A 144,179-nucleotide genomic window follows, 5' to 3' on the forward strand; every position below is an offset into this window, starting at 1 on the left:
GATGGAATGCACTTTCATTTATAACACAAACATGTCTATCTTCTTTTTTATTATAGAATTTATAAAAACAATCAAAATGTTCCCCACATACTTTGACTTTTCAGCATGCAACTGTTGTTGGAAGAAGTTTGGCCACTCTTGAGTTCCATACATCCATCCATTTTCTACAGCTTGTCCCTTACGGGGTCGCGGGGGGTGCTGGAGCTTATCTCAGTTGCATTCGGGCAGAAGGCGGCATACACCCTGGACAAGTCACCACCTAATCGCAGGGTCCACACAGCTAGACAGACAACATTCACATTGACACACTTGGGTCACTTTAGTGTTGCCAATCAACCTATCCCCAGGAAAATTGTATGATAATTAAAAATGTTTGGATTATATATTAATAATACAGGGGTGTCCAAACGTTTTCCAACAAGAGCCTCATACTAAAAAGTCAAAGTATACGTGTGGGCTATTTTTGTAATTTTTTTTCTCGCGTAAGAAATATGCTAAAAACAGACATTGCATATATTTAAAGACAAAACTTAGTGACAGCTTTGTGTTATAGCTGACCAAGTGTACTACTATCAATTATTACACAGGTGAAAGAAAACAAACTTTTTTTTTAAAGTCTATAAAAAGACATAATTTAATGAGAAAAAGCTGACATGTTGATAATAATAACTACAAATAATGCACTTTCATCTTTAACACAAAAATTCACCTAGGTTTTGTCTTTAAATACTGTGTATAGTAAGTGTATATAATGAGTGTGTATTGTTTATTGTGAGTGAACTGCGGTGCTGAATCTCTCCCAGGGATCAATAAAGTATTTTTTATTTTATTCTATTGTATATATAATGTCTATCTTCTTTTTTTTAAATGGAAAAAAAAAAAACATCAAAATGCTCCCCACATACTTTGACTTTTCAGCATGCAACCCTTGTTGGAAGAAGTTTGGCCACTTCTAAGTTATTGGCATTAAATTTTTAGCTTTTTTTGCTTGACATCAGAAAAGTTTGCCTTTTTTTTTTTTTTTTTTTTTACATTTTTACTGTTATTTTTTTCAACCAACTTTCTACAAACATAACTGGCGCTGCGGGCTGCACTTTGGACAGTCCTGTTTTCCTTCATTTAAAACACTTCCTTGTGGTCTACAGTGGTTGTTTTTGCATGGCCAGATAGATTTTCAGTTTAAAAGACATGCAATTGTATGCAGCACATGCAATTTTTTCATCCAAATTAAGAGAAATAATACGTTTGGTAAGAAAGATGAAGTGCTTTATTGATGCACATTATTCCCAGGCTTTCGCAGGCCGCATAAAACGATGTGGCGGGCCAGGCCTTGAGTTTCTGATTAGTGATTATGCCAAAAGGTACAGTTAACATTCTTTTAGAATCTTTTTCTATTCGCTTTGTCATTACTTTGATTTTTCATGTGAAGGCGGCTTTAGACAAAATTTTCAAAAGTTTAATTGCTGTGTAGCTGAGATAGGCGCCAGCGCCCCCCGCGACCCCGAAAGGGAATAAGCGGTAGAAAATGGATGGATGGATAATTGCTGTGCACGTTGAAGAAAGGTGCATGAAGAGCTATAACAATATTATTAAATGATTGAAAATGACACGTATTCCAATAAACAGCGTGACCCGAGTATAGACAAGCTGCACGACGACATCACAATACAATACAGTCGTACACAAACATATTCCTGCAAAGTGGGAATTGTTAATCATAAATTAAATATTTTCATTGCTGCAACGTAGAAAACCTGTTTATCTTTTAGGTATGTTTGTACACATTTAAAAGTCTTCTAGACATCAAATAACACCTTTTAGTCACCTAAACAGTCTTTTAACCCAGTATAGTAATGTTTCCTGAGGCTGAGCCAATCAGTGGCCACGTTACTGAACAGTGTGCTCTGATTGGTTTGATCTCCTAGTGGCCAATATTAGTGAAAGGTTGAATTTTTTTGTGCCAATTTCGCCCTGTTAATGCTTGAAATTGCTTAATTTAGGCCGAAAAGTTGTGGAATATGCATTAAGAAAAAAATAAAAAATGAGGCAAGTCCGCTATATTTTAAACGTGTAGCGACTAAGGACAGAGAGTTCATTTATGATACATCATAATAATACAACCTCTATAAGTTATATTGTTCTCTCTAAAGTTGCCTCAGCATCAAAATGGTGCTCACATGAAACCGACACGATTTGGACATGTTGGATATACAGACATGGCTGTTTGTTGACTGTTCATATTGACTGTACATATCAATGTTGCTACCCAAGTTGTACATTGGCTATTCTAAAGTATTCCTAGTTTTGCTTACAGAAGTATTGTCCCTATGTGCACATTATAAATGTGTCTTTGTGTTCAAGTACAGTCTGTAAATGGAAAAACAAATTTTCAACCAAAATATAAAATGAATTAAAGCAGCAGTGTTGAACCTGTTTTCATAGAGGGCCACATCGCAGTTATGGCTGCCCTTAGAGGGCCGTTTGTAACCGTGAATATATGTATGTATATATATATATATATATATATATATATATATATATATATATATATATATATATATATATACCTATTTTCTACAGCTTGTCCTTCATAAATATTAATAAATAATTGCTTCATGGTTAGGAATGGATATGATTCACATTGGAACCAGTACGGTACCAGTACTTAACGGTACCATTTTTTGATGTGTGTTCATGTATTAATAAATGTTCATGTTTATGTGAAGATTAATGTTATAAAACGGTAATACATTTCTCTTTAACACTGAGCTGACAATAACTGTGTAATGAACTGTATTAATTGTGTTAATTTCAGGAGTCAGGAAGTAGTCTTTGCTATTAAGTTGAATGTGCAAGTCTTGTCTTTGTTGAGTCCCACAAAATGTTTATACTGTAAGTCAAGGGTGTCAAACCTGTTTTCATTGAGGTCCACATCGCAGTTCTGGCTGCCCTCAGAGGGCCGTTTGTAACAGTAAATATATATATATATCCATCCTTTTTCTACAGCTTGTCCCTCATAAATATTAATATATAATCGCTTCATGATTAGGAATGGGTATGTTTCACATTGGAACCAGTACGGTACCAATTCCCAGTACCTGAAAATTCGATACCAGTACTCATCGGTACCAATTTTTGATGTGTTCATGTATTAATAAATGTTCATGTTAATGTGAAGGTTAATAATATACATTTTTAATACATTACTATTTAACAATGAGCTGACAATAGCTGTATAATGAACTGTATTAAATGTGTTAATTCCAGGAGTCAGGAAGTAGCCTTTGCTACTAAGTTTGACGTGCCAGTCTTGTGTGTGTTGAATCCCACAAAATGTGTGTACCGTAAGTCAAGGGGGTCAAACGTGTTTTCATTGAGGGCCACATCGCAGTTCTGGCTGCCTTCGAAGGGCAGCTTGTAACAGTGAATGTATTTTCATCTCATCATATTATTACACAATTGCCTATGCATTTGATTATTTGATTTTTGTAAATACATACGGAAAACATGGAAAACTTGCTTTGAAATCATAAGTTGAGGCGACAAGCAAATATTATGAAATCATTTTTGTGCAAACAAATTGTAATAAGGTGTATAATAGTTAGGGGTGCTCAAAAAAATGTGAAATCACAGCAGAATTACCATTTGTATTTTTTCTGTTTCTAAATCGATTGATAATTTTGAAAAAATTATTTAAAAAATTAATAAACTTATTTTTTTTAACAATCAATTCATAAAAATACGTTTTTAGGCGATTTGAATTTTTCCTCAATGCACGCATATGTCAGCATCCATAAGGAAGTTTTGCAACATTTAACCTGTTTTGAAAAGGTTATACACCCCCTGCGATACCCCCATCCCCCGCCCAAAAAAAAGGACAAGCAGTAGAAAATGTATGGATGGATGGATTATACCAAAAAATACATTGAAATAGTTGGTTTGAATCAAGATTTGTGTTGGCACAAGAATCGATTCCGAATCGAATCCGGAGGTGCCTCAAGATTCCCACCTCTTATATTAGTGTAATATTTGTTGCATGAACAAATAATATTACATTTTAAAACATATGCAATTTCATGTATGTTTTCTGTCAAAATAAAAACAATGAAACATTTCGTAGGAAAGGTCAAGTGCAAAGATGATTATCAGGCTTTCGCGGGTCACATTAAATGACGTGTTGGGCCAGTTTTGGCCCCCCTACCTTGAGTTTCACACTTCTGCTGTAAGTGTTAAATGTAATGTGCATCTTAGTTGTAGTTTTGATTACCACATTTGGAGGTGTTAAAAAAAACAATTAAAATTGTTAATACTAATCAGTAGCATGCATATTGCATATCCAATGTAAATTAGCATTGAGCTAGTGCATTTTGAAAAGCAGAGTCTGATATTATAAAAGCTTTCTCACAGGCAAGAAAAGTATCAAAATAAAGTACCATTTGATTTTATGTGAATTGATACCCTATACCATCCATCCATCCATTTTCTACCGCCTTTTCCCTTTCGGGTCGCGGGGGGGCGCTGGCGCCTATCTCAGCTACAATCGGGCACCCTGGACAAGTTGCCACCTCATCGCAGGGCCAACACAGATAGACAGACAACACTCACACTCACATTCACACACTAGGGCCAATTTTTTTTTAGTGTTGCCAATCAACCTATCTCCAGGTTTTAAAAGATATGCATTTGCATGTTGTACATTCATTTTTTCTATCAGAATGGAAAGAGCGTTCATCAAAAAAGTACATTACTGATGCATATTATTTCCAGGCCATATAAAATGACGTGGTGGGCCAGATCTGGCCCCCCGGCCTTGAGTTTGACACACATGGGATTTAAAATGAAATAAAATTTGAATTGACACTCAATATAGCCAAATAGTGACAGGTGGAAGAAGAAAACATTTGTTTACACACGCAATTCAGACAACTTAGCCTACATATATTTATATTATTCATATATTATATATTACATATATAATATATGGTATATTATATATATAATATATATAATATACATATTTATATCATTCATATATTATTATATATATTATATATATAATATATATATATATATTTTATAGGGCTTCACGGTGGAAAAGGGGTTAGTGCGTCTGCCTCACAATACGAAGGTCCTGCAGTCCTGGGTTCAATCCCAGGCTCGTTATCTTTCTGTGTGGAGTTTGCATGTTCTCCCCATGAATGCGTGGGTTCCCTCCGAGTACTCCGGCTTCCTCCCACTTCCAAATTGGCCTTAGTGCGTGACTGTGAGGTGAGGACTTGTCCAGGGTGTACACCGCCTTCCGCCAGATTGTAGCTGAGATAGGCACCAGCGCCCCCCGGGGCCCCAAAGGGAATAAGCTGTAGAAAATTGATGGATGGATGGATGTGTGAATGTGAGTGTGAATGTTGTCTGTCTATCTGTGTTGGCCCTGCGATGAGGTGGAGACTTGTCCAGGGTGTACACCGCCTTCCGCCCGATTGTAGCTGAGATAGGCGCCAGCGCCCCCCGTGACCCGGAAAGGAAATAAGCGGTAGAAAATTGATGGAATATATGTTATTTATTATTATTATTGTCTATTATGAGCAAACTGTGGTGCTGAATTTCCCCAGGGATCAATAAAGTATGTTCTGTTCCAGGGGTCACCAACCTTTTTGAAACCAAGAGCTACTTCTTGGGTACTGATTAATGCAAAGGGCTACCAGTTTGATACACACTTAAATAAAGTGCCAGAAATAGCCAATTTGCTCAATTTACCTTTAATAAATAAATTTACAGTATATATATATAAAAAAATGGGTATTTCTGTCATTCCGTCGTACATTTTTTTTTTCCTTTTACGGAAGGTTTTTTGTACGGAATAAATGATGAAAAAAACACTTTAAAAGAGGAGAAAACACGAAAAAAATGAAAATCTAATTTTGAAACATAGTTTATCTTCAATTTCGACTCTTTAAAATTCAAAATTCAACCGAAAAAATGAATAGAAAAACTAGCTAATTCGAATCTTTTTGAAAAAAATAAAAAAATAATTTATGGATCATCATTAGTCATTTCTCCTGATTAAGATTAATTTTAGAATTTTGAGTACATGTTTTAAATAGGTTAAAATCCAATCTGCACTTGGAATATATAACAAATTGGACCAAGCTATATGTCTAACAAAGACAAATCCTTATTTCTTCTAGATTTTCCAGAACAAAAATCTAAAAAGAAATTCAAAAGACTTTAAAATCAGATTTAAATTTGATTCTATAGATTTTCTAGATTTGCCAGAATATTTTTTTTAATTTTAATAATAATACGTTTGAAGAAATATTTCACAAATATTATTCGTCGAAAAAACAGAAGCTAAAATGCAAAATTTAATTAAAATGTATTTATTATTCTTTACAATAATAAAAAAAAAATCCCGAACATTGATTTAAATTGTCAGGAAAGAAGAGGAAGGAATTTAAAAGGTAAAAAGGTATATGTGTTTAAAAATCCTACAATCATTTTTAAGGTTGTATTTTTTCTCTAAAATTGTCTTTCTGAAAGTTAAAAGAAGCAAAGTAAAACAATAAATGAATTTATTTAAACAAGTGAAGACCAAATCTTTAAAATATTTTCTTGGATTTTCAAATTCTATTTGAGTTTTGTCTCTCTTAGAATTAAAAATGTCGAACAAATCGAGACCAGCTTGCTAGTAAATAAGTAACATTTAAAAAATAGAGGCAGCTCACTGGTAAGTGCTGCTATTTGAGCTATTTTTAGAACAGGCCTGCGGGCTACTCATCTGGTCCTTACGGGCTACCTGGTGCCCGCGGGCACTGCGTTGGTGACCCCTGTTCTATTCTATATTAAAATAATTAGTCCTCACTCTAATGTTTTATTATTCAACAGTTGGTTGATATCGCACGTTACGGTTGACTTGACAACCGCACGTCATGTGACGCATACGAGCGCACGCGCACGCGCACGTTACCTTCCAAGTGTCGTACTGTGCGCGTTTTATTCTGAAAATCTAAAATGGCAAAAAAAAAAACCGGCGTGGTTTAACGGCCGCGCGCACGCTCGTCCACGCATTGACAGGCGGCATCCCGCGTGTCACGTGACCCGGGAAGCGCCAGCGCGAGGCGTGTTGGCGGTTCACGGATGTTTCTGGTACAGAATACCGGCGCTAGCGAGCACACGCACGCCGAGCAAGCGGCCGCCTTTCTTTTCGCATTTTGCGGTGAATAACCGCCCGTGGATGTGACTTTTTTTTTCAGCGGCAGGACGAGACTGGAGGCGCCGCCGGGTGGGGGGGGCTTTCTTTATTCTCTTCTTTTTTCTTTAAACCGGCATCGCTTCATTGTTGTGGCTGCCATTGTGGTGCGGTCCGGATGATTGAACGGGAGACCGAGCAAACACGTTTTACGTCGGCTTTTTTAAACACAACTTGAGAGGACGAGGGTGGGTCCACCCAAAGCAGGATTACCTCTCTACCGCCTTTTGTGCCAACAGGCTGTTTCGGTCAAAGTTGAGACAACATCCATCTTTGTGTGCTATTGTTTCGGAGGGGTTCACGGCCCGTGGACGAGGGGGACAAACCCCTACAAGAGCACAGGTTGTCCGGTTATTCGAACACGGCGATGGCCAACGACTCAATACAAGTAAGTGCACGAATGCTGGGTTTAATTGGTCTGTTTCCTTTGCTTCAAACAATTTTTTTGGGTGATCAAACACATCTGAGTCTTAAAAAAAAACCCAATGGTACGTACCCCATGTAATATGTTATCACCCTGTATAATTTAAAGTGAAAATTATATTTATATAGCGCTTTTCTCTAGTGACTCAAAGCCTTCTAGATTGTGAAACCCAATATCTAAGTTACATTTTTAAACCAGTGTGGCTGGCACTGGGAGCAGGTGGGTTTTGATTGATTGATTGATTGATTGATACTTTTATTAGTAGATTGCACAGTTCAGTACATATTCCGTACAATTGACCACTAAATGGTAACCCCCGAATAAGTTTTTCAACTTGTTTAAGTCTGGGTCCACGGTAATCAATTCTTGGTACAAATATATATTATCAGCATAATACAGTAATCACACAGGTTAATAATCATAGTATATACAATGAATTATTTACATTATTTACAATCCGGGGGGTGGGATGAAGAGCTTTGGTTGATATCAGTACTTCAGTCATCAACAATTGCATCAGCAGAGAAATGGACATTGAAACTGTGTAGGTCTTACAGTAGGATATGTACAGCCAGCAGAGAACATAGTGAGTTCAGATGGCATAAAAGCAAGCAAATACTTTAGAAGTACATTTGATTATTTACATTAGGTTATTTATAATCCGGGGAGATGGGATGTATATGGAGGAGGGTATTTGTAAAGGGTTGAAGTTGCCTGGAGGTGTTGTTTGAGAGCGGTTTTGAAGGAATATAGAGATGCACTTACTTTTATACCTGTTGGGAGTACTTTCCACATTGATGTGGCATAGAAAGAGAATGAGTTAAGACCTTTGTTAGATCGGAATCTGGGTTTAACGGGGTTTGTGGAGCTCCCCCTGGTGTTGTGGTTATGGCGGTTTGACATGTACTTCGGTTTTAGGGAGGTGTAGCGGATTTTATATACTAGGCTCAGTGCTAGTTGTTTTACTCTGTCCTCCACCCTGAGCCAGCCCACTTTGGAGAAGTGGGTTGGAGTGAGGTGTGATCTGGGGTGGAGGTCTAAAAGTAACCGGACTATCTTATTCTGGGATGTTTGGAGTCTAGATTTGAGGGTAAAGTGTCCTGCCCAATGACTAGGATGGCAAAAGCGGGGATTGAACCTATAACCCTTAAGTTGCTGGCACGGCCACTCTACCAACCGAGCTATATCGCTATAAATGCCATAAATTGTTTGTTTTTTCAGGTAGAACTCACCGATGCACTTTAAATTGAATTGAATTGAATTGAATTATATTTATATAGCACTTTTCTCAAGTGACTCAAAGTGCTTTACATACTGACACCCAATATCTAAGTTACATTTAAACCAGTGTGGGTGGCACTGGGAGCAGGTGGGTAAAGTGTCTTGCCCAAGGACACAACGGCAGTGACTAGGATGGCACAAGCGGGAATCGAACCTGCTACCCTCAAGTTGCTGGCACGGCCACTCTACCAACCGAGCTTTGCCTACTAAAATGAGATTTTCTTATTTAAACGGGGATAGCAGGTCCATTTGATGTGTCCTACTTGATCATTTCGCGATATTGCCATATTTTTGCTGAAAGGATTTAATAGAGAACATCGACGATAAAGTTTGCAACTTTTGGTCGGTAATAAAAAGCCTTGCCTTTACCGGAAGTAGCAGACGTTGTGCGCATGACGTCACTGGTTGTAGGGCTATTCACATCCTCACATTGTTCATAATCATAGCCTCCAGCAGCAAGAGCTATTCGGACCGAGAAAGCGACGATTTCCCCATTAAATTGAGCGAGGATGAAAGATTCGAGGATGAGAAAATTTAGAGGGAAGGACAAGAGAGAGAAAAAAAGGCAATTGCAGTGGCAGCGATTCAGATGTTTTTAGACACATTTACTAGGATAATTCTGGGAAATCCATTATCTGCCTACTGTGTTGCTAGTGTTTTAGTGAGTTAAATAGTACCTGAAAGTCGGAGGGGTGCGGCCACAGGTGTGTTGACGCCAGAGTCTCTGAGGGAAGTCACGAAGTTGCAGCAGGACAGAAACTCCGCTGATCTCCGATAATAGCTAACTTAATACCACCATTTTTTTCACCGAAAACTGCCGGTTGACATGTAGTCGGGATCCATGTTCGCTTGACCGCTCTGATCCATAGTAAAGCTTCACCTCCGGGAATTTTAAACAAGGAAACACCGTGTGTTTGTGTGGCTAAAGGCTAAAAGCTTCACACCCCCATCTTTCTACTTTGACTTCTCCATTATTAATTGAATTGCAAAAGATTCAGCAACACAGATGTCCAGAATACTGTGTAATTATGCGATTAAAGCAGACTACTTATAGCTTGGATCGGGCTGGAAAATAATGTCCGCTACAACCCGAGACGTCAAACGCACGCGTCATCATACGAGTCATCATACCGCGACGTTTTCAACCTGACACTTGCGGGAAATTTAAAATTGCAATTTAGTAAACTAAAAAGGCCATATGGGCATGTGTTGCAATGTTAATATTTCATCATTGATATATAAACTATCAGATTGCGTGGTCGGTAGTAGTGGGTTTCAGTAGGCCTTTAAGTTGCTGGCACGGCCACTCTACCAGCCGAGCTATATCGCTATAAATGCCATAAATTGTTTGTTTTTTTCAGGGAAAACTGACCTATACACTTTATTATATCATCGGGGACGGCGTGGCGAAGTTGGGAGAGTGGCCATGCCAGCAATCTGAGGGTTACTGGTTCAATCCTCACCTTCTACCATCTTAGTCATGTCCGTTGTGTCCTTGAGCAAGACACTTCACCCTTGTGCCTGATAGGTCCTGGTTAGCGCAGTGCATGGCAGCTTCCGCCATCAGTGTGTGAAGGGGTGAATGTGGAAATAGTGTCAAAGCGCTTTGAGTTCCTTAAGAAGGGTAGAAAAGCGCTATACAAGTACAACCCATTTGCCATGTACCATCATCTCTGTACTGTTCAGTCACGACTGTATTTCAAAATTGGACATTTCCGGACTAGGTCTAGGAAAAGGTCAATAGAACGCCACACTGCAATCTGATGTCGTACATCAGGGGTGTCAAACTCATGTTAGATCGGGGGCCACATGGAGAAAAATCTACTCCCACTCCCAAGTGGGAGGGTAAACTCACAGCACGATAACTTAAAAATAAAGGCAACTTCAGATTGTTTTCTTTGTTTGAGAATAGAACAAGCACATTATGAAAATGTACAAATCATAATGTTGTTGTTTTTTTGTTTTTTTTACACATGTTTTTATGTTTGCGGTTGATAGTGTTCTATCTTTATTTGTGGTTATTTATATTTTCTGCATAAATTATGTGATAATGTTCATCAGTCAATTCATTGGTGTTAATTTTCTATCTATCAAGATAAAAAACATATTAAAATCAAATTACAGTATGTTAATTATGTAGCTTGATAATTTTCCTCGACTTATGTACTAAATATATTTATTTTTTACATATGTAGCATCATCTACAAAGATACAAATAATTGCTATTGCGACAGCAGTGGACACATTTAGAACCGTAGTTTCTTTCATTCAAAAAATTCTGGTTAATTTTTATACTCGGCAAACTCAAGGATAAAACCTGTTTACAGGCCTGATTTGGCCCTCAGGCCGTATGTTTGACACCACTGTCATGTAACATAAACACATTAAGGCTGTATGAACAATATTTGTCTGTGTTTACAGCTTTTTTTTGTAGATATCGACATTTACCAAATAGAATTTGGTGTCCAGGTTAGTTTTTTTTGGTCAGGATTATTTATTCGTAAAAAAAGCAAATCTTATTAAAGGGGCCCTATTACACACAATTAACTTTTTTAACCTATTGCTACCTGCTGTTGTGTATTTGGAATCTGCATAAGTCCCGAAAATGTGAAATCAAACTGTCGTGGCATTGCGGAGATATTTAGAAACAATCTTGCTTTCCTTCATACTTTCGAGAAACAAGCAGTTTGGAATTTGTAAAACCTGTGATGTTTTTTGCACCGATGACATATTGCAGAGATTGACTCAGTGCTGTGCGCGCTTCCACCATTGTAGGCCGACGATGTAGTCAAAAAGCTCCTTTTTGTCCGCTATCCTCTTGTTGTGGGGCAAACTGGCTAGTAAAGGTACATGCATCCTCTGTTGTTGCCATTTCTAATACAAAGTAGCGTATTGTTTCGACTTATATCTATCACTAGACTCCTCTCTGAGCTGCTACCTTACCGTGGTAGAGGAGTTTGCGTGTCCCAATGATCCTAGGAGCTATGTTGTCTGGGGGTTTTTCATGCCCCCTGGTAGGGTCTCCCAAGACAAACAGGTCCTAGGTGAGTGATCAGACAAAGAGCAGCTCAAAGACTTCTATGGAATTACAACGAAATGAACCCAGATTTCCCTCGCCCGGACGTGGGTCACCGGGGCCCCGCTCTGGAGCCAGGCCCGGAGTTGGGGCACGATGGCGAGCGCCTGGTGGTCGGGCCTGTTCCCATGGGGCCCGGCCGGGCACAGCCCGAAGAGGCAACGTGGGTCATCCCTCCAATGGGCTCACCACTCATAGGAGGGGCCATAGAGGTCGGGTGCATTGTGAGCTGGGCGGCAGCCGAAGGCAGGGCACTTGGCGGTCCGATCCTCGGCTACAGAAGCTAGCTCTTGGGACGTGGAACGTCACCTCACTGGGGGGGAAGGAGCCTGAGCTAGTGCGCGAGGTAGAGAAGTTCCGGCTGGATATAGTCGGACTCACCTCGACGCACAGCAAGGGCTCTGGAACCAGTTCTCTCGAGAGGGACTGGACCCTCTTCCACTCTGGCGTTGCCGGCAGTGAGAGGCGACGGGCTGGGGTGGCAATTCTGGTTGCCCCCCGGCTCAAAGCCTGTACGTTGGAGTTCAACCCAGTGGACGAGAGGGTAGCTTCCCTTCGCCTTCGGGTGGGGGGACGGGTCCTGACTGTTGTTTGTGCTTACGCACCAAACAGCAGTTCAGAGTACCCACCCTTTTTGGGTACACTCGAGGGAGTACTGGAAAGTGCTCCTCCGGGTGATTCCCTTGTCCTACTGGGAGACTTCAACGCTCATGTTGGCAACGACAGTGAAACCTGGAGAGGCGTGATTGGGAAGAATGGTCGCCCGGATCTAAACCCGAGTGGTGTTTTGTTATTGGACTTTTGTGCTCGTCACAGTTTGTCGATAACAAACACCATGTTCAAACATAAGGGTGTCCATATGTGCACTTGGCACCAGGACACCCTAAGCCGCAGTTCCATGATCGACTTTGTAGTTGTGTCATCGGATTTGCGGCCTTATGTTTTGGACACTCGGGTGAAGAGAGGGGCGGAGCTTTCTACCGATCATCACCTGGTGGTGAGTTGGCTGCGATGGTGGGGGAGGATGCCGGACAGACCTGGCAGGCCCAAGCGCATTGTGAGGGTCTGCTGGGAACGTCTGGCAGAGTCTCCTGTCAGAGAGAGTTTCAATTCACACCTCCGGGAGAACTTTGAACATGTCACGAGGGAGGTGCGGGACATTGAGTCCGAGTGGACCATGTTCCGAACCTCTATTGTCGAGGCGGCTGATTGGAGCTGTGGCCGCAAGGTTGTTGGTGCCTGTCGTGGCGGTAATCCCAGAACCCGTTGGTGGACACCAGCAGTGAGGGATGCCGTCAAGCTGAAGAAGGAGTCCTATCGGGTTCTTTTGGCTCATAGGACTCCGGAGGCAGTGGACGGGTACCGACGGGCCAAGCGGTGTGCAGCTTTAGCGGTCGCGGAGGCAAAAACTCGGACATGGGAAGAGTTCGGGGAAGCCATGGAAAACGACTTCCGGATGGCTTCGAAGCGATTCTGGACCACCATACGGCGCCTCAGGAAGGGGAAGCAGTGCACTACCAACACCGTATATGGTGCGGATGGTGTTCTGCTGACTTCGACTGCGGATGTTGTGGATCGGTGGAGGGAATACTTCGAAGACCTCCTCAATCCCACCAACACGTCTTTCTTTGAGGAAGCGGTGCCTGGGGAATCTGTAGTGGACTCTCCTATTTCTGGGGCTGAGGTCGCTGAGGTAGTTAAAAAGCTCCTCGGCGGCAAGGCCCCGGGGGTGGATGAGATCCGCCCGGAGTTCCTTAAGGCTCTGGATGCTGTGGGGCTGTCTTGGTTGACAAGGCTCTGCAGCATCGCGTGGACATCGGGGGCGGTACCTCTGGATTGGCAGACCGGGGTGGTGGTCCCTCTCTTTAAGAAGGGGGACCGGAGGGTGTGTTCCAACTATCGTGGGATCACACTCCTCAGCCTTCCCGGTAAGGTTTATTCAGGTGTACTGGAGAGGAGGCTTCGCCGGATAGTCGAACCTCGGATTCAAGAGGAACAGTGTGGTTTTCGTCCTGGTCGTGGAACTGTGGACCAGCTCTATACTCTAGGCAGGGTTCTTGAGGGTGCATGGGAGTTTGCCCAACCAGTCTACATGTGCTTTGTGGACTTGGAGAAGGCATTCGACCGTGTCCCTCGGGAAGTCCTGTGGGGAGTGCTCAGAGAGTATGGGGTATCGGAATGTCTTATTGTGGCAGTCCGCTCCCTGTATGATCAGTGTCAGAGCTTGGTCCGCATTTCTGGCAGTAAGTCGGACACGTTTCCAGTGAAGGTTGGACTCCGCCAAGGCTGTCCTTTGTCACCGATTCTGTTCATAACTTTTATGGACAGAATTTCTAGGCGCAGTCAAGGCGTTGAGGGGTTCCGGTTTGGTGGCCACGGGATTAGGTCTCTGCTTTTTGCAGATGATGTAGTCCTGATGGCTTCATCTGGCCGGGATCTTCAGCTCTCACTGGATCGGTTCGCAGCCGAGTGTGAAGCGACCGGAATGAGAATCAGCACCTCCAAGTCCGAGTCCATGGTTCTCGCCCGGAAAAGGGTGGAGTGCCATCTCCGGGTTGGGGAGGAGACCCTGCCCCAAGTGGAGGAGTTCAAGTACCTAGGAGTCTTGTTCACGAGTGGGGGAGGAGTGGATCGTGAGATCGACAGGCGGATCGGTGCGGCGTCTTCAGTAATGCGGACGTTGTATCGATCCGTTGTGGTGAAGAAGGAGCTGAGCCGGAAGGCAAAGCTCTCAATTTACCGGTCGATCTACGTTCCCATCATCACCTATGGTCATGAGCTTTGGGTCATGACCGAAAGGATAAGATCACGGGTACAAGCGGCCGAAATGAGTTTCCTCCGCCGGGTGGCGGGGCTCTCCCTTAGAGATAGGGTGAGAAGCTCTGCCATCCGGGAGGAGCTCAACGTAAAGCCGCTGCTCCTCCACATCGAGAGGAGCCAGATGAGGTGGTTCGGGCATCTGGTCAGGATGCCACCCGAACGCCTCCCTAGGGATGTGTTTAGGGCACGTCCAGCTGGTAGGAGGCCACGGGGAAGACCCAGGACACGTTGGAAAGACTATGTCTCCCGGCTGGCCTGGGAACGCCTCGGGATCCCCCGGGAAGAGCTAGACGAAGTGGCTGGAGATAGGGAAGTCTGGGCTTCCCTGCTTAGGCTGTTGCCCCCGCGACCCGACCTCGGATAAGCGGAAGATGATGGATGGATGGATGGATGGACTAGACTTGCTACGTAAACAGTAAAAAGCGGCTTAAAAACGGTCTGTAAAACTTAGGTAGTGTATGTGAAATCTTGACCAAAGAACCACCATAACATCCTTTGTAGACCACAAAGAAGTGTTTAAGTGTAATATACATATATATACATATATATATATATATATATATCACCTCTTTAAGATTGTATGTACAATATTTGTCTGTATTTATAGTTATAGATATTGTCTTTGTCTGGGTTAGATGATTTTATCAGGATTAACTATCCATAAACAAAGCAGCTGTTGTAAGCCATGTTCTTTTTGTTATGTTTGGCCAAAATGCCTAATTAAGCAGGAAGTTGGTAATTTGTCGCTTGTTAATCTATTTTATGGATTTAAAAAATTAAAATAAAGCGTAGGTTAGTTGTTGTGACAATCTAATAAACTAGTAAGATACAACGTAGCTACGTGTTTATTACGACCCTAAGTCTTGTTTTTTAAGGCTGTCAAAATTTAAAGAGTTAACTCACGTGATTAATCATAAAAAATGAATCGCCTTAATCATCTGCGCTCTTGGATTTATTATGCAATTTATTTTACCTTAACCGCTGTACGGTCAGTGATCAGATCAATACACAAGTACGCTTCAGTCACTAATCGTGTTACAGAAGAGGTCAGTTAGAATAATACATATTGTTGGATATAGAAGACATTTAAACTCTTTATTTATTGGATCAAAAATAGTGAAATTCAACGATATAGTGAATTTGCAGTTCAAATTATGCACAAAGCAAACTATAACCTGTTACCCAAGAATGTACAACAATTCTTATCAATAAAAGAGAACTCCAACCTCGGACAAAAATGTAACTTAAAACATTTGTATGCTCGTACAACACTTAAAACCTTAAGTATATCATATGTAGAATTAAATTATGTAACGTACCAATATGATCCAGTTAAAGACGCTTTTCAAGCTCAAAGTGTTTACAAAGTACAAAGAAGAAGAATCCATCCATCCATTTCTACCGCTTGTCCCTTTTTGGATGATGAATACTTTCTATTTCTTGATAATTTAACTGTATGAAATACAACTTACTTCACTATTAGTTTTTTATTTACATTTTTTTAATTTGAATATTTATGGAGTATATCGTGAACCAATTGAGAACAGGAACTAGACAAAATTGTTAGCAACTGCTGTGTAATGGAAAAGGGGTAGGATTAAATAAACTCTGCTTCTTCCTACTCATTTTACAACATGTTGAAAAGAGAAACTGGAAAATGTGATTTAAAATGTTGTAATTGTATGCGTGTATGAAATAAACTCAAACCATAAACCATACATTTTGTGTAAATAAATGACATGTATTCGTGTAAAATGTTTAAAAACGTCCTGGATGAAATTTTGACAATAAAATTAGATTTGTGTACAAATATTAGGGTCTTTTTTTAAGGTTATTTCAATTATGCAAGCGAGTAATCACCTCTGAATAATCAAGATTAATCCAAATTCCAAAATATGATTAATCCAATTTAAAAATGTGATCATTTGACAGCCTTTCTTTATGTCTATCCACACTTTCTTATCATGTTTTTTTGTAGGGACCTTTGGTGGCCCTAATACATTGACCTGTACATTTATGACCAATTAAGGATTTGTAACCAGAAGAAACCACCGGTTTATTACGGTTGTCAGCCATGTTTGCCTGGAAAGCTATGAGGCGAGAGGCTTTGTCAGCTCCATGTAGGACATTTCTGACTTTCCTGCAGTCTTAAACCTACCAATCACACTATTAGTCTATGAGGTATTAGTATTTTTAGGAGGTTTGGTGGCTCTAGTACATTGCCCAGAAGAACCACAAGGCCCCAATACAATTGTAAATTGATAGTTTGTCTCCCCTTAATAATTTAGTATAGGACACTTGTGTTTTTCATGGGTTGACAGAGACTTGGAGTACATACAGTTCAGTCACCTTTATATTAATACTGTTTTTGCTACAATGTGGCTCTCTTGGATGAGTGTTGTATTTCATTGAAAAGTTTTGTGTGGTGATGCTGGGTAGACACAGTAGCGGTGTTTGTTATTGGACTACTAAAGTTACATGACTATTCCCACTTGCCATTTAATGACTAGTCAACTATTCGGCATTTTACTTGGAATAGTACCATGCTTTGGCATAAGCGGACACGAGTAAGTCCTCTTGACATTTATATTAATCCGCCTGACAACAAGGTTCACTATGCGGAATTGTGGTAGGTCCGCATTTGGAAATTCCTTTGAGCTTTGCTCTGCGACAAAATGACATTTTAGAAACACAAGTGCCATTTAGGACGTTTCACTATGGGAGTGCAACCAGTAATTAAACAACCTTACAAGTATTGCAATGCTGACTATGCACCACCTTGCTGCTTTGTCTGTTGGTTATGCAACTTTGCGTTGTTGATGCAATACGGGGAAGTTGTATGTCATTCTACTGAGGAGATGTTGGCAGTGAAACAGAATAAACACAGGAGCGAAGACTATTCCAGTTAATGACTCAAGAATACAGTTGGTCTGTTAACCTTGAAATAAAACAGGACACATCACTACTTTGAGATTCCAAGAGGATGTGTTTTCATTGTCATTTTGTTGCAGGACAGGGTTGTACAAAATCTAAATAAGGTATCGATCTAAAAAAATTTGTCATGCATGAATCAAAAATAAATACGTGTGCCACAGGTGGATGTCAATTTAAGTGTACAATTTTAAATTGGTGTTTTTAGGTTGTTCGGCCATGATGAAGGTCGTCGTGAGACAGGTTAGTTTTACCCTACTGATGATGTGTTGTTGCAATAATAGCTCACCAAGCATTGGATTGTTCACCCACTAATCGGGAACGTGAGCCGGAATTAGACTGTCGTGAGACACATTAGTTTCACGATGTGTTATGATGATTGCGTTATGTGTTGTGGCAATAGTAATCTTCGCTAGGAATCGCTGTGAACGCTTGCCTTCTTGTTTATGACGGTTTGGGTGGAACCATGCCCTCAAGAGATTCAAAGGTTCCATGAATTGTACATTTTAATCTCCTTGTTGATCACTTGGATGCTCACATTTGTTCATTATTAGCTCCTTTTAAACTCACAAGCTATTGTTGACCATCACATTTGTCAGATTCATCTGTTCATGGTTGGCCAAGTCACGCACGACTTTACGTCAGAAAGGTTATTCTGTATGAGCTCATGAGGGCTTTATTTGTTTTTATTTGCATCAGGAATTCATGAGCTGAGCATGTGTAGTGTGTGGGTAGTAAAATGAGACAAGTCTGAGTTTAATTACCACTCTGACGTGTTTGGCTGTTATCAAACTGCTTTTAAAAGCTTTGTGTCGTACGACTTTTCAACATGAAACACTAGCTTTGACGCTGTAGAGTCTCAAGGACACAAAGATACAATTGTTCCATTACATTTGGTCCGTAGAAATCAATCAGTGTTTGAAAAGTGTGCCAAAAATATACACTTCATCTTGTTGGTTGAGGAAACTGTTTGGGACTAATGTCAGTCATGCACTGAAATAGTCTGATTTCTCAAATAGTTCGGCTCTAAAGAAGCATCCTACGACCCGTGGAAACATCTTAATCAGAACATGTTTGGCTTTTGAGAAACCGGACTAACACAACTAGATTATGTGACTTAAAACCAGATCTCTCAAGTGGGTGTGTGATGCCGAAATGGGAACCTTCATACTGCACATGCGCCAATCTCAACGCTTGGGATATAGCCCGTAAGAATATAGCTTTCAATAAAAACTTGGGCAACAATTTTAATGAAGAGGAGACTGTTTATTTTCTTAACAAATTAAAAGAACGGAACATTTTAAAGTACATGGTTTCTGCACAGCAGTTAAAGACTCGGAACAGTTAGTTTACCCAAACACATACTGTCATAGTTTTTTCACATGACTATATTTCTGCCATATTCAGTACACCAGAACTTCCAGGGGTTAGAGTTAAATAATTGAAAATCATCACCGAAATCGAATGGTTTCTTCGCCAAATAATTAAATCTTTTAAAATATTTTTTTACCAGGCTCATTCACAGACATAACCTCTAGTCTTGTGCTTGGTGGAGATATGGGAAACAGGCCAAATTCAAAACATACTTAAAAAATGTCCATTTGGATTACAGTACATAAAAACAAAATAAACATTCAGATCTAGTTGCTATTAAATAAATACAATGCAGAAACAGTGTGAGAAATCTCTTCATTAGTCAAAACACTGTTGTACGCCATGAGGTGTACGATTTATTACTTGGATTTCTAGTTGAAAACCCTCTCTAACTACAGTGTTACCATGGCATATTGTTATTTATTTGCCTCACAGGAAGGCACTATTAAACACCCTCCAGTAGAAGCTCCACTGCGTCACACTTCCTCATAAATGTTAGATAGAGACTTGAGCACTGACGAGAATGGAACCTAGTGCATTATGTTGATGGATGTTTTGTCTTTTATGTTTTTTTTTCATGATTTATGTTCACACTGATCTAGAATGCCCCAGGGAATGCACCACAGTATTCCTTACAAGGTAATGTCATGACATATGTCGACTGATATGCACACAGTTGTCTTTTTCCCTTCATCGCTCCCCTCCAGGCATGCGTGCACAGTCCAAAGCAGGGCATTCAGGCACCCTGGCTTACCTGAAGACACACCGTGAGATGATACTCTCATTCATTATCATGTCAGACAACTAGTCAAACAGGACTGTGCACTGCCTACTATGATGTCATTTCCCAAGCACGTTGTTTCCTATAGTTAGAAGCACATGAGAGCTTACTCAGATCAGCTCTTCTGGCTCACTGCATGCTTTGTTTTGCCTAACTGTCAAATTATTTGTAATGTGTGTGGGAAACAGTTAGCTACATGTAGGGCTGGGCGATATATCGATATACACGATATATCGCGGGTTTGTTTCTGTGCGATATAGAAAATGACTATATCGTGATATTTGAGTATACGTTCAAACGTAGTTGCTTTTATCAGCGGGCATTACACTACAGGTTCTCCTCGCTCTTTCCTGTCTCTCCTTCTCACAGAGACCGAAAAAAAGCGCACTTTCTTACATACGTCACATACTGTCACGTCATACGTCACATGCGTGTACGCTCTCCCAGAGCAGAGAGGTAGCAGCATGGGTAATGTTAGCTGTGATGCAAGTGGTAATACGAGAGAAAGAAGGTGTGAATGAAGGAATAATTAATTCCCAAGAAAAACAGCAGGTGGTCCGTCGTCTGGCGTTGGTTTGGCTTCAAGTGGGAATATGTTGGAGAGACAACCGTAATTTGTCAAGCATGCGGCAAAAGCGTTGCTACATAAAGTAGCATTACTGCTAATTCGTAGCATCATTTGAAAAGTCACCTGCTAGAGAATGAAAAGTGTTTGAAACTGCATGTCAACATCTCTGTTCGGTGCCACACGCCCACACCATTAAAATGCTGAAGCAAACATGTCTGGATCAACACCGTGTGGAAAAAAATAGAATTTATTAACATCCGTAGTAACCTACCACATAGCGAAGGACAAATACTATTTGATTTCCTATTATGCAGCTCATTTTTATTTGACACTTAAAGGCCTACTGAAATGAGAGTTTCTTATTTAAACAGGGGTGTAGCAGGTCCATTCTATGTGTCATACTTGATCATTTCGCGATATTGCCATATTTTTGCTGAAAGGATTTAGTAGAAAACAGCGACGATAAAGTTTGCAACTTTTGGTCGCTGATAAAAAAGCCTTGTCTTTACCGGAAGTAGCAGACGATGTGCATGTGACGTAACGGTTTGTAGGGCTCCTCACATCCTCACATTGTTTACAATCATAGCCAGCAGCAGCTAGAGCTATTCGGACCGAGAAAGCGACAATTTCCCCATTAATTTGAGCGTGGATGAAAGATTTGTGGATGTGGAAATTTTGATTGAAGGACTAGACAAAAAAAAAAGGCGATTTCAGTGGGAGCGATTCAAATGTTTTTAGACACATTTACTATGATAATTCTGGAAAACCCTTACCTGCCTATTGTGTTGCTAGTGTTTTAGTGTGTTAAATAGTACCTGAAAGTTGGAGGGGTGTGGCCACAGGTGTGTTGCCGCCAGAGTCTCTGAGGGAAGTCACGCAGCTGCAAGAGGACGCTGGCTCCGCTGATCTCCGAAAACTGACGGTTGACATGTAGTCGGGATCCATGTTTGCTTGACCGCTCTGATCCATAGTAAAGCTTCACCTCCGGGAATTTTAAACAAGGAAACACCGTGTGTTTGTGTGGCTAAAGGCTAAAAGTTTCCCACCTCCATCTTTCTAATTTGACCTCTCCATTATTAATTGAACAAATTGCAGAAGATTCAGCAACACAGATGTCCAGAATACTGTTTAATTATGCGATTAAAGCAGACTACTTATAGATTGGATCGGGCTGGAAAATAATGTCCGCTACAACCCGAGACGTCAAACGCACGCGTCATCATATGCGTCATCATACCGCGACGTTTTCAACACAACACTTCGCGGGAAATTTAAAATTGTAATTTAGTAAACTAAAAAGGCTGTATTAGCATGTGTTGCAATGTTAATATTTCATCATTGATATATAAATTATCAGACTGCGTGGTTTTCAGTGTAGTAGTGAGTTTCAGCAGGCCTTTAAAATGTCTCTGACAATCTTGCACTTTCTGTTTTGGAAATGACATGAATGTTTGTGCCACTGCTTAATAACTGTTTAATAAATACAGTTTTGGTCAATTGACTTAGTTGTGATTTCCTTCTCTGCATTAAAGTTTAAAATGAGCATATATTAATGCAGTATGAACAAGAATGTTTTAATTTAGACACATAAAATCATCACACTGGTGTGATTATATGCATCAAATGTTAATTCAAGGCCAAGGCAAAATATCGAGATATATATTGTGTATCGCGATATGGCCTAAAAATATTGAGATATTAAAAAAGGCCATATCGCCCAGCCCTAGCTACAAAAAAAACATGGCTAAAGTCTTGCAGAAGCTTTAAATTTAGTAAGAAAACATTTTTAAGATCAATTTCTTTGATTAGCATGGCGATTAAGACTCTGAATCTCAATACGTGATACATAGTTTACAATATTGATATCTCCATATGGTGATATATTGCTCTTAAAATTCTACAATACAGTGTTGTGTTTAAACGAATGAAAAAGAATACACCTTCCTTTTTCACTTTTGTCCCATCCTCACTTCAAAAGCCAAAGTGAGTCCGCCATATTAGCAGTATTGAATTTTTTCTTCTTCCGTGACTTCGTACCACTCAGATGTGAAGCGCCCCCCTGAACATGTAAAATGGAACAATGAAACATTAAATATTGTTTTAATTTGTAAAGGTTTTACAGTGTTTTTTTAATGATAATGGCAAAATGGTGGTTGCATGTCCGGTTTATGTGACAGGTTCACTTCCTGTTTTAGATATTTTGGACGCCCGTGTGTGGCTCTTCACAGTTGTCACTCTGTTTTAGGTTCAATGTGCATAATTGAATAACTTTGGTTACATTTCCACTGCACGGTAAGATGTCCAATTCTGATGTTTTTTTGTCAAATCCAATCTTTTTATTTAGTCGTTCACTTTACAAAAAAAATACCATGTCTGATGTGAACGCAAACTGACCCGCATGCAGACATGAGATCATGATGTCACACGTTCTGCAGTGTTTACGGAAGTAATCATGGCTTCAATTTTAGTAGGTCAAAGTCCTGGCGCATTTGTGGAAATTTCAGGGATTTGCAATCAAAAGTCAACATTTTCTCAACCAAATTATTGCGCGTAGAAGATTAAGAAGGAAGCGGGCAAGCATTTTGGCTCTTTGTGTTTGTGGGACATTTGTTTCGATGTCTGCTCCAAAGAACGTGTGGGCGAGCTGTCGGAGACATGAGTGGTGTAACATTGACGTGAGTTCCTGAAACATATTATTTTCCCCTGTTTTCTGCTCATTAGTCAACTATTTGTTTTACAACTGTCTATTTTAGCAAAGTAAACGCTTGTCGCTATTTGATAATGTGTTGGTCGGATGAACGCGACCGCAGCGTTCATACTGAGGTCACATCGGATACATAAAAGATTTCCATCCACATCCAAAATATGCATGGGTCGGATTAGAAAAAATCCCGAATTGCAATCCGATACAAGTCAGATATGGGATAAAAAAAATCTGAATTCACCTGCCGCGTGAACAAGGCCAAAGTTGCCCAGACAGCATTGTGTTCATACCAGTTGAGATGGATGTATAAGTTTATAAAGGGGAAAGATGTTAATGTGTATTGTATTCATAAACTGGCTGGTGATTAGTAGGGTTAGGCATCGTTTGAATTTGGACACTTCTGATTCCAGTGGTCTGTATCAATTCCGATTCTTTCAAAAGGCAGGGTTAAATATTTCCTTTTTTTTAATGGGGTTATTTTCAATTAGTATAAAAATATCAATCTTTTGAACTTGAATATAAATATTATGACTTTTCTGTCCACAAGCGTACACTTTCACAGATATGTCACTTTATTTTTGAAAACCTCATTAAAAAATTTACTTGGTTTTGTGTTTTGGAGTAGGGATGTTTCGATCTGATCCGATTTGTGAGGGAAATTGGCCGATATCGATCACATGTGTTATTAATCATAACTTTTTAAATACGTCAACATTATATTCAAACAAGCTCCTTATTTTAAAATCATCATACTGGTGTGATTATATGCATCAAGTGTTAAAGGCCTACTGAAATGTGATTTTCTTATTTAAACGGGGATAGCAGGTCCATTGTATGTGTCATACTTGATCATTTTGCGATATTGCCATATTTTTGCTGTAAGGATTTAGTAGAGAAAATCGACGATAAAGTTCGAAACTTTTGGTCGCTCTTAAAAACGCCCTGCCTTTCCCGAAAGTAGTGCGCGTGACTCCTCACATCCACCCATTGATTACAACCATGGACGCCAGCAGCGCGAGCGATTCTGACCGAGAAAGCGACAATTTCCCCATTAATTGGAGCGAGGATGAAAGATTCGTGTTTGAGGATATTGATAGCGACGGACTAGAAAAAAAAAAGAAAAAGCGACAGCTCAGGGCGACGGCAGTGTGAGCATTTCAGATGTAATTAGACACATGTACTAGGATAATTCTGGAACATCCCTTATCTGCTTATTGTTTTAATAGTGTTTTAGTGAGATTTTCAAGATTGTAAAGAAAAGATTGTAAAGACATACCTCGCGGTCGGATGGCTGCGTTGAACACACTATGTGTCTGCGAGAAGACGAGGAGCCAAGCTCACAACTGCTGCATAACGACGAATAATCCACGGATGTCTTAGGTAAGATATATATCACAATTTCCTCATCCAAAAACATGCTGGTTGACGTAGAGAAAACATATTCGCTTGACCGCTCTGCTTTCACAACAAACAAAGAAACGCCGGCTGGGTCTCGGTGCTAAAGACAGCTGGAATCCACCGCTTTCCACCAACAGCTTTGTTCTTTATAGTCTCCATTATTAAATGAACAAATTGCAAAAGATTGAGCAACACAGATGTCCAAAATACTGTATAATTATGCAGTTAAAGCAGACGACTTTTAGCTGTGTGTGTGTGTGTGTGCAGCGCTAATATTTTCTCACTGTCCGTGACGTCACGCGTATACGTCATCATTCCGCGACGTTTTCAACAAGAAACTCCCGGGAAATTTAAAATTGCAATTTAGTAAACTAAAAAGGCCGTATTGGCATGTGTTTCAATGTTAATATTTCCTCATTGATGTATAAACTATCAGACTGCGTGGGTTTTAGTAGGCCTCTAAGTGATTATATGCATCAAGTGTTAATTCAAGATGGAATAAGAAAACGTAAATGCCTAAATTACCTACATTATCAAGGAAGAAATTAGCAAGTTTGGCGTCAGATGAAAACATCTTCTCTGCCTTCAATCGTTTCCATCTTTCAAAGGCATCCTCGACACAAATCCTTGTTTTGTTTCTGGCTTTATCATGAATAAATTGAGAATCGTAACAACGCCTTTAAGATTTACTAAGCTCTGACATGTTTAGTAACTTTACCAGTGACAGTAGCTAGACAAAGAGGGCAATGCGTAACTGGCAACCTGGATGTGACGCACTCACAGACTTTTTTAATTGGTCGGGCAGTGCATCGAAATAAAACAATAACAATATTTTGGGACTGTAAATCTAATTTTGAAATGAGTATATTCTGGCTGAACTACTGTTATCAGTAATTGAGGTATTCGAAAAGAACATGATTTATTAAAATCTTTTGACAAATCAAGGCCATTTAATGACTTGACATGAAATTATTACATATGGCACCTTTAAACTCAACCACATTACTGTTACTACCAGTCTTCTGAAAATTACTTTAAAAATTAAATTATTACCCATAGGTACTCGTTACTTAACCATAAAAGTAATTTAATTACTAATGGTATTACTCTTTAATACATGTAAATATTTGCAAGAAAAGCAATAATACTGGTAGTAATACAGAAATATACCGCTTTTTTGAAACAAGGTTTAGCGCTAGTTAAAAAAAAAAAAAAAAACTTTTCTGAATGTATTTTGTACCATCTATTATACCAAAGGCATACTGACCAATTATGTCCAAATTATGTGCATATGTGGTTTCCCCTGCCACTGTCTCAAATGTAAATACTTCAGCTCTTTTATAACAGAGACATGTTGAGGTAAAACCAAGGACAATTGGAGCAATTTTACATATATTTGTAGTTTAAAAGTGCAGTTCCTTGCGAGGCTCATGGGGGCTTCGGGCCCCGAGGATGGTCCAAAGGGCATGATGCCGATGCTGACGGCGCTCTGCAGCCTCGGCAGTACAATGGCATGTATTGTCTGACAGCCGCAACCTAGATCATATTCAGTTCACTGCAAGTTCATTTCCCACATCCTAGGGTTAAGCGCTTGGCGACCACACCCTCACCAGCCAGCCAACCAAACCTGGCGCCCCAAAAGCCCCCACTTCTGTCCTGTTGTGTTCGACTGTTGATGTTTGGAAGCGTAAACATCTTCTTACTCTCGTTAACTTTTTTTATTGCATTATTGTTAGCACGAGCTTTGTGAAAAAACATCTCGTAATTCATGTGACCTCACAGAAATGTTTTCCCGCATTCCAGGCTGGAACTGACCCCCTCTTTTTCCCATTCTCTCTACTATACCTTTTGATAACATGTAGGCATAGGATGTACAGCAACAAATAAACTTATGTATTGACTCATCCTTAACACGAACAATCACTGCTATTGCTTCATGGCCCATGCCAATGAAGGTGTGTCCAAATACATTCAGTGCCGTTAAACATCATTAATTTCTCCTATTTGCCTTCTCACGAGGGGCCTGGCTGGACTTGTCAACACCAGCAGTCTTGCACCCTGACATGCCTTGACCCTTGACCTTTTCTCATTGTAGCAGTGCCCTTGGCCACATGCATCGATCCCAGCATCATTGCTGCCGTGCTATTTAAACGTTAACTTTCTCTCTGCCAGAAATCTGAATAAATGGTCAGCTTTACAGAGTTTGTGACTTGTCTTGGAGACAATGATCAGTGATTTTTTTTACTGTCTCTTTACTTGCCTTGTTTATTCTTTTGCTCACACTGTGGTTATTTTCCCCACAGCAGGGGTCTGACTGGTAAACCGCCCTTGAACATAACAATAGGCCACCTTAACAGGATTTCATAGAGCTGACTCAGCAACCTGAATACTGTGACGCTAACACAAGGGCATGATCATTATGTTGGAAAACAGCTGTGTACTGAAAGAATGCTGAGGCATTAAATCCATTTCAATAAGCCTTTTTTAGTAACAGTTGTGGATTTAAGAGACTAATGCTTGTGAAAAACAGGATTTTACAACTCTTAGCCATTACAACTAGATTTGTAATAAATGTACAGTAGATCCATATTTGTCAAAATTATTCAATCTAAGATGGTAATGCACCAAATGTTCAGCTGAAAGTCTTTTATCAGAGATAAAACACCGCCATTGTTTGGAGTGACGGCAACATGCGGTATTGACATACCTCAATCTATCCGAAAAATATCCCGGATACAGAGATCTGCACAGTGTGCGATGTGAAAATATCAAGAGGAGGATCTTTTGCGATGACATTGTCTAAATCTGGTTTAATCACCTGAAATCCAAACATCCCAATAGACATTCTGATTACGTGAACAACAGTGCACAGAAAAGGAAAGTACACCTAGAGCGCTTCATTATTTGGCCTGTATAATATTCCATCCATCCGTTTGTCCCTTTCGGGATTGCAGGGGGTTCTGGAACCAATATCAGCTGCATTCAGGTGGAAGGCATGTGCACCCTGGACAAGTCACCACCTCATCGCAGGGCCAACACAGATAGACAGACAACAGTCACACTCACATTCACACACAATAAGGCCAATTTAGTGTTGCCAATCAACCTATCCCCAGGTGCATGTCTTTGGAAGTTGGAGGGAGCCTAAGTACCCGAGAACATGCAAACTCCAGACAGAAAGACCTTGAGCCTGGGAATTCCGGGGTTGACTTTTCTGCAGCTCGCGTGGGATTGGTTCCCTCCCAAAATGAAGAATAAATATTTCCTTCTCAAAGTTTGGCATGACACATGTGAAATGAATAAGAAAAGTATCAGAATTGGTGGATTGCCTAAGCAGAGATACAGAAAGTCATTAATAACATTCATCCGCCACCTGTTTCTGTGTCTGCACTTAAATGCACCGCTGAGACGAGCAAACAACTCTCCATTCCAGCTGATGGTTGTCTTTATCTATTATATAATAAGAGAAACTGGAAAGTCAAGGCCTGTTGACATAAACAAAGTAGTGTTTGTGCTATACTGGAAAGTCTTGCTGCAAACAGATGATGCAATAATGAAATCACACATGTCTTTTAAGGAATTTACACTTGGCATTGAGCTACTTCATATGCAGTAGGCTACAACCTTTTCTGAGCTGTAGTTTACAAAGGCGTCTTTCCAATGGCTGGTCACGGGTGCTAAGTAATCCACCATGTCTCCCTAATGTTATCGTACCCACTCCCTCTTTCTCTCCCCCTCATTCTCCTGCCTTCTTTCCAAACTACAGCTGTTGCCTCCCTCTGCCCTCCACTGCCTTTCAGGCTCCCCCCTTGTTTTCCCATCTGGGTTGAACCTCAAGAGCTATCCTCTGCTGGGGAATAATTAGAAGTGAAAGACTTGTTGGCCTTACAAACAGCACTTACAGGATAAATATGGCTACCTTATTAAATAGTTTTAACACAGTAATTGAAGATAGCATTATAGGCATGTAAAACTATATTTTATCATAAAAATACTTTCTTCATGTCATGTCATCAGTTCTGCTACTTTTTAAAAGATATATGGAAAAGCTTTTACAGTACGTTGAGTGTCTTTATTTGCGGTATGCATGTTTGTGTCTGAGGGTGTGACTTCTACAATATAATTGGGCTGCAGAGGTTGAGGAAAAGTCCCCACAAACAGTCCCTCGTGTCAACATTGTGTGCAGATCAAGTTTCAGTAAGAGCAAGAAGTTTTGCCCAGAGCAAACGCAATTAATTGGGAATGACAACAAATTATGGCATTGTGGTTGATAAGGCTGGGTATCATGGTTAATTTCCCAAATTCAATTTTGAGCTTTCAAGCTTTTACTGTGAAGGCTACAAGTGTGCGCTAGGTTTTTCTGGCACGTTTGATGACAGTGCTGTGTGCAGGGAGATGAACATGGGAAAAAAAAAGATCCTCCTGAGTATGACGGCAGTGCTTTCTTCAGCGTTATTCTTATAAGGCTCAGTTAGCACTATCCGTCCATCCATTTTCTACTGCTTGTCCCTTTTGGGCTCGCGGGGGGTGCTGGAGCCTATCTCAGCTGCATTCGGGCGGAAGGCGGAGTGCACCCAATACATATAATAAAAATACTAATTTCAGCCAGACATTCTTGTTGCATGATTGCAAAGGGGTGTGGTTAATTTTGAGCACTTAAATTAGTCACTTGAAGCCGGTGATTGCGGGTGTGCTCTTTACCAACAAACTTTGCAACGGCTTCTATTGTATGTTTATAGCATGCATAGAATTGGGAAGGGATGTCCGATTATATCGGACTGCCGATATTATTGGCCGATAAATACTTTCAAATGTAATATCTGAAATCATCGGTATCGGTTTCAAAATTAGGGGTATTTGTTTCAAAAAGGAAAATTTACGACTTTTTAAAACGCCGCTGTGTACACGGACGTAGGGAGAGGTACAGAGCGCCAATAAACCTTAAAGGCACTTCCTTTCTTGCTAACCCAATCACATAATATCTATAATTTTCACTCACACAAGTGAATGCAAGCATACTTGGTCAACAGCCATACAGGTCACACTGAGGGTGGCCGTATAAACAACTGTAACACTGTTACAAATATGCGCCACACTGTGAACCCACATCAAACAAAAATGACAAACACATTTTGGGAAAACATCCGCACCGTAACACAACATAAACCCAACAGAGCAAATACCCAAAACCCCTTGCAGCACTAACTCTTCTGGGATGCTACAATAACACACACCCAACACACCTCAACCCTGCGCCCCCTCCAACCCTGCCCACCTGAACCTCCTCATGCTCTCTCAGGGATAGCATGTCCCAAATTCCAAGCTACTGTTTTGAGGCATGTTAAAAAAAAAATGCACTTTGTGACTTCAATAATAAATATGGTAGTGCCATATTGTCATTTTTTTCCATAACTTGAGTTAATTTATTTTGGAAAGCCTTGTTACATTGTTTAATGCATCTAGCGGGGCATCACAACAAAATTAGGCATACTAATGTATGAATTCTACGACTGTATATATCAGTACCGGTTAAAATCGGAATCGGTAATTAAGAGTTGGACAATATTGGAATATCGGATATCGGCAAAAAAAACATTATCGGACATCTATAGAATTTGGTGATAATGCTTGTAAGTCCCTCCACTTTATTTATTTTTTGCCCAGGACAGCTTGTTGTTGGAAGCTGTTTGGGGGGATGTGAGAGGCAAAAACGTATATCTTGACACATGCAAATACTTCAGAGGGGCGTGAACAAATCTCCTGGAAAAACGTAACTGTGAGCGAGTTCTAAACAGCTCCTTTATTGCAGCAATTCTTAAATAGCGTGGCGGGGAAAAGGACGTGAGAGGCAGTTGCATAATAGTACCTTTAGTGTTAGTAAAGAACTATTTTGACACATACAGATACAAAAGTAAACATTAACAGGGGAGAGGCATTGCAATGATAATTTAGAACCACTGGCTTAGTGTTACCCTGCTGTGTCAGCTTCCGTTTCACGCACAAGTTGACCAAGAGGCAGTGGAAGGTGGGTAATCGATAATGTGGCTTGTGAATTGATATTGCAAAATTTTTAAGATAACTAACCATTATCCACCAAATTGTTTATATGTGTGTCCTCTCCTTTGGGAGTTGTAGTACCATATCATACCATATCATTTAGGCTGTATATATTAGAGTATTTTTAATTATGAATTGATAAAAATAGGGTTGTTTTGTTTTTGGAAAACTGATAAAAATGAAAGTGGGAAATTATCAAAATTTATATTTCCTGTCATAAAACAGTAGTCGGTCGATTCTGACTGAAAATACTAATAGCACAGGGGGTTGTAGCTTTAATGTTTTTACTGTTTCTTCGGCAGGGCCAAAAGTCACACTGCCAATTACTGTCTAGGCATGCGTAATGCTGTCTTGTTTTTGCAGATATGTGTAAAACCAACCAAAACAACCTCCTCCCAAAAAAGTTTGTCAATTTTTATTTTTTTTTATTTTTATACTTTTTGATTAAATGTACTTTTAAGTTATTTTTGACAAATGAAACAAAGTTCTTCGTTAGGGTCTTCTAATGCCGTCTTTCAGTGTTAAAAAAATTAACAGCATGATGTAAGAAAAACAACACGCGTTTGAACACAATTTCTTTAGCTCTGTCATAATTGAACCTCTTCCACTCACAATGTTCACCATTCATATCGTGACGCCATGCTGCTCACGCGCCTGTTGTGACAAACATAGCCGAGGGTAAAGAGGAGTGGTGTTGTTTCCTGGTGTGATACCTGGAAGTGGCTGCGGCTGTCATGGAAACTGTTGGCAGCAGGATGAGCTTATATTTTTTCTGCCGATTTATAAAGACTTGACTACACACCACATCTGCTTATTTACGATCATTAAAGTTGTTTGCATCCTCCTCCTAATATCAATCAATCAATCAATGTTTATGTATATAGCTCTAAATCACGAGTGTCTCAAAGGGCTGCACAAACCACAACGACATCCTCAGTAGAGCCCACATAAGGGCAAGGAAAAACTCACCTCAATGGGACGTCGGTGACAGCGACAATGATGACTATGAGAAACCTTGGAGAGGACCGAAAGGGGACCGAAAGCAATGGATGTCGAGCGGGTCTAACATGATATTGTGAAAGTCCAATCCATAGTGGATCTAACATAACGGTGAAAGTCCAGTCCAAAGTGGATCCAATATAGTAGCGAGAGTCCCATCCGTAGTGGAGCCAGCAGCAAACCATCCCAAGCGGAGGCGGATCAGCAGCGCAGAGATGTCCCCAACCGATACACAGTTGAGCGTTCCATCCTGGGTCCCGACTCTGGACGAGCGGTCCATCCTGGTTCCCGACTCTGGACAGCCAGTACTTCATCCATGCCCACCTCCCCCCCAACCAAGAATGTAGCATTTTCACTAGACAATCATTGACATCATATTAGCATAACATATATATATACATTTTTTATACACCATTGTTGATTTTTAATTCCCACTATGGTGGACGGTGTGGCTTGGTTGGAAGAGTGTGCCAGCAACCTGAGGGTACCTGGTTCGATCCCCTGCTTACGCCATCTTAGTCACATCCAATGTTTTTCCTTATTTTAATATTGTTTTGCTGCAAAGATCCTCCCTCAGGGGACAATTAACTAAACATAAGCTGTCAAATTCTATTTGGCTTATAATGGGCCTAACTGCGTTTTGCCTCCCTCTTTAATTAAACTGCCACTTCCATTACACTGTCCTTACTCAGTCAGGCTCACATCGTTTCATAACACTAAATAGTTTATACAACCGGAATCATCCCATCAAATCATCAACTCTAAAACTGTAATATACGTTGATTTAGAGCCAATGTTCTTTTGCGGCAAACAGCCAGTCCTCGTTTATCTTTATCCCTTTTCGCTTTTCTCCTGGAAATTAGACCTTTCAAAATGATCATCTATTGTAGGTCAGGATGCTTTTATCAGAATTAATGTTTATGGGATTAAAGTGATATGATGTAACATGTTAATCTTTATACGAAAGCATCTGCATGTTATGTTATTGCCATTTTGGGCCTTGCAAATGCGGAAGGGGACACACCTGTTACTTGCTCAACATACACACCGTGTTAGTTGGTGAGCTGAGCATGGTCTTGTACTAACAAGTCCTGTAAAAAACACACAAACACACCTGCTGCTCTGCTGCTGACACACCCAAGACGAGCTGTCAGAGACAACACACACAATTGCTGAAAAGAAACCTTGAAGATGTTCTCGCCTAAAACAGGATTATGATAAATCCTTTACAATAGTAATAATACTCAGATTTGTCAAAACTGTCAAGAGTTGTATTTTGACACGAAAGCTTGTAACTATGCATGTGTTGGCAGTGTACTATAAATGAGAGGTAGGACGTTGTTTTAACTTAATAAAATGCATTCATGACTGGTCCTTCAAGAGGAACATGTCTCATTGAAAAAGGTTACCAGGTCATTTACGTTTAATTATTACATAACACAAGCAACACACTCTGAATGTGCTTTGCATCTACAGTGGAACCTCAATTTATTAACTTAACTGGTTTTGAAAATGGCTCGTAAACCGAAAAGTTTGTATAGTGAAGCAAATATCCCTGTAAGAAACAATGTACACATGAATAATTGGGTCTAGCCTCAACAGAGGTCCCTATTGCAGTAAAAAAAAAAAAAAGCACAATTTGAAGACACTATAATGTGTATGTAGGGGCTGGGCGATATTGCCTTTTTTTAATATCGCAATATTTTTAGGCCATATCGCGATATACAATATATATTACGATATTTTGCCTTGGCCTTGAATGAACACTTGATGCATATAATCACAGCAGTATGATGATTATATGTGTATACATTAAAACATTCTTCTTCATACTGCATTCATATATGCTACTTTTAAAAATTCATGCAGAGAGGGAAATCACAACTAAGTCAATTGACCAAAAGTGTATTTATTAAAGTTATTAAGCAATGGCACAAACATTCAAGTCATTTCTAAAACATAAAGTGCAAGATGGTCAGAGACATTTTAAGTGTCAAATAAAAATGAACTGCATAATAGGAAATCAAATAGTATTTGTCCTTCACTATGTGGTAGGTTACTGCGGTTATGAAATTCTCTTCATTCTCTAGCGAGTGACTTTTCAAATGATGCTACATATTAGCAGTAATGCTATTTTTTATAGCAACACTTTTGCCCCACACTTGACAGATTACGGTTGTCTGTTGGACATATTCCCACTTGAAGCCAAACCACCACCAGACGATGGAAACCCTGCTGTTTTTATTGGGAATAAGGTCTTCCTTCATTTGTTACCAGATCCGCACCTTCTTTCTCTCGTACGGCTACGTTAGCACCTAACGTAGTCCAGTCTTCTACCTCTCTGCTCTGCGAGGGCGTATACGTATGTGACGTATGACGTGACAGTATGTGACGTAAGTAAGAATGTGCGCCTGCTTGTCGGTGAGAAGGAAAGACAGGAAAGAGTGAGAAGAAGAGCCTGAAGTGTACGCACGCAGCTAAAACCAACTGCGTGAGAACGTATACTCGAATATTACGATATAGTCATTTTCTATATCGCACAGAGACAAACCCGCGATATATCGTATATATTGACATATCGCCCAGCCCTATGTGTATGCATATTGTACGTGTATCAAAACCAACATAACAAGGGGGTAATGGCTCAACTCATCTCTTTTTTAGCCAAACAACAACAGCAAGCTGTTAATGTGTACTCTTTGGTGCGATCCAAAACATGAACAACCATGTTGCTACAATAAAAAACACAAAAAGGGACATACATGTTACTTTATGTTGGTGAATATTTGTGGCAATTTTTTGAACACTCTGGGATTACTTTGCAGTCACCGCTTGCGTAAGCACAAACTATCGGTGTGAGGCGATCCTTCATTGGTTGTGTCCCGGTAGTGGCGTATTACCTTCTTTTTAATCGTAATATATGTCCGCTGAGGCATCTTTTTCCTAAAAAAAGTCCAGTCTAATTACAATTAAAAACCTGCTGGCTGCTGCAAAGGAAAGCCTACTTTGCTGATAAAATACTCAAAATAAAGGTGCCACAACCCGTAGGCTAACTAGCTAAAATGCTAGTTCAAAGCCGTTCCCTAGAAACTGAAGCTATACAGCGAGACTGTGGGAGTTTAGACACATTTGAAGCGTTGACACAAACACACAAAGTGATCTTCCAGACAGGCTGACACAGCTCTGACCGGCGCAAGGTACACTAACGCCAAATCAGCAATAAGGTACTCCTCGCAAATAGTCTTTTTAAGTCCACAGCGAATCCCTCCTTCTTCCCAGGCTGGTTTGTTGGCTTTTTTGAACGCATATGGAGTAAAAACATAGACAACACTTGGTAAATGGTGTGAAAAGAAACACGCTGAAGCATTTGAGAAGTGACTGTGACAACCGAGTAATTACTCTGTAAACAGGATTTGACTTAGGAGGCCCCGCCTCTTGGAAATGGCTGCGCCCATTTATACTGGATGTAAACAGAATGTGATCTAGGGGGCCCTGCCTCTTTCAAATTGGCACACCTGTGTGTAAGGGAAGTGATGTCATCAAAATGGCAGCGCCCCTTGGCTTCTTGCAGCATGCTAAATGATGAATGAATGAATGCCGAGACATGGTTTGCAGGCAGAGGCATATTTGGTAAAGGTTCCTACAGTGTCTCCTCCATACTTGGGGGTGGAGGGTTGGTGGTAGCGGGGGGTGTATATCTTAGCGTCCAGGAAGAGTTAGTGCTGCAAGGGCTTCTAGGTATTTGTTCTGTTGTGTTTATGTTATGTTACTGTGCGGATGTTCTCCTGAAATGTATTTGTCTTCTTGTTTTGTGTGGGTTCACAGTGTGGCGCATGTTTGTGACAGTGTTAAAGTTGTTTATACGGCTACCCTCAGTTTGACCTGTATGGCTGTTGATCAAGTATGCCTTGCTTAAAAAGGGGTAGAAAAGCGCAATACAAGTACAACCCATTTACCATTTGCATTCACTTATATGTGTAAAAGCCGCATATATTATGTGACTCGGCCGTAACGCTATTTGCATGGAGAAAAAGCGGACGTGATGACCGTTTGAAGACGCTAAAAGCACTGCCTTTTAGGCACTCCCCCATTATTGTTGTCCGGGTGGAAATCGGGATATATTCGGGCGAATGGTTGCCTCGGGAGATTTTCGGGAGAGGCACTGAAATTTGGGAGTCTCCCCGGGAAAATCGGGAGGGTAGGCTAGTATGGTCCCCTCTGGCTGACACTGTATTTTTAGTCCCCCGGCTGACAAGCGGCTTGCAGCTATGCGTTTCCTATACACAGTTTGGAGTCGCTCCCCTAAATGAATAATAATAATAATCACCTACATTGTGTCAAATAACTGCATTTCTTAATATCTTAAGTGTCATTATCAAGTCCCTTTATCACTGAAGGATGAAGCTAAACATGTTACACACAGAGAGCAAACCAAAAGTTGACATCCTAATAGCTAAGCTATCTTGAAATAACCCCAAGAAAAAAAGTGCTTAATAGAGCTTAGGAAGTGTAGATGGAAGCGCATTACAAAAAAAGTAAGCATCTATTATCAGGAAATTAACAAGTAGATCAGCAAGAGTGTGGAGAAAGGAAAATATAAAAACAACTGTTGGTGTGTCAGCCTTGTCACAGTCATTAAACACGTAAGGAGAGAACAAATCCATCCATAAATTGGTGGTGTTGATACCAAAGGTAGTGTCAGTATATAATTGATAATAGAGTAAAGCTTAACCTATTGTTACTATAAAAATCTACAAGGTAATATAGGTTGCTTCTCTTTCTTCCCCTCCATTTTTTTGCATTCTTTTTTTATCTTTAGTTATCATTATGTATATGAGAGAAGTTAAGTCCCTACCTTTAGTCAAAAGTGATTTATGACCCCCCATAAAACAATGATTTATGACCCTCAAGGTCAAAGGTCAATGATTTATGAGGGGTCAAGTTCAAAGGTTAATGATTTATGAGGGGGTCAAGGTTAAAGGTCAAAGTCAAAGGTCAAAGTCAAAGGTCAGGTTCAAATGTCAAGGTCAAGTGGGTGTGGCTTACCCGGAAGAGGGTGGAGTTAAGACCTGCGGTGGGAGTGGTTAAACCAGGAAGAGGGTGGAGTTTTAAACAGAAAGAGGGCAGAGTTAAGACCTGCGGTGGGAGTGGTTAAACCAGGAAGAGGGTGGAGTTAAGACCTGACAGGGAACAGAGGAGGGTTCAGTTTTTTTAAGAAAGCAATGTCATCTGAGCAGCATGTGACCATATATTTGACAGTTTAAATGTTTATGACCGTTTGAATCAACAGGACACGCACGCACACACACACACACGCACGCACACACACACACACACACACACATACACACACACACACACGCACACACACACACACACACACACACACACACACCATTACCTCTGCTTTACCATGTTATTAGACATTGGTTTAACTCCATTTAAGCATTTAAACGTTAAAAGCATTGCACTTGTACGACGTTGTAATACTTTTTTTTTTACCAGCCGATGACGACGAAGTGAAAGACGATGAACTTTGCTTAAACGGTCTTACAAAGTTGGAAGATGATTATCGAGGTGTGTTTAAACCTTCGAATTATTTAATATTGTGTGTATTCATTATTTTGTTTTATAGAGGATTTGCCGTAAGATCCTAACGCGATCGTTTTAACACAATCGCAGTCTGGTGAGTCAAATGATTCTCATTTTACAAGAAAAAAAACATGCGGTATACGATACATATATACATATATTTACTTACAGATTTTCCGTTTACATCTCTTGCTCACTGGTCTCCCTTAAAGCTGGCGGGTCCGTCAACGGCCGTTCCAGGCAGAGGAGAAGGCTTGATTGCGCCAAAGACTCCAGACATCGATTCCTTGCTCCGAGGGGAAATCATCGAAAACGACGGTGAATGTCCGACAGGCACCCGCTGTAAGTTTTTCTCGTTTTCTGTAAGCTTTTTAAGATTCTCAGGAGCTTTAAAGAGCTCCTCTCACTCTAATGTCTTTCGCTCAAATGAATTTCGCGCCTAAGGGGAATGGGCGGGGACTGATTCCGGAGGTGGGCGGTTGTTTCCGCCAAGCAACCTTCTGGTTGAAATGGAGTGTGGATCAAGATGGATCCCTACTCTATATTCTTTTATTTAACCCAATGTTTTTTAAATACGTGTATAATGCTTTATATCCTATGTGTTGTGAATTCCATCCTACAATATCTTCCAAGGAACCCAAAGAAATGTTACCACACCTCCCGCTTTATTTATTCTATAGATTACCTGAACTATTTCATAAACTAAATCTTGTCTTGTTTCTGATGCTATGTTTTTTTATGCTCATCAATGCACTGTTGGACTGCGAGCACACAACTACTTTCCTTGCTTTGTTTTCCTCTATCCAGTTAACTGCCATATAAATTGCTACCAATTCCCCCGTAAAAACAGATAGTTTATCACTGATTATTTTATTTAATACTATGTTTCCTTGTGGGATAACTGCTACAGCTCTTACCTTTATTTTTTTTATATAGTTTTTGATGCATCCGTATATATCATATCTCAATCCATTTTTCTATCCGGTAACTATTTAAATTTCTATTCTTTAGTAATTGCATGTTTTCTTTTGGGTTATCAAACATCCACGGTGGTATTGCAGGCATTGGTACTGTAGGACTAACTTTAATATTGTCAATTTTAACTTTATTACATATGTCTCCTATAATCCACCCAAAACTATTCTTTTTTTCTTTTCTCTTTTTCTTGGCAGATTGGTAGCACTGGACAAGTCGGATATCCTTGCTTGGATCCTTTTAAAGTTGCCCGATAAACTGCTGAGAGTTGATCTCTCCTCTTGTCCAAAGGTTTTTCGTTCATTTTTACTTGTAATACTGGCACTAGGGTTGATGTAGTAGCTCCACAACATAACCTTAAAGCCTGTGACTGGATCCGGTCTATTTTCCCAAGTCATGTTTTTGAAGCAGATTGGTAAATAATGCATCCGTAATCAATAACAGATGGAATTAAAGTTATAAATATATACATGTATTGTTTTCAACGTTAACCTATCAGCCCCCCAATCATTACCCCTCAAAGCCCTCATTATATTTAACACCTTTTTACTTTTTCCCCTATTTTTTTATTTTCCGGAAGGAACACTCCTGAAGGAATAAATAAAGTACTATCTAATCTAATCTAATCAAATCTATTTTGCTGATGTGGGTTGACTAGTTCATATTTTTATCAAACCATATTCCTAAATATTTAAATACTTGTACCTCTTCTATATTTTCACCTTAGAGTTTTTATTTGGAGCTTGTTTGGTACTTTTGTCTTTGTAAAATGTATGACTTTTGTCTTTCCAACAGAGAATCTTAAACCTCAAGCCGTTCCCCAGTCTTGAACATTATTTACCACTTTGTTAGTTTTTTGATTATTTCTTTTGACTCTAAATAATATACTAGTCTTTCATTAATCTTTTTTTTTTTTTCCATTACTTTTCCCCAAATTTATAATTTCCTGCCTCTTCCGGGTCTTACCCTGACTTGCATATTGGAATTGTTACCGCTAATTTTCCCCTCTGCCGGTCATTCTCCTTCTTCATATATCCTGTCATATCATTTCAAGACCACTTCTTTGACGATGCTACCTAAGTTTTTGATCATTTGATAACCCGCTAGGTCTTTCCCCGGTGACGTATTTTTAACCTTTTTCAAAATTCGAACCATTTCATTCAAAGAAAATGTCATATCCATAGTGTTGGTAAAGCTATTATCGTTGTCTTCCATCATTTCCCCAATATTTAAACTCATTGTTTTTTCTCTCTTTTGTTTTTCCACATTTCTCAAATTATCATTACTGTGCACTTTAACAAATGTTTTTGCTAAAGGTTCTGCTGTTTCTTTACCCGTGACTACATCTTCTTTAATAAATGTGGCACATCATCCTCTTTACCCTTCATTCCTATCTTTACGAATCGTTATATATCCTTTTATTATAAAGTTAAATTTTGGCTTCAGCCCTGTTTCTTGAATACAAATTATACGTGGTTTAGTTTTCATATTTTTAATATATCCCTTTAATCCATGTTCGGTTGCTATCAAACTTCTGGCATTCCACCGGACAATTAACAGGGTGTTGGAATGTGGTAACATGACTCCGTCACGTCTACTCTCCGTAGTACAGCTTGCACCCGGTACCAAGATAGTTCTTTCAACAACTTTGATGCTGCTTTGACAATTATTTTGATCTTCTCAGTCTTATTTTTACTTTCATTTTGTATCAAAGTTGAGTTGTGCTCTCTGGTTTATTTTGCAAATGAACCGACAGAACATGATCATGTACAAGACTCGCCTACCCACAATGCACTGCAACCCAACGCTCCTGGTCGGATGTTTTTTTCGGGGTTCATGGAGAGATGCGGTAAAGAGTGGTAGCCAAGACACACGGTCACACACGGTCACACACGGTCACACACGGTCACACTCGGCAATTATTTTGACCTGGGGAGCAGATACAGAGGAAAAAATGTGTCTGGGGGGCCGGGATATCTGATTTTCAGGTACAAAAAACTTCACAATGACACAAAATAAACACAACAGTTAAACCTCACACTAAAAAACAAGACATTGACTTGTACGTTCAAAAGACAGAATAGAACAAGTCAAGACATGCAATGCCATCTACAAAATGTTATGTAAATGTTAGTCATTACACACGCGGCTATGGTTTTGATGTATTTGTTACAGACATGTTTACGTCAAGTAACATCACATGGTTCCATTTGCACCTTTCAACAAATCTGAAAAGGAATATTAAGAAGTAAAACTTATATTTAATCCTACCTCTTCTCCGAGCACACGGTGACTGTACATACGGGTCGAAAAATGTTGACCTAATTCAGCATTTCTCAAAGTGTGGGGAATAGAGACATGACAGGTGGGGCGCGAGGAAAGGGAGGAAATTTTTTATTTTTGATTTTTTTTTACTATGCTTTCATTTTCTATACACACTGTAAATCACTTTGTGATTCTGTCTGTGAAATCCGCCGTATAAATAAATGTAAATTACTTATTTTTCCTGTAGGCTTTAAATTTCTCGGCAGGAGCGAAAGTTTGACAGACATAGCAACAGTAACTTTTGCAGGCAGGGCTAAGAGGAACAAACTTTCGCGCGGATGGGTAGCAGGCTAATGTTTTGGCTCTGCCCATCCCTGTGCAGTTATTGGACTGACATTTTTAATACTTTGTCTGATGTTGTAATTACCTACTAGGCCTTCTTTGCCTTTATTTGATGTTGTATCTTTATGTTAGCAATTGGGACTTTTTGAATGAAATTGTCTGTGGCTCCATGTTAACGAAGTTGCCTGTACTATTTGACTGATGCATTTTATTGATTGATTTATTAGCAGTAATTGCACAAAGGCATTCTTCTTCTTTTAGTTTTCTGACAGCACGTAGGCGTTCGCATCAACTTTCGTCTTTTTAACAAATGGGTAAAGGGGGAATGATGTATGCCGTAAAACTAGTTGGCACATTTAATATTTAATAATAATGAATATTGTAAAATTCTATAATTTTTGTTATTTAAAGGGGAAAACCCGATTCAAAAGTACATAACAGTTGTTTACTGGCTAAAAATAAAATGATCCTGAAAGTGATCACATTCATTTTAGATTTAATGATACTGTACAATATCCTTAAAACATGTCCTTGTGAAATAATTGATAATATTGTACATTGTACATTTTACTCCTCGTTTCATATTCAAAGTGAAAACATTTAAATGATCGGTTTGCCGTTTAAAGTGAGATCCGTACAATTAGGTCAGGGCTTCTCAAACTTTTTTTTTTTCTGTCATCATCACTTTAGACTCAAGGCCCACCTACCCCCATCGCCCCAACAAAACAATTTATTGGACATCATGTGTGGTCTCGAGTTGTCTCTTTACTTTGTTGGGCCTGATGCTGTCTGCTGCTAGCCGTTTTAGACAAAGAACACACAGGGGTCTCTCCTCTGCCCCCACCTCCGCTGCCGTGAATCCAAGAGCAAGATACCCTTCGCCATATTTTCTTTTAGGTTGACTTTTTGGTTGATTAGACCCGTCATATTTTTGTTTCTCCGCAGACCTTTGAGGTGCGAGTTGCAAATGTATCCATTTTGTGTAATTGTGGTCCGCACATTAGCCTGCTACCCATCCGCGCGAAAGTTTGTTCCTCTTAGCCCTGCCTGCAAAAGTTACTGTTGCTATGTCTGTCAAACTTTCGCTCCTGCCGAGAAATTTAAAGCCTACAGGAAAAATAAGTAATTTACATTTATTTATACGGCGGATTTCACAGACAGAATCACAAAGTGATTTACAGTGTGTATAGAAAATGAAAGCATAGTAAAAAAAAATCAAAAATAAAAAATTTCCTCCCTTTCCTCGCGCCCCACCTGTCATGTCTCTATTCCCCACACTTTGAGAAATGCTGAATTAGGTCAACATTTTTCGACCCGTATGTACAGTCACCGTGTGCTCGGAGAAGAGGTAGGATTAAATATAAGTTTTACTTCTTAATATTCCTTTTCAGATTTGTTGAAAGGTGCAAATGGAACCATGTGATGTTACTTGACGTAAACATGTCTGTAACAAATACATCAAAACCATAGCCGCGTGTGTAATGACTAACATTTACATAACATTTTGTAGATGGCATTGCATGTCTTGACTTGTTCTATTCTGTCTTTTGAACGTACAAGTCAATGTCTTGTTTTTTAGTGTGAGGTTTAACTGTTGTGTTTATTTTGTGTCATTGTGAAGTTTTTTGTACCTGAAAATCAGATATCCCGGCCCCCCAGACACATTTTTTCCTCTGTATCTGCTCCCCAGGTCAAAATAATTGCCGAGTGTGACCGTGTGTGACCGTGTGTGACCGTGTGTGACCGTGTGTCTTGGCTACCACTCTTTACCGCATCTCTCCATGAACCCCGAAAAAAACATCCGACCAGGAGCGTTGGGTTGCAGTGCATTGTGGGTAGGCGAGTCTTGTACATGATCATGTTCTGTCGGTTCATTTGCAAAATAAACCAGAGAGCACAACTCAACTTTGATACAAAATGAAAGTAAAAATAAGACTGAGAAGATCAAAATAATTGTCAAAGCAGCATCAAAGTTGTTGAAAGAACTATCTTGGTACCGGGTGCAAGCTGTACTACGGAGAGTAGACGTGACGGAGTCATGTTACCACATTCCAACACCCTGTTAATTGTCCGGTGGAATGCCAGAAGTTTGATAGCAACCGAACATGGATTAAAGGGATATATTAAAAATATGAAAACTAAACCACGTATAATTTGTATTCAAGAAACAGGGCTGAAGCCAAAATTTAACTTTATAATAAAAGGATATATAACGATTCGTAAAGATAGGAATGAAGGGTAAAGAGGATGATGTGCCACATTTATTAAAGAAGATGTAGTCACGGGTAAAGAAACAGCAGAACCTTTAGCAAAAACATTTGTTAAAGTGCACAGTAATGATAATTTGAGAAATGTGGAAAAACAAAAGAGAGAAAAAACAATGAGTTTAAATATTGGGGAAATGATGGAAGACAACGATAATAGCTTTACCAACACTATGGATATGACATTTTCTTTGAATGAAATGGTTCGAATTTTGAAAAAGGTTAAAAATACGTCACCGGGGAAAGACCTAGCGGGTTATCAAATGATCAAAAACTTAGGTAGCATCGTCAAAGAAGTGGTCTTGAAATGATATGACAGGATATATGAAGAAGGAGAATGACCGGCAGAGGGGAAAATTAGCGGTAACAATTCCAATATGCAAGTCAGGGTAAGACCCGGAAGAGGCAGGAAATTATAAATTTGGGGAAAAGTAATGGAAAAAAAAAAAAAGATTAATGAAAGACTAGTATATTATTTAGAGTCAAAAGAAATAATCAAAAAACTAACAAAGTGGTAAATAATGTTCAAGACTGGGGAACGGCTTGAGGTTTAAGATTCTCTGTTGGAAAGACAAAAGTCATACATTTTACAAAGACAAAAGTACCAAACAAGCTCCAAATAAAAACTCTAAGGTGAAAATATAGAAGAGGTACAAGTATTTAAATATTTAGGAATATGGTTTGATAAAAATATGAACTAGTCAACCCACATCAGCAAAATAGATTTGATTAGATTAGATTAGATAGTACTTTATTTATTCCTTCAGGAGTGTTCCTTCCGGAAAATAAAAAAATAGGGGAAAAAGTAAAAAGGTGTTAAATATAATGAGGGCTTTGAGGGGTAATGATTGGGGGGCTGATAGGTTAACGTTGAAAACAATACATGTATATATTTATAACTTTAATTCCATCTGTTATTGATTACGGATGCATTATTTACCAATCTGCTTCAAAAACATGACTTGGGAAAATAGACCGGATCCAGTCACAGGCTTTAAGGTTATGTTGTGGAGCTACTACATCAACCCTAGTGCCAGTATTACAAGTAAAAATGAACGAAAAACCTTTGGACAAGAGGAGAGATCAACTCTCAGCAGTTTATCGGGCAACTTTAAAAGGATCCAAGCAAGGATATCCGACTTGTCCAGTGCTACCAATCTGCCAAGAAAAAGAGAAAAGAAAAAAAGAATAGTTTTGGGTGGATTATAGGAGACATATGTAATAAAGTTAAAATTGACAATATTAAAGTTAGTCCTACAGTACCAATGCCTGCAATACCACCGTGGATGTTTGATAACCCAAAAGAAAACATGCAATTACTAAAGAATAGAAATTTAAATAGTTACCGGATAGAAAAATGGATTGAGATATGATATATACGGATGCATCAAAAACTATATAAAAAAAATAAAGGTAAGAGCTGTAGCAGTTATCCCACAAGGAAACATAGTATTAAATAAAATAATCAGTGATAAACTATCTGTTTTTACGGGGGAATTGGTAGCAATTTATATGGCAGTTAACTGGATAGAGGAAAACAAAGCAAGGAAAGTAGTTGTGTGCTCGCAGTCCAACAGTGCATTGATGAGCATAAAAAAACATAGCATCAGAAACAAGACAAGATTTAGTTTATGAAATAGTTCAGGTAATCTATAGAATAAATAAAGCGGGAGGTGTGGTAACATTTCTTTGGGTTCCTTGGAAGATATTGTAGGATGGAATTCACAACACATAGGATATAAAGCATTATACACGTATTTAAAAAACATTGGGTTAAATAAAAGAATATAGAGTAGGGATCCATCTTGATCCACACTCCATTTCAACCAGAAGGTTGCTTGGCGGAAACAACCGCCCACCTCCGGAATCAGTCCCCGCCCATTCCCCTTAGGCGCGAAATTCATTTGAGCGAAAGACATTAGAGTGAGAGGAGCTCTTTAAAGCTCCTGAGAATCTTAAAAAGCTTACAGAAAACGAGAAAAACTTACAGCGGGTGCCTGTCGGACATTCACCGTCGTTTTCGATGATTTCCCCTCGGAGCAAGGAATCGATGTCTGGAGTCTTTGGCGCAATCAAGCCTTCTCCTCTGCCTGGAACGGCCGTTGACGGACCCGCCAGCTTTAAGGGAGACCAGTGAGCAAGAGATGTAAACGGAAAATCTGTAAGTAAATATATGTATATATGTATCGTATACCGCATGTTTTTTTTCTTGTAAAATGAGAATCATTTGACTCACCAGACTGCGATTGTGTTAAAACGATCGCGTTAGGATCTTACGGCAAATCCTCTATAAAACAAAATAATGAATACACACAATATTAAATAATTCGAAGGTTTAAACACACCTCGATAATCATCTTCCAACTTTGTAAGACCGTTTAAGCAAAGTTCATCGTCTTTCACTTCGTCGTCATCGGCTGGTAAAAAAAAAAGTATTACAACGTCGTACAAGTGCAATGCTTTTAACGTTTAAATGCTTAAATGGAGTTAAACCAATGTCTAATAACATGGTAAAGCAGAGGTAATGGTGTGTGTGTGTGTGTGTGTGTGTGTGTGTGTGCGTGTGTGTGTGTGTGTATGTGTGTGTGTGTGTGTGTGTGTGCGTGCGTGTGTGTGTGTGTGCGTGCGTGTCCTGTTGATTCAAACGGTCATAAACATTTAAACTGTCAGATGGGAAGTCAGTAAAAACTGAACCCTCCTTTTGTCCCCCAAACTGACCTGTTGATTCAAACGACCGTAAAGACCAGTTGCTACGTGACACTGTGTTCTGCGATAGTTTTTTCCATCTGTTTAAATATGTTTTCGTGAGGTACGGAAGTTGTTTCAGTGCGTACGAGTGTGTGTGTGTGTGTGTGTGTGTGTGTGTGTGTGTGTGTGTGTGTGTGTGCGTGTGTGCGTGCGTGCGTGTGTGTGTGTGTGTGTGTGTGTGTGTGAAGTGTGTGTGTGTGTGCGTGTGTGTGTGTGTGTGTGTGTGTGTGTGTGTGTGTGTGTGTGCGTGTGTGTGCCTGCGTGTGTGTGCGTGTGTGTGTGTGTGTGTGCGTGTGTGCGTGTGTGTGTGTGTGTGTGTGCGTGTGTGTGCGTGTGTGTGCGTGTGTGTGCGTGTTCACCAAAAACTTCCCAATCCACGGTAGATAACGATGAAAATATCGAGAAAGGGCTTCCGTCTCTTCTTTCTTTTAGCTGAAATAAGCAGATATCACCCATTTCGTATCTGAATACAAATCCAAAAGATCCCTCCATCCCGTACGCATCCAAATCCCATTTCTCACGCAAAGACTCGGTCGGCGGCATCTGAATACGATTTAGAAACACTCGACTTTTTTGCGGAGCGTCAATGTAAGTTTTATTATTTTTATAAATCGAAACAGGCGTTTCACTAATCATGACCGAATCGAACAAAGTCTTTACGCTAACGTATAAAGCTCCAAATAATGACTAAGCCTTACACCGCCCTTTTGTACCCCTCCTCTACGTGTGCGTGTGTGTGTGTGTGTGTGTGTGTCCACATCTCCACACGTAACATTCCCAGCCATCAATACATCGAAATCTGGAAGTTGTTTCAAACGATCGTAAACATTTAAACTATCAAATATATGGTCACATGCTGCTCAGAGGACATTGCTTTCTTAAAAAAACTGAACCCTCCTCTGTTCCCTGTCAGGTCTTAACTCCACCCTCTTCCTGGTTTAACCACTCCCACCGCAGGTCTTAACTCTGCCCTCTTTCTGTTTAAAACTCCACCCTCTTCCTGGTTTAACCACTCCCACCGCAGGTCTTAACTCCACCCTCTTCCGGGTAAGCCACACCCACTTGACCTTGACATTTGAACCTGACCTTTGACTTTGACCTTTAACCTTGACCCCTCATAAATCATTTACCTTTGAACTTGACCCCTCATAAATCATTTACCTTTGAACTTGACCCCTCATAAATCATTGACCTTTGACCTTGAGGGTCATAAATCATTGATTTATGGGGGGTCATAAATCACTTTTGACTAAAGGTAGGGACTTAACTTCTCTTATATGTATTGCTGCATTTGAACAACTGTATTGTTGATAGTAGCGGTAAATTATTTGTATTGTTCATTATCAATAGCGCTGTTTCTATTGGTATTTGTAATGCTCCATTTGTAGTGTAATAATAATCATTGTAATTTCTGTATTATTTATTTTGCTAACTGCTTCTTTGCTATCACTTTTTCCTATCATATTTGTACATATCGTATTTGCTGATGTTGCGCTATTGTTGTTGTTGTTATTGTTGTGTTTGTTGTTTTTGTCTCTTTGTCTAATCCCCCTCTTGTCTCCACAATTTCCCCCTTTGTCTTGCTTTTTTTCTCTTTCTATCCCCTCTTGTTCCGGCCCAGCTGCACCAAATGATAATATAAATACATTTAATAAAGTCAAATACAAGTAAGGCAACAAGAAAAGTATCCCACACTTCTCTTTTGTAAAGTAAATCTGAACAGCCGATATGGACATCAACTATATGATTTGACTGAGAAGCAGGACAGGACCAAAAAAAAAAAAGATAATAGACTGATTAAATCGATTTTTTTTCCTCAAAATATTTTTTGTTTACACACTCTCAAAATATTTACCTGGACACAGGAGGACTTTGAGGGCAATAACCAAACATTTTTAAAGAGTAGTAGATAGTAACGGTAGTTTTTGCTTTTTTTTAGTCATTGTTTACTATTGGCCTTGCCCAAAAAACATGAATAAAAGAGAATAAGGAACTAGTTTAAATATTGTGTTGTTATTGTCAAAATTGTTAATAGAACTAACCATAATTAAATTGTAAAATTTACAGATAACACTTGTGATCGGTATTTGTATCGGATGATCTCACTCATCGGAATCGGCAGCATAAAACCTAATCGGAACATTTCTAATCTTGATGCATTTCTAGTATCTCCTATTATAAGAATTTTTCCTCAGTCTTTCTCCTTCCCACTCTCTGTTATCCCTAGCCGTCACGCGCTCTCCCGCGTTCCTGCACATCGAGCTTTCGTGACTTGCTCTCAGGCCGCAGCATGTCTGCAGGCAAGAGGCCACAACTGAGGTTTTTTTCAGGACAATGCTGGGATTGTGAATGAATGGCAAGATGCACTGGGATTGGAAAAAAAGCCCCATATTGTGTAACGTAAAAGCTGCAAATCTTACACAGTATAGGAAGTTGATTTCATGTGTAGCCTTGAAAGGTCTTTTTATAAGCTCTGTCTGGTCCGCCCCTCCCTCCTGATTGTCTGTATGGCCGAGCCCGCCAGCGTCCTCTCATGTGGCCTTTTATTCGTCACTGGTCTCTGGCGCTGTGGGCCTGACATTCTCCCTTCTTTCGTCTTCCCACCATGTCTCCCCTCCATTCTCTTTCTGTTTATTACTCCCTCCACCTGTCTTTTCTCCCAGGCTGGAGTGTCCACGTCCTTCACTCCCTCCCGCTCACACGGTTGCTCTTTTGTTTGTCTCATGGGGAGGGGCGGCGTCTCTCTTCTTTTCTTCTCCCCGCCTTTTCTTTGCTCAGCGTCCAGGGAAAAAGATGAGCAGGAGGTAACCCTGTTATAATAAAATACATGTTTTTATTGCATTATTAGAGGGCAATGGATATGGCTGATATTTTTTCTAAAGGGGTTTTGGTGGCAAATTATGTGTTTATTGTTGCTATGCATTACATAACTCTGAGGAAAAGCTGTTATACTAAGTCTATTAGGAATGTACCGGTAAACAGTAGTAATGATAACTGCGGTAAAACTCCCGACGGTTAGTATTACCGTTTTAAATTTAAATGATCAAAAAAGGGCATGACTCTTTTTCCTGAGGAAGCGTAAGTCCTTTAAAATGTGCAGCAAACTGTTGGACATCTTTTTTCAGTCTGTTGTGGCCAGTGCCCTGTACTTTGCAGTGGTTTGTTGGGGGCGCAGCACCAGCAAAAGGGACTTAAACCGGATTGACAAACTGATACGGAAAGCCGGCCAAACTATTGAGTTGGAGGCGTTTGTGTCAGTGAGGGACAGGAGGACACTGGACAAACTGCTCTCCATCGTGGACAATCCTGCCCACCCACTCCACCAGACAATTGAGGGACAGCGGAGCTCATACTCCAACAGGCTCCTTCAGCTTCGTTCCCACAGTGTTTGATCCAAAAACTACTTCATTCCGCACTCCGTCCAATACAAGACTCATTAACGTCTTTACCCATTAAGTAATGATATAACCCAATATAAACACATTGCTGTTAGAGTAACTAAGTTATTCAATTGTTTACATTGAAAATACGGTCTGAGTTGTCTTAGCACAGAGTGATCAACCTATACTCAAAAGAATAAACCACAGACAGAGATGTTTTTTTAACAACTTAACATCGACAGATGTGTTTACAACAGGAAGTGAACTCACTTAATGTCCATCCATCCATCCATCCATCCATCTTCTTCCGCTTATCTGAGGTCGGGTTGCGGGGGCAGCAGCCTAAGCAGGGAAGCCCAGTCTTCCCTCTCCCCAGCTACTTCGTCTAGCTCCTCCCGGGGGATCCCGAGGCATTCCCAGGCCAGCCGGGAGACATAGTCTTCCCAACGTGTCCTGGGTCTTCCCCGTGGCCTCCTACCAGTTGGACGTGCCCTAAACATCTCCCTAGGGAGGCGTTCGGGTGGCATCCTGACCAGATGCCCGAACCACCTCATCTGGCTCCTCTCGATATGGAGGAGCAGCGGCTTTACTTTGAGTTCCTCCCGGATGACAGAGCTTATCACCCTATCTCTAAGGGAGAGCCCTGCCACCCGGCGGAGGAAACTCATTTCGGCCGCTTGTATCCGTGATCTTATCCTTTCGGTCATGACCCAAAACTCATGACCACAGGTGAGGATGGGAACGTAGATCGATCGGTAAATTGAGAGCTTTGCCTTCCGGCTCAGCTCCTTCTTCACCACAACGGATCGGTACAACGTCCGTATTACTGAAGACGCCGCACCGATCCGCCTGTCGATCTCACAATCCACTCTTCCCGCACTCGTGAACAAGACTCCTAGGTACTTGAACTCCTCCACTTGGGGCAGGGTCTCCTCCCCAACCCGGAGATGGCACTCCACCCTTTTCCGCGAGAGAACCATGGACTCCGACTTGGAGGTGCTGACTCTCATTCCAGTCGCTTCCGGTCGCTTAATGTCATACGAACCATAAATGAAGCCAAGTGAATACTCAATCTTGCCTTTAGCAATAAAAAGTTATCAGTCTTGATCAATATATTTTTAACTTCTACAAATTAAAATGGAAGATAAACATATTTAAACGCCTAAATTAGAACTTTTACTCATAAAATAACTGAACAGTATTTAATGTTTCGTTTGCCAATAAAGTATCTTGTCTCAATTCATTTTATATATTTAAAAAAAAATACAACTTGTTTAAAATAATTTAGTGTGTGATACTTTTTGAGCACGTACAACAATGCCAACAGTGATGACAGTGATTATTTTGTTTATAATAACCGTGATATTACATTTTCATATTGTTACATTTTTGAAGTCAATATTGTCCCCTATTTTTATGAGTTCCTGCAGTAGTATTGGCCAACCAAGTTTGTCCATGTACACTATGTACTGTAGTGTAGCTGCATTGCTGCTCCTTAACTTACCAGGGCTCCCTCCCTCTCTTGTATGCTGCCATCTTAACTGTCGTCACTACTCAGGCGTCTCAGGAATGCTTGCAGATGTTTTCTGTCTATGACTCAGCCACACAAACACACACATTTGTTAGTTGCACTACGCATCTCATGTGTTTAGACTAAAGGCAGGAGTCTCTTTTTGACCTATAACCCCATTTCTGCTGCTTCCTTGCGTTTCATGACGAGAGCAGCACAAAGCAAAGCTGACATATCAGTGCTACACGGCTGCCGACCCGTTTCCAGTTCTTTAAGTTGATATATTATCTTAGCAGATAGCTCAGACCTGTCAGACCAATCTCCATGACACTTTGCCTTCCTTCTCACAAGACATTAAAACACGCACACTGCATATAAACTTCTTAGACCGTATCAAAAAGTTTATTCTGATTTGCAAATACATTTAAAAAAAAATGTCACCATCTGTAAACCATCCTTCATCATAAAACCTTATATTTATAAATACTATTTTGGCTTCCAGGCCTATGAGTTAGGGCTGTTAAGACTTAATAGTTTCACTTCCTGTTACAAATGTTTTTTGTACAGTGATAGACAGACGGACAGACGGACAGACGGACTGACGGACAGACGGACAGACGGACAGACGGACAGACGGACAGACGGACGGACGGACGGACGGACGGACAGACGGACAGACGGACAGACGGACAGACGGACAGACAGACAGACAGACAGACAGACAGACAGACAGACAGACAGACAGACAGACAGACAGACAGACAGACAGACAGACAGACAGACAGATGGATAGATAGATAGTAGTTTATTGATTCCTTCAGGAGAGTTCCTTCAGGAAAATTAAAATTCCAGCAGCAGTGTACAGAGTTGAGATCAATTTACATAAAAGTAAAAAGTAAATAATGGGGGTTTAAATGGAAACAAAATAGAGAAATATTACAATAGGAATAAAAAATAAAAAGCAACAATGGGAATAAAAATATAACAGTAAAATAAGAATATAACAAGACGAAGTAGGCAGTAGTGACCATGTTATGAAAACGTATCGCACTGTTATTGTTTTGCATCCCCTGTCATCCTAGTACCCCCCGCCCCCCGCCCCAGAGAGGAGTTGTACAGTCTAATGGCGTGTGGGACAAAGGAGTTTTTGAGTCTATGTGAAGTGATGTAAAAGTGTGCAAAGTAACACAGCTCATGCGACATAAATAATTTTGAAGCGTTTAAAAATAATCCACACTAGGCCAACATGTGTTTACATACCAAGTTGGACTTGGATATGCAGAATTCCTAAAATGGGGAACAGAAAATGATGTAGAACAAAAGCAGAGGTCATGGCGCAAATGTTTTCACAAGAGGGTGATTGGCAGCTGTCGTGTGACCACAGAACGAGAGTGACTTGGCAGCAATTATGCCTTTTTCCACCAACAGTTTAGGAACCTTAAGTTCCTGGAACCATAAGTTTCTATAAACATGTGTGGTTTGTGTTTCTACCGCATTTCACAGTTCAGTGTAGTTTATAGAAATCAGGCTGACGACGTATGGAGGAGTTATTCCATATTGATAATATGTAAACAAACCGACAATGATAGGTCATGTAGATTTTACTTAAGTTTGAGTAAATGAAAAACAAAGCAGTAACATACAAAATTATATGTTTTAAAAACAAACTTAACAATTTTTTAAATAAAAAGTCAGGCTTTTGTCTAGTGTCCAACAGTCAGAAAGTCGTCCTCTCAGTGAATGATAAATTTGTTAGGGTCAGGCGAGTTATTTTGATCCATTTCAGTTGGAAATGGCAATATATAAGTAATAAATGTCATTGTAGGTTTAGTGTTAACCTATTAGCATTAGGTTCACTTGGGTTGAGGCTATTAACTACACCAATGGCGTGTCGCTGACTACTTTTACAGCATGTAACAAAGTAAATAGTGAATATTTGATGTGATTTACTTTGTTCCACTTGTTTACTGCCTCCTCTATTTTACATTCATCCTCTAACAACGAAGTCTTGGGATCCAGATGAGAAGCTGCAGTCGCTTAGAAGTCTGGCGGAATACTTTATATTCCTTTTAATGAAGTCCATCGACTTCTCGTAGCCTTGCGTACCAAAATTAAGTTTGTAAAATTTCATAAATAACATTTAATTGCATGGGTTACTACAGCTGAGTAAAAACACTGCAAGATTGTTCTACTAATCAGCGTTCTTCAGCACCCAGATGCCACACACAAGTTCTTGCAAGTTGAAAGTTCCTTTTGTTTTTTTTTGTTGCAGTTGTCAAGTATGTTGTAATAGAAATACAGTACACAAGAAATAAGAAAAAAAACAAGTTGTCCTCGCATATTGTAATAGCGGATTATCTTTTGAATACAAGGCGTTCGACATCACAGCTCGCCCCTTTAAAGTTCCTGTGGTACTTTGCAAATTCCCACCTCCACCAGGAACTTAATTAGTTCCTGTGAAACTTTATTTACCCGGGTAGTTTTTGGTGGAATCGCAAGGGGGGATTTAATTATCCGGGTAAATTGGAAAGTTCCTGCCAAAGTTCCTAAAAAGGAAAAAGGCCTATTGAGCGCTTCAGATTTTTTTGCTTAAGTATCACAATGAACTTCAATCAGCCATATTGAGAGGCTTTGTTCACCAAGTCATTATTTATGATAGCGCTACATGCAATATTCCCGACCTATTCAGTGGAAAATAACATTGCACCGGTTTTGATACGATGAAGAAATACTGTGAGTCATAGGATAAGAAGTCCCTTCGTCGTCACAAAGGGAAAACAGACCTACAGATCTAAGGATCCTGAGCAGATGGACTCGTCTGAGACCAGTAGAAATCACAACATCTTCCCTGATATTTCATACAACGTGAATTATTTAATTTTTCAACCCAGCCCATTTTACACCCTGAAAGACTTTCAAAATGATAAAGGTCCGGCAACCTATGGCCTGTTTGTTTGTGGATGTGTTTGTGACGGGTGTGTTTATCTCTGGACATTGTATTGTCAAGGCTAGAGTCATGCACACGCAGAAATGATCCGACCCAAGTTTGACACCATGCATAATCACGGGTAACCAATCTAAGGTCATCTCGGCAAACTGTGACTATGAAGCAGGATTGGGAGAATGTTGTTCTTATGTCGCTTCAGTTTTGTTCCATTTGGAGGCTATTCGAATGAGAGAAGTGAGTACAGTTTCAATTTTCAATACAACGACCATCAAAGTTCTTTGACCAAGCACATCAATGTAATGCAAAGTGGGGCTGTCATTTATGTTAGATTCATCTTTACTTACAAAATGTTCTTAATTATTTGAAATGAAAAGATCCAAAAAAACACAAAGTTCACTGTACTTTTCAGCGGCTTCTCTCTGTCCAGAAAAGTGCTTAATAATTCGATAAAAGCTAGTTTTATCTCCATGACCATGATTGTGGCAGTTGACAATGAATGGCACTGTGAGTATCACTTGATGAATGATCAGCGACAATGAGCGTGTTTACAAATGAAGCCTACCAATATGGCCACCGGCAATGCATTGTGGGAAATCTGGAAAAATCCAACGCCCTGTGTACTGCCGATAGATGTCTGGTCAGCACATAAAGCGCGTCTGGAACAGATCATCAATAATACGTAGCTTGATAAGCAGTAGGACATTCTATACACAAGGCAAGGTGTTATTATGTCTGATCTAGCTGCAACCAATGCCAAAAAACTTAAATGGATATTATTGCCATAATAAAAATGCTTTCACAATTTCACTGACACAAGTCCACAAAGCAGTGACATTCCCCCCAAAAATGGATTAACTTGCTGGAATATAGAGACAACATAACATACATCCATAAACTTGGATGCATATGCAAAAGTGCAATATATTTAACTGTACGGTAATCTATTTATTTATATCTGCACCTTATTGCTCTTTTATCCTGCACTACCATGAGCTAATGCAACACAATTTTGTTCTTACCTGTACTGTAAAGTTCAAATTTGAATGACAATAAAAGGAAGTCTAAAGTCTCTAAAGTCTAATTATTATCACGCAGACTGGTTTGCTTATCTTAACACATGATGTGATAATGCAAACGATTTCTGTTGGCGTTTGGTACTGTATTGTCTTGGTCATCTGGCCACAGCATGCGATGTAAGCATAATGGCATTGATCACATGATGGTAGCTTTGCGCCTCTATTGTGTTGTCTGCAGCTCAGCACAGTATCCCACAGAAGTGAGTACAACCCTCATATTTCAGCAACCATTTTGACTGCAGTATGCAGGATTACACATAGAAATTAAATTTGAATGCACTTTGGAATATTCAGTTTACAGCTATTTTTGCTGTACAGATTTACTCTCCTCCAAATTTATATTTAATAGCAAAGCCAAAAAACAACAACAAACTGAACTGTCCTTCTTAGCCCTTTGATGCACACATTGTTTGTAATCACAAAACTACTTAACTTTAACAGCGATTCGCTACACTGATTACGAATAAAAAATTACCTTAACTTGTCGCTTGGTCTTCACGGAGACAAGGTTCGTACATCATAGCATCATTTTATTTGGTCTGTCAAAAATTGAAATTTTGTACAATGAGGGGTTCCTAAATTGAGGTTCCACTGCACTTGGCTATCCCACTTTACAACCTTTGTCTCAGAGGTCCGTTTGGTCCCCATATAATGTTGGAAAACTACGCCAGCAAGTTTTCCAAGTGAGGTGATCATGTTATGCTTATTCAATATGTCAAAGTAAAAGCGCCTGTTGGGGATCGGCAACCCCCGGCTCTTGAGCGCCGCCCTAAAAGCTCCCTGGAGCTTTTTCAAAAATTTCTGAAAATGGAAAAAGATGGGGGGAAAATATATACAGTATATATATATATATATATATATATATATATATATATATATATATATATATATATATATATATATATATATATAAAAGTATATATAAGTATGGTTTCTGTCGTAGGATAAACATGACACAAACCTTCCTAATTGTTAGAAAGCCCACTGTTTAATATATTTGTGTTTATGCTTCACTGATGAGTATTTGGTGAGCGCTGTTTTGTCGTACTAATTTTGGCGGTCCTTGAACGCACCATAGTTTTGTGGAATGTGACGTAAGTTTGTTTACATCATGGATTCCCATTAGATCGATCGTGAGCTAACGGTCGATCAGGGAGAGTGTGTCACTCGATCGCGAGGCGTTCAAAAAAAAAATACTGATCATCAATATTCCCTATAACGTCACTTTCGTCACTTGGTTCTTGTGAAATGACGCTGGCTGCTGCAAGCTTAGAATAAAGAAAAAAAACAGGAACTCGAGAAGCACTTTTTATTTCGACACTCTCTCTCCATACCGGCTGTCAAAAGTGTAAAGACCGACCGCACAATTCCTGTTTTCACTATAAAAGTGCTGCTCCATCCTGCCTGCGCCAATGAAATAAAAATCTCATAAAACTAGCGCATATAAGCCGGCGGTGTTTCTGGATGTTGTTGATAAATGGCTTTCACTTTGCTTAATAGAGCTTTAACTTGCACTTACAGATGTAACGACCAACTGTATTTAGTGACAGTGATTTTCTGAAGTGTTCCTGAGCCCATGTGGTGATATCCTTTAGAGATTGATGTTGGTTTTTGATACAGTGCCGTCTGAGGGATCGAAGTTCACTATCGTTCAATGTTGGTTTCCGGCCATGCCCCTTACCTGGAGGGATTTCTCCAGATTCTCTGAACCTTTTGATGATATTATGGACCGTTAATGTTGAAATCCATAAATTTCTTGCAATTGCACTTTGAGAAACCTTGTTCTTAAACTGTTTGACTATTTGCTCACGCAGTTGTGGACAAAAGGGTGTACCTCGCCCCATCATTTCTTGTTAAAGACTGAGCATTTTTTGGGAAGCTGTTTTTATAGCCAATCATGGCACCCAATTAGCCTGCACACCTGTGGGATGTTCCAAATAAGTGTTTGATGAGCATTCCTCAACTTTATCAGTATTTATTGCCACCTTTCCCAACTTCTTTGTCACGTGTTGCTGGCATAAAATTCTAAAGTTAATGATTATTTGAAAAAAATAATCATTAACATAAAATATGTTGTCTTTGTAGCACATTCAACTGAGTATGGGTTGAAAATGATTTGCAAATCATTGTATTCCGTTTATATTTACATCTAATACAATTTCCCAACTCATATGGAAACAGGGTTTGTATGTATGTATGTATGTATGCATGTATGTATATATGGTTGTGTATATATATGTATATATATATATAATATGTGTATATATATATATATATGTGTATATATATATATGTGTATATATATATGTGTATATATATATGTGTATATATATATATATGTGTGTGTATATATGTGTATATATATATGTATATATATATATATGTATATATGTATGTATATATATATATATGTATATATGTATATATGCATATATATATATATATATATATATATATATATATATATGGCTGGTGCAAGCAGATACCTTCAAACATGAGCAACATCAAATCCAAATACCGCACCGCCTCGCAGACAAGAGCTTGCAATGTAATGTAGCTAATATAGACACTTTAATCATGTGTTGCCTTCATTATTTTCTTATACTGGTATAAGACTTTTGATTTCTTGCGGTGCCTGACGGATACGTTTTTTGTGTTTTTCGTCAATATGCCTTTTAAAATTTTGGGTTGCCGACCCTGGCCCTAAACCATGCCACTACCCCCAAGGCCGTAACTAGGATTTGACAAATACAAAGGTCAAAAATTGGTTGTCCAAGAGGAACTTTGAAGGGCGGAAATTATGGGTATACCAGCACTATATCAATTATATTACCTTGAGCAACACAATACAATTCCAGAATAACAAAAGCTTTCATTAAGCTATAACAATCTTTTACTCATCTAACAACTTTGATCATCAGCAGGAGTTTGTAACAGTCCAGTTGTTTATGAATATCCTGAAGTATAGCATATTAAACAATTTTAACATCATTAAAATAAATGTAAAAAAACATACCAAATTTTCAATTACGACCAGGGTTCGAACTTTAGACCTTCTTGTTTGCCCGGCAAGTACTAATGACATCCGCCACGGAGCCCCCAGAAGTAATGGAGGAAATTTTGCTTTCCTATTTTAATCAGTGACAGAGCATGACGTGGCCAGGAATTCATCAATGATCGTGAAGCCTTACGCAGAGCGCGTGTTTAGGGCGCATTTAGGGCGCAGCGGCACCTGACTGACAGGACTACAGTATTATACCGACAGCGTTTCACATCAATTTCATTCAGGTGAAAGCAACATTAGTTACATCAGTATGATATTATGTTAACATTTCGAAACGGATAATGTTTAAAGTAAAAGTGGATTTCTTTGCTTTACGTTGTTTGATTTGTAGCGGGCTGTGCATTATCAAAGATTGTACATTGAAACAGCACACATGATGTTGTAAAAGTACATTTGCAGTCAGTTATATCATCTTCTTTTGCCACTTTGAAAAACATACTGAGGACATGACCTCGGTGTCCTCAATGGTAGTTACATCCATGGCTACCAGCACCATGCTTGACTTTTGCTAGCTATTTACACAATAATGGATTTACAGCATCTTGTGTTTTTTAGAGTGGATGGTTAATATAACCTGCTATACAGGCTTTGCACTGACTACTCCAAAGTTCTACTGTAAATTACATATCCTTAGTATTGAAGAAATACTGTCATAAAAATGGTTGCTGATATCTGGAAGGTGTACTTACTTTTGGGATGTCTAGGGTTTTCTTTTTAAATTCTTTAAAAAAACAGTAAAAAGTAGCATTTCATGCACTGTCTTCAATAAAGAAGCTTTATTCTGTTGACAGCAACATCAAAGTAAAACAACCGAGTTTAACTTTTTCTTTGATCCCTAGTGATGGCAGCACAGTACTTTTGCTTCTCAGATTTGTGCTCATTTTGGGTCGAATTCAATCCTCACCACAAGCCTTATAGAAGCAACACTCTGTAGAAGATTGTTGCTTCTCTAAGGCTTGTAGTGGTTCTTAACCTGGGTTCAATAGAACCCTAGGGGTTCGGTGAGTCGGCCTCAGGGGTTCGGCGGAGGTCAAGACACACCGACTCATCGTGATAATAAAAACTTCTCCCTAATGGTGTATTACGGATACGGCAACAGCAGAAGTCACACTGATTTGCAGGTGTGTAATTTGTTGGGAGTTTATGCACTGTGTTTGTTTTGTTGTTTAAACAAGGTGATGTTCATGCACGGTTCATTTTGTGCACCAGTAAAAAAACATGGGGAACATATTCACCATTAGTTAGTTGCTTATTAACAAGCAAATTAGTAACATGTTGGCTCTTAACTAGTCCTTATTAAGCACTTACTAATGCCTTATTCGGCATGGCCTTATTATAACCCTAACCCTCTAAGCCTGGCCCTAACCCTCTAACCCTAACCAAATAACTCTAAATTAAGTCTTTGTTACTAAGAATATGTTCCGCTAGTATCCAAAAAACTCTAAATTAAGTCTTTGTTACTGAGAATATGTTCCCTATATGAAAGTGTTACCAAAAACATATAACTTTGTCTTGAATTTAAAAAATAAAACATTTTATTTTTCACTAAAGAAGGGTTTGGTGAATGCCCATTTGAAACTGGTGGGGTTCGGTGCCTCCAACAAGGTTAAGAACCACTGGCTTCAGAGCAAAAAGTGTGTATGAGTTTAACGTTTGCCGGTGAATAATATCATGTAAGTACAATATTAACTGTATCTACCTAATGTCCCCAGTAGGGGGCTTGGGAACAAGACAAAAAACAACTAAAGTAATTTCACGAGAATCACCTGACTGCTGCACTTGTCTATCCTGGTCACAATGGATTGTTGTTGTGTATTTTTTTCATTTCTGAGCACCACTATCGCTTTCTTTTCTGTGCTTATTTGTCTCGTCTGTGTGCTTCAACCTCGTGACCCTCTCGGCGTGGCCTCATCCATCTCTCCTCCCTCTCTTCCTGTCCCCGCCATGCTCTCTCTTTGTTTGTCAGATGGTCCCTCACTGGTAATGTCTCTCCATGTCTGTGTACAGCTTTCCTTTTATTCAGGAGTATGCCTTTGATGACTGCTCATGGCTGCAGGTGGAGATATATTTTCAAACAGAATTCCAAATGCAGAGCAATGTCACTGGTAATGTAATACTATACTATAATAACACTGACCTAAGACATAAATGGGTGGAGTTCTTTGGCTTTTGCTCCTTGACATATTTGATTTTTGATTGTTATTAAAGGCCTACTGAAATGAGATTTTCTTATTTAAACGGGGATAGCAGGTCCATTCTATGTGTCATACTTGATCATTTACCGATATTGCCATATTTTTGCTGAAAGGATTTAGTAGAGAACATCCACAATAAAGTTTGCAACTTTTGGTGCTAACAGAAAATCCCTGCCTTTACCGGAAGTCGCAGACAATGACGTCACATGTTGATGGCTCCTCACATATTCACATTGTTTTTAATGGGAGCCTCCAACAAAAACAGCTATTCGGACCGAGAAAACGACAATTCCCCCATTAATTTGAGCGAGGATGAAAGATTCGTGTTTGAGGATATTGATAGCGACGGACTAGAAAAAAAAAAGGTTTAAAAAAAAAACGCGATTGCATTGGGACGGATTCAGATGTTTTTAGACACATTTACTAGGATAATTCTGGGAAATTCCTTATCTTTCTATTGTGTTGCTAGTGTTTTAGTGAGTTTAACAGTACCTGATAGTCAGAGGTGTGTGTCCACGTGTGTTTTGACGCCAATGTCTCAGGGAAGTCGATGGCAGCTTTATGGACGGGGCAAGCTCAGCTGATCTCCGGTAAGAAGCGACTTTTTACCACAATTTTCTCACCGAAACCTGCTGGTTGACATTCTCGGTCGGGATCCATGTTCGCATGACCGCGCTCTGATCCATAATAAAGTTTCACCTCCGGGATGGAATCATCCTGTGTTTGTGTGGCTAAAGGCTAAAGCTTCCCAACTCCTTCTTTCTACTTTGACTTCTCCAATATTAATTGAACAAATTGCAAAAGATTCAGCAAGACAGATCTCCAAAATACTGTGTAATTATGCGGTTAAAGCAGACGACATTTAGCTGTGTGTGTGCGCATCGCTCATATTGCCTAACAGCCCGTGACGTCACGCGTACACGTCGTCATTACGCAACGTTTTCAAGAAAAAACTCCTGGGAAATTTAAAATTGCAATTTAGTAAACTAAAAAGGCTGTATTGGCATGTGTTGCAATGTTAATATTTCATCATTGATATATAAACTATCAGATTGCGTGGTGGGTAGTAGTGGGTTTCAGTAGGCCTTTAAAGATCCCCAATAGCTGGTTGCCACAACAACCCACTAGTCTTACTGGGGTCCACAAACCCTATACAATTACAAGTAAAAACATATAATTATAACTACACAATACAGAAAAAAAATTAAAGCATATTCTTAGGTTCGTGTTAGGTATTCCCTTTCATTTCTTACCTTGTGCAATGTCTGTAGTGAATGGTTAACACACACAAGGAACAAAGCCAAAAAGTGACTAAAGTACCCTAATATCCACACCAATGTTACTCTACTTTTCAGATCGTATATTCACTCTAGCCCAAGGCTTCCGCTCCACTGCTCATACTGTCAAGTAGAATCACATTGCCGCTGCGTTCCAGAGTGTTTTTAGTTCTCGGGCTACGTCATTCCTGCCATGAGCTGTGACACGAGGTGAAAAAACATGAGGGTGAAGTGGTGTTCATTCTTTTATATTTCGTCTTTGTTTTTGAAAATGTAATTTTCCAACATATACATCATGTGACATAATTAATCAAGTCAGGTGGATTAATAATTTAGAACTGTGCGAAGCCTACTCCGCTTTGCAAATCTTAAATTAAAGTTAAGCTAAATTCAAGTTAAAGTACCAATGACTGTCACACACACACACTGGGTGTGGGGAAATTTGTCCTCTGCATTTGACCCGTTCCCTTGTTCACCCCCTGGTAGGTGAGAGGAGCAGTGAGCAGCAGCGGTGGCTGCGCCCGAGAATCATTTATGGTGATTTAACCCCCAATTCCAACCCCTTGATGCTGAATGCTAATCAGGGAGGAATTGGGTCCCATTTTGTAGTCTTTGGTATGACTCGGCCGGGGATTGAACTCACAACCTACTCTTCTCAGGGCGGACACTAACCACAAGGCTACTGAGCAGGTTAAAGCTTTACACAGGTATATTTTAGCTGTGCTGATCTCATATAAATGCACACAGTTATACAATTACTCCAGAGGTGTCCAAAGTGTGGCCCGGGGGCCAATTGCTACCCTCAGCGAGTTTTTTAATGGCCCGCAGCGCAGTAAAAAATTACTATTAAAAAGAAAAAGTGGAATAAAAGAGCTACCAGGTGAAATGTAACGAGAAAATGCTGCAATGTTGACTCTAATAACACAAAGCTATCATTCAAGCAATTTTTTTTTTATTAGTCCTTATTGATCAAAAAAGAATAAAACATTTGATTGGCTCCAATTACTTCACATTTGAAATTCCACTTAAACATTTTTTATATTACATATTTTGTGGCATAAAAAACGAAGTTTTCTTTGACAAAAAGGGCAGACACACATACAAAAAACAAGACAAATTAATGAAAACTTATAATCGACAGATCTGTAGTTGATCTAGAGACTTAAGTGTTAAAAGTTTAAAGAAAACATGTATGACTTATTTTTAACACTTTTATGAATGAGGGCCCTTATGGATTCAAAGTATTATTTTTTTTAAACTTTTTTGTTTTTTTAAATCAATGATGTCATGACCTACTAACATATTTAAAGCTCCAATTACTTTACATTATATTGTACACTTTGAAAAGTGTTTTGAGGGAAAATATTGCATATTTTAGGTTTTTGCCATAAAAACAGGGTTTTGACAAAAAGGGCATCAAACATACATAAATTAATACAAAATTGTATCGACAGGTAGGCCTGAAGTCACTCTAGAGACTTAAGCATTGGATGAAAAAAAATATATGACTTAATTTGAACATGTTTATGACTGAGACCCTGAAGGTTAAAAAATCTATATATTTTATTGGTTATAAAAATGAAACTTATCAAAATGGCTCCTGCATGCTTTGATTTTTCAGTGTGTGGCCCTCAGTGGAGTGGACAAAGTTTGGACACTCCTGTCTTAAACCTTCCGAGTATCCCTTTCAGTAACTGTCCTCTTTTTGTTTAGTAATTAGTTCCAAAAGGTCAGACAATGACCGAATCGTACAAAAAACAAACTTTTCCCTTAAGACTTCTTGTAAATCCAATTAACAGACACCCAAAATATGAACACATATAAAGAATAATTATAGTTTAATGTACAAAAAAGTGTTTGAAATAAATATAAATGACAAATGAAATAGATAAATGAACATCTAACATCAGTTGTATCGTTATTGAAGACTCAAGTAGGCGGAAAGAGAGGATGGGTGAGCCAATGTACTTTGTTACAAGTTTTAGCCTGAAAGCAGTAGTTTCTCACCATCTTGTCAATTTCAAGCTCTTGTAACTTTATTTGACCGAAGGGTTGGTTATTGTGGAGTCGTACTCATTAACTAAGTGCAAACACTGATTAACATATGCGCGGGTTTCTTTGTTTGGGCACTACATTCCTTGGAATGATGCACGGGCAAACAGACTATTTTGTTACGCGCAACATTTCGAGAACCCGAAAACCAAAACATTTGCAAAGTGGGTCGTACAAATACCGAGGTATTACTGTACTTCCATTTATCCATCCATACGTTTTCTATATCGCTTATCCTCTTTTGGGTGATGGGTGAGTTGGAGCCTATTCCAACTGATGTTGAGCTGGAGGCAGGGTAAACCCTGGATTGACTGACAATCTCAGGACACATAGGCCTAATTTACACTTTAGGGCTTTTCCCCAAAAACTTTTGTCAATATGAACAGTGTAATTCCGATTTTTTCACAGACCCAGGCGTCTTTCAATGTGGATATCAATCCGATATGTATGTAGGCTTGGGCCGATATTCCATGAGTCAATTAACCGACGATAAATGAAAATTAAAGTCGGCAAGTTTTCCAGCATTGATAAATCGCCATTTAAATGCATCAAGAGCATTCCCGTGTTTCGGCGCTTTTTACGACTACGAGCGTTTGTACCATAGCTGAGTGAAAAAATGGGGTGTGAATTAGCTTGTTCTCATTAAGTAATGAAAAGAGGGGGTGAATTAGCTTGTCCTCATTGAGTTACTTGACTCTTTGTGCAGTGACACGGTCACGCAGGGCTGCTGACCGGGTAGCATCACACGGTTAGCATGGAGCAGCTAACATGGACAAAATGATCACAAAACCAAAATTCCACTGCACCAATGTGGGAGTATTTCAGCTGAAACCTTTGTAAAAAGGTGAGCCTATCAAGACCGAGAAGACAGTTTGCCGAATGTGCGCGACTCCAACAATGCCCCCTTGAAATACAACCTTTGCACTCACTTCGAGTTTGGTGAGAAGCGAGGTGACACATACATCGCCAAAAACATGCTGCCATTTAATACTGTTATAAAACTATCATTTTTTAAAAAGTGTTTTCATGTTGTCATGTAATGTCGGTGTCCTCACTGCCGTGTTTTGCATATAAAGTTAAAGAGCCAATGATTGTGTCACACACACACAAGGTGCTGTGAAATTATCCTCTGCATTTGACCCATCCCCACAGGGGTGCAGTGAGCAGCAGCGGTGGCCGCGCCCGGGAATCATTTGGTGATTTAACCCCTAATTCCATCCCTTGATGCTGATTTTCAAGCAGGGAGGTAATGGGTCCCATTTTTATAGTCTTTGATATGACTCGGCCGGGCTTTAAACTCACGACCTGCCGATCTCAGAGCGGACACTCTAGCCACAATATGACCTGTTAATACATCTGTTTAAACTGTTGTTTTGCTACTTTGAAATGTTTAAAATTGTTCGAACTTGATTGTCAGTTAAGAAATGTACACCTCTACCTCTGCCTACATGTTCAATATTGAAGTGCAACTTTGTTTGTCAATACTTTTTTTAGCTATTTTATTTATTGTTATGATTGTGTATATTTATTTAATTTGAGAAGGACTGAGTTAACCTAACATGCAGAGTACTTGGAGAAAACCTACACATGCTGTTTGGAAAATGACTTTAAGATTTAGGATGGACACGGATACACATTTGTATTGAATGTTTGGGGTTAAAAACATTCTAAAAAATATTATTATCAAATAATGTGTTTTGTGATATATTATAGGTTAAGTCTACAAAAAGGTGATCATCTTACTTAGGCAAAAATATTTATATCCACACAGTGTGTAGTACAGCAGTATCTAGCAACTATGTTGCCTGACACCCCAAGTCCTCAAAATAATGATATATTATTTTATATTCAGGTGAACCAATGATCAACATTCTTAGGGCTTGTATGTGTGGAAGTCACTTGCCTATTGATCATTATTACAAAAATATTCAGTACAAATTCTGAAGACGGTCTTGTGGAAAGCCTTGACCCAGACCGGGACCTGACCTTTTCCAAAGCAAAAAAACTGAGAACATCAAACACTGTTTGCTTTTAGACAGAAGGCCAAAACACATAAAAATATCTGTGTGGTTAGAGATATAGGCCTGTTCATGTATGATATTATATTTTCTATATGCGTCTCAAAGAAGTGAAAGAGGCTTTGAAAAACACTTGGAAAACACATCCTTCCTTGGGTCCACCCTCAAGATGTTATCAAAAATAGGTCTGGAATAGACATGAAGCCAGGACTGATCCCAAGCTCAGATCTCCAAAATGATTGACAAAACCTTTGACAGGCAGGAAATGCTCCTGATATATGAAGTGTCTACAGCTCTCTTCTCTATGCTGCTGTTCTCCGCTGACCGCCGTAGAATAGTTTGCGCAGAGGAAACAGGAAAGGCCTGAGCAGCTTGGTGTTGGGACGGATATCCTCTCCAGGAGGCGTGACCCCACTCCTCTCACTTTACTCTCCCTCTCTTTATCTCTTTTTATCGGGTTTTCCCCCAACGACAATCAACATTTTGTCCTCATTCAAGCTCGGGAGGCTCACCGAAGAAGAAAGTAGTGTTTGTTGGGGATTTTGGGATTTCTTGATTGTCAATTCTAAGTGAACTATGTGTTGGCATGGCGACGAGGAGGATGATGACAGCTCAGAGGTGACGTTTTGTTAGATTGATTTGTTTGCTTTGTTTGTTCTTGTACACTATTAGCAAGTCAGCGTTAGGACTCTTCGTGATTAACGCTCTATGTGTTCCTGGTAAAGTGTCTGGCTCACATATTCTTTTTCGGGGCAAGTTGTAATACTTTACAAAGATATGATAGCGTTGTCGAAGGAAGAAGTGATTGATTGATTGATTGATTGATTGATTGATTGATTGATAAAGTGATTGAAGCTCTAACCGGAGGAAGAGGCATTTTTTTCCATTAAGTTATGTTTACATATCGTATGGAAATTGAGTATTCAAGCGATATTTCGAAAGTTTTGCTTGAAATTCAAAATTATATTGATGCTGCACTAGGCTAATATGAATAACCTTTCATTTCATTATTGTGTCAACTACAGATCACCTTTTTTAGATATGTATACTTGGCGGAGCAGTTTTGACAGATGATTGAAATAGGATTTTTTTTGCATGTTTTGACAGATGATTGAAATAGGATTTTTTTTCTAGTGAACTTTTGATGTCTTTTTAGTAACTCACTGTCATGCTGCACTGTCATCACACAATTTACAGAGCTTGTGCAGCTCTTGGTGTCCGAAACCAATTATGGTGTCGCATACCATACTGTACTTCTTGGCAAAAACATTCGTTGGTTAAGGTTTCAGCATTTTCAAATGGTGGTACTGACTTGTGTTTATTTTTCTCCAGAAGGAAAATAAATGCCAGGAAACAAAAATGATGTCTATTTTGAATTGTTTTAAATATGTTCTAATTAAGACCGCTGTCATTCTATTTTACTAACTACATTCCTTTTAGTTTTGTTTTGTCACTATGACTCTTTCCTCACAAATCCCCTATCATTATCTATCCCTCTCTCTCTTTCCTCCCATTACTGCCTTTTCCTGACCCGCTATCTTTTCCTCTTCTGACTGACTCACCATCAACACCTCCCATTTATAAAAGTGGGGGGGACTGCTATTGTTGTGTCTGCTTTTTGCAAATCAACGGTAAAAGACATTTTATATTGGCACGCTTATTACATCTCCACTTTTCCTCCCTCTAGAGTGACCCGGGCGAGTTGTCTGTGCTGGAGCACCTCGGTCTGGATCAGAACTCAGACTTCTCCGACTCTAGTGTGCAGCAGCTTCTGGATGAGCAGCGTGAACGAATTCGCCGAGAGATCCGGAAAGAGTTGAAGATTAAGGAGGGAGCGGAGAACCTACGCAGGGCGACCACAGACAAGAGGAACGCTCAGCAGGTTAGCTTGTTTGTCAGTCACCTACACAAATATTATTATATTTTTGTGGAACAGTAAGACAGTTAAGGTTTGTTGTCGAAGATCAAAAAATGTTGACAGGGAATTTTCCATTAAGATAACTGCAAAATGGTGTATTTATATAATGAAGAGCGAGACCTCGGTTGTCTTAAAAATATCTAATTTGTAGAACCATGCTAAAAATCCTTAAGGATTGCTAAGGAAACCAGTCATTACCTCCTGGGATATTTCTGGTGAATCAGACAGATAATTACCATTACTGGAATGATAAGTTATCCCTTTTGGTCCAGATAAAGAGGGGACGATTCCCGACCTGTGAGCTTAGTCATTTCCTATGACACATTTGTTTCCTAGTGTTGTGCAGCAACAACTAATGGCCACCATAACAGGCATTAAAACGTAGTATGTGGCCTAAAGTATTGGGTGTATGTCTTATTTATGCAACTAATGTATAACCATTAAAATATTTTGGTTATTTGCTATTACAGGTAATATGAATGGGTATTAGAAATGGCTTCACAAAATGATACGATATGATATTATTCTTTATATATTAAATATCTTTAGATGTTATTCAAAACGACTGTTCTAAAAATGTGCCAGTGCTCATAGGGTTGAATTTGAAATGGTCACGACATGTAAATATTGGAAATTGTTATTGATGAGAACTTGTCCTTTAAATCACACATCTTTCTGTGTGGAGTTCGCATGTTCTCCCCGTGACTGCGTGGGTTCCCTCCGGGTGCTCCGACTTCCTCCCACGGCCAAAAAAATGCACCCAGGGATAGGTTGATTGGCAACACTAAATGGTCCCTAGTGTGTGAATTTGAGTGTGAATGTTGTTTGTCTATCTGTGTTGGCCCTGTGATGAGGTGGCGACTTGTCCAGGGTATACGCCGCCTTCCGCCCGAATGCAGCTGAGATAGGCTCCAGCACCCGCCGCAACCCCAAAAGGGACAAGCGGTAGGAAATGGTTGGATGGATGGATAAAAAAACGTGTGACTAAACTTAAAATTAAATGGTTTTTTTTCTTTAAAAACAAGTTTTGTTTTTCCTTACAAGTTATGAAATGCTTGATCTTGACCACTTCCATACCTTTGCTGGATTATGGAGACTTGCATTTTCATGAATGCACCTATACACTTTTCAGAAAAAGATTGATACTGTATATCACTGTGCCTTACGTTTTATTACTGGTTCTGGCAATCTTGTACACCACTGTGCTTTGTATGCAATGGAAAACTGTTCATCCTTGTCAGTTCAAATTTTTTTTTGATGGATGTATTTTTTTGTAAACAAATCGCTTCTTTGTCTGGTTCCCACCTACTTATGTTCTTATATGTGTAAAGATTCCAGTCGCTACAGTTTAAAGGGGAACTGCGCTTTTAAAAAAAATGTTTGCCTATCGTTCACAATCATTGAGTTATGACAACAGATATTTTTTTTGCATTCTAAATATTGAATAAATGCGATCAAAATTTAGCTTACAATGGAGCCTATCGGAGCTGTGCACTTCCGCCTATAAAGCCTTTAAAACATACAAACACCTCCATTGAGATTATATATATACAGCACATGATGTAAATAACCTGGTAACAGGCACATATATAATAACATTTATTATTTACGTATTTTGACCATTTTAAGCATACGCGGCGTATTAATTTCGGAATGCATCACAACGTTTGCTTTTTTTCTTCTTTATCACTGATTATTAATCCCTGCAGACTTAGTAATAAAACATCACATATTGTGCAATGTCTGCTGTCATTAGGATGCCATTTGCTGGGATGTTCACATTGTCCCATTTAGGTGAAGAATGTCTCATAATCCTCACGAACAAATGGGGAGGAGATGGGGGGGGGCAGACAAACAAGTGTCCTTTCGTGTTGTCTTCGCACAGTTTCGGGTTCTAAATAACTGTCAAAATGTACCATCTTGTCGGAATACCTACTACGACATCTCATGTCCAGGTGAGATGCATGATTTATGATCTGCCGTAAAATACAGGGAGCAAGGAAGTGAGAAAACAGCAGATCACTTGATGATGTAAACATAGGCACACATGGAAGTGATCATGGCACCGTAGTTCGTCTGCATTAGCACTTATGATAACAATATCACTAATACTTGGTTAACATTCATATCACCAAATGTAAATTGAGTATTGTTGGCAGTTTTTGAATGGTTACTCATTAGATTTTATGGGCGAAAAAGAGGAGCTCCTATTGGCTCCGCTGTAAGTGGACTTTTATTTACTTGTATGTACAAGTTAAAATGCATTAAAAAAGTAAATCTGTCGTCATGTCTTTCAAAATGATTGGGAATGATAGGCAAGATGAAATTTAAAAAAAAGTGCTGTCCCCCTTAAGGTCAAAGGACATCCTTGGTGGGCTTCACGGTGGCAGAGGGGTTAGTGCGTCTGCCTCACAATACGAAGTTCCTGCAGTCCTGGGTTCAAATCCAGGCACGGGATCTTTCTGTGTGGAGTTTACATGTTCTCCCCGTGAATGCGTGGGTTCCCTCCGGGTACTCCGGCTTCCTCCCACTTCCAAAGACATGCACCTGGGGATAGGTTAATTGGCAACACTAAATTGGCCCTAGTGTGTGAATGTGAGTGTGAATGTTGTCTGTCTATCTGTGTTGGCCCTGCGATGAGGTGGCGATTTGTCCAGGGTGTACCCTGCCTTCCGCCCGATTGTAGCTGAGATAGGCGCCAGCGCCCCCCGCGACCCCGAAAGGGAATAAGCGGTAGAAAATGGATGGATGGATGGATGGACATCCTTGGTGTGTTGACTCCTAGAGCCAACACAAACCACGGGCCGCGGGACAAATTATCAAGCGTTGACCGGTCCGCGGATACAAAAAGGTTGGGGACCACTGGTCTACATAACATGTAATGGTGGTTCTTTGTTCAAAATGTTGTATAGGTTTGGTTTTACAGACAGTTTTTAAATTCCAAACAGCTTGTTTGGAGAAAGTATAATAGAAGGCAAGATTGTTTTATGAATATATCCGCCATACTTTGATTTGATTTCAAATGTTCAAGACTTGTGCAGATCTCAAATAAATAAAACATGGCACCACGTAGGTAAGAGGGTGGTTTTGCACAATAGGTCCCCTTCAAAACAACTTGTATACAGGTATGTACACTAGATGACAGTAACCATTAATTGGACTTATCCAAAAACAATTTAACTTAAATATCAATTTAAATATATTGCAATTGTACAGGGAGTGGATCAATTTTCTTGGCACTTGCATACGTCGTCCTTATATTTCAATAGGCCAATAACAATACTTTTAATTCATTATTTCTACATTATTTAATTAATATTATATCAGTAGAATATTGCTATCGCAAAATATTGTTACAGTATATCAGTATTTTATTCTCACCCTTACTTGCAGCAGTGCACAAAGCAAGGTTAATATTAATGATGGATAAGTTAAAGGGGTGATATTATATTTTTTTTAACATTTAAGAACAGTTTCTTGTGGTGTACATAACATGTAATGTTGGTTCTTTTGTCAAAACTGTGCATTATTTTAGTTTTACAAACCATCTTCAAGCCACTTTCTGGCTTTTCTAGTGACGGATATAATAAACTCCTTTTTTAATTTATTTTATTAATTAATTAATTGATTAATTTTTGCATGCATGTGCTTGCACGAAACAGTTTGCCCACAACAAGAGGATAGAGATAAAGAAGAAACATATTGTCTACAACTGAGTAAAAATGGTGGAGTCGCGCAAAGCTCTTCGGGAAAACAACCATCCATCCATCCATTTTCTACCGCTGGTCCCTTTCGTGGTCGCGGGGGCTCGCTGGAGCCTATCTCAGCTGCATTCAGGCGGTAGGCGAGTTACACCCTGTACCAGTCGCCATCTCATCCCAGGGCCAACACAGATAGACAGACAAAATGATGGACATATACGCTGACGTACTAATGTCTTAAATTCCCAACTGCTCATTTGGAGCAAATTTGGCGGAAGGCAAGAATGTTTTTTAAATACCTCCGCTCAGCCTTCTTGGTTTGATTTAAATTTTTCGGGACTTACGGGAAACCCAAAAGCGCAAAAACAGTTACCAAAAGGTAAGAAATGTTGGTTTTGCATTATTGGACATCTTTAGAAGAGCTTGACACAGAGCCGTTACCTCAACCACATCAAACACCTTTAGGTTGATAGAACACACACTGACAGCCAAGAGTGATCCCACAAAACCCCACCGAAAAACTCTTGTAAAGACTCTAACCTCATTGCCCATTGCAGATACTCTGTGTTTACATTCTCTCACACATGAGTTGTAGAATAGTTTCTCTTTCTTGAGAACACAAATAAATCCCCACTCTTTTGGTTGCATTCCACAGGTGGACAGCCAGTTACGGTGCTCCAATCGCAAGCTGGATAACCTTCATGCTCAGCTGCAGGAACTGGACGCTCACATTGTGGTGAAGGGAGGAGATGATAATAAAGGTAGGTAACATGTGTTTCTGCACTGATGCTGCGATTTTCTGGTATTCTTAAGGTCCGTCCACACATTGCCAGTTTAGATGGCTATTTGAGAGATGCCATTAAACTGTGTACAATAGGTGGTGGAAGACCTTTCTCAACATGTTTTCAACACGGCGCCAACGCAGATTGCCGTGGTAAAACCACAGATCCCCCCGAAAGGTGTTGGAGTCTTCCACCCTCTACTGCACATCAACCTGAGGGCCTCCGTGTTGCTCCTTATTGAGCCCCCAATGCGTCCGTTTTTAACACTTCCACCTACGGTTCGTGATAGTTTCACGTTTTGAAGGTCTGAACCGAAGATGTGACTAGCAGATTATGACGTTGTTAACACGGTATTATCACGGATCTTGCGATGTAAATACAGAAATTGCTGTTCTTCACTCAATGAAAGGCATTTTTATTACTTTCCATTTCAAACCGACAAGACCGCCACTTAAAATTAAACAAGTTACATTTTTTAGTTGGGTCTTTGCTGTTCTCATGGTTTAACAACGGGTTAGTGACGGATTACCAGGTTTTTTGTTGGTTATTAACACAGTCTTTGTCAAAGCACACATGAACGCCCCTTTAAAGGCCTCCTGAAACCCACTACTACCGACCACGCAGTCTGATACTTTATATATCAATGATGAAATCTTAACATTGCAACACATGCCAATACGGGTTAGTTTACTAAATTGCAATTTTAAATTTCGCGCCGAAATATCCTGCTGAAAACGTCTCGGTATGATGACGCGTGACGTTACGGATTGTAAAGGACATTTTGTTCCAGCATTGTGGCGAGCTATTAATCGTCTGTTTTCATCGCAAAATTCCACAGTATTCTGGACTTCTGTGTGGGTAATCTTTTGTTATGTTATCTTATGTTCAATGAACAATGGAGACATCAAAGAAGAAAGCTGTAGGTGTTGTTTTTTCCTAGTCCTTCACTCTCACTTTCCTCATCCACGAATCTTTCATCCTCGCTCAAAATAATGGGTAAATCGTTGCTTTCTCGGTCCGAATCGCTCTCGCTGCTGGTGGCCATGATTGTAAACAATGTTCAGATGTATGGAGCTCCACAACACGTGAAGTCACGCGCATATCGTCTGCTACTTCCAGTACAGGCAAGGCTTTTTTATTAGCGACCAAAAGTTGCAAACCTTATCATCGATGTTCTCTACTAAATCCTTTCAGCAAAAATATGGCAATATCGCGAAATGATCAAGTATGACACATAGAATGGACCTGCTATCCCCGTTTGAATAAGAAAATTACATTTCAATAGGCCTTTAACATGTTATTTTTGTAAAGGTGTTGTTTTTACGAGCCACAGTTGTTAAAATGTCTTATTGTACAGCTACAATAACGTCGGCGGTGTGGCGCAGTTAGGAGAGTGGCTGTACCAGCAACCTGAGGGTTCGTGGTTCAAGCCCCACCTTCTCCCAACCTCGTCAAATCCATTGTGTCCTTGAGACACAACGAAGACACTTCACTATTGCTTCTGATGGTCCCTGGTTAGCGTCTTGCATGGCACCTCCTGCCATCAGTGTGTGAATGTGTGTGTGAATGGGTAAATGTGGAAATAGTGTCAAAGCGCTTTGAGTTCCTTAAAAAGGTAAAAATGCGCTATTCAAGTATAACCCATTTACTATTACAGCTATAATAGAGTAGAGCTTAAATTGATAGAGACCATTTGGCTCATAGTATTTCACAAATGAGCAGTGATAAGTATACTCGCATAAAAACTGAATTCAGCTGACTTCTGTGGTGTACATTCCTTTTTTCTTCTGGTATTATTGTCCATTTGTTGTCACCTAAACCTAATCTCTTCTTACAGATGAATGTCCTCAGTCTCCCGGGGCGGAGAGTCGAACGTCTGCACACAAGGAGCGCATCGCTGCCCTGGAGAGGCAGCTCAACATCGAGGTCAAAGTCAAACAAGGAGTTGAGAACATGATCCCCATCTATGCCAATGGTTCCACCAAGGTATCACTCTGCAATGAATTCAGACCAAAATCCCATGCGAATGGCGAAAAATTAACCCCAATGAAAGTCCAAAAAATGCAATTACACACATACAGTAGGGCCTGATTTACTAAAGGTTTGTATGTACTAAAACACGTGCAAACTTGATAGCACACGCAAAAAATCTACTAAACGTGTGCAAAGTGAATTGCGTCCGTTAAGTGAGAAGAATAAGGCGTGCAATCCATTTTGCATTGTTGTCTACATTAATATGCAAAATATATGCGAGTCATCAAAACGCCCACAATACCGGGAGGAGAAAATGCAAATATAATTATTTAGCACGCGCAATGTGATTTCTTTTGCTGCATTGTTTAGCGTTTTATTTAGCATGTGTCAGGAGGACGTGCTAACTGACAGTTCCACATAAAGCTGCAGGACCAGTGCTTGCGCTACACTGACGTCAAATCTTAGTAAATCAGGCCCATAGTGTTGTAATTACAATTATGGATGGGCATTGTTTACATTTTGACCCTTACCTGTGCCAAATCGGTGCTGGTGCTTAAAGGGAAAAGACACACACATACCGTATTTCCTTGAATTGCCGTCGGGGCGCTAATTAATTTAAAACCTCTTCTCACTCCTGCGCTTACCAAAGGCATGCGGTAAAAGTAAGCATAGGCTAATTATTTTAAAACCTATTCTCAGTCCGGCACTTACCAAAGGCATGCAGTTAAAATTTGAGTGTGATGTAAGCTTGGACCTTAAATCCTACTGAATAGCTCTTAATCTTCTTCCCTTTATGTGATCGCAAATTACCGGTATTGAAATCAGCCTCCTCCATTTTGAAAATGATGACAGGGGAAGTGTCACTCGTGACGTCACGAGTTTGACCAGGCGGTAATACTAAGCATGCGCTAATTATTTTGCGAAGCGAGTTTGACCCGGCAGTAATTCAAGGCAGGCGCATACTATATGCCCTGCGGCAATTCAAGGAAATATGGTATTCTGTGATTTTAGCACAAAGTGACTAACAATGCAGGTAATGAGGATTCACCTATTCCGCCTATAAAGCCCTCTAAAAAGAGCACCCAACAACATTTTATATACATTCTAGAGGAGCAGGCACTTTATTAAACATGTCAAACTTACATTATTTTGGTCATTTTAAGCATTTTCACAACTTCTTTACTGGATGCGTTTAGTGCATAGTAACTAACGCAAGTTACGTTAGCAACAACAACATGATAGAGAGTACGTTCTGTGATTGCAACACTAGTCATGGCAGACAATGGGCCTTTTTCTTTCAAAATTTCAGGAACTTTATGTTCCTGGAACTAGAGTTTCCTGTAGAAGTGTGTGGTTTGTGTTTCCACCGCATTTCACAGTTCAAGGTAGTTTATACAAATCAGGCAGCAGGCTGATTACTTATGGAGGAGTGGTTTAGTTTATTTCTACATTGATGCCTTTAAATAAAAGTCAGACTTTTGTCTGCAATATCCAACAGTCAGAAAGTCATCTTCGGTAAATGATGAATTCATGAGGGTCAGGCGATTCCATTTCAGCCGTAAATAATAATAAAAAAAGAATAAATGTGGGTGTTCCAGAAGAACTAAATCCAAGCTTTTGGTGGAAACGCAGGGGGAACTTAATATACTCGGGCAAATGGGAAAGTTTCTATAAAAGTTATTGCTGTGTAAAAGGGCTTTCTGTGACAAAGACTACAACTTTGGAACAAATGATGATCAAAACCTGTCTTGTTGAGGATGAGCTACAACTTTAAGAAACTGGGTGCTTTGCAGGTCACGCTGTAGTGAAACATTAAGCCATTAGGTAGCAAAAGTGCTAACTGCGAAACATTTCATCAACAAAATAAAAACATAACAAAAAAATCACAACGTATGCTCTCACTGAGATGCCGACTAATAGGATGGTTGTATCTTTCAGCTAGAGACTTGCTCTCCCCATTGAGTTGTTAAATTCTTAGATCCACCAATCATCCTGTTGAGTCTTTTTAATGATGTTGTCCAGTCTAAGTTGAGCGCCAGTATCCCCGCCGCTTCAGTCAGGCCCACAGCCTTCTACTATACACGTGCGAGGCCTGATTTCTAACTAAGCATTCACTTTTTCAAATTAATGAAAACGTTTTCCAAACTTGTGGCCTGACGTGCTTTGAACAGGGTGCTGCTTCACTGTCCCAGAAAAGTAGTTCCTCTGTGTTCGCTCCTGCAGTAACAATTTGTCTACACTTTACCTTGGTTTTTATTCAGGTCTCGGCATGTAAATCGAGCGATGTGGTGCTTTTTCGATCTTTTTTTTAGTGGGCTTTATAAGCGGAACAGGTAAATCCCCATTACCTGCATTGTTGGTGGAGAACTGCCAGTCCAGGGCAGCTATCTAGAAAACATAAAAAGACATGTGCCTTCTTGTCTCGCATAAAGATTGTGAATGATTGGCAATTTAAAAAGTGCAGCTTTTCCTTTAGGACTTTTATTTGTAAGCAAAGGGGATGTAATGACAAACGGTTTTATGGTAACTGCGGTAAAACTCCCATTGGTTGGTGTTACCATTTTAAAGGCCTACTGAAATGAGATTTTCTTAATTAAACGGGGATAGCAGGTCCATTCTATGTGTCATACTTTTCGCCATATTTTTGCTGAAAGGATTTAGTAGAGAAAATCCACGATAAAGTTTGCAACTTTTGGTCGCTAATAAAAAAGCCTTGCCTGTACCGGAAGTAGCAGACGATGTGCGCGTGACGTCATGGGTTGTAGGGCTCCTCACATCCTCACATTGTTTATAATGTGAGCCACCAGCAGTAAGAGCAATTCGGACCGAGAAAGCGACGATTTCCCCATTAATTTGAGCGAGGATGAAAGATTTGTGAATGAGGAAAGTTAGAGTGAAGCACTAAAAAAAAAAAAAAGGCGACTGCTCCAGGCGGCGGCAGTGGGAGAGTTTCAGATGTAATTAGACACATTTACCAGGATAATTCTGGAAAATCCCTTATCTGCTTATTGTGTTAATAGTATTTTAGTGAGATTATAAAGTCATACCTGAAAGTCGATTGGCTGCGGTGAACGCCCGTGTCTCTGAGAAAAGCCGAGGAGCCAAGACCACAGCTGCCTTTTTGAGCTGCAGGATGAGGTCGCGTAATCCACTTAAGTCTCCGGTTAGAGCCGACTTAATATCACAATTTTCCCATCCAAAAACTTGCTAGTTGACGTAGAGAAACATGTTCGCTTGACCGCTCTGTGTTAAAGCTTCGCAACAAACACCGGCTGTGTTTCGGTGCTAAAGGCAGCTGCTTTCCACCAACAGCATTCTTATTTGACGTCTCCATTATCAATTGAACAAATTTCAAAAGATTCAGCAACACAGATGTCCAAAATACTGTGTAATAACGCGATGAAAAGAGATGACTTTTAGCCGTAAGTGGTGCTGGGCTAATATGTCCCCTCCAACCAATAACGTCACAAACACGCGTCATCATTCCACGACGTTTTCAACAGGAAACTCCGCGGGAAATTTTCAATTGTAATTCAGTAAACTAAACCGGCCGTATTGGCATGTGTTGCAATGTTAATATTTCATCATTGATATATAAACATATATAGTTGTGGGTTTCAGTCGGCCTTTGAATGAAAATGATCGAAAAACCGTGATTGATAATTGCACTTTGATATCATCATGGAGTCACTTAGCTCGCTAGCTTAAATGCTGACATGAAAACAAGAGACATGAATGTCTTTCCCCATTAAGAAGTGACATAACCCAATCTAAACTCATAAATACATTACTGAGTATCTTGAAGGTAGAAAAGCGCTATACAAGTATAACCCATTTACCATTACTCTCTGAGCAACTAAGCTATTCAATTGTGCACATTGAACCTATTAGCTGTGCTCTCTTAGAACAGCGTGATCAACCTATACTCAAAGTAATACAAGACAGAGGTGTTCCTACAGTGTATTCAAAGACCGCTGAACAAAGTAGGACGCCACAACGCCTGCTGGAAGTTAGATAGATAATATTTGTTATGCACTTTTCATTTAAATAAACCATGAAGTGCTACAGTTCAAACCAACTTTTAAAACAATTAAAGCTTAGTTTTTAAATCAGAAAAAAAACTAAGACTAAAACACCATCAGTGAAGCAAAAGAAACAACACAATAAGTGAAAAATAGGGGGTTTTCTTACAGGGTTTTTTTTTTTTTTCGTTATTTGAAAAAAATATCTTGGTCAAGAGATTTTAGTGAGTGTACTTTTTGAACTCATTAGACAATAGAGCAATAGTGATGATAACCGTGATAATTTTGGTCACGATAACTGTGAAATGAAATGTTCATATCCCAGTAGGGGATTTTGTGACAAACAAGTTTGTAACAGACTAGTAATTTAAATAGGCAAATTAAATAAATTAAATAACTAAGTAATAAATTCAACAATAAGAATTTAAATCCACAACAATTCACCTAAACCATTGTGCAAAAAAACGACTTGCTTGTGTTATAATCTTAATGTTACGATTTCCGCTGTTCGTGAATGGATCTGATATGATAAGAAAGAGTTGTATTGTTGTTGTGGTGAGCGTTGCAAAAAATGTGTGTGCTGTTTTGGAACTGGTGACTGCTGTTGGCGTGTTAAGGTTGACAATAAATGTAAAAAAAGAGCATCAGACTGATTGTACCATTGCTATTATGCGACACTTGCTGCAGGTAGATGAGTCTGCATTAAATTAGCACCAAAATGAGCACCTATGGCTAATTTTCTTTTGTTGTGGTTCCAAGTATTACTTTTTACTTTGGAACCTGTGTAATAATGGAACACAGGTTCGGTACCCATCCCTACTAATTAAAAACGTGCAAAACATCACATCTTGTCAAAGCATCTTCCTGCTGGAAAGTTGATTGATTTGTGGGGCAGCACCTTCTTCTATATTTATAGCTGCATCACTGTTCTCCTCCTCAAATGAGCAGAAGGCATGATTTATAATTTAGAAATCAATTTCACCAACTCAGAGGCTATGCAGCAGCTCACCGGTTCAATATGTCAATACAGCAGCATAAACTTGTTAGCTTTGATTGATTGATTGATACTTTTATTAGTAGATTGCACAGTTCAGTACATATTCCGTACAATTGACCACTAAATGGTAACACCCGAATAAGTTTTTCAACTTGTTTAAGTCGGGGTCCACGTTAATCAATTCATGGCTCTCTCTGATCACAGCGCTGCTAAAAAAGTTTTTGTGCGTTAGCGGTTATAATAACAATATCGCTAATACTTGGTTAATATTCAAGTCACGAGATGTAAATGGAGTATTGTTGGCGGGTTTTAGGTGTTTTAGAGAGCTTTATGGGTGAAATAGTGTACCCCCATTAGCTGCTTTGTTAGCCACCTTGTACTTGCCGTACTTTACAACTTATACTGCAGAAAAAAAGAAAGATATATGTGCTTTTTTTTACATAGGAAATGTGAATGCGAGGCATAGTTCCAAAAAGTGCAGTTCCCCTTTAGATTACCATAAAAAACACATGATATACTATTTAAAGCAGAGAAAAGAAATATTGCAAATTTGCAAGGCAGTGTATGCTCGAACCATGAATAATGTTGTTCATTTATCCATGCTGCAGGATTGCCATTGCCACTGAGATGTCTAAGAGGGACTTGTCATACACACACACACACACACACACACGCACACGCACACGCACACACACACACACACAAACACACACACACACGCACGCACACACACACACGCGCGCGCGCACACTTCTCCTAGCTGACTGATACTAGAGCTGACCTTCATGGTTCATGACAATGCAATCTGCTGACTCAAATGCTTGAATAGTAATGAGAGTGTTTAGAACCTATCCTCTCATTGCTTGATTACTCACAACCTCACCAATATTTTTTTACCCTGGATCCGTCTGTACTATGTTTCACAAGCATTTCATACTATTTGACCTTTCTGTTTATCTTTTTAATCAGGACAAAAAAATGCTGCAGACCGCCCAACAGATGCTTCAGGACAGTAAAACCAAAATAGACATCATTCGCATGCAAATCCGCAAAGCTGTACAGGCCACTGAGCACAATGATGACACACAGGGTAGGTGCAAGCTTCCTAATATTTTTTTCATAGATAGTTTGTTTCTTAATGAAAGGTTGGGGTGGGAGGCAAAAAAGATCCTCTTGTGGATTTAATGCAGAATGTGTTGCTGTGTACAAAATGTTGCCCTATCACATCTGTTGCCTGGCGTAGCAATCAATGCCATTTCAGGGTAAGTGACTGACTTTTTATCTGGCACTAAGTGCTGTGGACAATCGGACAATCACTGTCCCTGATGAGACACAATGAATCAATTAATTAGAGGGTTTAAATGTAGCAAGAGGACGGGTGTGAGCTGAGAGAATGATCATAAAAAAATCTGTGATATGGACAAAAGATCTTAAACATTCAGTCAGACAACAAAAGAGGGTCTGTACCATAACCATCCCATTTGTTGAAAGTGAAAATACTTTGCACTCTTTCTCAAGATTTCGGCACATGTCTGTAGGAATGATCAGACATGACGGATTTTGGATCTCTGGTCTAGTTCATCCAATAACTGTTGGAGATGAGGTCATGTTCTTGCAAACCCAAATAATTACAGTATGCAGTGCTTTGTGCACCGGAATAAGGATCTTTCCCAAACTGCCCAAAATAGTTTTTTGTCCACATTTTACATTGTAACTAGGACTTTTTTGCCTGCTTTGGAAAGTGTTATTCTGCTCGAAGGCTTCCTTTACAGTTGCAAAATGGTCCCCGACCTTTCTTAGCCCACAGACCAGTTTGCATTTCCACAAATCATTTTGATCGGGAGAGCCCAACTTTGACCCAATGGGACGTCAAATTAAAACAAAATGTATTTTATTTATTATTTTTCAAAACAATAATCACCCCTATTTCATTTACATAAGATATGAGATTTTAAAAAAAGTTTTTACAAAAAAACTGAGTTTCTATTTTTAATCATTTAATCTTTTTTTTTTCTTTTCTTTTTTTCTGCTTGCGCTGTGGAAGTCGGCTACATCTCTAGTCAATACTTTTTCATAACATTGTCACTACTGCCTAGTTTCTCTTGTTATATTCTTATTTTACTGTTATATTTGTATTCCCATTGTTGCTTTTTATTTTTATTCTTATTGTAATATTATTGTATTTGGTTTCCATTTACACCCCCATTATTTACTTTTTACTTTTTAATTTGATCTCAACTCTGTACACTGCTGCTGGAGTTCCTTCAGGAATCAATAAAGTACTATCTATCCATCCATCTATCTATCTATCTATCTATCTATCTATCTATCTATATCTATCTGTCTGTCTGTTTGTCTGTCTGTCTGTCTGTCTATCTATCTATCTATGTGGTGATAGGGGAACTCTACTTTACTCGCTGTCATCCTACAGATAAATACACTCTTAATCGCAACGTTAGCACTGATGCTAATGCTTATAAAATATATCTATAATATAAGTAGAACACTACAGAAGCTAATACAGTAGGTTGTGTTCAGGCACGTGACATTTGAACGAAGTGAAAATATTGGAGGGCCACCAAACCAATATGGCTACTGATAGTTCACAGAGTGCGAACTATCTTAATACGCATTGGGCCTGGATCTTACCAATAAAAGCAGATACAAGCAAAAAATCTAACTATGCAATGGAATTTGTCCCTACTATCCCTTTTTTTGATCATTTATTCTTATTATCAAAAAGAAATGTGTCGGGTGATCTCAAGGATTATCCGTCAGTCGCTTTTCCAGACATGTCAAACTATCTGGTGTTCCAGACATCATCTAAATGGCAAAACAGATGAAAACATGAAAAGGCATGGAGGTCTACAACTTCTTTGTGTGTAGCTGCGTAAAGGAAATTGGTATCAAGACTCTCCTGGATAAATAATACATTATTTTTGCTCGGGTAAGGTTGCATTTCATGATTTAACTTCGCATCTACAGCTATGTTTTTTGCCTTGGATTTAGATGTGTCGGTCCGTGTGGGGAAATTCATTTTCACTGACCGTACATTTAAACAATAAACACTAGCCATCACGGACAAAAAATAGCAAAAAGACATCATACAAGACCAATACATTTACAGACTTTTCAGACAGGTCGGCCGGGCCTGCTGTGATAAGGCTTTTCCCGACCTGATGTGTACAATCTAAATCTAATTCAAAATGTTTGTTGCCTTATTGTTGTTGCATGCACCGTTTACAAGTACATGTGTTTTTCATCTTCTTTATCAGAATATTACCATAGATCTCAACATTGTGTATGTGCTGAAAGCTTCATTTATGATTGCTGCCTATGGTAAAAGCTTAACTCTTTTAGGTTTTGCTCACATTTATACAGATCTCTGAGTTAGAGGTTTACAAATCACCCGTAGAAAACTTGTGTTTTAAGAACTCTGAAACATGATAAAATACAAATAATATCAAGATCATACTTTAATGGGAAATACTATACATTAAAAATATATCAAACAAACCTATAACTGCGAACTCATGCCTTTTTTCGACTCAATGTTCTCCCTTTTCTCGTCGTCTTTTGTAAAATCCTGACATTTCGCCCTTTTTGATTACCTGTCAAGGAACTGAAGAAACTGTTATCCTTTTCGCATTTTAAACTGTTCTAACAGCCTAAAACAATGCAAATATTGTGCATCTTTCTTTGAAAAAGGCTAAAATGCCAGAACGCTATGACAACAGATGCTCACTGGACCACCACTTCGAGTCTCACATATGAGCCGAACGTGTCGTCAGGTGAATACAGACTATTGGGTATTACCATTGCAATAATAGAGATGTTATTCTTCTTGTGCTGTAGTAAGCCAACTCTTTTACCTGCACACTGCTTTTCTGGCTTTGCATCCTAGGGTCACGCCTTCAGCAAGCATTGTATTCCAACAATGATATTAGATTTTCTCGTTTAATGGGATTTATTTTTCCACAACTATGAGCCTTGTTCAATTGACGTCAGCACTACCATTTTTCATCTGCACTTTGCTTCTTGTGCTCCCGCATAGCCAGTCTTAAGTTATTCTGGCTCATTTAAACCACACACACAGAGAAGGGGTTGTGTGTCTAATGTACACAGATGGTCTCCAGGCACCACACCCCCTGGAGGGGTCAAGCTCCAGGCAGAACACCTTATTAGGAGATAAAAGCATCCCTAAGCTACTTCTACTTCTACTCTCGTTTTCTCCTTCTATAATGCACATCTCACAAATTCAATATATATTTATTTACTCTTAGATTATTTTGCTCTTGTTTCTTTTCACCAATCGGATTTTGTCTATTGGTAATGTTTCGAGTTATGTATAACTAATTCCTCGTATATCTTATCCTCTTCATCGTACTCCTCCCCTCGTCCCTTATCTGCTCCACTGAGCGTGTGGGCCAGTTTGAGATGTCACAATTAAGTGGACCACTCAGTTGCAGTTGTTTCTTCCCACGTCCTCCTCTGAGGATGAACCCTGTGTATGTGTGATAAAGACTTTTGTACTACAGATTTATTTACATACTGTGTATGTAAACAAATGTAATGTGCACTTACAAACTGTTTTAAATACCTCTGTTTAAAGTAGGAACTCACTCATTGGTCTTTTGAATGATATTCCCCTTGTTATGTTGCTTTCTCACATGTTAACCTCTTGAGTTTTGTTTGGGGCAAACATTTAATATGGCTAGCGTTCATTTATTACCAGCTGCACTGATATCAGAGTATTTTAAAGGTTTAGACTATATGCAATCAGATATCTTAAAAAATATACCGTAGCTGAATGTCATCATCATCATCATCATCATCAATCTTTATTGCAGACCTTAAGTTAATGCGATGCACTCTCATGATGAAAAACTTTTAAAGAGGTCCAATGATGATTTTAATTGACTGTAAATTTCAAAAATGTCCTTGTGTTGTAGATGTATGTATTAGACATGCTTTTGTTTTTGTTTTTTCTAAATTTTGCTCCACAATCACTTTTACAACCTGTTTTTTTAGTTTGTCTGCAACACGTTCAATTCTGGAGAATTAAAATACACCCTCCCCTCTCCTGAAGTATCATGATTAATCTTTTGAAAAAGTACTTTGTTTCAATATGTATCTCAAAGTTGTCACCACTATTTTTTTTTTCCAGACACGTTCGAAATAAACTTCTTAAACATTATATTGATTCACCCGGTCACAACATTGGTTACACCTGCACACTCACCAATTCATTGAGCTGCAGATAAAAAGTTGCTTTTAGCAGCATTTTTGTCACTGTATGTAGCATGTTGGATTTATTATGCCCATGCCGCCATTATATGAAAATAATACTTTATCTTACCTTATTTTTGTGTTTTCTCATATTCCTGAGCAGAGAGGACGGAGCTAAAACCAATCCCCCTCTGGCTGAGAGCTTAATGTCTAAATAAGGGGAGTACAAACTTTTTCCACCAAGGGCCATATACTGAAAAGTCAAAGTATGTGGCGGCCATTTTTATAGCTTTTTTATTTTGTAAAAAAAAAAATAAAAAAAAAAAAGCTAACAAATGGACAAAACTCATTAATAGTTGGTAAAGGACACATTTTTATACTTTATATTACAATATATCTTTTTTCTATTTTTTTTAAACTTTTTTATTTTTATTTTTAAGATTTTTTTTAGCCAATAGGCTGCAGGGCAACAAATCTTGAGCTTTGGGCTGCCAATGGCCTACAGGCCACACTTTGGACCCCCATGGTCTAAGTAATTGATTCCACCTTACGGTGACGTCACGCCATAGCCAGTTGCAAAATCCCGCAACCAACCAAAACTGCGAGCAAGTTGTGTAAACCTTATGATTTGATGCTTTGACATTCTTTAACTAGAGTAGCTGGGATAGGCTCGAACACCCCCCGTGACCCTGTAAGGGACAAGCGGTAGAAAATGGATGGATGGATCCAACATTGTAACAAAATGTATAAGTTTGAAAAGACAAAATTAATCATAGGTCCATCCATCCCCTTTAAATAATTCAACATCACCCAAGTGGGCTTTTAAACCTTTGGTCCCGCACACGTCCTTCTATAGTCGAAGGAACAAAAGTATGAAGGCACATCATTTATTTACGTCCGGTTAGGTCCCAAAATTAGGCATAAATGCCATGAAATACAATGTTGGACTTATTTGTGCATATGTAAGTATGTATTTGATGGCTGCGATGGGATTTTTGTTCCACTGGAGTAGAGCGACACGTTCAGCAAAGCAGCCACTTTTTCTACGTTTTTTCCCCTTTTTGATATAGGAACTCTGTTACAACTTTTTGAAAAAATTTCCACAGGTGAGAACTATTCTTCTGTGATGTCACTGCAGGTAACCACGACCTGTGTGGGGTGGAGCTGCGCATTGAGGAGCTGAGGCACCACTACAGGGTGGAACACGCTGTCGCTGAAGGTGCCAAAAATGTGATTCGGCTTCTGGGGGCCACCAAGGTCCAGGATAAAAAAGCTCTTTCTGAGGTGAGATGGGACAGTCACTTACCGATTGGGATGGGTACCATTCACATTTGAACCGGAACCTGGAAATCGATTCCAATACTCAACGGTGCCAATTTGCGGTACTTTGGTGTGTGTCACACATATTGTTTTTGATAATAAAATATCATTTTTTATTGCAACATTTAAACATGAGCTGCTTATAACTTTTCCAGTTGTTATAAATTGTTTCATCATCACATTTGCAGGTATGACACTATGTGGCAATTGCAGTTGCAAGTCTAAGACGTTAAATGGAAGTAGTGTATACTCTATGGTTTGGTTTATGGTGTGTTGGTCATTTCAGTCTTTGCTGTCTCCTGCTGCGCCCTACAAAGTGTTAATACCGCAAGTGTTGTCCTAATTACACACCAGATGTTTGATTGTAACATGCAACTTAGTTGTAGTTTTCATGAACACATATCAAGGTGTTGAAATTAAAAAGTTAAAATCATTAATGCTAATCAGTAGCACGTCAATAGCAAAGCCAATATATATAGGCCGCAGGCTAGCGCATTTGTGGAAAAGTGGAGTCTTACTTAACTTACGTTGAGGCGTTTTTTTGAGTCAATTTCTTTATTTCCATTGAAACTTGCAACACTACCAGGTGGTAGTTTGGTTGAATCCGCTCCCTGTGCTGCTGGAGTGACTGCCAAGTGGCAAGTGAAGTCACGCCCAAACCAGGCACTGAAAAATGGCACCGTTGGATAGGACCGGCGGTATTCGGTCGGTGCCAAAAAAGTCCCGGATTTCGTACCCATCCCTACTCACAGACATTTCTGCTAGTCACTCATTGGTTGAGCAGGTATGTAAATAGATACATTGACAAAAACAGGCACATATGCTAAAATTAGCTTATATTGTTTACTGCATAAAAATAACAGTCTCCACTATACTGCTGACACCTGTTTTTTTCCCTCCTTCATTGTGGCTCAGAGTAAAGCATGGGAGATGCTCGCTCTCTATTGTTGTTACAGTGTCTCGCTCTGACTGCAATGTCACAAAAAGCTTTTAACATCAATTATAAATTTGCCTTACGTTTCTGTTTGGTGCAGGCACAGTCTCGGCTGAGTGAGGCCTCTCAGCGGTTGGACCTACTTAGGGACTCCCTGGACCAGCGCCTGGCTGAGCTGCCAGAGGACCACCCGAAGGCCAATGTCATCAAAGAGGAGATGATGCTGGCTTCTTCGCCAGCCTTCAGCTCCCGCCACGGCGCCCCCTACGTCCACAACCAGTACAGCACTCTCAACAAGCCTTCGCCTCTCACTGGTATATGTGACACTAGGCAAACATCTTGACCTTGGCATATTTACTTCAATATGTGCTTGGACTGTGTCATAAGGTACCCTACAGGTACAGATTTTGGGCTGCGTGGGGTTGTTGGAGGTGGTGCCAGGACGCAATAAAGGAAATGCTGTCCTGCTGCCCTGCTACAGCCCTGGCGACACGCGCTCGTTCATGAGGGGCAGCAAGGGTCTGTACAGCCGAAGTGGCTCAGTCAGCGGGAAGACGCCGAGCAAGACAGAGGAGCTCTCCTGTAAGTACAATGTGCATACTATAGCTGTCCATTAGCACACTGATTCATGTAATGTGCTGCAAGATAAGTAGGTGTGCTGCCTTAATTGGGCTGAAAATGATTCTATATTTTTGAATATAGAATACGTATCTGTTCATCACAATGTGCATACTATAGCTGTCCATTAGCACACTGATTCATGTAATGTGCTGCAAGATAAGTAGGTGTGCTGCCTTAATTGGGCTGAAAATGATTCTATATTTTTGAATATAGAATACGTATCTGTTCATCTATGTATGCCAGTGGTGTATAGTGACATGCAGAACATTGAAATGATTGTGCAACAGATGGCAAAAGGTTTGTAATTAATTGTGTATCCACATTTGTTGTTTGGTGATGTGCCATTAGATTTTTGGCCATATGGGTTATATGAGCGCGTTGTAGGTTGGGAAACACATTACCTAATGATTAAGCCATGCTAGCTTGTAATCTCACATTGTCAAAAGACTAGTTGTAGATTTGACTGCATACCACAGCAAGATCATTTCTGCAGGGCAATTTTCTCTTCCTGTGTATGGTTGTTAGGCAGGAAATCCTTTCTTTAGGTTGTCAGTGTTCTCATATCAGATGTTGCGCAACACTTTTTTTTTTACCCCCCCGCCGTTACTTTGTTCATTTATTGCCTGATTATTAAGTTCCAAACACCACACGCTAAACAGCCTGTGCAATCTATAAAATAGTGTGTCTTATTAGTGGCAGTGTTGCGTGGGCTCTACTAGGACTGCGTGTGCAATTGAAGAGTGGTGCGAACTGCCTTATTTAATGTAAATGAGGATGTTTCGGACTATAAGTCGCAGTTTTTTTTCATAGTTTGGCCAGGGGTGCGACTTCTACTCAGGAGCGACTTATGTGTGAAATTAATAACACATTACTGTAAAATATCAAATAATATTATTTAGCTCATTCACGTAAGAGACTAGACGTATAAGATGTAATCAGATTTAGCAAATAGGAGTGACAGATTGTTTGGTAAATGTATAGCATGTTCTATATGTTATAGTTATTTGAATGACTCTTACCATACTATGTTATGTTAACATACCAGGCACGTTCTCAGTTGGTTATTTTTGCGTCATATAACGTACACTTATTCAGCCTGTTGTTCACTATTCATTATTTACTTTAAATTGCTTTTCAAATGTCTATTCTTGGTGTTGGGTTTTGTCAAATAAATTTCCCCCAAAAATGCAACTAATACTCCAGTGCGACTTACATATGTTTTTTTTCCTTCTTTATTATGCATTTTCGGCAGGTGCGACTTATACTCCGAAAAATATGGTACTATACAGTGCACAGAGACACTTATTTACAAACATGCGAAATGTCCACCAAAATGCGGGAATTTGCGTTGTTAAACATTAATTTTCGCGTCCAAAAATCACTTCCGCATTTTTGTAATAAATAAATATTGTTGCGTATAGGACGGGAGTCGATGGAGCCAATTGTTTTAATGACATTCAGACTTTCTTATCAGCAATCGAGCAGTATTTAGACATTTGTGGCTTCTCAGCGCAACAACACACAACACTGTAAATATGCCCAGTGAAAACCAGTCAGACCGGAACTCTGTAACAATGACAAAAGTTCCATGGATGAATTCTGTAAACCAGTGGTCCCCAACCACAGGGCCGATTGGTACCGGGCCGCAGAATATTTTTTTATTCATTTTTATTTAAAAAAAATTTTTGTATTTTTAATTTTTTATTAAATCAACTTAAAAAACACAATATACACTTACAATTAGTGCACCAACCACAAAAACCTCCCTTTTTCATGACAAAAACGTCCCTTTTTCATGACAAAAAAAAAAAAAAAGGAACATTGAAATGAGAAGGTGTGTCCAAACTTTTGGCCTGTATTGTATGTGTGTGTGTGTGTGTGTTTGTGTGTGTGTGTGTGTGTGTGTGTGTGTGTGTATATTTTTTTCTATATATTATACACACAATGCATATATGCATACAGTGCAGAAGTATGTGTATTTATATATATAATTAAATAGGCATCAAAATCAATTTTTGATATTTAAATCACTACACTAAGTACAGTTATTTTTTAATATTATTTATTACAACTGTGTGCTGTCTCGCAGTGACTATTAGTCTCAATATCAATTTCATACCAAATTCAAGAAGGAAGTTTACCAAACATGTAAGAATACTGTACGACCTGCGCTAAAGCCATATTTTTTCGAGAGTAATTGCCATTACGCCGCTATAAGGATGCACCTGCACACATGCGTAGACACGCATACACAAATACACACAACGCTTTTCTTTTTCGCCGACGTAACAACAATCATTTGTACTAAACCAAATATGTAAGAATAGAACACGACCTGCGGTAAAGCCATATTTTCGAGGCTGCCATATGCGCACACGCATACACAAATACACACATTATGACACTTTTGTTTCGCCAAACGGCAGAGCATTGATTGTGATGTTACAACAATCATTTGTACCAAAACCATTCTACAGTATGCATTGATTAAAGCAAGCTATCACAGACTGAACAACAACATTCACTATTGCAATATGAAGTATTGAAGTATAAACGATAAACCGTTGAATATTAAGACTATGCGAAAGTTCCACTCCTACCTTGTTTCTTTTCCTGACGTGACCGACTTCCTCAAAGTTTTGTAATCAGTCAGAAATATCCATCAGCTAAAATGCGCCAAACATGGGGAAAATGTTTTTCATATATTACCCATCATGAACTTTAGGGCTTTTGTTTGTGTGGTATTTTAAATTACATATGTGTTTTACAATTTCCATAAAGTTCAATGAGGAGGAGGTGTGTTATTTGTGACCGTGTGTTGACTTTATTTGTTGGTTATAGTTAATTTATACCATGACAGGTAAAAATTGTTTGGATTATGTCATATACAGTATATTGATATTGTGCCATACTTGGTTACTAAGAAACTCCCGGTCTTTGATTATCGCTCTGCGCTCTTCCACATGGTGGTGACGAATCCTCTTGAAACAACCCTTAGGGTTCCATAGTAACAGTGAGTAGTCACCCTGCGGGCAAGTCCATTTGTTAAACTTATGTTTTCTTACGACCCGCTCTTGGCTGTCGGCTGTAGTTTGGACACCTCTCTTCTCAAGCATTTATTTGTAGCCAGTAAAAATGTATATTTTTGACGTGACGGATGTAAACAGAGGTGAGAACACCGGAAGTGTATTACCCAATGAGGTGTGGCTATAGATTAGAGTTTCCAAATGGGAAATGTTTTCTGAGTTCATTGCATGCATCTTATAGGATTTTACATTTCATTTTCAATGATAATAATGTTAGTAAATTATCTCCTCAAAAAAACGAAAAATTATTTGGTACATTACAAGTGACATACATGAATTTGTCAAAAAGACAGCCAAAAGAGGTTGGTGGAAGAGAATAAATTTAAAGGTGAAAAATATAATGTAGACATGCACCCAACGGCAGGAAATGTGGTCTTGATTTTCAAAATTTTCTTTGAGGCTTGCGTGGCAGCACTTCATGCTGATAGAAATGTTGGTCTTTTTTTCGTCAGTTTTCCTGTTTTTTTCCTCAAAGGGTGCTCACATGCTATGTTTTCAAAGATGCAGGAGACATCTACCACTTTTTATGGGCATTTTGGAAGCAGATATACAGTGCATCTACATAGACACCACTTGATATATTTTCTATGCAAAACAAAAACGTACGTCATTAGAAAAATACTAAATGACACCTAAATGCATCAATTGAATTTCTTATTATCAGCCCCGTTAGTCCTTCAGCAGCTATACAATTATACAATTATGTTGCTGAATAGGCGATACTATGTTTTATTTCTGTCAGTCCAAAATGTTGACACACACATAAGAAGGAAGATTCTCGAGCCATCTCGTCTGTCACATTACGTGCGATAAGTAATTATATTTGCATCTTCTCCTCCCAGTATTGTGGACGTTTTGATGATCAGCATCTATTTTGCATATTAATGAAGACAGACGGAAACGGGATTGTACGCCTTTTTCTGCACACTTAAGAGACACAATCCGGTTTACACCTATTTCGTCGATCAGCTTTGTGTGTACTATCAGTTTTGCACATGTTTTAGCACATGCAAACCTTTAGTAAATCAGGCCCTTAATATTACGGCTATAAAGGACAAATGCTGGGAATGTTGGGTATATTTTAAATTGCAAAGGAATCACTGCCTAAACCGGAAATAAAATAAGAAAATATTTGATGCATCAAATGTTTTTAATCTGTGATTTTTTTGCTAATTAAATTATTTAAATGGACAGTGACAATAGCAAATTAAGTTTAATGAATTGTTTGCCTAAATTGGGCCTTCAAAAATGTTCAAGTGTCTGAAACTAAATAGCAGAAACCTTGTGATCAAATAACCAAAGAAAATATGTCAATGTCATATGATAAGCTGGAGTAAAACACATTCCTATCATGTATTGAATTCTCTCACATCTGCATCAAAATGTGTTGCTGCCTGAGCAATGTTTTAAATCTCCCAGACATTTTTCTTTCTGAGAGTCTGCAGGCATTGTTAACATGTCACATGTGCTGACGGTCAATTTGTCTTATCACAAAAATACTCTGCCTTTTTTTGAACATACTGTATGTCCTAGTTCCCAATTATCATGAATAAAGATTGGTATTATTGATGGATATGAAGCATTTTAGATTATTTGTGTGGTGTTTAAGATCATTTTATAATGCAAATCAGCAATATATTGCCATAATAAATCCAGGGTGACAAACAGCTTGTGTCATTGTGGCCATTGCCGTCACTTTTCGTTTGCTGTCGTCTTGGACTAAAGCACCCGGGGGGCAACAGGCATATTCCGAGCAAGAAGTCAAGTGAAAGCAGAATGAAAGTGATACAAACATGCCTGTCAAAATCCTTCCAATAAGGATTTTGTTACAAGTTATGACAGAAGTTCCTATGATAGTGCATCAAAAAGGGAAACACGTTGTTGAAACATCTAAAAAACGCAGAGAAAGAAAGTTGTTCTTCTGAATCTCTTGCCCTTATCAAGTGGAGCCATTTGAATACTCAAGTGACCACTTTGTGAATGTCAATATGAACTAGAAATAAACTGTAAAACCTGTTTATTGATTTATTTATTTTTCTTATTATCCAAATACTTACATGTGAGCCGTTTTCGATATGGAATTGATTTGTTAGAAATGTTAAGCATCTGGAAAACGTCACTAAATGGTATTAATAAACACAAATTTAATATCTCTCTCTCGTCAGCTGCATAACCTATAACAAAGACATACTGTATCTTGACATCGCTAAATATGGTTTGAACCAAACATTGCCGGATTACAGGGAAGCAATTTGTAATCAAACATTAAAGCAAAACCTTAACTTCTCAGTATTATAACAATGCAGCTAGGGAACAACTGCAAAAACTAATCCTGTACAGTATCTTGTATATGTTATAAGTAAATTGCCCAACGACCATCAAATAGGTTCTTAATAGTAATGCACAATAATTTAGCGGCCGAAAGTTATTGACCAGTAATGGCTGTATAAGATCAACTAATCTAAGGGAGTCACTTTAAAATTCTCCATCGTGATTGTTTATGGAAGCAGTACAAAGCTGCCTGATGACATATGGAGGAGTGGTGTACTATATTTCTACACTGATACCATGTAAATAAACAGACAATATTGTTCACAGTTATTTTACCGAAAAGTAAGTAAATTAAAAACAAAGCTGTCATATACAAAAGAGTATGATTTATAATTTAAAGTTTACCGAATTGTTAATAAAAAGTCAGGCTTTTGGCCGCAATGTCCAACAGTCAGAAAGTCGTCCACACGGAAAAGATGAATTCCCGACGGTCAGGCGATTCTTTTTGGTCCATTTCAAGTGTGAATTATAATTTTAAGCAAAAGTGTGAACTGTTACATTAATCTATTTTCACAAAATCTGTTTGGCCCCTCAAGTTGAATCCGTAACTTAGTGCCTTTAGATCAGACCTGGGCAAATTAAGCCCCGAGGGCCACATGCGACCCGTTAAACTTTTCAATCCAGCCCGCCAGACATTTCCAAATAATTTTTTTAGATCTTTAAGATGGAAACTGTAGCTGCCATTATGATGTGCACTCATATTTTCAAATGACCATAAGTCTTGAACTATACAAAATATTTCAATGGTTGGAATCGGTGCTTTTGCATAATCTCACCAAATCACCAATCACCAAAATGATTCCCGAACGCCGCCACCGCTGCTGCTCACTACTCCCTTCACTCTCCAGGGGGTCTAAGGTAGAAGGTAATTTCACCACACCTAGTGTGTGTGTGACTATCAGTAGCACTTTAACTTTAACATAATAGTTACTATGTTAATCTAATTATTTATTATGGTATTCTAATTAGTTACTATGGTAATCTAAGTCGCAGCAGCTCAGACGAGGCACCAAGCAGTGTGGGTGGGGAGCGTTTCCACAGAGTGTTTCCAGAGCAGCCAGCCTGAAATGCGGGTGTCAGGGACAGACGCGGAAGGAGATTTGTACAACAAAGTTCTGAAGTTTAGTGATAAATTAGATTGTAGGAGGGGTTTGTTGTGTTTACCCTGCGCGTTCGTATTTCGTTGTTTGTTTGTATTTTTGTTACATTTCGCTTGATTGTAAAATATGTCAATCGAGAGGGAGTGTGATGTTCATGTGTCAATATTCGGTGTTTTATCGCAGTGGTCCCCAACCTTTTTGTAGCTGCGGACTGGTCATCGCTTGATAATTTGTCCCGCGGTCCGGCGGGGGGGGATTCTTTTTTCTCTTTTTTCTTCTTCTTTTTTTTTTTTTTTTCTTTGTCATGAAAAAGGTTTTTTTTTTTTGGGTTGATGCACTAATTGTAAGTGTATCTTGTGTTTTTTTATGTTGATTTAATTAAATAAACTTTAAATACATTTTAAATTAAAATACATTTAAAATTTATAAGAAATTCTTCTGCGGCCCGGTACCAATCGAGCCCGGTGGTTGGGGACCACTGTTTTATCGGTCATAGAGAATATTGTAAACCCCACATTCTTTATTTTCACGTACATTCTGCGTGTCTCATTCAGTAAAAAAAGTTGAAATTTCATTCCGTTTTTAAGGCGGTCTGTCATAACGTTTTTAGCATTCAATCTGACATTATTGTGAGGTTTTTGTATTAGTGTTTCTAAAAATAGATATACTTGCCCCCCAGACACATTTCTTTCTCTAAATTTGTCCCCTGGGTCAAAATAATTGCCCAGGTCTGCTTTAGATCACGTGGTTGCAACCCAGCCATTTGTTGCTGGGACATAACAAAACTGATGGAATCAGTTTACAGCAATGTAATAACCACAAGCTTTATGGATGTGATTAAACTCAAGTATTTTATTTACATCCCTGTCTGCATCGATTAAATATGCATTGTGTGCTCACACATGCAGCCGAGGTGAGCGCTGTGCTCAAGCTGGATAACACAGTGGTTGGTCAGACAGCCTGGAAGACAGTTGGAGAGCAAGCTTGGGACCAGACCTTCACTGTGGAGCTAGAAAGGGTCAGCACACACAAAGAACACATTAGCATCAAACCTCATTGACATAGTTATTAGAGTATGCCTGTATTTCCTACATCTAACAGTCAAGGGAGATGGAGATTGCCGTGTACTGGAAGGACTATCGCTCAGTGTGTGCTCTCAAGTACTTGAAGCTGGAAGAGTTCCTGGACAACCAGAAGCACAGAGTTCAGCTGGAGCTGGAACCACAGGGCCTGCTTTTAGCTGAGGTACTACAACCCTTTATATAAAAGCACAGTCTAAAACTATTGAATATGATAACTATCAAATTCAACTGGATTTTCAGGTGACCTTCTTTAACCCAGTTATCGAGAGAGTTCCTCGTCTCCAGAGGCAGAAGAAGATCTTCTCTAAGCAACAAGGTGAGAACAAGACTAGCAACAAACAATATTCAAATTAATGTTTTGTCACCTTGTTTAACTCTTAGACCTAAAATGTATCTATTACCTGACACCTTCAATGTTAGCTACTTCTCTTTGTTTTTAATGTCTATTTTCTATTTTCTGCTGGATTTTCACTCTATTTTATGCTGCAGCTGTCACATATACTGTAATATTGTACATGGTAATTGTTATATATTATATATATGATATAGACATAATATATCAGTATATATTATATACTGTACATATATTATGTAAATATTACGTGTATATGTTTTATTTTATATCGCTATATTTGGTCTATTTATACCTGCTTTGTCCTTTCCATACTTACTTTCCATCATTGTAACTGAGCTACTGTGTGCATGGAACATTTTCCCTTGCGGATCATTAAAGTTTGTCTAAGTCTTTGTCAAAGTCTAAAAACTTAGACCTAAATACAGTTTATGGATTTTAAAAATAGGCACAGTGATAATGTAATGCAGTTAATACTTCACCTATCCCCAAATACTCTGATTTTCTTAAGAATATTTTTTTCTAGTTTAACACTCACCTCTGACATTCATTAATTTTGCCTTTAAACATAACTGAATAGCTTAACATGTTTTATGATCTCAAGCTGCTGCGCCACACTTTGAAAACCCCCTTTTACAGTATTAATGATGTCAAATAACATTAATTTAGCTAACGACACCATCAAGTGTCGGGTGTCAAACGCGTTTTCATTGAGGGCCACATTGCAGCTCTGAAGGCAGTTTGTAACGGTAAATGTATATGAATGAATATTATTGCTATTATTCATGATATTATTACACTATTGCTAATGCATTTAATGTAGACTTTATGTACACATAGATGGATAACATGCTTTGAAATCATCAGTCAGACCTTTAAATATTTATTTTTATTTTAACCAAAATATATTTGGAATTTATGTTAACATAATGTTTGTAGCATGGTTTTATAAGATTAAAGTTAAAACTAGTGCAGTGAAATGATCATTTAAAAAAAAATTAGAATAATCACACTTTTGAATTTGGATTAATCACAATTAATCACCGGTTATTATTAGTCCCATGCATACTTTAAACAAACTTTTAAAACACCCCAATATTTCGTCACAAATGCGATTTTACTATCAGAATATCATATAGGAACATTGTTTAAGTGTGTTACTTGAATGCATTACAATGCTCAAAAGTTTCATCTAAAGCCCCATCTTGAAGAGAAATTTGCCGGCAAGCACACCAGTCAGTCTCCTGCCTTTTAAATAACAATCTGCAGTTAAGGAAAAGGAGCATGTACGGTCGAAATATATCGCGTGATTAATCTGCGTATACCGTATTTCCTTGAATTGCCGCAGGGCATATAGTATGCGCCTGCCTTGAATTACTGCCGGGTCAAACTCGCTTCGCAAAATAATTAGCGCATGCTTAGTATTACCGCCTGGTCAAACTCGTGACATCACGAGTGACACTTCACCTGTCATCATTTTCAAAATGGAGGAGACTGATTTCAATACCGGTAATTTGAAATCGCATAAAGGGAAGATTAAGAGCTATTCAGTAGGATTTAAGGTCCAAGCTTACATCACAGTCAAATTTTTACTGCAAACCTTTGGTAATTGCCAGAGTGAGAAGAGGTTTTAAAATAATTAGCGCATGCTTACTTTTACCGCATGCCTTTGTTGAGCGCAGGAGTGAGAAGAAGTTTTAAATTAATTAGCGCCCTGGCGGCAATTCAAGGAAATACGGTATACATGATTAATGTGATTAATCACATGAGTTAACTTGTTATTTTTGACAGCCCTAGTTAAAATACATGGAATTGCATCAGTACATTTATTTTTTTTCTGTCAAAATTTAAATAACATATACAATGAGGGAGAAAGGAGAAGTGCTTTGTTAACGCACATTATTCCAGGCTTTTGTGGGCCATGTGAAACGATGCGGCGGGACAGATCTAGCCCTCGGCTCCTTGTTCTCGAGTCAGACATGGCAGGGGCGCGCTCAACAGTTGTGATTGACAGGTGTAGCATCTGCAGTAACGCGGTCGCTGTACCCTTTCCACCGTGAAGAAGAGAGCTGAACCGTAATACAAATTTCTCAATTTATTGGTCCACCTACGTCCTACCCTCACCTACAGTATATGGTCATAAGCTTAGGCTATAGTGACTGAAAGCGCAAGACCGCGGCTACGTTTCCTTTACTTCAGAGTACAAAGTAGAGACTAGCTGACAAACATATTAGTGGATTATAAAAATCTGAATAAACCATCACTATTTTATGATGGTTTTATTATCAGTGCATCTCATGGGAGTTAAGTCTCCCCCTGTCTTTAAAAACTAGCGAAGCCTCTGTTCCTAAATTTAATCGAGGGTCTGTGAACGCACCACATTTAAGGGTGCGTTCACATAAAGTATCACATTTGAGATGCAAACGTGATACTTGCTACGACAAATAGATTTTGTTCATATTTCTATCTTTCTTCTATCACTTCATTGTTGTTCCAAAATGGTGGTGCTGTGTGTGAATGCCCAAAGGGGACCTTTGACGACATTACGACGTCCGTGTTGAGTGAAGTGTTCCAAGCTATAGGTTTTCCGCTGTCCAGGTGGAACAAACCAATTCATATGTAGTACTTTCACAGCTATATTACCTTTACATAAGTGGAAAAAAAATGATTAATCAGGATAACATGCATTGTCTGTGTGTATTTACAGGCAAGGCCTTCCTTCGAGCTCGCCAGATGAATGTTGATATCGGGACGTGGGTGAGGCTTCTTCGAAACGCCATTCCTACTGTCAATAACTCTGGAAACTACAGTCCAAACGCACACAGCCTGCCACTCAACACTGGGTGAGAAAACACTGGCACATTGCAGGCACTGCTACTCAGACACACAACCGGAATGAAAAGCCTCATATCCATATAAACCTGGCAGAACCTGTTTTTCCTTTTGTCCCGACAAAGTTAGATGCATCTAAGGATCATCTCTCCTTACCCTACCATCTAATTGCCCTCTTGTATTCTTGTATTTTCCTCTCTGTTCATTTGTGCGTCGTCTGCCACATCATGCTGCTGTGTTCGGTGTCTTGTGTGGCGGCGCTTTTTAGGGACATCTCGATGGAGAAGTTAAGTCTGGATAGCGACTCACCGGTTAAAGGCGATTACAAGAGAGACACAGAAGCACACACCCCGGTGAGAGAAACAGCACAGATGGAGTGGGAGACATTTCTTTTTGGTTGGGCTCATATAATGTAATAGCTGGGCCTCAAATAATTGCAAAAATAATATAGTTAAAAGCCAATAGTCCACAATGATCCTCATGCTTCAATTTAACAGCTCCTGATGTACTAGGAGCCAAATAACAAGTGCCAAACAACATGCACAAACTACAAAATTACGTGTTGCATGTGATCTACTAAGACTGTGTAAAATAAATGTCTGGTGCAGACCAGCCTATTAAAATGAGGTTTTTGCATGTGCTATGCAGCTTTCACCAGGAAAACACTCGTTTACTACACATTAATGGTATGCTCCTACCTGGGGCATTTTGCTATATTTTGAAACATTCAGCAGAGATGTACCACTTTTTATGGGCCTTTTAGGAAAAAAAAGTCCTGTACTGCATCTACAACGGAACCCACTTTTTGACACTGTGAGATACTGGCACTAACTGAGAACGTGCTCTGGAATGTTTCAGATGCAAGAAGATGCATATTGCAAGAAGTTTTTTTTTTATATAGATGATGCATCGAATGTCATTAAAAAAAAGCACCAAAACACATCAATTTAATTTGTTTTAATCAGCACCTAAAGTCATCCAGCAACAATCAAATTATAAAATTATATTGTTGCAACAAGACTAATATTTTATTTTTGACAGTCCATAAATGTTGACAAGCACCCATAGAAGGGAGCTGCAGAGGGATTGCCTCTTTTCTCACAGCTATTTCTGCACAACTGTCAGTTTGCACGTCGTTTTCAAACTTACTAAATAAAGAAGTAAAATAACAGTTTTAATCTTGTTAAATCACACAGTTTGCTATTTTTTTTAATATGCATCTGCCCGTATTGTGGCTGTTTTGATGATCAGTAAATATTCTTTTTGCGCCCCTTATTTTGCTCACCAAAAGGACGCAATCCTTTGCTAACAAGTTTAGTTAATCAGTTTTGTGTGTGCTATCAAGTTTGCACGTGTTTTAATACACCGAAACTTTTTGTAGTAGTGGTAGTTTCAAAAAGATAAATAAATCCAACATAGATGCTTTATTAAACAATTTTTTTCTTATTGTTGGGTAGATATTTGGTCAAACCATAAGTGAAATTTAGAAGGCAACTTCAATCCCTTTAGGTTGCAACTACGACAAGGGATGGTTTAATGATCCCTTTAACGATTAAGGAATGTTTCAAATTTGTGGAATTAATTGATCGTGATCTGAAGTACAGTAATTGAGTGCACTGCTGGGCTGCAATCAGCAAAGGCACTATTGATTTACTCAACTAGTTTTGGTTTTAAAGAAGCTACATGCAGGCAGGATTGTTCAGCTCAGTCAGTGCAACGCTGGCATGGAAAAAGGAGTTCAGAACAATCAGAGAGAGAGCCTCACATCCCATTAAAATATATATGTACAGTGTATACTATATTTATATACCAATTAGATTATTTAATACCACTTTCGAGGTACATATTCTGTGCCTGCTGATATGGATGCCCACATTATCATAACATTTATAGACTGTACATTTTTTTTAAAAAGGTGCCACAACAGTCCTTGTCTGTGCAGCCCATGTTATAACATTGTGTGTTGCCTTGTCTGTGTTTTGTCTCTGTATGTCCGCCTATGTCTTCTCCTTTGTCGCTCACTCCTGTCACATCCCCTGCCAGGACCAACTGCCAGGCATCGAGCCCTTTACCCTCTCAGACCTCACCCCAGAGTGCCCTGTCCGAACCCCGTCTGTCAGCAGGTATAGACACGTGTGCAGGAATGCAGTATGTTGTTTGACACTATGTAGAGAAACTTGAGGGTTCCGCCAAATTTGTCACTGCCTTTAGGGATGTTTATTATTATGATTCCTTTTGGATACCAGTATTCATCGGTACTCTTATCAGTCTTAATTGGTGTAAATAAAGGTGTGATTTTTTTATACAATTTTTATTAGCACAAGCAGTTGTACAGCACTAACATGATGCAACATCTCAGTAAAGTATTTTATAAACACCTGCTTTTTAAAGGAGAACTGCACTTTTTTTAATTTATTTTTTATTTTTTTCATTGAATTATATTTGAATAGCGCTTTTCTCTCGTGACTCAAAGTGCTTTTACATAGTGAAACCCAATATCTAAGTTACGTTTAAACCAATGTGCAATGGGAGCAGGTGAGTAAAGTTTCTTGCCCAAGGACACAACGGTAGGGACTAGGATGGCGGAAGCGGGAATCGGACCTGGAACCCTCAAGTTGCTGGCACGGCCACTCCACCAACCGAGCTACACACATCTTTTTTTTTTTTTTGGATTTTAAAGATGATAAAAAAACGCTTCAAGATGCGGCTAATTGGTGTCACCGTTGTAGCCTTAAAGGCCCTCTAAAACAACTTCAAAACCCTCCATCAACGTTCTGTATACACACTGCAATTATATACATAATGTAGTAACAGACGCGTTTATAATAATATGTTGTATGTACAATATTTACCGTATTTTGGTAATTTTATTCAATGGCGGGATCGATTTCTTCCATGCATTGATATCCGTTTCCACAGCAGCGCACTTTTGACTTCCGCCCTATGAATGTGTGTTTCTACTTCCGGAAACTAAAGCAAGTGTGTTTTAATCATTGCAGACTTGGTAATAGACAATTAATATTTTTTTGGGACAAATGAAGATTCACAACCTTATATTTTTTAAGCTGAATATACTGAGGATGAATTACTGCTTATGGAAGCAAGTGTGACGGAAGAGTGAGACTTACTACTTAACATAGGCTCTCTGGCTAGCAAACAAAACATGGAATACTGTAATATGATTGTTCATGTTTTTCAATCAGTACAGATCCTATCGCAGTGTTATGCATTACAAACTCAATTGCCTTTCGTGTTGTCGTAGAAGCTACCTTATCTTTTTCTGTAGTTAGCTTTATTGGTTAATCAGAATCAGAAATACTTTAATAATCCCAGAGGGGAAATTAACATTTTCTGCACAATTCCATTCAAGAGTGGACAAACATTACAGGGAGACCGAACAGGATCGCTGACGGGTCTGCCAACTACTGGCGCCCCTTACAAAAATGGTGACAAACAAGGAGGAGGGGGTGAGAAAAAAAATTCAGTCTATGCCTGGGCCCCTGGAGAGGGGGTCCAGACTGAGGCCAAGGAAGAAGAAAAAAACCTCTTAGCCATACCACACAAAAACATGTGTATAAGAGGGAAACATCAAAGGACATTAAAGACATTATAAGAGCAGAGCTGATGATGATTAATACCGAAGCATGCTGATGTGTTACCACGCTAGAAAAATAGTTCTTCAGTGTTTGCTCTTACAATAACAATGTAGCTGCAGCTTGGTTATTATACAGGTTACTGAACATAAATGATGTATTTCAAGATGAAGACGGATTTTGAATGCATTTTTAAAGTGAATTAGATGTAGAATTGATTCTATCCATTAGCTGCATTGCTAGCCACCAAGAATGAGCCAAGTTTTACATTTTAAAATGCAAAAAAAAAAAATACTTTTGTCTTCTTGTCTTTCATAATGATTGTGAACAATATTCCCCCAAAAAGTGCAATTCTCCTTTAAGTTTTAAACAAGTCAACTATGCTTGCGGTACAATGCAGTTGTTATGTCATCATAAGTCCACGGGTATTTTTTTTTATAGCTGACCTTACTTTGGCTGTCTGCTCAGCAACTTTTATTGTACATATAAATGAACAATCGATGCCGCCTGCTAGGATTCATTGTGGTCATCTACAACCATACATATAGTTCTCACTTTGTAAAGGAAGTTTTCATGTTGGCTCTCCTATGTTGGTGTACTTAAAGTTAAAGTACCAATGATTGTCACACACACACACTAGGTGTGGCAAAATTATTCTCTGCGTTTGATCCATCACCCTTGAAATGAAGAGGCTGGTGCATGTACATAGAGAATAGCATCCAAAGCATTCAATACTGTATGTTAATTCTAATAAAAAGGTTTTAAATTAAACTAAACTTGTGCCACAACCATCCGTCCATTTTTTATCTCCAGTAAGCAGAGGAAAGGCCCTTTGTCGCTCCAAGACTTCCGGCTGATTGCTGTGTTAGGCCGAGGCCATTTCGGCAAGGTACTGTTGTTTTATTACAAATGTCGAGAAACGAGAATATGTCTTTAATTGAAATATTGTGTGCTTTCTGTCTGCAGGTTTTGTTATCCGAATACAAGAAGACGGGCACCATGTTCGCCATTAAAGCTTTGAAGAAAGGAGATATTATAGCTCGCGATGAAGTCGAAAGGTATTGTTTATGCACTTATTGTTAAGAAAAACACTTTCAACATGAATGCATTTCAATGTATTGTGTAAAATAATCTGCAGCTATGCTTTGATTGGCAGTCATCACAATGCGCCTCTTAATCTTCCCCTTTAATTGTGTGTCGTTCCTTTTTTTTCCATCTAGTCTAATGTGTGAAAAACGGATCTTTGAGATCGTCAACCTGTCACACCATCCCTTCCTGGTCAACCTCTTTGCGTGCTTCCAGACGGCAGAGCATGTGTGTTTCGTCATGGAGTACACGGCAGGAGGAGACCTGATGATGCACATACACACAGATGTCTTCACTGAGCCTCGAGCTGTGTATGTGTGAAGTTTTGTGAAAGTCGCCAGAATTCTACCGCTAAAAATAATATTGGTATAGATTTTTTATTTACAGTAATTCACAGTAAAAAAAAAAACGGGCTGCTCAGACGCCAGAATTCTACAGTTAAAAAAATCAGTGGGTACGGTTTTTATCATGTCCACTATTATGAGGTGGCGACTTGTCCAGGGTGTACCCCACCTTCCGCCCGATTGTAGCTGAGATAGGCGCCAGAAAATGGTAGATAAGCGGTAGAAAACGGATGGATGGACTATTATACTGTGAAAACCACTGTCAATTTTGTGATACAATTCTCACAACTTAGCTGCCGGTTTAATAAAAATAAAATCTATGGATTCTTTTTACAGTGAATTTCCTAAGGTTAAAATCTAGGGAATGATATATATTTTTTTGTTGATGTATTTGATATATAATTAATATACTTTAAATTTTCCTGAAGGAATCAATAAAGTACTATCAATCTATCTATTGCGAATGATATTAATAGAAATTGTAAAAATATATATATAAACAATATAGAATAAAATAATTATAAGGTATATATATATATATATTTATTTACAATTAAAATAAATAAATCTAATGTATATATATATATACATTACATTTATTTATTTTAATTGTAAATAAATAAAACTAAATTTAAAGCAAAAAGTGAAACAGATGGATATAGAAAGTGTATAAAATAAAAAAAAACAAGAAATTAAATTATATTTCATTCATACTTCACACCACATTATGTATATATATATATTTTTGGGAAATGTCTTATCTTAAAGGCGCACACTGGAGACAGAAAACCACACTAATGTTGACCTTTTTTTTTTTTAAGTTTCCAACTTTTCTCGTGACCTGTTTGCATTTGTATGAAAGCTACCAGCAGATACAGTATATTTAAAACTTGAGGATTGTATTGAAGTTTAGATTATTAATGTTGTGTGTTTTTCTTGTTTAAATTCAGGTTTTATGCTGCTTGTGTAGTTCTTGGACTTCAGTTCCTCCACGATCATAAGATTGTGTACAGGTGAGTGGTTGCTGGACTGATCATGTATCAGATATCAATGGATCACGTGGCAAATGTATGTTTTGTCATGGATAAAAAGATGAATAATCAAACGCTACCAATGATAAAACAGAAGATGCATTGAATTGAGCATTGTAATCCTGTGTAGTCATCATATTTCGCGCATGCTATGTTCCAGAGATCTAAAGCTCGACAACCTTCTGCTCGACACAGATGGTTACGTGAAGATTGCTGACTTTGGATTGTGTAAAGAAGGTGAATGTTGAGCGCTAACAGATGGCGTCCATGTTGGAATTGGGTCACATGTGGTGACATTCTCTCTCTGGCATACAGGCATGGGCTTTGGGGACCGCACCAGCACCTTCTGTGGAACGCCAGAGTTTTTGGCCCCTGAGGTTCTAACGGATACATCCTACACCAGGGCAGTAGACTGGTGGGGCCTTGGCGTACTTATCTATGAGATGTTGGTGGGAGAGGTGAGAATCCTCCACAAGCACATAAGCTGCTAAACCATATGACAAGGCATTTGGCGTCAATTTATTAAACAATGCCATATCTTATGGATAACATGTTGCTCAATGCATGTGTCTGTAGTCTCCTTTCCCTGGGGATGATGAAGAGGAGGTGTTTGACAGCATTGTGAATGATGAAGTCCGCTACCCGCGATTCCTCTCAACTGAGGCCATTGGTATCATGAGACGGGTGAGAAAACACACACATATGGTTACTCACACTACCTCCCAAGCGCAAATGAAATATATATCTTCTGTGTCTTTGCGTGTAATGGTGAGCAGCTGCTGAGGAGAAACCCAGAGAGGCGATTGGGCTCTGGCGAGAAGGATGCAGAGGAGGTGAAGAAGCAGCCATTTTTCAGAGTAAGAAACTTGCTTATTTCTGTTTCTATTTTATTCAAAGAAATAACAAATGAACGGCACTAATCTTTGCATACTACATGTTTGTAGTAATAAATATGATTACGTTTGTTGGTATTCAATTACAGTAAGTGTGATTATCCTAAACATTCCTGCCACTTCATTTTACACACTACGGCATTTTTCAGTCTTTTTTTTATACTGTGGCCTTAATACTCCGATAATATCACACCTCGAGATTTTGATAATGTTACATCCCTCCTAAGAACCTACTAAGAAGAAGAACCACAATAAACATTCTGAATTTATTTCATCCATCCATTCATTTTCTAGATAATCTTACTTATCTCACCATAGGACATATAACTTAATTCACTAATTATTATTTATTTATTTATTTATATTGTTATTACTTATGGAAGATATTGTGAATAAATTGAAAACAGTAAGTCAACAAAAGTTTCAGCAACTGCTATGTAAAGGAAAAGGGGTAGGATTAAATAAGCTCTGCTTATTCCTTCTCCTTTTCGAACATGTTGAATAGACGAACTGGAAATTGTGATGTATCCTCATGTTGTATGCATGCATGTTTGAAATAAATACAAACTTAACTAATAATAATTTGATATAATTTCCGCTCAAAACAAAAAGCTGACACTACGATTTAATATATATTGTCTGCTTGTAACATTATAGTGTTTTTTTTATTTTCATAAAAGGATTTAGAATTAGTTTAAAATTTTGCATTAAATGTTATTCTTTTTTTCTCATTACATTGCATCTTTTTGCTCTCTTTTCTTACATTTTTACTGTTTTTTTTTTCCAACCAGAAGTTGTGGGTCAACAAATCCCGAGCTGCGGGCCGCACATTGGAAACCTGTGCTCTACACTTTTTCGTATTCTATTTCAATTAACTTGTTGCTGTTTTTCCAGAACGTGGACTGGGAAGCGCTGCTCCAAAGGAAGGTGCCGCCTCCCTTCGTCCCCTCCATCGGCGGAAAGGAGGACGTCAGTAACTTCGACGAGGAGTTCACCACAGAGCAGCCCGCGCTCACGCCTCCACGAGAGCCTCGCGTGCTCACACGCAAGGACCAGGACAGTTTCCTGGACTTTGACTACGTCTCTGACCTCTGCTAGTAGTGGACTTTTTCCTCTTTTTGGCTTTGCCGGGAATGTTACGTACTGAAATGCCTCACAAACGATTTTGTGTGCGCGCCACGGTTCCGTATGATTGTTTTAATACACTGTGAATGAATGTGGAAGACACTGAAGTTAGTTTTCTGTGTTTGCATGCTTTTAAAAGATGCAGTCTGAAGGATAATCTGGTAAATTATTGGAGGGACAGTTCGGTGAGAGGAGCTCGCCGTCTCTGTACTGTCGACGGTTGGAGGTCGCTCACTGCCTCTTGTATCGATGCCTTATATTTGTACTCGTATCAGACCAATGGACAAAAACAATGTTTTTATGTTGTAATTTTACATAGAGCAGACGGAAGAGTGACAAGTCAAGAGCTGCACACATACTCTCCACTGTTCTTTTTAAAGAAAGAAAAGATGACCTGTAGAGTGAATTACTCTCATGATGCTGATGTGACACAGAGATGGAGTTGACCACAGGGTAAACGACCACTGTCTTACATAACGGCAATTGCTTCTTATTTATGCTGTATGGATTTTGACAATGTGACAGTTTTACAGCAGTACTTTACAAACTAGACTTTCGACAACCCCGCACAGTTGGATACATTATGATTGCAATACATAAAGTGTGCACTGTTAGTTCATACAACACACACACACCACAAATATCAGCACAACAGCTCTGTGGTCTGTAAGTATTGTTTTTGTTTTGTCATTAAAAAAAACACTTGAGACTTGGACGAACATCATCCACATGCTGTTTGAAAGTGACGTTCTGCCAACAGTTGCACTCAGTCATTCCACTCGCATGAATTGTTTTTATTCGCAAAGTTTATAAAAAGGGAGAACTGCAGTGTGCATAAAACCAGTAAAAACTAAAACTAATGTTTAATGGAGGTTGGAACAATTTTGAGTGCATCATATGTTTTTTTAGAAAAAACACAAAAGGTAGACCAACGAAGTAGTTTGAACAATGACTTGTAACCACTGCAAAGTCTGATATCTGTCCCTGGTACGCCTAAAAGTCTGGATAACTTGAGCAAAATGATTAAACTTTAAACATTCTGATGCGTCATCTATGTTGCTGCTCCTCGATCTTAGCGCTGCTTTCGATACCGTCGATCATAATATTTTATTAGAACGTATCAAAACACGAATTGGTATGTCAGACTTAGCCCTGTCTTGGTTTAACTCTTATCTTACTGATAGGATGCAGTGTGTCTCCCATAACAATGTGACCTCGGACTACGTTAAGGTAACGTGTGGAGTTCCCCAGGGTTCGGTCCTTGGCCCTGCACTCTTCAGCATCTACATGCTGCCGCTAGGTGACATCATACGCAAATACGGTATTAGCTTTCACTGTTATGCTGATGACACCCAACTCTACATGCCCCTAAAGCTGACCAACACGCCGGATTGTAGTCAGCTGGAGGCGTGTCTTAATGAAATTAAACAATGGATGTCCGCTAATCTTTTGCAACTCAACGCCAAAAAAACGGAAATGCTGATTATCGGTCCTGCTAGACACCGAACTCTATTTAATAATACAACTCTAACATTTGACAACCAAACAATTAAACAAGGCGACACGGTAAAGAATCTGGGTGTTATCTTCGACCCAACTCTCTCCTTTGAGGCACACATTAAAAGCGTTACTAAAACGGCCTTCTTTCATCTCCGTAATATCGCTAAAATTCGCTCCATTCTGTCCACTAAAGACGCTGAGATCATTATCCATGCTTTTGTTACGTCTCGTCTCGACTACTGTAACGTATTATTTTCGGGTCTCCCCATGTCTAGCATTAAAAGATTACAGTTGGTACAAAATGCGGCTGCTAGACTTTTGACAAGAACAAGAAAGTTTGATCACATTACGCCTGTACTGGCTCACCTGCACTGGCTTCCTGTGCACTTAAGATGTGACTTTAAGGTTTTACTACTTACGTATAAAATACTACACGGTCTAGCTCCATCTTATCTTGCCGATTGTATTGTACCATATGTCCCGGCAAGAAATCTGCGTTCAAAGGACTCCGGCTTATTAGTGATTCCCAAAGCCCAAAAAAAGTCTGCGGGCTATAGAGCATTTTCCGTTCGGGCTCCAGTACTCTGGAATGCCCTCCCGGTAACAGTTCGCGATGCCACCTCAGTAGAAGCATTTAAGTCTCACCTTAAAACTCATTTGTATACTCTAGCCTTTAAATAGACTCCCTTTTTAGACCAGTTGATCTGCCGTTTCTTTTCTTTTTCTTCTATGTCCCACTCTCCCGTGTGGAGGGGGTCCGGTCCGATCCGGTGGCCATGTACTGCTCGCCTGTGTATCGGCTGGGGACATCTCTGCGCTGCTGGTCCGCCTACGCTTGGGATGGTTTCCTGCTGGCTCCGCTGTGAGTTTTCCTACCGAGGATGTCGTGGTGGTTTGTGCAGCCCTTTGAGACACTAGTGATTTAGGGCTATATAAGTAAACATTGATTGATTGATTGATAAACAAGTGACAATTGTTGATGATTATAGAATCCATTGGGTGGTCTGAGAGGCAGCAAGTGTTACAGTATTGGCGTCTTTGTTCTTGCTTGAAGCATCAACAAGCCTGCAGCAAGGTGGCAACGGTGCTTTAAAGAATCAACAGACTGACCAGGAAAGATGAGGAAGCATAAGTAGCCTTTGGGTTTACTATGAATTAGGGATGTGTAGATTGATACTGAAATATCGACACCGTTGATACCACACCATTATGCTCAAATATCGATACTTTGCTACCTTAGTTATTTGGGATAATGTATATCATTAACAGGAACACAGTATAAAGTATAAAGTAACCAAATCATTGAGATCATGTCTAAAGTTTTCAAAAATCCTTAAAAAAATTGTCGCGGAGCAGTTAAATGAACACTTAGCGTCTAACAACCTATGTGAAACCTTTCAATCCGGTTTCAGGGCAAATCACTCCACGGAGACAGCCCTCGCAAAAATGACTAATGATCTATTGCTAACGATGGATTCTGATGGGTCATCTATGTTGCTGCTCCTCGATATTAGCGCTGCTTTCGATACCGTCGATCATAATATTTTATTAGAACGTATCAAAACACGAATTGGTATGTCAGACTTAGCCCTGTCTTGGTTTAACTCTTATCTTACTGATAGGATGCAGTGTGTCTCCCATAACAATGTGACCTCGGACTACGTTAAGGTAACGTGTGGAGTTCCCCAGGGTTCGGTCCTTGGCCCTGCACTCTTCAGCATCTACATGCTGCCGCTAGGTGACATCATACGCAAATACGGTATTAGCTTTCACTGTTATGCTGATGACACCCAACTCTACATGCCCCTAAAGCTGACCAACACGCCGGATTGTAGTCAGCTGGAGGCGTGTCTTAATGAAATTAAACAATGGATGTCCGCTAACTTCTTGCAACTCAACGCCAAAAAAACGGAAATGCTGATTATCGGTCCTGCTAGACACCGAACTCTATTTAATAATACAACTCTAACATTTGACAACCAAACAATTAAACAAGGCGACACGGTAAAGAATCTGGGTATTATCTTCGACCCAACTCTCTCCTTTGAGGCACACATTAAAAGCGTTACTAAAACGGCCTTCTTTCATCTCCGTAATATCGCTAAAATTCGCTCCATTCTGTCCACTAAAGACGCTGAGATCATTATCCATGCGTTTGTTACGTCTCGCCTCGACTACTGTAACGTATTATTTTCGGGTCTCCCCATGTCTAGCATTAAAAGATTACAGTTGGTACAAAATGCGGCTGCTAGACTTTTGACAAGAACAAGAAAGTTTGATCACATTACGCCTGTACTGGCTCACCTGCACTGGCTTCCCGTGCACTTAAGATGTGACTTTAAGGTTTTACTACTTACGTATAAAATACTACACGGTCTAGCTCCATCCTATCTTGCCGATTGTATTGTACCATATGTCCCGGCAAGAAATCTGCGTTCAAAGGACTCCGGCTTGTTAGTGATTCCCAAAGCCCAAAAAAAGTCTGCGGGCTATAGAGCGTTTTCCGTTCGGGCTCCAGTACTCTGGAATGCCCTCCCGGTAACAGTTCGAGATGCCACCTCAGTAGAAGCATTTAAGTCTCACCTTAAAACTCATTTGTATACTCTAGCCTTTAAATAGACTCCCTTTTTAGACCAGTTGATCTGCCGTTTCTTTTCTTTTTCTTCTATGTCCCACTCTCCGTTGTGGAGGGGGTCCGGTCCGATCCGGTGGCCATGTACTGCTTGCCTGTGTATCGGCTGGGGACATCTCTGCGCTGCTGATCCGCCTCCGCTTGGGGTGGTTTCCTGCTGGCTCCGCTGTGAACGGGACTCTCGCTGCTGTGTTGGATCCGCTTTGGACTGGACTCTCGCGACTGTGTTGGATCCATTGTGGATTGAACTTTCACAGTATCATGTTAGACCCGCTCGACATCCATTGCTTTCCTCCTCTCTAAGGTTCTCATAGTCATCATTGTCACCGACGTCCCACTGGGTCATTATTGTCACCGATGTCCCACTGGGTGTGAGTTTTCCTTGCCCTTATGTGGGCCTACCGAGGATGTCGTGGTGGTTTGTGCAGCCCTTTGAGACACTAGTGATTTAGGGCTATATAAGTAAACATTGATTGATTGATTGATAAATAAAACTTTTTCTTACGCCTTGATAAGTACGTAATGTACAAGCACAGCGGTCAGTTATTCAGTCCTTCCTTTGTTTATATCAGAAAAGGTAATTGAAATGAGTCACTTAGTATTATAAAACAACACGGGTATGTATACTTTAATTGCAGACTATTTAGAGACACTACATACAGAGTTGAATAAAAATAAAATAACGCATTCAGTGCAGAATACCGCCGTCCTTTGTTTCACTCTGTGACACTACTTTTTAAATGTTACCAGACACATTGTGTAATGATCTATATCGCCGATATCAGCCTGAATTTTACCCGGTATTAGGTCAAAAACAGTATAGCACATCACTACCATTAATATGGTAGTTAATGACACACACAGTATACAGTACAGGCCAAAAGTTTGGACACACCTCATTTCAATGTGTTTTCTTTATTTTCATGGCTATTGTAGATTATCACTGAAGGCATCGAAACTATGAATGATCACATGTGGAGTTATGTACTTAACAAAAAAAGGTGAAATAACTGAAAACATGTTTGATATTCTAGTTTCTTCAAAATAGCCACCCTTTGCTCTGATTACTGCTTTGCACACTTTTGGCATTCTCTCGATGAGCTTCAAGAGGTAGTCACCAGAAATGGTTTTCACTTCACAGGTGTCATAGTTTTGATGCCTCCAGGGACAACCTATGATGTAAATAGTCATGAAAATAAAGAAAAAGCATTGAAATGAGACGATGTGTCCAAACTTTTGGCCTATATATATATATATATATATATATATATATATATATATATATGTGTGTACAAACCCCGTTTCCATATGAGTTGGGAAATTCTGTTAGATGTAAATATAAACGGAATACAATGATTTGCAAATCCTTTTCAACCCATAATCAATTAAATGCTGTACAAAGACAAGATATTTGATGTTCAAACTCATAAACTTTTTTTTTTTTTGCAAATAATTAACTTAGAATTTCATGGCTGCAACACGTGCCAAAGTAGTTGGGAAAGGGCATGTTCACCACTCTGTTACATCACATTTTCTTTTAACAACACTCAATAAACGTTTGGGAACTGAGGAAACTAATTGTTGAAGCTTTGAAACTGGAATTATTTCCCGTTCTTGTTTTATGTAGAGCTTCAGTTGTTCAACAGTCCGGGATCTCCGCTGTCGTAATTTACGCTTCATAATGCACCACACATTTTCGATGGGAGACATGTCTGGACTGCAGTCGGGCCAGGAAAGTAGCCGCACTCTTTTACTACGAAGCCACGCTGTTGCAACACGTGGGTTGGCATTGTTTTGCTGAAATAAGCAGGGGCGTCCATGATAACGTTGCTTGGATGACAACATATGTTGCTCCAAAACCTGTATGGGCCATTCAGCATTTATGGTGCCTTCACAGATGTGTAAGTTATCCATGCCTTGGGCACTAATAAAACCCCATACCATCACAGATGCTGGCTTTTGAACTTTGCGCCTATAAAGATCCGGATGGTTATTTTCCTCTTTGCTCCAGAGGACACCACGTCCACAGTTTCCAAATATAATTTGAAATGTGGACTCGTCACACCACAGAACACTCTTCCACTTTTCATCAGTCCATTTTAGATGAGCTCGGGCCCAGCCAAGCCGGCGGCGTTCCTGGGTGTTGTTGATAAATGGCTTTCGCTTTGCATAGTAGAGTTTTAACTTGCACTTACAGATGTAGCGACCAACTGTAGTTACTGACAGTGGTTTTATAAAGTGTTCCTGAGCCCATGTGGTGATATCCTTTATACACTGATATCGGTTTTTGATGCAGTACCACAAGAGGTATCAAAGGTCCGTAATATCATTGCTTACGTGCAGTGATTTCTCCAGATTATCTGAACCTTTTGATGATTTTACGGACCGTAGATGGTAAAATCCCTAAATTCGTTGCAATAGCTCGTTGAGAAATGTTGTTCTAAAACTGTTCGACAATTTGCTTACAAATTGGTGACCCTCGCCCCATCCTTGTTTGTGAATTACTTAGCATTTCATGGAAGCTGTTTTCATACCCAATCACGGCACCCATCTGTTCCCAATTAGCCTGCACACCCGTAGGATATTCCAAATAAGTGTTTGATAAGCATTCCTCAACTTTATCAGTATTTATTGCCACCATTCCCAACTTCTTTGTCACGTGTTGCTGGCATCAAATTCTAAAGTTGATGATTATTTGCAACCAAAAAAAAAATGTTTATCAGTTTTAACATCAAATATGTTGTCTTTGTATACTCTGTATATGAGTTGAAAATTATTTGCAAATCATTGTATTCCGTTTGTATTTACATCTAACACAATTTCCCAACTCATATGGAAACGGAGTTTGTATATATATATATATATATATGTATTATATATATGTATATACATATATATATATATATATATGTATGTAAAAAAGATTGATTTTCGAATGAATGGCAATTCTAACTATTCTTAATCGATTCAAGGAATTTTAACGTTTTTTTTATTATTATTATTACTATTTGCTGTACAGATAAGTATTGAAGCTGTTTGTTTGTTTGATGGAGGAATGTAGGTAATCATAGACCTGGCATCCAATGTTATTTTAAAAAAAATAAAAAATTCTGAATCAAGAATAAATTCTGAATCAAATCGTTACCCACTAATCGAATTGTGTGGTGCCCAAAGATTCACAGTGAGTTTATCTATCTATCTATCTATCTGTCCATTTTCTACCGCTTGTCCCTTTCGGAGTCGCTGGAGCCTATCTCAGCTGCATTCGGGCGGAAGACGGCTTACACCTTGGACAAGTTGCCATCTCATCGCAGGGCCAACAGGATTGACAGACAACATTAACACACCAGGGCCAATTTTAGTGTTGTCAATCAACCTATCTCCAGGTGCATGTCTTTGGAGGTGGGGATCTATCTATCTACTGTATCTATCTATATACACATACAAACATACATACTCATTTTATAGGTTGATTGGCAAACACTAAATTGGCCCTAGTGTGCGAATATTGTCTGTCTATCTGTGTTGGCCCTTCGAGGAGGTGGTGACTTGTCCAGCGTGTACACCGCCTTCCGCCCGAATGCAGCTGAGAAAGGCTCCAGCACCCCCTGCAACCCTGAAAGGGACAAGCGGTAGAAAAATGGATGGATGGATGGACATACTCAATTTTTAGAATAGAATAGAAAGAACTTTATTGATCCCTGCTGGAAATTCAGCACCACAGTTTGCTCACAATAGACAATAATAATAATAAATAATATACAACACATATATAATATGTAGTATATTATTATATAAATATATTCTACATATATTCTACATTTAAGTGCAGTCAAGAAGGAACATATGCGTTATACAGTCTGATGGCTGTCGGTATGAAGGACCTCCTGTGTTGTTCCGTGTTACATTTTGGGAGTCTGAGCCTTCCACAGAACGTGCTCATTCTCTCCGCAAGGTCCGAGTGTAGTGGGTGGGAGGTGTTGTCCATAGTGGCTAGGAGTTTTGCTCGACTGCTCCTCACTGACACCACCGCCAGAGATTCTAGCTCCACTCCCACCATGTTACTGGCCTTCTTTACCAGCTTGTCCAGTCTGTTTGTGTCCCTCTGCCCCAGCAGGCCACAGCGTACAAGAAGGCGCCCGCCACCACCGACTCGTAGAACATCTTCAACATCTTTATACAGACGTTGATGGATCCTAGCCACCTGAGGAAGTAGAGGCGGCTCTGTACCTTCTTGTAGAGGGCCTCAGGGTGTTTTGACCCATTTAGCTTGTTGTCGCTGCGTACTCTGAGGTATTTATAATCCTCAACCATGTCCACATCCACCCCCCTGATGAAAACAGGGGTCACTGAAGTACTCCTCCTCCTTCCCAGGTCCACAACCAGCTCCTTGGTCTTCGTCACATTGAGCTGGAGGTGGTTCTTTCCACACCATGTGAAGGTGGCAGGACTCTGATTGATAGTGGAAATCGATGGTGTAAATGGTGAAGAGGAAGGGGGAGAGGACTTTACCCTGCGGGGCCCCGGTGTTGCTGACCAGCCTGTCAGACACACAGTCCTGCAGTCGCACATACTGTGGTCTGTCAGTCAGGTAATCTACAACCCAGGACACCATGGGGGCCTTCACCTGCATCCTCTCCAACTTCACACCCAGTAGCCCAGGCCGTATGGTATCGAATGCACTGGAGAAGTCAAAAAACATGACTCTCAGACTGCTCGCAGGCTTGTCGAGGTGGGCATGGGCTTGGTTTAGCAGGTAGATGACTGCGTCCTCCACTCCAAGTTGGGCTGGTAGGCGAATTGGAGTGGGTCCAGGTGGGGCCTGACTGTAGGGCGGAGTTGTTCCAGGACCAACCTTTCCATGGTCTTCATGATGTAGTCCTTCGACGTGCTGGGTCGCGTGCACTTGGGGATTAGTACCACGCATGAGGTTTTCCGCAGTGTGGGGACTTTCTGCAGCCTAAGGCTCATGTGGAAGATGTGCTGAAGCACACCACACAGCTGTGGGGCGCAGGGTTTGAGCACCCTGGGGCTCATACCGTCAGGACCCGGGGCCTTGCTTGTGTGTAACTTATGTAGCTGTGCATTCACCTGTTCTGCAGACAGACACACTGGGGGGTGTCAGTGGTTGGGGGAGGGCGGGGTTATCCTTCTGAGGGTGAGGTGTTAAGTGGGGGGAAGTAGTCATTGGAGTTGGGGGGCTGTGTGGAGGGGAGGGGGAGGGGTGGATTGGTTCGCTGAAGTTGTCAGGGGGCCGGCTGGCATGTTTGCGGGGGGGGGACAGGAGCTTGTCGAAGCCAATGTGTCAAACCTGTTAAAGAACTGGTTTAGCTCATTGGCCCTCCCTTTGTCTCCCTCTACCCCCCTACCCCCTGACGGTTTGAGGCCGGTGATGGTCTGCATATCTCTCCAAACCGCCTTCATGTTGTTGTCCTTCAGCTTCCCTTCCAGCTTCCTCCTGTAGTTTTCCTTGGCTTCCTTTAGTTTGGTCTTCAGCAGCACCTGAATTTTTTTCACCTCCTCCCTGTTACCAGCATTGAATGCCCTCTTTTTCTCATTCAGTAAGGCTTTGATGTCTTTGGTCAACCACGGCTTGTTGTTTGGGTAGCAGGTGACCGTCTTTGATGGGACATTTGAGTCAACACAGAAGTTGATATAGTCTGTTTGTAGCTCAATTACAAAATACAAGTGTGGAAAAAATCATGTCCCCTTTTGAGGTGACCGAAAACCATTGAGAACCACTGATGAAAGAAAATGAAAGGACGCTTGGAACCACTCCTTTTTGGGTTTTTCTTTAGTGTATAAACATGTTATATAATTAATGGCAAAGCTTTGTTATTGGTTATTGGTATTCAAATGACTGCTTGTTCCTTTAACATTGTGCCTTTTTGCTATTCCCTCACGATTTTTTTTTTCGTTTAGGTATTTATTTTTTTCTTGTTTAATTTGATTCCATAAAATAATCCAAGGCTTCACGGTGGCAGAGGTGTTAGTGCGCCTGCCTCACATTACGAAGGTCCTGCAGTCCTGGGTTCAATCTCAGGCTCGGGATCTTTCTGTGTGGAGTTTGCATGTTCTCCCCGTGAATGCGTGGGTTCCCTCCGGGTACTCCGGCTTCCTCCCACCTCCAAAGACATGCACCCGGGGATAGGTTGATTGGCAACACTAAATTGGCCCTAGTGTGTGAATGTGAGTGTGAATGTTGTCTGTCTATGTGTGTTGGCCCTGTGATGAGGTGGCGACTTGTCCAGGATGTACACCGCCTTCCTCCTGATTGTAGCTGAGATAGGTGCCAGCGCCCCCCGCGACCCCGAAAGGGAATAAGCAGTAGGAAATGGATGGATGGATAAAAATAAAAAAATAAACAACCAAACGCACTTTGGTCAACGCATACACTGCTGAAAGTGCACGTCTTTGCTGCACTTCCAAAAGGCTGCCACACGGGGGTGCTAGCGAGCGCTGTTACATGGAGCTCAATTTTCCAAGATGTCGTCGCTGGAGCAGAGGCTGTCGCGAATCGAGGAGAAACTAAAGCAGGAAAACGAAGAGGCTCGGCGGAAAATCGACCTCAACATCGACATGAGTCCACGTCGATCGAACCCGAGACCAAGTGAGTGTCCACCGCGGAGGGGCCGGTGTGTCGGAAAAGAGCAGGATAACAGAAGGAGGAGGGAGAAGGGAGGGGGGGCTCCTCCTAGCCGCTACATGCTAACTAACTAGCTACATAAACAAACACTGACCTCGATATCGCGGTCTACAAATCCACGTGAACTCTCCTTTTTTTGCTTTAAGACCGACTCTTGTTGTGAGTAAAGCAGTGTTTCAAAAACACGGCTGCTGTCCTGGGAGTATTTGGCATACAGTCACCTGACGGCTTCGGTGCTGTCAAATAAGCTAGGCCCAACATAACAAACATGTAAATGTTCATTTTTGTCAACTTCCACACTTCCACCAACGCACATCAAGTCTGAATATTCACACAGGTAACAAATCGTTACAATACCCACCGCTAAAATTAGTTTTTTAGATGAAACAGTGGCGAACAGGTTTTGGCTACAATTCGACATAAGACTTACAAATTCTTACTTAAAGGCCTACTGAAATGAGATTTTCTTATTTAAACGGGGACAGCAGATCCATTCTATCTGTCATACTTGATCATTTCGCGATATTGCCATATTTTTGCTGAAAGGATTTAGTAGAGAATATCGACGATAAAGTTCGCAACTTTTGGTCGCTAATAAAAAAGCCTTGCCTGTACCGGAAGTAGCAGACGATGTGTGCATGACGTCACGGGTTGTAAGGCTCCTCACATTGTTTATAATCATAGCCACCAGCAGAAAGAACATTTAGGACCGAGAAAGTGACTATTTCCCCATTAATTTGAGCGAGGATGAAAGATACGTGGATGAGGAAAGTAAGAGTGAGACACTTAAAAAAAGGAAAAGGCGACGGCAGTGTGAGCGATTTAGATGTTATTAGACACATTTACTAGGATAATTCTGGAAAATCCCTTATCTGCTTATTGTGATAATAGTGTTTTAGTGAGATTATAAAGTCATACCTGAAAGTCGGAGGGCTGCGGTGAACGCCAGTGTCTCTGAGAGAAGCCAAGATCACAGCTGCCTTTTTGACAGCTACAGGAGGAGGTCCCATAATCCGCTGAAGTCTCCGGCAAGAGCTGACTTAATATCACAATTTTCCCATCCAAAAACTTGCTGGTTGATGTAGGGAAACATGTTCGCTTGACCGCTCTGTGTTAAATCTTCACAACAAAGAAATACCGGCTGTGTCTCGGTGCTAAAGGCAGCTGCAAGCCACCGCTTTCCACCAAAATCATTCTTATTTATAGTCTCTATTGTCAATTTAAGAAATTGCAAAAGATTCAGCACCACAGATGTCCAGAATACTGTGTAATTATGCGATGAAAAGAGACAACTTTTAGCCGTGTGTGGTGCTGGGCTAATATGTCCGCTACAACCTGAGACGTCACGCGCACCCGTCATCATACGCTTCATCATTCCACGACGTTTTCAACTAGAAACTCCGCGGGAAATTTAAAATTGTAATTTAGTAAACTAAACCGGCCGTATGGGCATGTGTTGCATTGCTAAGATTTCATCATTGATATATAAACTATCAGACTGCGTTGTCGGTAGTAGTGGGTTTCAGTAGGCCTTTAACTGTTTTGTAATTACTTTTTAAAATCATAATATTATCATTTTTATTGAATCCTTGGATTCGATTAATAATGATACGATTTTTCATCTAACATCACCTCCATACACAAGTTTCTTGTGAAGACCACTTTAAAGTTTTACTTCTCAATAAATGGTAAATGGCTTATACTTGTATAGCGCTTTTCTACCTTCAAGGTAGGGCTGGGCGATATGGCCTTTTTTGTCAGGCCATATCGCGATACACGATCTATATCTCGATATTTTGCCTTGGCCTTGAATGAACACTTGATGCATATAATAGAATAGACTAGAATAGAAAGTACTTTATTGATCCCTGGGGGAAATTCAGCACCACAGTTCGCTCACAATAGACAATAATAATATATAACATATATATATGTGTATATATATATATAAAATATATGAATAATACAAATATATTCTACATATATTCTACATTTAAGTGCAGTCAAGAAGGAACATATGCGTTATACATTCTGATGGCTGTCGGTATGAAGGACCTCCTGTGTCGTTCCGTGTTACATTTTGGGAGTCTGAGCCTTCCACTGAACGTGCTCATTCTCTCCGCAAGGTCCGAGTGTAGTGGGTGGGAGGTGTTGTCCATAGTGGCTAGGAGTTTTGCTAGACTTCTCCTCTCTGACACCACCGCCAGAGAGTGTAGCTCTACTCCCACCACGTTACTGGCCTTCTCTACCAACTTGTCCAGTCTGTATGTGTCCCTCGCTCTCAGCCCGCTGCCCCAGCAGGCCACGGCGTACAAGAAGGCGCCCGGCACCACCGACTCGTACAACATCTTTATACAGACGTTGAAGGATCTTAGCCTCCTGAGGAAGTAGAGGCGGCTCTGTCCCTTCTTGTAGAGGGCCTCAGCGTGTTTCGACCCATTCAGCTTGTTGTCGATGTGTACTCCGATGTTTTTATAATCCTCAACCATGTCCACATCCACCCTCCTGATGGAAACAGCGGTCCCCGGAGTACTCTTCCTCCTTCCCAGGTCCAAAACCAGTGCCCTGTATTCCTCATCATCACCATCCTCAATACACCCCACTATCGCAGAGTCATCAGAAAACTTCTGAAGGTGGCAGGACTCTGACTGATAGTGGAAATCGGTGGTGGAAATCACAGCAGTATGATGATTCTATGTGTAAAACAATCTTGTTCATACTGCAATAATATATTGCAGTATATATTAGTGATCCTGTTCTGTCCCCCTGTAATGTTTGTCTGATCTTGAATGGGATTGTGCTGAAAATTGTAATTTTCCTGAAGGAATAAATAAAGTACTATCTAATCTAATTTAATCTAATCTAATACCAGTATACCATACAACCCTGGGCTGTAACAATCTATATATCGATTGATATTCTATAGATTCAACTACATCAATCTGTGCTTGGCAAGTTTGCCTTCTGAAAGATGGATATTGATCCAAGACCGTTTTAAAAGGAAATCAATCGATTTTATCGATACTAAGGAAAACATCGGATTTGAGAATGGCAGTTTTAAGACTTTTTTAATGATATAGACATTAAACATTTTATAAGTCTTGTCTGTCCACAGTAGGCAAAACAAGAATGGCGGATAGCTACACTTGATGAGAAAGGTCACCACAAATGCAAACGCAACAATAGAATATAACGTTCAGCTTGATTGCAGAAGCCACTCCAAAGACAAACGCCACAACACAACTTTAAGACACAAACGACACGAACAAAGTGACAAAGTTACTGTGACGGACCAACATCCTGAACATAATATATAATGAACAGAAGTGGGTAGTAACACATTACATTTACTCCGTTGCGTTTACTAAAGTGCCTTTTTGGATGAATTGTACTTGTCAAAGTAGTTTTAACGCGACATACTTTTTACTTTTACTCGAGTATTTTTGTGATCAAGAAACGCTACTGTTATTCCGTAACATTGAGTGTCATTCCGATCGTTACATTTATTTATATCACAATTATTTATAATCAATTGATTATGACTGCCAAAGACGTATTTATTTGTCAGCAAAGCTTCTGCCTCCTGCCCCCTTAGCAGAAAAACAGCCCCACAACATGAAGTTTCCACCTCCATAGCATGAATTTTCCACACCCATGCTTCACAGTAGGTATAGTGTTCTTGGGATTCACCTCAGTATTCTTCTTCCTCAAACACAACGAGTTGAGTTTATACCAAAATGGATACATGGATGATACAGCAGAGGATTGGGAGAATGTCATGTGGTCAGATGAAATCAAAATAGAAGTTTTTGGTATAAACTCAACTTGTCATGTTTGGAGGAAGAAGAATACTGAGTTGCATCCCAAGAACACCACACCTACTGTGAAGCATGGGGGTGGAAACATCATGCTTTGGGGCTGTTTTTCTGCTAAGGGGACAGGACGATTGATCCGTGTTAAGGAAAGAATGAATGGGGCCATGTATCGTGAGATTTTGAGCCAAAATCTCCTTCCATCAATGAGAGCTTTAAATAGTTAACCAAATACTTATTTTCCACCATAATTTACAAATAAATTATTTGAAATTCCTACAATGTGAATTCCTGGATTTTTTTTCACATTCTGTATCTCACAGTTGAAGTGTACCTATGATAAAAATTACAGACCTCTGTCATCATTTTAAGTGGGAAAACTTGCACAATCGATGGCTGACTAAATACTTTTTTGCCCCACTGTGTGTGTGTGTATATATATATATATATATATATATATATATACATATATATATATATATATATATATATATATATATATATATATATATATATATATATATATTAGGGCTGGGCAACGATTAAAAATTTTAATCGAAGTTAATCGCACTATTTCTCCGATTAATCACGATTAACTGCATTGTATACGCAAAGCCCAATAATGAATTCAAAAGTAGTGTGTAATGCACCTTTATTGGGATATTCTCCCACATGAACAAAAGCGCCAAAACATTTGTTGTGCAAACACAATTTAAATCAGTCCTTGTTAAACAGTAGCAGTTAAATAGCATATTTTATGAAAATCAACTCAAAAAATGTAAATACAAACATTTAAGCTTATTGCCACTGCCAAGGTATTTAAGTTATCCTGTTTGTTTTGGAAAATAAATATAATCTACATACAAATCTCTGAGCCACAATCATAACATCTGAACAGGCAATTTCTGAGGTAACAGCAGAAACATTTTTTTTATCAGGGTCTTATGTTTAAAAAACCTATATTATAGGTAATGGGCTGTTTTAGGGAATGTTTGATCAAATTATCCGTAGTAGCAATATTAATAATGTTGTGTTTATTCTGCGTAGTGCACTTAAAATAATTATGACCATATCTAGGAATTGATATGATGGGAATTTTCCGATTGTTTGCTTGGTGCTTTGATAACCTGAACGCATATACATGGTACTATTTGTGATGTTATGAGCCAGGGAAAAAAAGAACTACTCTACCCAGCATGCAACAGGAGTGACGAGATGCGCGGTAGCCCGGTATAGGTTGTGTCGCCATGACGGCATCTTGTATGTTGTGATATGCACGCTCTGAAAGCAAACGTTAAGAACTCAGCCAACACTCCTCGTCTGCATTATTCATAAATAGACAGACAACACAAATACTCCGCTGCTTCACAAGCCGCTGGATGTAGCCGGCAAAGTATTCCCATGCTAGCTAGCCGGTCTAGCAAGCACGCGTCATTAAGTCCAAAACGGCCCGATCTATCCACATTCAGAATTGTCTGGCGGTCGTAAGTGATCCCGGAGTGACCACGCTGTAAGCCAGCCATGAAATTTGCAGAATTGTCCGGTATTTTTGCCAAATGTTCCATCTTTACCAAGAGCCCCTCGACGCCGAAGTACATCCGGGAGATGCCATCTTGTTAAGAAAAGGCGTTAACAAAATAAAAGTATGTAAACAACATACGCAAATGTGCGATAAAATAATTGTCGGCGTTAATAGATTGATAAGTTAACGCGTAATTAACGCATTAATTTGCCCACCCCTAATATATATATATATATATATATATATATATATATATATATATATATATATATATATATATATATATATATATATATATATTTTTTTTTGCCTTTTGGTTCGGGACCCTTTGGGACTGTGTGACAAGGGGTGGCACTTTCGTGACTTCTGCGGTGCTTTTTTGTGGACTTCTGGATCTGCCTTCTGGGAGCATTTTGGCCATGGAGACCAGCTGCTGGGTCTCTGCCAAACCAGAGTCCATTTGGAGAGACCGGAGGAGATGCGGATGAAAAGACAGGGCTGCGGAGCTAGCACTGAGCGCCGGGACGGACAGTGTCTTGGCTGAATGAGCAGGTATCGGACATCTCAGTCTCCTTAGACGCATCCTTGCTCATCCAAGCGGACTGGACACTGGCCGAGAGTGGAGTAGGCTCTTTTGGTTGCTTTGTTGGGTCTACTCCTGTCTCCGGCCATTCTCTCTCCACCCCAGCAGACGATGGCGTGGAACACCGCAGAGTCCACCACAGTGTATATGTTTCTTTTACTTTTTATTCATAGCTGAATGTAGAAGTGGCTGGTTGAATCAGCTCTGCTCTTTTAATGTCTTTAATGTCCTTTATGTTCTTTGATGTTTCCCTCTTATATGCATGTAAGAGGGATGTGTGCTATAGCTATGAGTTGTTTTTTCCTTTGGCCTCAGTCTGGACCCCCTCTCCATGGGCCCAGCCTTAAACCCCCCCATTGTTTAACTGTATCTCACTTTTTTTGTACGGGGCGCCGAAAGTTGGCAGACCTGTCAGTCATTCTGTTCTGTCTCCCTGTAATGTTTGATCCTGTTCTGTCTCCCTTTAATGTTTGTCTGATCTTGAATGGGATTGTGCTGAAAATTTCAATTTCCTCTCAGGGATTAAAAAGTATTTCTGATTCTGATTCAGTATCTTATTGTGAATGAAAATACATAAAAGTACAGTTTGAATTACTGTAAAGTAATGCATACTAACTAGGGTTGTATGGTATACTGGTACTAATAAAATATCGCAGTACTAATCAATTGAAATCGGTACTATACCACCTTTGAAAAGTACCGGAACTGCTCTTTCATCTGAGTGCCGCTTTGAGGCGGTGACTACAGAGCGGAAGCGCATGATGTTGATTGAGTGTGTCAAAGTGCATGCAAGTAATAACATATTGGAGAGGAAAAATTGCAAAAACTAAAATTTTACTGGTTAATAAAAAGGGTGCGTGAAGCGCAATATGGCGGTATTTGGGCTTCAAAACTAACAATAAAGGTGATTCTTTAAACAGGGAGGCACAGCGTTGCAAGTCATGGTTTACACCTTTCCTCCTTGTCGGCTCCCAGACCATGGTGGAGGAGACTAAGAGAGACCTTTCACTTCACAGTGGGTCCGTAAAACTCCGCTCTTTGGTCGGAATGATGAGGCCGTCGATTAGTTACAACTTGTTCACTTTATTTATAATTTCCACAGGGCACAATCGGACATCCACCATGCTATTGAGTATGTTCAAGTTTAATTTTTATATTAATGTTCCTTTAGAAGATGTACTGTCATGTGAGGGATGGTTCATTTTTGGGAGGTGCTGTTGGTGTGAAACTACGTTATCTTTAAAGGACCAACATTGCAGGTGTCCTGGCTGCTCCGCAAATATTAGATAGCTCTTATTTATGTGATCAGGAGTTCCCATGGAAGTGATAGTAGTTTTTCTCCTCAGTGTGTTTGATTTTTGAGTCAGTCATTTGAAGGTAAAAAATGCAAAAATTTTATGAGTTTTTATATTACAATCCAGCACAGATATGTTTCAATGTTGTCATTCTTTTATCAGGTGTTTGTTGTACGATAGTGTTTGTATGTGTGAGTGTGTGCGTGTGAAACTACTGTTCAGTGCAGTAATGTACGTGTGTGTGTTGTATTTTTTCCCTCTGTCTAGTCATCGTGATCCAGCTCAGTCCTGCTCCAGCTCCTTCCCAGCGTGCAGGTATCATTCAATCCATCGCTCTCTCTGCCACTGCTCACCCACATTTCTTTCTCTCCCACCCCCTTTGACCCTCTACCAACCCCCACACGCCATTTTCTATCTTGACCTTTTTTTTTTATTCCTATCACATATCCCCATCAACTTCTCTCCTCAGCTTGGTCCTAATGTTAAAAATCATTTCCCCGTATTTGCCCTATAACTTCCCCACTTTAAAGGCTTGACGTCTATCTGGATTATTACTGTCCCTTCACAGTGGAACCTCCAAAGTCGAACACAATCTGCATCATGGGACGCTGGCCATTCTTCAGTTGGTTCACATTTTAACAATATGTTTCCTAAACAACATAGCAGATGTAGAAATGGTCCGTTCCTAGGTCAAAGTGATGTCACCATTAAACCTCAATGAAGTGTACAATATTGCAATTTTTAAAAATTATTTTAAAATATATTTCATTTACTTAGGTCCAAATATTATATTGTTTTATGAAATGTTTATTTTGTTAATTTTCCAAATATTTTTTTTAATAATATAGGTATTCCCCCCAAATTTTTTTTTTACTTTATAAATTACGTGGCTTAGATAAGATCCAGCACCCCCCTCCATCCCGAAAGGGACAAGCGGTAGAAGATGGATGGATGTTTTCTTATTAAGCAAATACTGTAATTGATAGTTTGATTTATAAAATATTTATAAGAATTTTATTTTTTAATTTTTTAAGTAACATATAAGTAGTGGGTATTGGAAAGTACTTCATGATAATATACTATATTGAGTTAATGTGCTATCACAATATATTACGATATTCTACATAGTCCACTCCATCCATCCATTTTCTGCCGCTTATTCCCGTTCGGGGTCGCGGGTGGCGCTGGCGCCTATCTCAGCTACAATCGGGCGGAAGGCGGGGTACACCCTGGACAAGTCGCCACCTCATCGCAGGGCCAACACAGATAGACAGACAACATTCACACTCACATTCACACACTAGGGCCAATTTAGTGTTGCCAATCAACCTATCCCCAGGTGCATGTCTTTGGAGGTGGGAGGAAGCCGGAGTACCCGGAGGGAACCCACGCATTCACGGGGAGAACATGCAAACTCCACACAGAAAGATCCCGAGCCTGGATTTGAACCCAGGACTGCAGGACCTTCGTATTGTGAGGCAGACGCACTAACCCCTCTGCCACCGTGAAGCACTTACATAGTCCACTGATAAATAAAAAAATTCCGTATTTTCATCATAATCCTCACCTTCTCAAGTATAAAAAAAGTTAGAAGGAAACAAGCATCTTGTTTCTAAGTTTATTGTTAAAGTTGACCAACTTCTCTCCTTATTGTCACAACTTTCTACCTTACAAGTGAGAGGATGATTTATGATCCAGCACAAACTTTTCACTTCAGAGGCGACCAGCAGCTCACCGGCTCAGTATGTCAAGAGCTGCAGTAGCACCTTGATCGAGGTGCCATGTTAGCAAAAGTAGTTCCTCAGCATTAGCTCTTATAATATCAATGTTACTAACACTTGGGAGTATTGATGGCAGCTTTGGATGTCTTTTCAGGCAGAATATATGACTTTCATTAGCTACATTGGTAGCAAACAGGACCTATGAGTCGTTATTTAAAATTTAGAATACACAAAAAAGAGAAAAATATAATGTGTCCCTTTGTAACATAGAGATTGTGAATAATAGGCAACATTTCCAAAAATAAGTGGAGCTCCCCTTTTATATTTTGATGCATACCAAACTAAAGTTCAAATTCCACATTTTTGCACGACTTTAGTAATAATATTTTTCCCGCAAATGTTGGTCTTAACAAAACACCAATGCAGTAATAATCCTTTTGATGATTACACACGATACCTCGCGCTGTGAATATGCTGTCAGCTTGCACGGTGTTCCCCATGACAAAGGTTCAAACATTCAATACTTCCCAAAAACTGGCTTGCACAACCATGGGAAGGTGTTTAACTTTAGAGGTTCTACTGTACTTTAATTTTAGAGCTAAGTGACAGAAAAAAGGCATATGCTGTTGATTAATTATTCCAAAGTCTGCTCCTCTCTGTGGATCTCACACGCTCGTCGGACCGTTTTATAACCCACGAATCATATCCATGAAAGGATGAGGCCCCTGACCCCTCAACACCCTTCTCCCCCCAAATTGCATTCTCTGCCCATCTTTCCATCCCATCTCATCCATCTAACCTGTGCGTCAGTGGCAGGGCAGCGTTGGTGTGCGTGTGTTAAAGTGTGTGTGTTTGGATTGTGAAGTTGTGCTGGAGGCAGAGGATCACAGTGCATGCAGCTTTTCTGCACGGCGCATTGTTTTCGGGTAGTGTTTGTTTGTTTTGACACAGTCTCTAATCCAGCATCCCCACTGGTCTGTCTGCAGGATTGCTGTGAACACTTTGCCTCGTTCTCCTTTCTCCTGTATTTCTGTTTGCACCGACAACTGAAAAGACTTGTCCCTCTGACTGACACTCGACCTAACTGTGCTATGGCTGATAATCCTCCTCACCTGCAGGAGGCAGTGCAGCAGCGCCTCGTCTGTTTGTGTGTCCTCTTTTCTTCTGCTGGCTCCATGTGCCTGTTGAGCCTAATGTCCCGCCAATCTGGAGTCGGCCAATCTGGGGAGAGGCAATCTCTCTCCTAGGAAGTCTTTATTACCTTTAATCCAGACTAACCCTTACTCCCCTCACTAACAGACTTTCCCATGCAGGATGATGCGTACAAGGATATGAGAGCCGCTCCTTCAAAAAAGAAAAAAATTGTTCCGATAACTAAACTAATGTTTATGTGCATCATTCAGCGTATACAGCTGATAGGTCACCAAGCAGAGTGACATAATAATGTGGTTACTTTAATGACAATATTGTCTATACTGTGTCACTGTATACGTATGTTGGCCGTTGATGTTTTCATTTCATGAACGAGAATTGAAAAACAAAAACATTTTTTTGTAATTTTATTTCGATACACATTTTCTTTTTTCATTGCCAAACAACAATAACCACATCGACATAATTTTATATTTCATTAGGACTGCAGCTATTGATAATTTCAGTAATCGAGCAATCTATTGATTAGTTAGGTTTTTCTGCTTACCAGAACCTTCATTCTTTTTTTAAATACACATCACCAAAATTGAAATGGCCCTTTTGACAAGTGTGCATAAATTACAAATTAAACTAAAACAATGCCATTTCCCACCACATGGATTATGGCACACACGAACGCTTTAATGTATTGCAGGGGCGTTGTGGAAACTATTTGATATTTAAAGACAAGACCAATGACGAGCCCGTTAGAAAAGATAGTGTGGTGTTATATCTTGTCATAAGATCAGATGATCATGGATCAATATCACTACCTTTTATAGATATTAACACAGGATACAACAACGCACTGTTTATAAACTTTTCTTTAAAAAGCAACTTTTGGTTCCGGTGTTGTTATGAAAAAACATTTTTGGTTTGTTTGTTTTTCTTCCTGCTGACAAATGATTTTCAATTTTTGTATATGAAATATAAAATTCAAATGAAACCGTTTTCTTTTTTACATCTAGTCATTGCTCCTCGAAACTATTAAAAAAAAAAAATTCAAATTCAAATACATCAGTTTTTTTGGGGTTTTCCATTTAGATAGATAGATAGATAGTACTTTATTGATTCCTTCAGGAGAGTTCCTTAAGGAAAATAAAAATTCCAGCAGCAGTGTACAGAGTTGAGATCAATTTAAATAAAAGTAAAAAGTAAATAATGGGGGTTTAAATGGAAACAGAATAGAGAAATATTACTATAAGAATAAAAACTAAAAAGCAACAATGGGAATAAAAATATAACAGTAAAATAAGAATATAACAAGACAAAGTAGGCAGTAGTGACCATGTTATTCGCATTCATGAAAAGAAAATCATGACCAAAACATTTGCTGACCCTTTTGCTAAAGTAGTTTCTGTTGGTAACATTAGTACCAGGAAGCTCTAAACAGGATCTTAAACAACACCTGTTAATTAGGGCTCAACTGGTAAAGTTTATTTAAAATTGGGCTTTTCATTTCCAGTAGTTCTGTTGGTTCTAATAACAGTACACTTGCTACTTCCTGCCTCAGTGTCATTTGAGTATATGTCACAGTTTACATATAAAAGTTCTACCTCCCTAAATTGTACTTCCTTTAAGGATTGTATATGTCTTCATTTATGCCTTAATTAACGCCTGCCTTTACCTATGCAGACATTATTGCATCAAGGCACAGTAGCTTAAAATTGTCAAAAGGCTAAAATAAAGCAGTCGGATCCGTTTTTGGCATGCAGACCTCTGCAATGAAACACATTATTCTCCTGCCTAAAACCTGATAATTTCTCCCAGCTCTTCAGCTGCCCCTGGCCAATGATGCAGGAAGCAGGTCATCGTCTTCAGAGAGCTCGCCTCAGCACCACCCCTTTCGTCGCAGACAAATGCTCACCCTCCCCACACCACAGTACGGCCAACAGAAGAGTCTAGAGAAGTACGACTGCTCGCAAGCAAGCTCCTGGTTTTTATTATATTCATGCTGAAACATACTTCATTTTGCATTATTGCCTTCTCTAAATTGTTTCCGTTTGTGTGTGTTTGTCCCTGCAGTGCAGAGATTGATCAGAAATTGCAGGAGATCATGAAACAGACAGGTTATCTTAAAATCGACGGACAGGTCAGTCATAGCTTTTTTTTTAATGCAAAGCACCCATGTTAGTTTCAGTTTATTTCAAACATGTTTACAATACAGATATGAAGTATAGGTAATGCATCACATATTTCCAGTTATTGCATTACAGCACATCCGAAAATGTAAATTACTGTGTCGCTAAATTGGCAACACTGATCCCATCTGCTAAATCGTCTAATGCTCTGTCAGACCAGCTGCGTATGAGGTGTATTAAAAAAAGGGAAAAAAATACTTATGATAGTTGTACAAGCTACATTCACAGACAGCATTAGCAATCAATCAAACCCATTAGCAATCAATCAATACAATTAATTTGTATAGCCTTAAATCACAAGTGTCTCAAGGCGCAATGTAAGCCACATCCAGAAAAACAAAAAACCGAAATACAGAATGGACCACTCTTACAAAAATCGGCTGCAATGGATGTCAAGTGGATAAAGTTATTGAATTGTTGTATTAATAAATAATGTGGGAGTCAATGTCAGTCAAGGCGCACAGCCGTGGCAAAAGTTCTTAATTGCCCTCTTGAAAAATATAAATACCTCACAAGAAATATATCATAACTCCAGTTAGAGTTGCTGTAAAGACTGCAGAATCGTGTGTCTGTGGGCGATTTTTCTTAATGAATGTTATGTTGTTTACAGTCTCCCAAGTCCTTTTCTAGAATTGTCTTTAGTTTAATTCATGTTGTTTGGGTGTATTCTTTCTGAGCGAGTGCAACACTAATTATTGTGTTTTTATTGCAATTCAAAATGTTCAAAAAGTGGTGTGTCCTTGCTTCATGATAAGTTTTCTCTTAGATGTATTTGCCATTTTACAGTACAAGCCAATTAAACATAGAATGTGTCGTTTGACAGAGATATCCTGCAGAGGTGGCTGATCTGATCAGTGAAGGAGAGATTGGCAGCGGCACCTGTGGGCAAGTCTTCAAAGTGCGATTCAAGAAGACTGGACATGTCATCGCTGTTAAAGTAAGTTTCCCCAAAAAGAAGACCCTCTAATGGTGTTAGTACAGGAATTATTTGTTATTCTATGCTATTACCAAATTTTCTGGACTATAGAACGGTATATAAGCCCCACCCACAAAATGTTTGAAGAAAAACATGTCCCCATATATTAGCCGCACCAGACTATAGGCCGCAGATATATGTTGTGAAAATAGTTATTTAGAATTATATTACTTAGATATTTTTGTACATTTATTTAGGTTATTTGTTTCCAAATTCTGTCTAAGATGGCTGATCAGAGTTCAACATCATGGAACCACCAGTTGCAGGAGCTACCTCTTAATTATCGAAACAGACCCAATAAGTCCACGGTGACGTTTTGGTGAATTAAAGAAAACTGAAACAATACAAAAAGATTGCCATTGTAAGCTAAAGACTAACAAAGACATTCATAAACGTGTTTGCTTATTAGCCAATGCTAACGACGCTTGATTCATAACATTACAATAGAACGTACAAATATGCATGGAAAGATTCCTACAGACGTCACAAATGAGACAGTTCAGTAAGTAAGAGAAAGGGAGTAGAAACACGATGGATGACTAGAACACGAAAGGGCAATTCTACTTCTGGTTAAAAGCTCAGTCTAAACAGAAGGGCAATGCGGCACTGCAGCACTTGCCAAAAGATGGCGTCATAGTACAAACAAAAAACCCTATTCAGTGTCTTTGCTTTTTTTATTTTTAAACCATTTGCATTATGGCCGTCAGCAATTTAAAAAATCCATATATAAGACGCAGGGTTCAAAGTGTAGGAAAAAAGTAGCGGTTTGTGGTCTGGAATGTAAGGTACTTAATTCTACAACAATTGTCCTAATTGCTCAACTTTCTCAATCAGCCTGTGGTTATAATACATGTGTGCGTTTGTGTCGTTAGCAAATGCGCAGAACAGGAAACAAGGATGAAAACAAGCGGATTTTGATGGACTTGGATGTGGTGCTGAAGAGTCATGACTGTCCTTATATCATCCAGTGCTACGGTGCCATAGTTACCAATGTGGGTGTCCTTACTAGCTAACTATAGAACAATGGTCATCACATTATTAATTGCATTTTCTATGTACTGTGTATTTCTACAGACAGACGTATTTATTGCCATGGAGCTGATGGGAACGTGTGCTGAGAAGCTGAAGAAGAGAATTCAGGGCCCCATCCCAGAGCAGATTTTAGGAAAGATGACTGTTGCAGTAAGTGAACAGTACACACAAAGGAAAGATTAAAGTTGCCCAAATTGCGGCTTAATTTTTTCCTGTGTTTTTCTTCTCCCAGATAGTAAAAGCCTTGTTGTATCTTAAAGAGAAACATGGTGTCATCCATCGCGATGTGAAACCCTCCAATATTCTCCTAGACGCTAAAGGTCAGATCAAACTGTGCGACTTTGGCATTAGCGGACGCCTCGTCGACTCCAAGGCAAAAACACGCAGCGCTGGCTGTGCTGCGTATATGGCGGTGAGTCACATGAAACTCATAACCGCACACTGCATACTACAAGTGTACGAAGCATACCAACTTCCAAAAAACTGTTGTTGTTTTTTTTTGTTTTTTTTTTTAAAGAATTGACTATCAAATTGATGCTGTTTATGATTTTGTTCCTGCAGCCAGAGAGAATAGACCCTCCAGATCCCACCAAACCTGACTATGACATCCGAGCGGACGTGTGGAGCCTTGGCATCTCTCTAGTGAGTTGTTTACATCCATCCATTAATTTTGTCCTGTAATATTTACATTGCAGAATATGCAAATACTTTTAAACTCAAAACAATTTTAAAGTTTAAATAATGAAACATGAATTTGTAAGCAAATTTTGCAAAACGTTCAACTTCAGCCTTTGACTATTTACTACCAAGTTGAATGTTCAAAAAGTACTAACTATAAAAAAATCACCACTGTCTGTGGAAATATTCAAAAAACAACGAAAGACACATCTTTTCAAGAAAAACCTGTTTTGTTTTATCATATTCTTAGTGTATGTTTTATGTGTGCTTTTAATTTGCCATTGTAGCACTTTGTGATTTTTTTTAAAGTAAAGTGCATTGTAAATAAAAAGAATTACCGGTATTATTCTTACCAATCAGCAAATATTCCATCCATCCATCCATCCATTTTCTACCGCTTATTCCCTTTTGGGGTCGCGGGGGGCGCTGGCGCCTATCTCAGCTACAATCGGGCGGAAGGCGGGGTACACCCTGGACAAGTCGCCACCTCATCGCAGGGCCAACACAGATAGACAGACAACATTCACACTCACATTCACACACTAGGGCCAATTTAGTGTTGCCAATCAACCTATCCCCAGGTGCATGTCTTTGCAAGTGGGAGGAAGCCGGAGTACCCAGAGGGAAGCCACGCATTCACGGGGAGAACATGCAAACTCCACACAGAAAGATCCCGAGCCTGGATTTGAACCCAGGACTGCAGGAACTTCGTATCGTGAGGCAGACGCACTAACCTCTGCCACCGTGAAGCCCTCAGCAAATATTATGATGTACTGTAACATCTCAGAGCAGGTAATTATTTTATCAGTAAATATTTGCTGATAAAATAATTACCTGCTCTGAGATGTTACAGTACATCATGCTGGAGGTGTTATTGTTATGGTTTAATTTGTGCTAATATACATGCTAATTAAAATGCATTTTTCACACCTTTATTTCCACAAATTACATATAGTACAGATAAGAGTACCGATAAATACCAATATTGATAAAGGTATGGATAAAATTTAACAACATAAATTCCTCCCCATCACTATGGGACACCCCTAATTACCCAGTCCCCCCCCCCAAAAAAAATCTTTATCATTTGTACAGTTATTGTTATAGTTTTAGGGTTAATGTAAAAAATGAATTTTCAAGTAAATCTTGTGTTTTTATTAAATGTAGTGATAATCTCCCAGGCCAAATCTCATAAATGAAAGTCATGTACTTAAATGGTTTTCTCGACAGTTGCACATTTCTAAAACATACCTTTGAGAAACTACTTACTTTTGGGTTCCACTCACAATGAATTAGAATATTACTACTTGCTTGTGAAATGACTGTGCTCAGTAAAAATCTATGTCACCTGGCGACCACTAGGTGGAGCTGGCTACAGGTCAGTTTCCCTACAAGAATTGCAAAACAGACTTTGAGGTTCTGACCAAAGTGCTGCAGGAAGACCCTCCTCTGCTGCCTCACAGCATGGGCTTTTCCCTCGACTTTCAGTCTTTCGTCAAAGATTGGTGAGCGCACACTTTCAATCTCCTATGCTGTATCAACATTTCATACAAAATGTTCTCAAACCTTCAATACTTTGTCATTTCACAGCCTCACTAAGGATCACAGAAAAAGGCCAAAATACCACCAGCTTCTGGTAAGTCATCAATAAATAACATCCCGGACTCGCATGACCTGCGTAGGTGTGACAACCTCTTTATTGACGATCTTTACTTTTTGTAGGAGCACAGCTTCATCCAGCGTTACGAGGTGCTGGAGGTGGATGTTGCCGGTTGGTTTCAGGCAGTAATGGATCGCACCGAGTCGCCTCGCAGCAGCCAGTGTTACAGCCATCAGCACCAGCTCCACTCACTCTTCAGCAGGTAGCCCAGAGAGCCTCATCCTGTATTAGCTTAGCTGTCCTCTTAATTTAGTCTAGCCTTGGCCTAAGCAAGCGAAGCCTAGCCTTAGACACGGCCCCGGCTGTCCACCGGAAAAGCCCTCAACCAGCGAGACGAAGACTCGATGGATTATCGGATGCAGTGTTTGACACCGGGAGGAACTGATGGATTGACGGCGGATAGCAGTCATTTATCGGTGTGTCAAATCTGGACAGGCAGACATGGGAGTTAGTTTTAAGATGTCATTTGTAAACACACACCATTGTCACATCACACTTGTATAGACACTGAATGTCTCATTATTCCAACATTGTCACATGTATGTACAGACAGTCCGACAGTCAGTAGTAATATACTCACTATGTACTGTATATCCACATGGATGATCAATGTTTGAATAAGCAATTTTATAACAATCACCATTTTATTTATCAGCTGCATAATTGGGAGGAAAATCTGAAAAAAAATAGTGTTGCACTCTAACTTTGTAGAACGTGGCATTTTTTTGTGTGCTTAAGAGACGGGAGAGGAGAGGGACGCTCAGAAGGGCAACATGTACATTTAGGAGGTGTGGTGGGTTGTCAGGAGTTTTCTGGAAATGTGAGACGGAAAAGAAAAGGAGTGGTGTTGTATTAATAGGAGATTGTTTTACATGTGCGGGGAAAGCGAGCTGTGTGCTTTTGAGAAGAAGGGACGCAGAACACAAGACGTTCAAAGAATGGAAAATAAGGTTGATTTTATCAGCAGTGGAGCATGTCTTTAACTTCACTTGGTTTTTCTACCTCGTCTGTCGCCACTGTTTAGTGCTCAACAGTGTTTCTAGACCAAAGTGGTGGTTGTTTGGAGGCCAAGAGACTCGGGACAGTGAAAGGTCTCTTGCCTGCTTCACGAATAACTCACACTCAAACTGGTATTCTCAAAAAGTGTCCAAATAACTAGTTAAGCAGTGAAATTACAAGGGCAAAATACAACACATATTTCTAAAACACTGCTCTCCTGTTCTCTTATTTTACATTTAAATGTTTTTTTTAGAAAATCAGACAGCATTCCACAAACATAGTCACATATGATGCAGTGAAAAGTATCTTTCATGATGGTTATCAATATTGTATCCATTCCAAATATTTTTCCAAAAATCAGTCAATGTACATGTCACATAAACCCAAATGCTGTCTGTAAAACGGCTGATCCAACAGAATTCATCGTCATGGACCCACAAGCTGCAGAAGCTTGCTCTAAATCAGCTAAACAGGCTTGACAAGTCCCCCGTGACGTTTTGGTAAATTGAGAAAGCTGAAACATTATAAAAAGATTGCCTTTGTAAGTTAAAGACTAAAAAGGACATTGGCAAACGTGTTAGTTTATTAGCTAATGCTAAAGACGCTTGCTTCATTTCATTACAATAGAACATACAATAATGCATGAACACACTACTACAGACATCACACATGGGACGGCTTAGTAAGTAAGAAAGAGAGAGTAGAAACACTATGGATGACTAGGAGACGGAACGGCACTTCTAATTCTGGTTGAAATCAGTCCAAACAGAAGGGATAGGAAGCACTAAAACACTGCTCTCCTGTTCTCAGAATTTGTTCCAAAAAGTTATTTTATATTTGGATGTTCTTTTAAGAAATCAGACCGCATTCCATATACATGGTACATGTGATGCACTGAAAAGTATCTTTTAATGTAGATAATCAAAATTGTATCCGTTCCAAATAATTTCCCAACAATCAGACAATGTACACATCACATAAACCCATGCACAAATCTCAGCCACTTGGGGTCGTAACATTTTTGGTCGATTATAGACTCTTTTTTTTTTTTAATGTCTTTAAATACACTAACATTGACTTGACACACTATAATATACTTTAGAAATGACAATAGCCACCCTACTCACTGTACCTTTCGAGTTTAAAACAAAAACATGAATCAAGTATTTTATTATTGTATTCATGTTGGCATTTAAGATAGCTAGCGATTAGCGCTTTAGTTGTCAGCTAGCGATTAGAGGTTCAAGCTGGCAACTCACTAGCTGTCAGCTACCTATTAGTGTGAATATACTGTTATTTAAATCCCATAGTATTGCACAATAACAAGGTACCTTGAGGACCAGTTTAAGTCAAAACTTTTTTACAGGCTATATAAGAAGGGGGTCACTGCTCCATCTTGCTGGGGTCCTTGGCCTGGACAATGTTGAAAACCCCTGCCTTTAAATATAAATACAAAGGAACTGCACATAATACAGCCATGTATATTGACAAAACCAATATTTTGTGACACTCTTAATATTTTCAATGTGATTAAGGGGTCAGAGCGTGTTATTTTCAGAAATTGTAACCTACTGACTTTTATGTAATATCCTACTAAATTCTATTGAGAACAGGCTGCATCCACTCGCTAATTAGCAACACATATATTTGAATGTTGTCTTTTTCTACAGTTTGCTTGCTGTATAGTATAGCTTTTTTAACTAATGTGTTTGCTGCCATGTTTAATGGCGACTGACTTTACACCAGACCAAATCACTGAGACAGTAAGGAGTGGATCTGAAAGAGGAAACCGTTATGTGACAGAAAGGGATAGATGATGGGAATGTTGAGGAGATGAGTGGAAATAGAGAGGTGGTGTTGAGAAAGTTGAAGCCTGAGAGAAAACTTAGTCGGATGTCAGTATGTGATAAACGAGAGAAAAAGACTAGTAATTGTACAAAGCTTTCATGGTGTTACACCAACCTGCCAATTGTCAATGATAGCTTTTAGTAGGGCTCGTTAGCATGAGAAATGTCCGTTGAAATTACATTATTTATTTACTGCTGCTACTATTCTTTTTTTTTTTTTTTTTTTTTGCTTTAGATGCTGCTGTCACTTATTATCCCCAAAGGACAAATATTTTGTATTATTTTGCCAAATAAGTGAACTCTTAATACAAAGTCTACATGTTTTTTACCAAATACAGAGGAGTACGTTTGATGAAAGCAAACAGAAAGTGAGAGATGGACACGTGCGGGACTGCGAGATTGTTTTTTTTTTCCCTGAAAGTACTAACTCACATCACCTCACATCATGTTATGTCGATTGTGGGGGTTAGAGTTCATGTCTGTCTGTCCAGATGCTTGTTTACGTCCATCCGTGTCACCTGCAAGCTTGACAACTGTACACCAAAGGTGTCCACAACCCAAGGAATATGTTGTTATGACTTGTTATTGATATTATCGTTGATTGCTCTCAGCTATGATATACATATATGAACTCTCTTTATAGCTAATATGTCTAAGGAGCTATAGGGGGCGCTGCGGTGTAGCAGTGCCCCCTCGTGTGTGTTCTATACTGGACAGAGGGAGACTGGTGCACTGTAACAAAACGGGCCCAAGCAGTCAAAAGTGCCAACTTACTGAAAGTCCGTATCAGGAAGTCGATTACTGTCTGGCAGACTAAATGCTTTGTCACTGCAGACATCCTGGTACCAAACTGAAACCCTGCCCCACTAATCCAGACTAGTGTGGTGCACATTGAAATCGCCAGTAAGAGCAAAACTAGAGCGCAGAATTCCACCAATGCCGAGGAATTCCAGTCACACCAACAAATTATACACCCTAGAGTTCAGCTCAAAACTTTGGAGACAAACCTTTTTCTGAAAATTCCTAAAACGCTCCTGTTGTATAGAGGAACTCAGACCAGTCTTAACACTTTGTCAGATCTTTGCGTTGACATTTTAACTTTGCTAGCAAACATACAACACTGGGGTCCAAACCGTGTTCATTTTGTTGACTAAAAATTATTGTCTTAGTTATCGTCAACGACCTATTTTCCCCTGACTAAAATAGGATGATAACAAACAAATTAAAACAAATGCACGTTGACTAAAACAATGACAAAAGGAAATGACAATTAAGTCAATGAATAAAAACGAGACAAAAATGTTGATGGAGACGAAATCCAATCATATTTGATTTTGTCTTTAGACAGGGGGAAACAAGGTATCCAGTCACAGTTGCATGTGGGAGTGGGGTGAGGGGGGAGATAAATCGGGACTACTGTCTTGCTAATTCACAATGTTTTGATTTTTTTCCCTGAGTAAACAAGACTGTACACTTAAATAAAATGTTTTCTACGCCTGACTGTAAAATAAGACGTGTAAACGTTGTAAACCCTGTGGCTCGATTATCTCCGCTAAAAAAACAAACAAATTCACACGCCGGTTGCAGACTAATCATCTAGATATCCACGCAACAGTATTTAGGCCGAAGCTAATAATTCAAAATTGCTCATACTGTACTGAATTACTGTTTCTAATAAAGACTGTATGGCAGGAGCAAGACAGCTTACTTTACTACTTCTTTTGTAGTAGACCATGGCGGACATTGCTCGCCAATTTAATAAACGTCATAGTTGAAATATGAATCCTCTAAGTTTATGCACTTAAAATTGCCAGCAGTGTATGTATACAACTTTGTGTACGTAAATAATGTAACACTTTATATTTTGGTCGATTAAATTTACTTTAACTTTAGTCGACTAAAATTAAATTAATTTAGATGACTAGCCTTTTGGTCAAAAGACTGTGTAAAAATTTAAAACTACTGTTGAAATTACCACTTGGGGCAAACCTGGTATTTACATAACTTAGGCGTTCCTCAAGGCACACTTTTAAGTACTCTTTTTTTGGGGGGGGGGCAGTTATGAATTTTTTCGAAAGTGATTTATGCAACTATGGTTTTGCTGTAGCTTGTTTACTTCAGTGAAGGGAAGTAAATTCATGACAGGCTTTTTCTGTAATGACTAAGCGCGTTACATTGAGAAACAAATTATCTACATTTACGCTACGTTTACACCAGTGTGGCTGGTGTAAATGTCAACGGCAGTGACTGATGGCGGACGCTGGATTCGAACCAAGAACCCTCAAGTTTCTGCAGTCAATAGTCATGTATTGAACTTCTTTAGTTATACTAGTGGTGTTCCTCAAGTTTCCATTTTAGGTCCACTCTTTTTCATAATGTGGGCTATTCAACTGGAGTTCAGGTCTTAAAAACTTGTAAGAGACATTTTTGCAGTAGATTCATAGAATGCTGCCACAAAGATGATCTTAGACCAGCTTTTTTGCTGAAGGTTCTATGAAAACAGCAGAGCGACCCTGTAAGTCTTGACAAAATAAATGAGCACAATTAAATGTCTACTGTAGAGGACGCTGGTTCTCCAAAATAAACAAAAAAGAACTAATAGCGAAGGGAGAAGTCTGGCTTCCGAAACAATTGAGTTAAAATATCCCTGCCCCAGTGGAAGTCCTTTGGTTGTTTTTAAATTCCCCTTGTCACCCAGAGTTGACAGATTTTACCCGCCTCTTCATCGCAGCATTGCTGCATCAGAACCGGAAAATACGTGCACACAGTGTTTTCCTGTTCAGTGCAAAGTAAACTTCAAAATAAAAGCATGGTACTATCAACCAGGATTCTACAACAGCAAGTAACAAAGTGAACTTGTTTCTTTTCTCTTTTTTTTAAAGATTGTTTGCCAGATTTGGGCATGTACCAAAGCTTTAGGAGTATAAAATATCTTAAAACTCTATAAACAATGCACAAATTTGGATGGCTTCACAAATCTGTTACCATCGCATTTTGCTTGTGCAAGTCATGGCTAGTTTTGGATATTTGTCAACAACCGCTTACAGCTCTGTATCGGTCAGGCAAAGGCACTATATTTGCTTGTTTTGGGTCAGAACCACTAGTGGGAGGCACATGATTATGGCGACTGGTCACTTCAATAGTTGATTATCAACGTGGTACTCGAGCTCCATCTATTGGTACGCCAAATAAATCACATAGAGCCGTTATCAAAGGTTTATCAGCCGTCAGGGGAAGTCGTTATAGTCCGATGCCAGTTTTATTTAACTTTTAAGTATTTGATTGTTCTACTTTGAAGGACTGAATGACCTCATGGATAAAATCGTACTTTGTTTCTGTTAAACTTATATCCAGCGACGAGTCAACGTGTCCTTTGTATTTAGTTGAGCAGCATCGTGGCCTTGTCTATTCAAGATCTCATAGAGAAATGTACTCATTTAGCATGGTGTTCAACACTGTCGTCATGATAGAACAGGGGTCACCAACGCGGTGCCCGCGGGCACCAGGTAGCCCGTAAGGACCAGTTGAGTCGCCCGCTGGCCTGTTCTAAAAATTACTCAAATAGCAGCACTTACCAGTGAGCTGCCTCTATTTTTGAAATTGTATTTATTTACTAGCAAGCTGGTCTCGCTTTGCTCGAAATTTTTAATTCTAAGAGAGACAAAACTCAAATAGAATTTGAAAATCCAAGGAAATATTTTAAAGACTTGGTCTTCACTTGTCTAAATAAATTCATTTATTTTTTGGACTTTGCTTCTTATAACTTTCAGAAAGACAATTTTAGGGAAAAAATACAACTTTAAAAATGATTTTAGGATTTTTAAACACATACCTTTTTCCCTTTTAAGTTCCTCCCTCTTCTTTCCTGACAATTTAAATCAATGTTCAAATAAATTTATTTTTTTATTGTAAAGAATAATAAATAAATTTTAATTTAATTCTTAATTTTAGCTTCTGTTTTTTTGACGAAGAATATTTGTGAAATATTTCTTCAAACTTTTGATTAAAATTCAAAAAAATATTCTGGAAAATCTACAAAATATGTAGAATAAGACTTAAATCTTATTTCAAAGTCTTTTTAATTTTTGTTCTGGAAAATCTAGAAGAAATGATTATTTGTCTTTGTTAGAAATATAGCTTGGTCCAATTTGTTATATATTCTAACAAAGTGCAGATTGGATTTTAACCTATTTAAAACATGTCATCAAAAATATATATTTATTGTGAGAAATCGTTAAGATGATCAGTGTTTCCACAAAGATAAATATAATTAATTATTAATAATAACATAGAGTTAAAGGTAAATTGAGCAAATTGGCTATTTCTGGCAATTCATTTAAGTGTGTATCAAACTGGTAGCCCTTCGCATTAATCAGTACCCAAGAAGTAGCTCTTGGTTTCAAAAAGGTTGGTGACCCCTGTGATAGACCTACGGCCGTATCTAAAAGGACTGTACTACTTAGGTTTATATTGTAGCCAAACCTTTCCCCAAATATATGTCTGGAAAAAAAACATTACTTTTTTCATAGTTTTTGCCCATTGATTGTGTTTGTGGACTTTTTTAAGTAATGCCCAAAAAGCATAGCAGTTTTGAAATGGCTTAACTCCACTATGAAAAAGCGAACAGTTTTAGGACCTATCAACATATTTGTTTACGTTTTCATATGAACCTTATCTGGAATATAAACCCATGACTATATTGGATTAAATGTAATAGTTTATTCATCAGGAAAACATTTTTGGGACATGCCCAGCTGTTACCCGTAAAATAATTGAAGTTGAGGAAAAGATTTGGACCTGGTTAAGCTTGGCCCTTTTAAATGCTTGTCCTGTGTTCCGTTGACTGATTTTAAGCCACTGTTTCTGCCCACAGGGTTCATGTGTAAAAAACAAAACACAACAAATTGTGGTGCTTTCGCATTGCGACACTATTATCGAGCGTCTCCACTGAGCCCGGTCTCCCACTGTCCTTTTCCACCTTTTTTGTTTATAAGCTGACGTACACCAACACATGCACACTGTGTGTGAGGATGTAGTGAAGTTCCCACACCAAATATTTAAAGTGGTCCCACCCTGGTTTGATGTGTATATTAGCTGTGAAGCTAGCTGCTAGTGCGTACCTGAGCTGTGCCTTGGCGGCTGTGTGTGTGTGTGTGTGTGTGTGTGTGTGTGTGTGCGCGATTGTGTACATGTGTGTAGGTGTGTGCACACGTACATCCCATCTGTAAGTAAACCAAATATCATTGTCACTATGCAGTCATGCAAACATGTCAGCTTTCTCCGAGCAGTACAGAAGAGATTGACTTACATGATTAGGACTTAGCCCCACCACCTCCCTTCCCGCAGTGTGAGTGACAGCGCCACCTTCTGCGAGGTTTGAATGAGCTGACAAATATTTAAGGATTGTATGTTTTTATGGGGCTGGGAAGCTTGGATCAATGCTGTAAAATCTATCATCAAGTGCATGTTGTTGTCACAGCTGTAACTGCCATTGTTTTTTTTTTTTTTTTTTTGTGTGGGAATGCACATTATTATTATTATTTATGTGTTTTTTTACACATGCAGACATGTTGAGTTATTGCATATTTTGTTGTGCTCACTTTTGTTTTACTTCAGAGCATCACAAGTGGCTGAAGATTATAGGTGTTTGTTAGAGAGTGTTCTCCTCTCGGGCCCTTTATTTTTTTATTTTCATTTAGCCGTGTGTGTGTACCAAAAGTCTGTATTGATTGTGATTATTATTATTATTCTTATCTTTTATTTTTTGGAGTGTGCTTTTATGATATTGTTTTGATGATTTCCTGTATACTTTGAGTTGTTATGGATACTATTCAGGGCAAAGATGACACCAAATTGAACAAATAATACATAGGGAATGCCAGACAGTGCTTAGTCTGTTTTTGAAAATATTATTTAATATTTATGCCACCATGCACAAATAATCTCTTAATTGGAATAGTAATTGTATTCATTCTAATGTAAGTTGTGTGCTGTTGCTTTATTCCCCCTTCTTCCCAACTACACACACACACACACACACACACATATATATATATATATATATATCCCTGCCCTGATTTTCATTTTTGAAACATTTTTATATGATTATTTTTGTATTCATCCTGTTTTTTATGCTGTAGTAGTGAGCTGATTGCTCAAATACAATAGCTTTTTTTGTTTTGTTTCTTCCTGAAGCTGTCATGACTGATGTTGCACTTGTGATGGGTTTTTTATTTTTATTATTATTTTTTTTTATTTTTGTTTTGTGTCACAGATTGATGTGCCCAGAGGAGACTAGTGGGTGTGAACATTGAGCAAAATGAGTCACAGCGATGCTTTTGTTGTTGTTGTTGTTTGTATTTATCTGTGACAAAGCGATTACAGTGTATTTTCTTCACTGATTATATATTTATTGGTTTGTGTTTTGTTTTTATGCATAATTTTGCCTTTGTTTTTTCTTTTTTTTACGGATGATTTAAGAGGCGAGCAGTCAACAGTGTATATTATCAATATTATTGCTATAATAAACTACTTAAATGTACAGAAATCCAAACCCTCAACAAGGAAATTAATAACATAGATGATATTTTATCTACCGTTTCCTCCAGCAAACAATTGGTGTGTTATGTAAGACCCCCGTTAATAAAAAGGTGGGACCTGCCCACTGAGAGTAGCTTTATTTGTTATTTTGCCATTAATGAGGTTTCTCTCCCAGGGAAGAACCAACAGATTACAATTGACACCGTCTTTTTTTAATTCTGCTATTGTTTTGTTTTTCACCCCCTTCCCTCTTGGTCTCATTTCAAAAAGAATAAATGCCATTATATTGTGAATACCTCAGGATTCTTTTGATGAACAAAAACGACAATAAAACACCAAAAAATAAATTTAAAAAAACTCATAAAAAGCTGGTGTCTGATTTTTTGTTTGTTTGTTTGTAGTAATGGTATTCATATAAATAATTCATAGTATTTTTTTTTTTGAATGAAATACTCAAGGGAGATTTTTTTTTTTTTTTTTAAATATCTAATTTTGTATATGTGTGTTTTTGTGTGTAATCAATATTTATGGTTTTCCTGGTCCATTATAGTTGACTGGCTTGTTTTTTAAATTGATAATTAATAAACAACCAATGATTCATCATACTTTTAAATAGAAAAAGTGTTAAACATATTAAACCATTATGTTACAGTCATTCCTCCTTTATCGCTGTTTACTGCAATAAGTGAATTTTCTGCAAAATAAGAATTCTTATTTATGAATCTAATATTTCCATAGTTGTAAATAAAAAATGTTTTTTTAAAACCTTCTTAATGTTACTTGTAACATTATTAGAGCCCTCTAGACATTAAATAACACCCAATTGTCAACCTTACACTTCTTTTAGCCAACATAGTAGACAAAATAATTTGGTAGAGTGGCCATGCCAGAAACTTGAGGGTTCCATGTTCGATCCCCACTCCCGCTATCCTAGTCAGTGCTGTTGTGTCCTTGGCCACCGGCTCCCAGGGCTACCCACACTAGTTTAAATGTAGCTTAAAGATGTAGATAATGGGTGTCCCTATATACAGCGCTTTGAGTCTCTCGAGAAAAGCACTATATAAATATAATTCACTTCAAAATATGACATGCTGTAATGCAGTGTTTCTCAACCATAGGACTGGTACCCCCAAGAAGGCCGCCAAAAATATGTTCCTCAGCTGAGGTCCGTATGGGCGGTTCTCAGTTGTAATGCACTTTTCCACCACTTGTGGCAGTAATGACAATCTCAAACAAAAAAATTCTGAAGCTAAAATGGTAAGAGTTTCTTGAGTGCAAAAAATATGACTAAAGTGCTGAAGCTGTATTTTCATTTGCACTTAATTTTTATTGACAGTTTATTTAAGTAACAGTTATAATTAGTTATTGATTTAATTATAAAGTATTTATTTTAGCACTGCATAATTGTAAAGTTTTTTTTTTTAAATCAGTTGTTATGATTGTCTTCTTTTGCGGTATATTTGATTAGTTTTTTTTTTAATTAGCCTGATCTTATCTTTGCTGATAATCTTTGTGATTAGCACATGGTTTCATATCATTTGACATAGTCTGTCCTGTTGAACTGGTATATAATTATTGAACAGGATTCAATATAGAGCAAGGATACCAATTCAGTATTAATATTTGTTTGTGGCCCAGCTCCTGCTGTAATACATATAAAATATAAATAAGATAATATAACACACAC

At 39.2% G+C, this 144,179-nt stretch overlaps 2 protein-coding genes across 4 annotated transcripts; both read left to right on the top strand.

The window, feature by feature from the left end:
• The first annotated feature begins 7,057 nt into the window (after nucleotides 1-7,057).
• pkn1a (protein kinase N1a) lies at nucleotides 7,058-106,432 on the top strand. 2 transcript variants are annotated; one of them, XM_061911638.1, is made up of 23 exons: nucleotides 7,058-7,634; nucleotides 67,052-67,246; nucleotides 71,639-71,744; nucleotides 73,603-73,751; nucleotides 79,728-79,848; nucleotides 85,126-85,271; nucleotides 86,342-86,555; nucleotides 86,629-86,823; nucleotides 94,288-94,397; nucleotides 94,481-94,624; nucleotides 94,702-94,777; nucleotides 97,521-97,656; nucleotides 97,914-97,998; nucleotides 99,689-99,768; nucleotides 102,052-102,127; nucleotides 102,205-102,296; nucleotides 102,459-102,635; nucleotides 103,619-103,681; nucleotides 103,860-103,936; nucleotides 104,015-104,157; nucleotides 104,276-104,383; nucleotides 104,476-104,556; nucleotides 105,487-106,432. In XM_061911638.1, exons 1-23 carry the CDS (start codon nucleotides 7,614-7,616, stop codon nucleotides 105,688-105,690), a joined length of 2,799 nt encoding a protein of 932 aa, XP_061767622.1. In that variant the 5' UTR covers nucleotides 7,058-7,613; the 3' UTR covers nucleotides 105,691-106,432. The 2 variants fall into 2 exon arrangements, with proteins under 2 accessions (XP_061767622.1, XP_061767621.1); XM_061911637.1 differs by lacking the exon at nucleotides 7,058-7,634 and adding an exon at nucleotides 65,827-65,982.
• Nucleotides 106,433-116,301: 9,869 nt separating this feature from the next.
• Nucleotides 116,302-142,859, top strand: map2k7 (mitogen-activated protein kinase kinase 7). 2 transcript variants are annotated; one of them, XM_061911649.1, is made up of 12 exons: nucleotides 116,302-116,459; nucleotides 123,975-124,022; nucleotides 128,390-128,528; nucleotides 128,645-128,711; nucleotides 129,584-129,697; nucleotides 130,609-130,728; nucleotides 130,811-130,918; nucleotides 131,001-131,180; nucleotides 131,330-131,410; nucleotides 132,809-132,951; nucleotides 133,037-133,082; nucleotides 133,169-142,859. In XM_061911649.1, exons 1-12 carry the CDS (start codon nucleotides 116,336-116,338, stop codon nucleotides 133,310-133,312), a joined length of 1,314 nt encoding a protein of 437 aa, XP_061767633.1. In that variant the 5' UTR covers nucleotides 116,302-116,335; the 3' UTR covers nucleotides 133,313-142,859. The 2 variants fall into 2 exon arrangements, with proteins under 2 accessions (XP_061767633.1, XP_061767642.1); XM_061911658.1 differs by lacking the exon at nucleotides 123,975-124,022.
• The last annotated feature ends 1,320 nt before the right edge of the window (nucleotides 142,860-144,179 follow it).

The sequence above is a fragment of the Nerophis ophidion genome, linkage group LG01 (assembly GCF_033978795.1).
Source record: "Nerophis ophidion isolate RoL-2023_Sa linkage group LG01, RoL_Noph_v1.0, whole genome shotgun sequence".
Lineage (NCBI taxonomy): Eukaryota > Metazoa > Chordata > Actinopteri > Syngnathiformes > Syngnathidae > Nerophis > Nerophis ophidion.

Excerpts from the sequence above, each read along its gene's own strand:
- pkn1a (XM_061911637.1), top strand. The coding sequence starts at position 65,941 with ATGTGTTGGCATGGCGACGAGGAGGATGATGACAGCTCAGAG. Across the intron at positions 94,625-94,701 it reads AGGGCCTGCTTTTAGCTGAG|GTGACCTTCTTTAACCCAGT; the intron begins GTACTACAACCC and ends CTGGATTTTCAG. Across the intron at positions 97,657-97,913 it reads AGCCTGCCACTCAACACTGG|GGACATCTCGATGGAGAAGT; the intron begins GTGAGAAAACAC and ends GGCGCTTTTTAG.
- map2k7 (XM_061911649.1), top strand. The coding sequence starts at position 116,336 with ATGTCGTCGCTGGAGCAGAGGCTGTCGCGAATCGAGGAGAAACTAAAG. Across the intron at positions 130,919-131,000 it reads TAGGAAAGATGACTGTTGCA|ATAGTAAAAGCCTTGTTGTA; the intron begins GTAAGTGAACAG and ends TTCTTCTCCCAG. Across the intron at positions 131,181-131,329 it reads GCTGTGCTGCGTATATGGCG|CCAGAGAGAATAGACCCTCC; the intron begins GTGAGTCACATG and ends TTGTTCCTGCAG.